Source organism: Eublepharis macularius, chromosome 6, assembly GCF_028583425.1.
Source record: "Eublepharis macularius isolate TG4126 chromosome 6, MPM_Emac_v1.0, whole genome shotgun sequence".
In the NCBI taxonomy this organism is placed as follows: domain Eukaryota; kingdom Metazoa; phylum Chordata; class Lepidosauria; order Squamata; family Eublepharidae; genus Eublepharis; species Eublepharis macularius.
Window position 1 is genome coordinate 74,398,480 of NC_072795.1, and position 144,179 is coordinate 74,542,658.

The following is a 144,179-nucleotide window of genomic DNA, read 5'->3' on the forward strand; positions in this document are numbered from 1 at the left end:
TCGTCACAGTCTAAGACCTTTTAAATAAGAAAAAAGGTCTTTATTCACTAACAAACAATTCTAATTTCTAGGAGCTTTCAAACCTAGGAAGCTCATATCGCAATATTAGCAGGAACGTTACACAAATAATCAAAAGAAACAAAATCAAGAAGCTAACTAGGTTGTACAAACCACTGGTTTTACCTTGGCATTCCATTCTGAGGAATGCACACAAGCAAAGCTAGAAATTTGAAATAGAGACTGGTCAAAGGAGACTTCACTCAATATCTTTGTTCTTCTGTGCATCCTCACATTGGGACTGCGCATGTGCAGGCCTGCAAACGGAGAAACTTACTAGCTTCTTTGGAGCCCCATTAGGGGCTGCTTCTCCCCAGTCACATAGATTAACTTTTTCCCACCAAAAATGGGCACTTGACCTAGGAGGAGCGACCCCTCTCCCTCAGTTCTCTCTCCTCTCAAAGAGAGAAACTTTGCTTCAGAGCTTGTTCGTTGTTTCTTACTTCTTAATCATATTCTGACGGATTCTTGGTGATTTGACTTCTGGATTGGACTTTTGACTTCGTTATTTGTCTTACAGACTTACTTTGTCGTCTTGGATCGTAATTCTCAAGCTGATTCAGTTGTGCACGGTATCGGTGAGTCTTCTTATAGTGTTAGAAAAATTGCTCTTCAAACAATGTACCCAGTGTGGTACAAAGATGACCAGGTCTGACCAGCATGACTTGTGTCTTATATGTCTTGGCAAGGGGCATAAAGTCGGTGCTTGTACCTTCTGCCAACAATTTCCCCCAAAGGCCAGAAATGAGTGGGCCCAGAGGCTCAAGGTCGCGTTGTGGGAGAGAGTCTTCTCCGGAGCCTATTCTGCATCAGCAAAGAAATCAGTCTTTAAGGGGCACTCGGCTGTTTCTACTAAGAAAGCTGACAAGCCCCTGACCACTCCAGATCGGCGCTCTTGGGTGGGATCTGTGACTTCTGTGAGGTCAATTCTGAGGTCAGATCCAATGACATCACAGATGTTGGCTCCGCAAACCTCTCCAGAACCGAGATCTTCTTCAGAACCACCTGCTAAGAAACTCAAGAAGACCAAGCATTCCTCTAAATGTAGTTGGAGCCAGGAATGGAGTCATGAGCATCGGAGTTGATCTACAGAACATTGTTCTGAGGACGAGGTCATCTTAGTTCCTCCTAGAACTCCATTGCCTCATCTTCACTCCTCTGGCCATTCGGTGTCAGAATGTGAATTGCAAGGAGTGGGCCTGACTTCACTGGTGACTGACTCTGGCCTATGGACAACCGAGCATGAATTCAAGTCCACTGCTTTTGCTGAGCCCGCTCCAGTGGATGAGTTGTCAAGTCGGATCTGGGGCATGACTTCCAGAGAACAACCTCTGGCTCTTAGCCACCACAGCGAACATGGATCCGAGCGTGGGCATTCTTTGGAACCGATGAGGTCTGTTCAACGCGATCATCATCTAGCCTGTTGTATCCCCCCCCCCCATATCATTGTTATTGGATTGGGGCTTCTAATAGATTCTATGTGGAACCGAGGCCATCTGCTTCATCAGAGAAGGCTTGGCTTCCACCTCCTTCTCCTGTTCAACTGCAACATTCTTATGACTCGGATGAAGAAGATACCAACTACTGCCCAGAACTATCGGACAATGGATCCGAAGAATTGGAGCCATCACCAGACAAGAACTTGGCACCTTCCTCTTGGTCCCCTTATGAGGACCTGCATTTATATGCAGAACAAATGGCTAGGCTGGCACAAGCGCTGGACTTGGATGTGTTGTTATCTGTGCCTAAGACATCTGGCAAGCTACTGGGCAGACTTTACAGTGATGCTCAAGCCTTGGTGGAATTCCTCATTGTCAAGGGAATGTACGAGGTGATCTTGAAGACATGGAAGAAACCAGCTGAACTCCCTGCTATTTCCAAGAGGTGGAGGCCATGTATAAGGTAAAACAGGGCACATGGCTTTCCCTCTTCAAACACCCAGTGCCTTCTTCCCTTGTGACAGAAGAATTCCAGAAGCAAAGGCGAAGCTCCCATTCAGTACCAGCAGACAAGGAAGGCAAGAAAATCGATGCCTATGGGAGAAAACAGTATTCAATCTCTACTCTTAATCTACTTAATTGGTAACTACCAAGTGATTATAAGTGGTTATCAATTGTACTTGTGGGAGAAATTATCTGATAATGCCAGTAATCTACCTGAAGATAGAAAGGCAACATGTAACTTGCTTCAGACAGAAGCCATAAGGTGGTTGTTGTGGGTTTTCCGGGCTGTATTGCCGTGGTCTTGGCATTGTAGTTCCTGATGTTTCGCCAGCAGCTGTGGCTGGCATCTTCAGAGGTGTAGCACCAAAAGACAGAGATCTCTCAGTGTCAAGCCCAGATTCAGACGGACAACACCACGGCAATGTACTGTTTGAATAAGCAGGGTGGGACTGCATCAGTGACCCTCTGTGCAGAAGCTGTGGCCATCTGGGAATGGGCTATTGCCAACAGAGTTTCCATACATGCCATTCACATTGCTGGTACAGACAGTGCCGAAGCGGATGTGCTAAGCAGACGAATGCCAATCATGAGTGGTCTCTGAACAAGCACTATCTGGAGCCTGTGTTTGTCCAGTGGGGGGTACTGGAGGTAGATCTTTTTGCTACTGCATCCAACACAAAGGCACTCTTCTTTTGTTCCCTGGCAGGGAGCGATCCCAACTCACTGGGAGACACGCTTTGTACATTGGGCCAACAAGGGTGTGGCTCCCTTAAAATGTTCACTGTATGACATCTTGGATTATTTGTGTTCGTTGAAGTTGAAAAGCCTCACCATGATTTCTTTAAAAGTACACTTGGCCGCCATTTTGGCCTGTCATGATCATGTTGAAGAGCGTACAGTGTTTTCTCACCCAACTTCTAAGAAATTCCTGAAAGGAATGTTTAACCTTCATCCACCTGTCACACCTCCTGTTCCCCAATGGTCATTATCATTAGTGCTCTCACAACTTACGTTGAAACCATTTGAGCCTTTGGCTACATGTCCTCTAGAGTTGCTCTCCTGGAAAGTATGCTTTTTAGTAGCAATAACTTCTGTGAGGAGGGTGAGTGAAATCTCTGTACTCAGGGCTGATCCTCCCTTCCTGAGGATCCATCCTGACAGGGTGGTACTTAAACCGAGTCCTCAATTCCTACCTAAGGTGGTGTCACCATTTCATGTTTCTCAGGATGTCATCATCCCTGTGTTAAACCCTTCTCAGTCTGGAGCGGAGAGAGCATTGCACTCCTTAGATCTGAAAAGAACAATATCCTTTTATTTGGACAAGACAAAGGAGTTTCACTCAGACAAACACCTTTTTGTGTGCTTTGGGGGACCTAACAAGTGGAAAAGGGCTTCGGCCCAAACTTTATCAAGGAGGATTGTTTCAGCAATCCAGAGGGCGTACCAGCAAGCAGCTGTCGACTGCCTATTACGTATCAGAGCCCACTCTACTAGGGCACAAGCATTTTCCTCTACCTTTTTGAGGGGAGCACCAGTAACTCACATCTGTATGGCCGCAACTTGTTCCTCCTCGGATACACTCAATGTTTGTTTAGAACGTTGACCTATGACTGTTTTTGTATCTGAATGTATATAGATGGAAGATGAATCTTCAAGATTTAAGAAGTTAGACAGTTTGGTCATTGTAATGGCCTTAGCTTGACAAAGTAATGGTACACAAAGGGACACAAGATTTGTTACTGTTACCATTGTATACTTTATTTATATTTCTGATTTACAAATGAAAGTACTGTTCTGTTTGTACACGTTTAGTAGTTCCTTTCTTAATGTTAATGTTGAACAACTTGAAATGTTGAACTGTTTATTCATATTCTGAGTGCTGAGCATAAGTTACAGTGATGCTCTTATGTTGTAAGCAAATAAAATTGAATTGGAGAGATTCATCCCAGCTCCTTATTGTGTGTAACTTGATAATCTCTCAATGTGGGGATGTAGAGAAGAATGAACTATTGTAACTATTGTTCATTGAGTTCTTCTGTGCAGACACACATCCCTCCCTCCTGCCTCGCTGTGAACTCTCTGGTAGTAACTAGTTTGGGTGTACAGTGGCTCAGGAGAACTGAGGGAGAGGGAAGCACTTGTCCTAGGTCATGTGCCTGTTTTTGGCCAGGAAAATGGTTAATCTACGTGACCAGAGGAGAAGCGGCCCCTAATGGAGCTCCAAAGATGTGAATAAGTGTCTCTGTCGGCAGGCCTGCATATGTGCAATCCCAATATGTGTCTGCATAAAAGAACTCGCTGAACAATAGTTACAGGTATGTACAACCCTGTTTTTCTAGTCCTTGGTTAGCGCGCCTCTCACAGATTGTGCTGCTAAACCTTTTAACTCTTCCCCTGCCTGCTAGGAAGGTTTCTGAAACTGGCTGTGTGTTCTCTCATGTGCTATTCTGAACCTTTCCCCAATCATAACAAGGCACATATCCTCACTTTTTAATGGCTCTTACACAGGGTATCCAAAACAGTGATATACCTTGTTTCTTCTTGGCACTTGGGTCATCTCATCCTGCCCCATGTGTCTCCATAAATAATTTCATAAACTTGTTCTAGGTTTTTACTTTATAAACTATTTAATGTAAAGTGCTCTGTGCTCTTCTTGTGCTATGCAAACAAGTTAATAAATATCACATTTCAATATAGTTTACAGTAATAGTTACAACCAATTCACAAAGTTATAATCCTCTTATATATGTCACTTGTCACAATAACATTAAAATAAATATGCAACCATAAACATGTAAGTAATACCACTTTCTAAGAAGTCCGGTAATTCTTTCAAAGTGCAGTCTTTTGAACTACAGTTCTCTTCAATATGGTGCTTGTTAATTTCAAGCAGTTCCAACACACATTTTGCTGATTGCACTCGCCTGTGATTTCCTTCTCTTGAGGGCTGCTTGATTAAACAAACAGAGCTTCATTGCTCTAAATTTCCTCTTCCAGCCCTCTCCATGGGGGGATGCAAAATCTGCCCGACAAATTGCTAGCTGACTGACTCATCATCACCCAGCCCAAACCCCTGGACCTAGAAACATGAAATTTTAGGAGAACATTCCTTTCATGATGTACACCAAGAAATTTTCCCCCTAAGTGAGTAAAAAGGGGTAAAATGTGTTTTCCCCAAAGGATACAGCTTTCCTGTGTGGCTGGCAGGGTGCTGCCTGCTTGCACCCCTGCCCACTGCCAGCTTGGCCACTCTTCCCTGATTGGGCCAGCCTTTCAAGGTCATTTGCATATGCAGGCTGATTGGTCCTCATCCCAACATTCTAAACAGTATGCAGTTGCTATCGCGAGTCATTGAATGTGTCCTGAGGTAAAATGCACCTCCCAGTGTTCCCCTAAAAGTTCACTATAGCCACCAGTCTCCCTGTGGGGCCTGGCTTTCCTGTGTGGCTGGCAAGCTCCTGCCTGCTTGCACCCACCTCGCTCTAATTGGTCAGCTGTGGAACTCTATGTTCTGAGGTAAAAATCAGGTAAAGGAAACTGCAGACACTTGAAGAAAGACGGTACAAGACTCCTGAATAGGGGTTTTATATAAAAGTCAGTATGGCAGCTGAGTTTTTAAATGTTCATGGGCACATGGTGCATGGCCTTTCTAGGGGCCGTTTCAATGCAAACCTCTCACATGAACCTGCCAAAGTGCCCACCACACCACCCCTCCCTCAATCCAATTTCACCTTACACCTCTCACAGCCATCACCTCTTACTGCCCCCAAGAAACCTCCTGGCAGACGTCATGCAAGATACCCTGATGCTAAAAGGAGGAATCAACTTAGAGATGCAACAAAGAAATAAGCACATCATACTTCTGCTCTACACCGAGCAGCGGTAGCCAAGTACCAGCAAGATCACCCCGAGGTGCACAGAGCGGCAGAGTCTCTCTATGAGCAAAGCAATCCTGGAAGATGAGTAGAGAGGCGCACATTTCCACGGAAGGTCAAGGCTCACTCAGGCATGGCATATGATCCTGATTTGGCTTATGAGGCAGACAGCACTGTATCGCTGGGTACCGTAACCCACAAATGCAAGTACTGCAATGCCCTCAAGTGGAAGGAGGAGACCCTCGACATGTGTTGCAGCAATGGTAAGGTGCAGCTCCCACCCTTCAAACCTCTGCCCCAGCCTCTCTACAGCCTGGTAATGGACAGCCACCATGACTACGTCCATTTCATGGACCCTGAATGGAAGTACAATGGCTGCTTCAGCATGACATCATTTGGGGCCAGTCGAAGAGAAAAGACCAAATCCAGGGGATGTACAATCAACTGAAGAAAATACAGTCCCCTCTACAAAATTAACCAGTCAACTGAGAATTATTCACACTCGAGGTGCATGAAATGCATAAATCACATCTGGTTTATATAATTCATAAATATGCCATTTATCAATAAATATGCAATATTCATATGAACTCAGACAGATACAGTGACTGACCACTCTTATCAGCAAATGTATAAAGTCAATAAAGTGCAAAAAGTGCAAAATAGACAGCAAATGGTGCAGTGTCCTTCAGCCGGTGTCTGCTCCCAGACATCTTTGCCCTACGGACAATCGGCCGTTTCTGTTTCACACGTGATATCTTCACACTGTGCTTCCTCAGGGGCACACAATTTACTAGATACAGAAAAACATACTTATATGTAATATAATTCTCACAGTACATAGTTACACAGTTGAGGTTATTACAATTCAAGGTTCTGTTAAACATCTCTACTCACTCTGCCGGTTACAACCAATTTCTCGTACATTACAGTTTCACAGGTAATTCGTCACTGTCGGTGTAATTACAGGGGTGGATCCCATGCCTTAAGTATCCTCTCTACAATCAATTAGTCTCCGTGGAGTCTTAAGGGGAAACTGCTCATAAATAGCATGATAAATCCCATTCATTATTTAAACCCAACGGGGTCATTGTTTTCAAATCAAAAATCCATTTCACCTCCCTCTGCAACAGCACCCATTGTGCTGATCCCCTACCATGGTTGTTCACTACTTCCGAGAACCCTGAATCTGATCTCCTCTGGAGCATGTTTTTTAGTTTGCCAATGTGACACTAAGGGAGCCTCTACCACCTGCCTCCTAATCTTGGACATATGCTCTTGGATTCTGATCTTGCCTGGGCTTGTTATGCTGCATATATAGATAAATGAGCACGGACACTTAATAACATATACAACCCCAGCCATGCTGCACGTGAAGAAGTGTCTTAACTCAATCGAGTTTTTCCCAGGGATAATCAGCGTTTGTCCCTCTATGGTTAGTTTGCAGATGTTGCAGTGTCCACATCAGTAGTGTCCCCTTGGACATGTATCTCTTGCCCTCCCTTTGCGCATATCTGAATGCACTAAAATGTCCTTAACATTCCTTGTTCATCTATATCCAATGAAAGGGATGACCTCACAGCCCGACAGGTGTTCTATTATATACCAGTGTCTCTTAATGATTTCTCTAATTATAGGGGCTCTATTGGTGTATTCAATTGCCCGGAACAATCTATTATCTTTATTCCTTGTCTTGTCCTGTAGTAGCTTGTTCCTATCTACCCCCGCTGCTCTCCTACTTGCATGTTCAATGATCCTCCTTTGAGTTCAAGTGACTGCAGTTCTGCCTTGAGGTCTGCTTTGCTATGACGATCAACAAGTCCCAGGGGCAGACATTGAAGTTGGCAGGAATTGACTTGAGGGAGGACTGCTTCTCACATGGGCAGTTCTACGTGGCCTGCTCCAGAGTGAGCTCACCCAGCAGCCTGGTGATCCTAGCACCTGAGGGAAAACCACCACTGTGGTCTACAAAGAGGTCCTTCAGTAGAAAAAAAACAGTTGTATGTATTTTTCACGTTATTTATTGCACTACAATCTTTTCCTTTTAAAATCTCTTCAATAAATGTTGCATTTCAAAATTCACTTCATCGGTTTTTGGCATCAACATGCTTTGTGTATTAAAACCTCTTTATAAACCTCGAGTACTATGCTATTATACTACAAAACCAACTTAAAAAAAATCCCCAAACCAAAAATGTCATATACCCATAAGTATTATAATTGGATTTAAAGTAGTTAAACACTGTAGCGAAGCATGGGTATCAAGCTAGTTTATTATAAAGCTTTCATATGAAACTATTGTTTTTAGATGTATTATTTTTAAAAAGGGTGAATGGTACGGTTAAAAAATTTCCTAGATGAGATGAAAAGTGAGACAATGAATTATTCTACTCTTGTTTGTGCTAACTAGGTATCTCTGCGTACCTGAGTATGTGTTTGAATAACGGCAGTTACCTGCAATTAAGTACAGTTCTAAATCTTTGTTAGCTCTGTCTGTTTTGAAATTTAGAAGTAACTGCAGTCTGAGTCAGTGTGAGACACTGTTCCATTAAACATCCAACTCAAAGGGTTCAGGACAAATATGGTTTAGTTTATTAATGTAATATCAAATTGCTGATAGTTTTTTCTTTTTTTGTTTCTTTTTAAAACTAAAATTAGATGATATACCTCTAGTAGCCTTTGTTCTTGCTCAGAGCTGGAAAAATCCCAGGCACCTGGTCATGTAGAAATCTGATGCTAGTGTCTCGTTATTTATTTAACCAATATTTTAGGGAAATGTTAACAATAATAACTTTATTGAAACAGCATGAATAATTTTAATTATATGACCAGTGTGAGAGATGGCATGTGAATTATGTATGTCTGTCACTCAATTCTTTTCCTGCTACTTTATTGCTTCATATTAAAAAGTGAGCATGAGGGAGGGGTGTGCGTGATTTCCAGACATCATAAAATGCTTACATTTAATATGTGGCTTTTTGCACTGGCAAGAGAAAAAGGAGTCTGCTGTGGCCATTATAAGCTTCCAAGGAATTTCTCATCCCCCCCCTCCCCGCCCCAGTCCTTTAAACAAAGAACAGGCCATTTGCTATCCTTTACCTCCACTTGAAGCCAGCTAGGTGACCTTGGGTTAGTCACAGCTTCTAGGAGCTCTCTCAGCCCCACCCACCTCACAGAGTGATTATCGTGAGGATAATAATAACATACTAAACCACTCTGAGTGAGCATTAATTTGTCCTGAAGGGTGGTATATAAATTGAATGTTATTGTTGTTATTATTAGACATGGAAAGGAAAGAAATTTTGTTAGTTGTACACTCTCTTGTAATCCCCAATATGAAAAGTGTCAAAGTACACGATCTCCAATAAGTTCAGGATTCTGGTCTGTGGTGCTGTTTTTTGTTTGGGTTAGATCCACAGAAAAAAACTGGAAACCAAAGCGTGCCCCCCCCTAGTTTTTCTGATGGCAAAAATGGTAACATTGGGGGAGAAGGGAGACACTGAAAAGAAACTCCTATTCAATATTTTCTTTTTTAGAATGAGTAAAATGCTTCTTAAGGCAAGGTTTTCCCCACTCAAAATGTCTAAGGGCTTTCCCCATTTTTCTAGTGCAAAAACTGGGAAATTTTGGGGAGCAGTGGGAAAAATGCCTATGAAATACTCTTTTTGAGTAGTAAAAATCTGATCTTACAAAACATTTCAGTCACTACAAATGTGCAGCATGAAAAAATGTGAAGGAAAATTGGAAAAGCACTGGGAAAAAACCTGTGATATAGACGTATACAGTATTTGTTTAAATGTAAATAATTTTAGCAACAATTAAATCACTATAATGTGTTTAATGAAAATACATTATTAAAGAACTCAGTGTTTTCAATGATATATAATTTAGCTTAATATCCAAACATGCTGGCAGTTCTACTTCTTGTTGTGACTATGAGAGAGCTTCTGGCCAAATAATACTCTTGGTTTTATTTACTACAGAATTTGTTTTCTGTTTTTAACTTTTATTTTTTCCTACGTCTCAAATGGTAAATCTTAAAGGTACATGTGCTATGGTAGCATAGGTTGCAGCAATTATTCTCAATTATTGGCTATACTTGCAAGTTTTTCTTACAGAAAATGAAGACGTTCATACTTTTAAAATCCATAAATAAGCCATTTAGTACAATTCTATATTTTATATGCTGACTAAGTTATACATGATGTATTTTATGTTGTTCAATCAGGTAGAAATTTGGTTTGATGGACAATGAAGTATTGCAAATATTTCAATTTCCTCCAAATACTCCTTTTCTGAAAGAGAGAGAGAACACGTTTTTCCTTGCTGGAAATTTTACATCTCTGCCTCCCCACCTTGCCCCCTGTTCCTATGGGTCCCTTCACTCCCCAAGAGCAGAGTTCCAGGGGCTACAGTATATGGGGGGTGTCATGTGTTGCCTACCTCACTCTGCTGGTGGTACTTTGTATCCAACCCATGTTGTGGTGTGAAATAGTCAAACAGTTGTGGGGCTTGACATATCATAAATATGTCCCTACCAGGCTGGGGTATTCTCAGATTTGCCTTGCAGTCCCATAACTGTGATATGTCATATACTTACAAATATAATGTATGTAAAATGATACTGAACCGTAAATTATTATACAATAGTCTCTTAGTAGTAATGTAACTGTCAGTCTGTAGGATTTCATTATGGAATGACATTACATTAAAGAGAGATATTTGGGCAAATTTCATATAAAATTTTCTAAAATATCATACAGCCTTTAGTGTGTTTGTTTCATTGCAGTGAAAATTCAGTTGTAACAAGAATGAAACCCATTTTGGAAACTCAAAAGACTAATATAACTATAACTATTTGAATTAAAACATCCATTACTATGATATGAATAACACAGATTAACAAGTCAGCAGGCAGTGAATACCAGAAGATTAATTACCTCTTAAATCTATCATAAACAAGAAATCTAATATATTATTAGTGCAATCCTATGCACACTTACTCCAGTCTGGGTCACTGAAATCAGTGATAAGTTTAGACATGAATAACTTTGTAGTATGTTTGCACTGTAAGAAACACAAACTGATAAATTGCAGTAAAACTCACTCATCTAGCCACTTGCAGCCACCATCCTATTATATGTATTTTGGGGTGCATTCTTTGTAGATGTTAGTTAATTCTGTATTTTAAGAATCTTGAGAGTTTTGGCTGCTTGTGTGCATGCTTTTTTTCTGCGTGTGTAGATTTGCATGGAGAAACAAATTTAGTGGTGATCGCCCCTTCTCTTCCTATAGTAATCCAAAATGCAGATTCTCTTGTTTATGAAGAGAAGCAGCAATCTTGCATGAGTTCCATTTTTCTGACATTACACTGCTAGACTGCTTATGATTTAGATTTAATGTATCTGTATCTAGAGATTTTAGATAAACAGCACAAAGATTTGTACCCCGATCCAATTCTACTTGCATTTACAACTCACATAAATATCATTTATATCTGAATGGGATATGCATTTTTAAACTCAATCTCATTTTAAAGCAATATCATGAGGATAGATGGTATCCACATTCAGATTTGCATTCTGATACATGTTCAGTTTATACCTGCAGTTCCTAATCCAAAAAGTGCTTATGTGCATGCTAGGCTGCTGAATGGATAGCAGTGCCTGGTGCCTGCCAGTGATGTTATTACTCATACCTATGGCATGTCCTGCAGTTATCCATTCAGCAACCATGTGCCTGCATGGATCTGAGGTATTGGCTACACTGTCTTTGCCATCACCTTTCAGTGGTCTCCATTAAGTGTCATATATCCTTATCCTCAGGCCCTGCAATAGAAACTTGTCCTCCAGCAAACTGCTACACGCCACTGCATTAGTAATGCCAAAAATTAGGCTAATGGTTAACTAACATACTCAGGTGACTGTTGGTCTCACAACATTATTGTTTACAACTTTATTATGTTAATTAAAATGTAATGGTTTTACAAGCAGGTTAGCCATTTTTAACACTTAAAAGATTTCAAGAAATCCAATGTTGGGCACTGGATTACTTGCCCATTCTTATTGGCTAGGAAAGATCTAGTGACAGATAAAACAAACGGTATGATCCTGAAGTCTAGAGTCTGTGTGAAAAACTGCCCCCACCTAAGGCTTTCCCTCATATTGTTCTTGGATGACTGTACCTAGAATGGTTTGCTTGCGTAGGGCAACAGAAAATCATGTTGCTTTTTATCAGCACCCTCTGTCTTTATGAATGTAATTTGGGAAGGACTGATGGCTCACATAAGGAACCCGTGCTTAACACTTCAAAATCTCTTACAGAAAGTCAAATGTGTTCAAAAAACTTCTGGGCTGAAGCCCAAGATTGGTAACACAGTAACAAAAGCAAAGTAAAAACACAGGCATAATTAAGACTATTTACATTGTTAACCCTCTGAAAAAATTACTCTGTGGTTTTGTTGGATGGCTCTCTGAAAGTTGTGCAGCTGTTAAGCAGATGGCAAGACCATCAGATTACATTTCCTTTGGATGAAAAGGTCAATTTTAGATTGGTGCAACATGCCACAAGTCCCACATCTGTAATCTTTAATGACTAAATCATGATTGACATCCTGTTGTATTTATGAAAGCCCTGCAGCTGTAGGAATAATTCCTTATCCTCCTTTATGCATCATATCAGTTTGTGACACCAGGTGTTTCTATTGTTTTCAAGAACTTCACATTTGATTGATATAAGTCTTTTTTTAGAAGTCTCAAATATTTAGTCAGTTTTGCAGGCCAAACATCCATATAGTGGAATATACAGACCGTTTGCACAGTAAAAAGAAGTGAGTTGTGAAGAAGTGAGCTGTGACTCATGAAAACTCATATCCTACCACAAATTTTTGTTAGTCTTATAGGTGCTACTGGACTCTTGCTCTTTTCTACTGTTTACCTAGTATGCGTTCTTCATTCCCACATAAAGGAATGTGTCTGTGCAGATCGCAATTTGGATCTTCAAAAATATTCTAGAAGATTAAGGGTATAGTAGTTTTGCACACACATGTGGTGCAGGGATTAGAAGACTATGATCTGGGAGAACCAGGATTGAATCCCTGCTCTGCCATGAAAGTTTGCTTGGGTGTCCTTGGGCTAGTCACACACACAGCTTAACCTATCTCACATGGACTTTTGAACCCCATTCCCCTCCTCCCCACTTCTCTTTTGGGTTGGTTTGATGTAGTGGTTAAGAGTGCGGGACTCTAATCTGGAGAACCGGGTTTAATTCCCCACTCCTCCACTTGAAGCCAGCTGGGTGACCTTGAGCTAGTCACAGTTCTCTGGAGCTCTCTCAGCCCACCCACCTCACAACGTGTTTTGTTGTGGGGATAATAATGGCATACTTTGTAAACTGCTCTGAGTGGGCATTAAGTTGTCCTGAAGGGCAGTATATAAATCAAATGTTATTATTGTTGTTGTTGTTGCTTACTACTGCTGTTGGTTGCATTTTTTCCCTTTAAACTCTTAGGTATCCATCTCTTTCCTGCCATATTGTCCTCTCCAGCCTCCTTTCTCCTTCTTCTGCCTTTTTGTTTGTCTGCCGTAGTGCATTTTCCTACCCAGTTATGGTAATCTGTCTGCAAAGGAGCATTTAGATGAAACTATAGGATTGCAGGAGAAAAAATGCAGCAGATAATGCTGACCCACAATGCAGAAGGTCCAGTCAGTCAGTGGCAAGTTGCTGACATGTAGTGTTTAATTGCCATAGGGCCGATTCAGACCATGTTGCTGGCATTGGCCTTAGCAGTGGAGGGTTGGTTGTATGGTGCAAAATTTGGTGCTGAAACAAGAGATTAAAACTGAGCACCTCAGTGGTAAATACCACACTGGAGAGAGAGACAATAAATAAACACTATTAAATTTTATAAATATATAATTACAAAAAAATTAAGGTGAAAAGTGACTAGTGCTTAATAAATATGTAACAAAATATCTCTACAGAAAATCAATAAATATTACAAAATGACAAATTTACATAGGTGTCGGCCGAATATAAAAAGCCAACGCTCATATATAAATCCTTTCTTTATATTGCAGATGGTGTAGCTGCAGAAAGCTGCTCAAAGAAGTCCAGAAGTTCAACAGGTAAGTATCCCAATAATTCAGATGGATGAATGATGCTTATTCTTTTTTCTTTTCCAGGTGGAACTGTGAAGATGGGGTAAGGACCCAGAAGGATCCCCCTGCCCAACAAGAGGCCGGGTAACAGATTATGCTTGTTTCATGTACACAACACTTCATTGGGGCCAAAAATCAGTCCAGCAAAGACAATAAATGTTTCCAAATCAATTTGAAAAAAAATTTAGATGCTGTCTTGATGTACGCTGAACAGATGCATCTAATTTTTTTTTCAAATTGATTTGGAAACATTTATTGTCTTTGCTGGACTGATTTTTGCCCCCCTGATGAAGTGTCGTGTACATAAAACAAGCATAATCTGTTACCCGGCCTCTTGTTGGGCAGGGGGATCCTTCTGGGTCCTTACCCCTTCCTCACAGTTCCACCTGGAAAAGAAAAAAGAATAAGCATCATTCATCCATCTGAATTATTGGGATACCTGTTGAACTTTTGGACTAGTCTTTGGGAGGTGGAGCCTGGACCTGTAAAGGGCGGTCTGCCTCCGTAGGGTTCAGTCATCTTTGAAAGCTTGGCCCACCCACCGCACCCTAGGGCAGTACAGGATTAGCTGGATACTGGTTACCAGGGCCAGGCAGGATTTTTTTCTCCTTTTCCCAGTTTGGCTCAGGAAGAAGTGTTTTTTGCCTACCTTGTACTGTTCTGTAGGAGTGACACTTGGGAGTGGTGGAACTTTTACCTAGGTCTTTGGTAGGTTAGGTTTGGGTAGACAGAGTTGTAGGCCAGGACTAGAAAACAAAAGATTATATTGTTCCCTTCTGTCTCAGAACCCACCAGTATGTTAACCAAAGATATGTAATCAACCATTTGCTATGCTTTTTCTTATATCTTACAAGTATTATACACAAAAAAATAGCTAAATTGTTTTTAACAGTTAGCCCTAAGTTCACCTCTTTGATACAGCCAGACAGCTTTAAGAGGAACTGTGGATTAGCTAACTTTTAGAAGGAAACCAGTGGTTTCAATCATTTAAAAATAGGTACGCTCAGACATATAGTTGAGGAAGTAAAGCAAAAGCTAGGTCTCTGTGGTTAAACTAGCAGAGATGTGTGTGTGTGCTAATGTGTGACAAACCAGATAAGGTATAAAGCAAATAAGGGGAGGGGGTTTCCTTAAGAGAATAAGGGGAGATGTAAACTAAGGCGGAGTTTTAGGCGAAAACCGGAAAGGTGTAACTCCCAAGTACCTCAGCCTATGGGGAAAAGGAGAGGGAAATTGCGGACGGGGATAGGATGCTTAAAATCTGTCAATTATTTGTAGTGATTTGCAGTCTATAAAAATATATGTTCAGGAAGCCTCGGGGTTCCTCTTTGGCACCCTCGGGCCTGTGTACTTCATTAAAGCAGCAGCTTGTACCGCTCAGAGTCTCGGTCTCTCTTCTTGTGGTTTGAGGCAGGAAGGCATTGGCCGTCTGGCCCAGCCGCCTTCGGGCGACAGAGTGGGCCGTTGAGCACCCGATGGCACCTCCCCATTGGTGGGAATTGGAATTAGCTGGCAGACTTTATGGCGGCCAGCTGAGAGGGCAGACTGCCTATGTGACCTCCTGTACAAGTCCTTCCCTCAGGCTCTATGGCTTGGGGTGCTTGGAGCTTTAAGGCGGGAACCATTCATCTGGCTGGCCAGGTTACAGCCATGCAGATGGATGGCTCGCACCTGGGGCAGTGGGTGACTCACCCAGACAGGTCAGGGAGGAGGTCCGGGGTGATCCCTTGATCCTGACCTGTACTGCTAGTGATGCCCTTGTTGTTATTAAGTTTAATGTTGGTCAATAAATGGCCCAGATTTAAACCCAAGCATTGTGTCTGTCTCTTCATTCCAAATGGGGTAGGGGGGGAATACTTTTTTCTTGGAACGATAAAAGCTGTTAGAATAATCATGTCAAAGATTTATGGACCTAAGAACCTTGGATGAAAAGTTTATTTCTTCAGTTGGAAGAGAGAAAATTTAAACTTAAAGGCTTGTTATTTTTATTGTTTTTTGGTGATGAAAGTGCATTCGAGACAAAAGTGCATTTGTGATAAACATGCCGTCTAATAAACACAGTCAGCAGTGGACCTTTCCTTTGTTTACTTTAAAGTCTGAACAACAATGATAAGAGGATCTGCGAGAAGTTCTGGTTTCTATGGGGATGAAATCTGAACTGAGAGGAAATTAAAGGAAGGATTTGATGGTTTTGTGGACTGTCTTTTGCTGTCTCCTATTTGACAATGTCCACCACTGGAGAAATGTGACCAGAAGGGGATCTGTTGATGACTTCAGAGAAATCAGTTTCAATGGATCAGATACAGAAATGGTTTCAGCAAATGAGGGACAAGATGGAACATTTGGGGAAGGATCTAGGGCCGAAAATGGAAAATGGAGCCAAGAATTGTCAAATTAAAAGATGAAATTTCAGATCAATTTAATAAATTGGAAAATTCCATAAAGCAAGTTGCTGCAGGTATGATCCAAATTAATGAAAAAGTTGTGGTTCTAGAGAATAAAATGGCCATCTTTGATGCAAAGATAACATAGCTTTACTGGAAATGAGAGAGAAGGACTTCTGTTTGAGGTTTAGAGCAATTCCAGAAGAGGCCGGTGAATTTATCAGGGAGAAAATAATTGTAGCTCTGGCTAACTTTTTAGATTATGAGCAGGAAGATATGCAATCAAAATTGATAAAGTATATAGTATCAATTCCAAGTTTGCCAGAAGAAAGATTGAAGAGACATAGTAGTTCAGTTAAGATGCAGATGGCGGCCCATTTGCATCTTTTCTTCTTCGTGGAAATGTCACCTAGTACCATCAATAAACTCAATCGCTTATTTCCCGCTCTTTCCCCCTCCCTCCTGTTCTCTTAAGGTGTCACCAAGAAAAACATTAGATTCCAAATTATTCATCCCAGATATCTTATGCCCTGGTAAAGTTACACATTAATTGCTTTTGTTAAATTTCCCGAGAACCATCAACGGGGTATAGATCATTTCACTGGTCATGCCCTGGGACAGAGAATTGGCTATTCAAGGAAGGGAGCCAGCGCTCACCGGGCGCACCATTTCCCCCATCCCAACTAGCGTGGTGCAGGCACTACGTTATATCTCTCACCCCTTGCTGCTGAAATCTCTGCTTCTTGCCAGACAGGTGCGTATAGCCCATCAACGATACTCCTGCTACGTTATATCTCTCACCCCTCGCTGCTGAAATCTCTGCTTCTTGCCAGACAGGTGCGTATAGCTCATCAACGATACTCCTGCTAATGCGACCGTCTCTATATTTTCCCACCTTTTATTTCCTAGTCTTGTAGTGAATGTGTGTGTGTTTCTTGTACTCTGTATACTCAAGATTATTAAGTAAAGACTTTGATTCATTGAAGTATTAGTCTCCTCTTTATTTGGTGGATTCTAGGATTTCTGACCCTGGTATACATTGGTCATGATCCCTTAATAATAGCCTGCTGCTTATTAATTCCTCATCTTTAGGACAGTTTGGCTAACAGATCTGGATGACATATCATCAGAAACTCCTACAGAACTATCAGTAGAACAACAACAGTATCTGAGTAAAGAGGAATCTGAGTTGGGTGCCACAAGTTTTAATTAATTTTGGGATGTTTTTGTTTTCTCCATTTTTTGAAATTTTAATTTTGACTCTAATATGGATTACAAATTACACGGGCAGCTCAATCCTATGCCCCGAGGCAGCGTCGTCGCTCATGTGCTCATAAATGGGGCGCCACTCCACAGCTCCCTATGAACTTTTGCAGGAGAGTTCCGCCGGCGGTGCCCAAGGTGTCACCAAGAGAAACATTAGATTCCAAATTATTCATCCCAGATATCTTATGCCCTGGTAAAGTTACACATTAATTGTGTGACAAGGCGAGGTGCAGCCACTGCTAGGAGCGCCAGCCCGCCATTCCCCTGGCAACCCCGCTCACACCAGCCAATGGCCACATCCCTCTCCTGACATCCAGATGAGGGGCAAGCAGCGGCACAGCCAATGGGGAGGTTGCGATCCCTGCTGCTGCCAATAGGCCCCCTGTCAGAGAGCAGGCATCCCTGCCAGGGAGGAAAGCAGAGGTGACAGTGAAGGTCCAGATTGAACACCTACCCTCTCGCCCATCCAGCCCCCATTTCTGATGAGGGCCTGGCTGGAGGCTGCAGCTTGGTGCGCCTGCAAATCCACTCTGCCCCACCACCACCACAAGAAACAGGTTCCCCATCCCTGAAAAGTAGGGCCAGATAGCAGGGAACTGATCTCTGTTGCCTGGAGTTCAGTTGTAATTCTGGGAGATCTCCAGCTACCACTTGGAGACTGGCAACCCTAAGTAATCCCCAGGTTCCGGAGAAGCAGGTGGGGGGGAGTGGGGCCTTCAATGAGTGACAAGAACGGTGATTGGGAACTACGTGGGAGGCCGTGAGGCCGTTTGGAAGCGAGGGGAATGAAAAGCGTGCACAAACTTGCTGCGGTGCCACTTGAACACATCACTGCATCTCTACAATGCAAGAATGAGGGCTGGACCTCGACAGCCATGCCCCAATACTGGGGAGATGCCCTTCCCCAGCGTGGACCGACAGGCCCTCCCCACGCCAGATTGCCCAAGCCCATCCCTGCTTCAGCAAACACATCCCCCACCCCCTGGAAGCAACTTCCTACATGCAGTGATCATCTTCCTGGCTTATCAGATGCCAGCAGCTCAGACTATCAGAGAATGAAAGTCCTCAGTGCCCCCGCCCCCCACAGACATTCATGGGCCACACTTCAATTCCCACCCCACTGCCTGATGTTATATTAAGGGGAGGAAGGGGGCAGGGAGGCTGGATGGGGCACTACTTGAAACATTTGCGGGGATGTGTGAGAGGACATTCTGACAGGGAGTTGAGAGGGTGGCTACTGGCAATTCAGGCAGTCATGCAAAAACAGAAGTTTGTTGCTTTTCAACTCGTTTTATTAAACTGGAAAAAGCGCCAATGTCCCTCAGCTGGAAAGGGAGCAAAGGCATTTTGTGCAGCCCTCGTTCTGTGCTCCCAGGGGCGAGGCTGAGATGTGGACTGCCTTGACATATTGCTTCCTGAGCTGGATCTGAATGACACTCACAGAGGATTACAGGGGCAGGGGGTTGAAGCAGACATGCTCGGTTGTCTCCCGGATGAGTCACGACATGCCTGCAAGGGAAAGACACACACGTGCTGCAAGTAACCCAGCCTGGTTCATGGCCGACAACAAAAGAGAATAATACAATGGTATTAAAATTTTGTAGCAGCAAAAACCACGTATATACCTAACTACCAGCTCCAATAATTCATTTATTTACACATTCATTTACACATAATTCACACAGTAAAAATACTACTTATACATATACTTCTTCATCCCACACATGGAAAATCATTAACACAATTGCTTAAAAATAGGTACCATAAGTTAATAAAGTGCCGGTGCCACCACTGCTATACAAGTTTATTGCACATTTAGTCCATAAAGTGCAAATGCATAATAACAAACCAGCATAATCTCTAATCACAGGTCCCAAATAGCAAAAGCCCAACTGATGAGCGAAGATTACAGTAAAAATGGAAATAATCCTTGTTGTATGTAAATTCCAAATGGCTGTGTAAAGTAGAGTCCAATGGAAATAAGTATGGTCCTCTGATGGGTTATCTAGATCCTTATGTGACCTGTTTCATATAATCTTTATCAAAGAGTACACAGTCACTAAAATTAAAATATGACAATTAAAATACATACACGTGCCTGCAAGGGAAAGACACACACGTGCTGCAAGTAACCCAGCCTGGTTCATGGCCGAGGCAAAGGCCACACTCCAACATCTGAGAAGATGCACATAGTAGAGAGCAGCAGCAGCAGCCCCACAGGTGCAGCTAGCGACCAGCTGATGCAAGACCCTTTGGCGAGGAAGCGCTCTGCCTTGGGGTGATTTTAACCTTTAAGGGAGAAAGTTAACAGGTAGTTTCAAACACCTGGTCAAAAGTAGATTTCTGGGCAACTGCCTCTGGGGCAGGGAGGGGCTGCCGCCACCGTCCTCTCCCCCGCCAAGCCTCGCCTGAAAAGGCTAGCGGTCAAGCAAGTTCAGGTGATGGGGCAGCCAGCACAAATCAGCGAGCCACACCGCCCCATCTCCTTCTTACCTGTAAATGCTACCTCACTCTTTACTGAGATGGAACTTCAGAGTCAGATAACCTGCAAGGAAACTTGAGTGGTTATTGTTAATTAGCCAGACATTCTGGACTTTGCCCTTCTTCCCTTGAGTGAGTGTAAAGTTCTCCCAGTTTTCTTGCTAAGTCCCTTCAGTGCACTCAGTGCCTGCCACTGTGATTGCCCTCTCTCCCACCTCATGCTAAGAGTACCCAAGGCAGAACACTGATGGGCAGAGCTTTCGGCCGTGTGCTCACTTACCTGAGGTCATGAGCAGTGCAGCCAGATGTTTTGTAGGGTGTGTCTGCAGGTGATTGGGTGCAGGGAGGGGGGCTCACCCACCCTGGAAGCGGATGCGGATTGGCTCCCATGGTAGTTCCCATCCTATGCTCCTTCTGGCTGATGCTGAGAGAGGGGCTCGAGTTTTCCTGTTCAATGGGCGCCTATAGGCTGCACCTCCTTTTTTCATGGCGTAACTTTCTGCCGCTGGAGGGGGTGTTCCCAGGGCTGGAGTTGGGTTGGAAGTGGACTAACTCACGCCCTGCCCCCACCCCGCCCCCTCCTGCGCCGGCGTGGGGACTTGCACCAGACTTGTGCCTCCGCCTAGCTGCCAAGCATGCCCGCCTGTGGCGGCCCATCTGTGGTACTGCACCTCAGGTGGGCGCCAGTGGAGAGGGGTTTGTGTCGATGTAAGTGCCATTTAAGCCCATCCAAGACTTCGTTTTTTTCCTATGCGGTTTCCACCCTGCTGCTTAGGATTGCACTGTAAGACTTGGAATGAAATTTAAAAAGACTTGGTAAGATGGGATAAAATTCAACTATCACTTTGGGGAAAAATAGCTATGATTAAAATGAATATTTTACCTAGAACGTTATTTTTATTTCAGACAATTCCAGTTTTGACAATGGAGGCGCCATTCAAGCAATGGCAGAAAGATATATCTAGTTTCATATGGTAAAGGGAAAAAATCCAAGGGTTAAATTTAAGGTATTGTAGGATGCAAAGGAAAGAGCAGGATTGGACTTACCTGATTTGAAATTATATTTTGAGGCCTGCTGTTTTGTATGGATGAAAAAATGGATTTTCTAAAAAAATTACAAAATTATTGGATTTAGAAGGACATTAATTAAGATTTGGATGGCATGGTACTTTTGGTATGATAAAGCTAATAAGATTAATGCAGGATGTAATAATCATTATGTTAGATGGGCCATTTTGAAAGTATGGAATAAATATAAATTGGGTATCTATTCTAAGATACCCCTGTAACAATTGCTGCAAGAAGACCATTTTAGAAGGGAAATGGCAAGTACATCTAATAGTGCAATCCTAAAACGCCCATTGGGCTTAGACTGGAGTAACTCTGTATTGAGATATACTGGAATTTGCACAGGGTGAAATTAAAATAAAATCAAGAGAAGATTTATCAGCAGAAGGAAATGTTTGTCAGTGGTTTTCTTATATTCAAATTTTGCAAAGGTGTAAATTAAATGAGAGCCGTTATGATTTTGAGCAATTTAAGACTGAATTTGAGATAGAACTGTGTACAAATGATGAACATGTTATTGACAAAATCTATAAACTCTTGTTGAAATATGGGACCGAGGAAGAACAATTGAAAGAATGTATAACCAAATGGGTAATTTTTTTTGGATTTAATATATTAATGGAACAGTGGGAAAATATGTGGTTAAAAGGGTTAAAATATACATTAAGCTCCAGTCTTGAGAATTTTTATAAGATGATGTATCATTGGTATTTGACTCCTGAGAACCTAGCTAGAATGTACAAGGACTCTTTGAACCTATACTAGAAATGTGCTCAACATGAAGGATCATTTTATCATATGTGGTGAACTTGTAAGAAAGTAAAGACCTTTTGAATATAAATACGATTAATTCAGAAGATTGTAAAGACTAAAATACATTTGAAACCAGAGACATTTTTGTTGGGAATGATGGATAGTCAGTTGGAAAGAAGCCATGTAACTTTGTTTTCATATATGATCACAGCAGCAAGACTATTATAAGCACAATATTGGAAGTGTCCAGCATTGCCTGTAATAGACGAATGGCTGATAAAGGTGATGGAATTAGCAAAGATGGCGAAACTTATGTCACTGAACAGAGAGAAGACAATAAGTTTGTTTGCTGCTGAATGGAAACCTCTTACTGACTTTGTATGTGAAATAGATGATAATGAGCTGATGATATGGATTTTTGGATTAGGGAATTTGGACATGAGAAAAAAAGCGTTTATTTTTAACATAGAGTAAGAGAAAATTTGAAAATACTTATATTTGTCATGGAGAAAAAAGGAAGCCACCTTTTAATATATACAGGATTTTTTTGTATGTATATTTTCTGTTTTGTTTATATAGTGTGGTACTGTTGTTTGTCTGCTAGCCAATTCTATTTGGCTAATTTCTGAGTTATTGTCTTCTTCGTCTTTTTTTGTTTGTTTTCATTTTATAAACCTCTTAATAAAAAAGTGAACTACCCTCCCTCTAGAGGACAAAGGAATCAGAAAGTTGGCCCTACTTCCAGATGCAATGATTCCATCAGTCAGGAATCAGGATGCCTTCCTTAGGTCTAAGTAGAAGGAAACACAAGCAATGTTCCAACCTCACAATTAAATTTAAAGCTGCAATCCTAAGATCAAACTCCTGGGAGTAAGACCCTTTTTAAGTAAAATGGAACTTGTTTATGAGAAGACATACATTTGATTGTTCCCTACGTTTACTGAATATTTAAAAAACTGTTTTAATTTGTAGTTGTCCTAATATAAATTTTCTGTTGGACTTCTTAAAGCTAATTTAATAACGAAAAACTTAATAAATTGTCCAGACCTTTTGAAAGTGTGTATACTCAATGTGTATGCTAGAACATGGGTTGGAAAACAAGTTGCCAACAGCCAGGTGGGGCCTATTCTACCAGTACTATGACTACAGGCATAGTCTATGGCATCTCCTCCCCAAACTCCATCCTCCCTAGGCTTTGCATCCATATCTCCAGAATTTTCCAACCTGGAGTTGGCATCTGGAACAACAAGAAATTTGTTCATTCCACAGTGTGTATAAAGTGATGGGTAGGCTGATGAGGATGGGTAGAAGGGTCTTGTACAGGCACAGTGGCTCGCTGCATTTTTAGTACATTTTTTATCTAGCAAAGGTATGACTTGGCTATTGGTATTATAAGAAGGAAACAGGTTTTATTATGGCGGAAAAAGCCAGTGTAAGCTTGAGATCAGAGCAGCAATTTTTACTTAATGCTTGCAGAATACCGATGACTATAGTGATACTGAGGTTGTCCTGCCTTCAGGGCCTTAGTTGGGGTTATTTGCCAAAGCTGTATCTTTGAGTCTGATTCCGTACATTTATGGAGCAGAATGTCAGCCGACAGCCCCGGAACCAGGCGCGTGGATGCCCGGGGCAAACCTTGCCTGGGTGCTCCTGGCGCTGAGTGATGACGTCACTTTTGTGATGTCATCATGCAGGGCGGGAGCCATGTGCGGCAAGCCGGCCGCCCCAGCACCTGGTGAGCCATGGAACTGGCAGTGGCGCGGGCATGCGCTGGGGCGGCTGGCTGGCTTGCCGTGCGTGCAGGACCTCCCAACCCTGCGCTCAGCCACCCTGCGCAGCAAGCCAGCTGCCCCAGCGCACGGTCTCGCTGCCAACAGCTCCGCAGCTCACCAGGTGCTGGGGTGGGTGGCCAGCTGAGCGCAGGACTAGGAGGCCCTCCGCGCAGTTAGCGTTCCCCGCTGCCCTGTGCCGCCTGCATGGCAAGCCGGCCGCCCCAGCGCACGGTGAGCCACGGAGCTGGCGGTGGTGAGGGCGTGCCGCGCTGGTGGTTGAGCGCAGGGCTGGGAGGTCCTGCATGGCAAGCCAGCTAGCTGCCCCATCAGCGGGGCTGGCGAGGGTCTCCCAACCCTGCGCTCAGCCTCCTGGGCAGCTGGCAGCCGCGCCTGGCACCCCCTCTTTAGCAGCGCCAGGGGCAGGCTACCCCCCCACCTCCCCCTCGATCTGGCCCTGCCAGCTGATAGGATTGGGATTTCCATTTCAATCAAGCTCTACGGTTGTCTTTGTATCAACAGTTTCTCTTTTAATGCCCATGATATTGCTGTTTTTCCAGGGGCATGTAGGAAAAGTACTGTTTTCAAAGAAGTTACAGCATTACCAGATTCTATTACAGCAAGTACTTAATGAATTTCCATAGAACTGAATGTATCCAAGATAACGATGAAAATGTGTGCAGCTAATGTCTGAGTTACAGAGTATCTATTTTTGACATTGAAACTCTTTAATGAGCCCTGGCTTTTGTCAGGTCAAGTGGTGGCAACACAGAACCTTATCATTTTTTCTTTGTTGACAGCATATCGTTATCCATGGCGGGGTCACAGGGGGATGAGTAGATAGCTGTGGTATTTAAACACCTAAATAGCACCATAGCTTTTGTTTTTTCTATTTTTAATTTTACTCAGGCATGTCTGCTATCAAGTTCCAACTAAGCCACAGTAATGAAGTGGGATGGGGGAGTTATCACTAGAAGGTTTGAAAATATCACTAAAAGGTACATTTTAGTTACTTATTAATACAGGTTTTTTTTAAAAAAAGGAAGACAAAAATATCGATTAGCATGTAAAATTCAGAAAGGCGCTATAGAAAAATATTTATACAAATTTTTATCTTACATATTGTAGAATATGGGGAAAAGTATATTATTTTTGTTTTTAGCAATTACTAGAATAGAAATGCTTTCTTTAAAAACATACTACATTGAGTATAATCTTAAACACAATATACAGTAGTTGTATATATCTAATTATTTTCATTTTTTTATAAAAGCTGTGCATTCTAAAACTGGTATCATAAGTCTATATTAAGTCATGATTAAAACTCAGTACTGTGCATCAAAAGTCTAATCAAATTTTCTATATATTTATTTAACACAAGTCAACTAAATTAAATAATAGATGCTGTGGCAAAGCAGAATCAATTTAATTCATAGACAGAATTGGTTCCATTAGTGAGATAGCTTTGTTACTCACTAAATGTGTAATAAAGGAATTTCCCAGGCATTTCAATAGTCAGCTCAGCTGTACAATTATGTGTGAAGTTTAGGTTTTGCATGAGAAATTCATAATAATTAAATTGGATAAATAATTGGTTATGCTTATTTTAACTGTTGGCTTTGAACAGTTAACATATTCAGCTTATTGGTCATCTGTTGTATACTGCTGTAGGCATGATTATGAAACAGAATAAAAGTGCAGCAATGATAAGTGCTCTGAAATTATCATAACATGTCCTGTGTATTCAAAATGGGCCAGCAAATCAATATTAGTTTGCTGAAATGTGCATGAAAAAGAAGCATAAGACTACCAAATGACTATATTAAATTTTATTGTCGAAGGCTTTCACGGCCGGAGAATGATGGTTGTTGTGGATTTTCCGGGCTGTATTGCCGTGGTCTTGGCATTGTAGTTCCTGACGTTTCGCCAGCAGCTGTGGCTGGCATCTTCAGAGGTGTAGCACCAAAAGACAGAGATCTCTTAGGGACACTGAGAGATCTCTGTCTTTTGGTGCTACACCTCTGAAGATGCCAGCCACAGCTGCTGGCGAAACGTCAGGAACTACAATGCCAAGACCACGGCTATACTGCCCGGAAAATCTACAACAACCATCTATATTAAATTTTGCTTGTTAAGCAGAAGTGCCTGTCTTTGGAAGAAAAAAAAGATACCTTCATTATGTTAAAAACGTGCAAAAATCTTGCTTTTTATTCTGGATTCAGGATATAGTTGCTCTGGTTCTGGAAAATTAGATATGTGAAGACTAGGCAGAAATGATGTGTTACTTTACTGATTAATTTTTATTAATCTGATGTATCTGTTGGCAACAGATACATCAGGCCATATATTGTTTAAATATAAATAGTTTTTAGACAGAGTCTGGAAGTAGCTGGAGAATTATGTCTCATGGTTTTCTCCACTCACAGAAAATATTCTCTCTTGAATTAGCGTTTGACTTGATTTGTAAGTGCAGCAGAACTCACGGAAGGAATTTTTGCCGATTTTTCCTTTTCCAATGATAGCTCAATGTGCTCTGAAAAGTCACTTCTGAGAGTTAGGAGATCCTGGGGAATGAGGACGGGAGCTGAAGCAGTAGAGAGACATTGTTCTCTTTCCCATGAGTTATTGTGCGAAAAGAGCAAGAGGTTGCACAACAGGAACTGTTTCTTCCAATTCCCCCTTTCCACTGCAGCCTTGACAAGGAATTCCACATTGATCGAATATGTAGAAATGAAATGAATATGTATGTGTGTGCTTATCGCTTATGTACAAGAGTTGGGAAAACATGGACCACAGCAGTTTCCCAGATGTCTACACAACAGTGTTTAAAGTTACATTTACATACCTATTTTATACTTTGTTTCATAAATTACTGATGTACAGGGCTTTTTTTCAGCCAGAATGCAGTGGAACGGCGTTCTGGCACCTCTTTCCTCTCCTCCCCAAGCAAAATCTGTGTTACTGTGTCAAGCGTGGGAGAAGGCATGACAAGAGCCCCCCTTGTCCTGTTTGCTAGTCTCAAACTACAAATCCCAGAAACCAACAGGGAATTCTAGGCAGTGATTTACGCTTGTGTGTCCCCGCTGCTGGTGCTGTCTGTTACTGTTAAACTATTGGTATATATAAATATTTATCAGACAGTTAAATTAAGATACTGCTCACATTTAGGTTCTGAGATCACTATTATAATTTAAATCAAAGAAAACACTGGTGCAGAGAGCATAAATAAGTTTATAAATGAGCTGCTTATTCCATATCATGGTCTAGTTAATTTAGGTTCATGTCAATGGACAGCAGTGAATGATATTTCATATGAGATTCCTTGGAGTTTTCCACCTTACCAATTTGATTCTTTTCCTCAAAAGCTGATGTATTCCTTCTGTACCTGCCAAAAGATGCAGACTTTTGATGACTTTTGTTTATTTAACAAAATTTTTACCATCCCTTTCTGCCCTCATGGGAACACCAAGGTGGCTAGGACATTTAAAATATACAAATTAAAATAACTGTCTTAAAAGCTATTAAAAACAACACATAAATGCATAACTAAAACAATTTGAAAGCAGATTTTAAAATAAGCACTAAAGATAAAAACAACAGTTAAAAATTGGGGAGTGAAACAAAAACGTCTTCACTCGCTGGCAGAAGATAGTAAGAGAAATAACAGGTGAATCCCTCTGGGGAGAGAGTTCCAGACTTTTGGTACCTCTACTGAGAAGAAGGCCCTCTCCCAGGTTACTGCCAGCCTAATCTTGGAAGGCAGGGGCACTCAAAGCAGCCTCCAAAGATGACCACAGTGGTTGGGTAGGTTCATAAGGGAGTAGGCAGTCCTTCAGGTATGTTGGTCCCAAACCATATTTATTTGTTTATGTTATTTATAGTTTACCTTTCTCACTGAGACTCAAGGCGGATTACATAGTCCCAAATCATGTGGGGCTTTAAATGTCAGCTGAAAGAGCAAGATAGAGCTGAGTGTCATCTGCATATTGGGGACAACCCAGCCCAGCGGTTTCATTGTAAGGATCTTACCCAGTGGTTTCATGTAAATACTTGAAAGGGACAGGATATTAAGAAGTTTTTCTTCCCTTCAATGCAAGCTATATATTTTCTATTCTTGATATGAAATAATGATGGTACTGTGCTTTTACATTAATGAAACAGTCCTTTCATAGATATTATTTTTAGAAGCATTACTATTAATGGCATTCCTATAGAAAATGCTTATGGATAGTGAATGCCATAAGGAATGTGTAGCAGGTACAGAAATTTTTGTGTTCATATTAGAAAGCTGAGCCCATCTCAGTGATAGTGATGAAACATTAGTATTTGGGGGACACCAAGAGATTGTCATTAGTAAAAAGTCTGCGGGGAGGTCAATATCAATCATCAATTTTTGCTGTTTTAAAAACTGCTTCAGGAAAAGGGAGAAGGAAAGGGGGATTTTGGAATACTTAAATTGCTGCAGCTTATGCTGTATCTGCTATGTGGTCAACCAACCTTCCTTTATTAACCCCCAATGCCTCCTGAAATGCTGCTCCTGGTGGACAAGGACTTCCAAGAACAGTGTGAGGGATGAGTTGGAGATTTTCAGTGGGAGAGGGTAATCTGCAAAAATCCCTAGTAACCCTCCAGGGGATCCAACCCACTATACAAAAAATTACATAATGAATGTTTACCAAAAGGAGAAAGGGGAAAAATTATTTGCAAGGTACTAAAGTTTAAGTACCCTGACTTGGATATCCCAGGCTAGCTTGATTTCATCAAATCTCAGAAGCTAAGCAGGGTCAGCCTTGGTTAATAATTGGATGGGAGACCACTAAGGAAGACAAGGTTCATTATGCAAAGGCAGGAAATGGCAAACCACCTCTTTTAGTCCCTTGCCTTGAAAACCCCAGCAGGGTTGCCATATGTCAACTATGGCTTGATGGCAGTTTCCAGTACCCAGAGTTTAAGTACTAGATACTTACACTTCAGTCTAACCAATTTTTTTAAGCTTTTGAGAATCACAGTTCTCTTCTTCAGATGCTATAGTAAAGTTGGTTAGTCTTAAAGGTGCTACTGGACTCATTTCTATTTTTGCTACTACAGACTAACACGGCTAACTCCTCTGGATCTATATGACACTTCAGTCTGTCATCCAGTTAATAGTTTTGGAGGCTAGATTATCAGTGTAATCCCAGTGCCCCCCATGCTAATTAAGACAGGTTATATAGTGCTGTTTGCATCTTCATTTATCTTGTTGAGCAACATTAGTCTGGACTTCCCCTAATTCTGTCATAGTAATTTGAGGCACATTTTGGACAAACATGCCATAACAAGGCAAGGACAGCACCTCTGTGCATCTACAAAATTCATACAGCGGCCCAGTCCTTAGTCTATTCCTTATTAGACTAGGAGCACCATGACATAGCCCCACTGAATGAAGTCTTAGAGTGAGACTTTTTTGTTTAGTATTTTGGCCTTCACTCACAAAAATGACCCATCCCTGATTCCCCAGCAAACGCTGATATTTCAGTTAAGCTATTTTTACACTGGAAAGTGTTTTTCAAACTTTTTCTGTCATTTGAAAATGTAAACTACACCAAAATAATTGATCTTTGTTACTTCTCCTTTCTTGATATATCTCCGTGTTCCCTGAATAACTGTTCCTGAGATGGTAGGGACCACTACTATGCCCATTTTTAATCAAAGCAGGAGTGCCCTGTGTTAAGGGAAGAACTGGTAGTTCTAACTCCAAAATACTTCTTTTGCAATATAAAATCAGATAATGCTTGCAAAACATAGTAGCATTCAACAAACACAATTTTAAATGTTCCATGACAAGGAACTTAATTGGGAAGAAGAAAAAGTTCAGCAAGGTCAGAGAAAATAAGTTAATGTAAAATACATTCATGCAGTTATTTAATTAAAATACTAATTTTGCAGGAATCGTGTGTGTGTTATACTCATTTCAGAACCAAGAAAAGATTGCTTTCTGGAGGTCTATGTTAAAAAGAATATAGAATCTGCTCTGGTTCGGCTGTCAGTAATTTCATATGTGCCTAGGAGTTGTTCCATCTTTATTCAAGGGATATGATACATAGTCAGGACATAAGCTGGCATTATGCATGTGTCATCAAGCCAAGTCACGCACAGTGAAATCAATAAACAAGTATTGAAGTTGCATGTTTCTATTGCATGTGCCTTGTCCTCAAACTATGTTTAGGATTACATCTTATTTTGGTCACCCTTCTGCTTCCAGCATGTATTAAAATATAAATAGCTAGACTTTTGATACTCTAGTTTTTAAAATTAAACTGCTTTGAAAAGCACAACTTTAGGTTTGGTTTACTTTATCAAACAAAAGTTTGTTACACCATGGAAAATTATTACATAGTTAAGAAGAGGATCCAAAGTTGCACTTCTTGCAGCATTTGTTGATGATGGAAAAAACTATAGAATAAGTGTAGGTTTCCCCCCTCCTTAAATAACTGAATAGAAGATCAAGAATAAAAGGGATATTTTTCTTTACAAAAAGTAGCTTACCATGTTTCTCAGTTTTGGAAATATATGTACTACAGATATGGAAGTGTCCCACAGGAAATCAACATATCTTGTACTTCAAAATAGAGGATTTTGCCAAAATGTGTATTCCTGTGTGTCTGAAATGAGAGGCTATTCCTATCAGGTTCCCCTTCTAGCAGGAAAGTAGATGGTGAATTCAGAACAGCTGTCTTCTTTGATGAATGCCCCTCTGTGGAATAATACTCGCTGTGACATTTCTGCTATCCCTTCCTGATAATCTGAAAATCTGCTATGCTAGATTGTTTTGACTCAGGCCTCCCACTTTGGAATGCTGTGTTTAATTCCCTGGTGTGTCACCATTTATAAAATGAGCTTGGGTGGGTTAAAATTGCTAAGTCAAAGACTATTGAAAGGCCACCCCAGCAGGCCAGAAAGTAATAGTCTCTGATATTAGCTGAACCCTTGCATTAAACCATTCTCTTGTGACTGTGATAACTTCACCATTCTGTCTTTGTTCTTCCATTGGCTGTATGCTTTCCACATCAAAATAAAACTCACGGTGCTTATATTTTAAAGCTATACACCTTAACTGTACATCCTTTGTAATTTTATCCTATTTCTTTTCTAGTTTTTCTGCTTTCCGTGTACTTTTTCTGTTACTTTTTGGCAAGTATTGGGCTGTGGTTGCTGATTTAAGAAAGTTTCTTTGCATCAATTACTGCTTGTACACTGATGAAGCAGCTCTTCAAAAACTAGCATGTTTTACTTGAGTTCACCATGGGGATGGGCAGCCATACTGCAGCTGTGAGTTCCTGGTGGCAGTTCTGTTTAGAAGTTCCCCAGGTGTCCAATTAGGATCCAAATTGCAGCATGGAGGGAAAAGGGCTTCTGTTCCCCCCCACCTCCGCAGTGCTGTTTCCCAGCCTGAAACAATGCCTTGGGGGCTGTTTTCCCCATAAGGAGCTCCAAGTGTACTGGATGCTTGGATGTACAGCCTCTCTACAGGGTAAATAATGCTCCTGAGCATTGTTTTGGGTTGGGGAAAATGTCACATGGTGAGGCAGGAGTCCCTCCTCCCCCTGTGCTGTACTGCTGCAGTTCTAAATGAAGTTGCCACTGGAAACTCATAGTTGCAGTATGGCTACCAGATGGTGAATTCATGTAAAACATACTAGTTTTTAAAGAGTTGCTTCAGGAGCAGCTGCCACTACAGCACAAGCATCTTCACTGCATGACTGAAGGTATAAGCTGTATGTATGCAAGAAAATATTTTAAAACAATATTTTCATTTTTAAAAGCATCATGTTAAACAGAGCTTCTTCCTGAAATGTTGAAGAGTGACTATTAGTGTTATGCATGATTTCACTTGCTGACACTTTGTGGATGGCTCTGCCTCCTGTGGCAGACATTTTGTGGTTGCTCCCACTAGTTTGTGTCAGAATTCCAGAGGTCACCATAGGCTGAAAAAGGTTGGGGACTCTTGTCCTAAACTCATTCAAATAATTGAATTGAAAATGGAGACTTCCTTAAAATATCAGGACCCATTTCAGTCTGGATTGTGGCTTCCAATGGAGCAGATATTATCTCTGGTTGCTGTATGAGATCAGAAAAAATGGCACCTTGGAAAAGGGTTAAATTGGGGTCCCCAACCTGTTTGATCCGAAGGGCTTACAATGGCTGTCACAGAAGGTGGAGCCACACACACAGAGGAAGCCCAATTGCACGGAAGAATAGGGGTAATTAAAAAATACACTGGGAAAGAGAGCAAGATTCAAGTCCATTCACTCCTTAAAGACCAGCAAGATTTTCCAGGGTATAAGCTTGAAAAAGCCTGGATATAAGCCTGGAAAATCTTTTTGATTTTTAAGATGTTACTGGACTCGAACCATGCTCTTCTACTGCAGACCAACATGGCTACCTACATGAAACAATCTTCGTAGGAAAGAGAGGTGAGAGAATAAAACAAACACTGTGGTGGCAGCTGCCTCTGAAACAATGTTACTTTAATCTGCATAGCCAATCACATCTTCAGTAACCAATCAGAAGCCCTGCTGGCAAGATTCCCACTTGGCCCCACTCACTGTCTACAAATGTTGGTGGGGTCCCCAGAAAGGAGTTGGTGGGTGCCATGGTGCCTATAGACAATACATTAAATCCTCTCCCCATATTCCAGAACTGTTATTTAACAATTTTTAAACTTGCATCCAAATGTTCCTTAGCATCTTGCCTAACTGAACCCTTCCTTGCTACAGCCTCATCCACTGGAAAGGTAAGAAGGGTGGAAGACATCACAATTGATATGGTGGAGAAAAGTGATGTGGGGAGGGAACAGATGAGTTGAGGAATTACTGTGTATTGTGTTATGTCTGAGAGCAGAACAGGGAGAGTAAGTGGTCATTTCCCCTCTGTTCCATTACCTGTGTGTATTTATATGTTTTGCATAATGTGACATCATTTGTCTGTGTGCACATATGAGTACAGTACATGCATATATATTTACATGTGCAGGCGCCAAGTCACATTATGGAGGGACTCCATCCCTCTGCCCTGTCCCCTGACTAATGGATTATTGTACTCTACCATATTTGTTTCTAAAACTTTTTTTTTGCTGTGAAAATAATTCTCAAAGTGCCTGGTAGAAAAGAAATGTATTTAGTGCATTATTAGCCTAAAGACCCTCTTGTTGAAGGATTTATACCAGGCTCACTCTAGCATCTCCAGCTACCCATATCTTGACGTAAAAGATCATGGGATACAGATGAAGTAAGTAGCTGTTGTCGACAGATATGTGGGCCAGTGCCCTGGCTGGATATCATAGCAGTCTCCACAGAATTGCCTTTGGTGTTCTCAGATCACTAGTTTATAAAGAATGAGGTTTGACAAATGATTCTTTGTATCAAAGAGTTTGATACAAAGAGTATTTGAGTTTGAGTCCTGAAGACAAGAGTAACTTTATACTAATTGGTGCTATCACACTGGTTCTGTTTTGAGTGACTGCTTGTTTCAGTGAAATTGATAACGTGGTATTTGCTTGTGGGCTGCAAACATGCAAAGGGAAGCACAAGTGGTACAAACTAATTTCAAGAAATTATTAGAAGGAGGGCTAATGTGGAGGCAGCCTAGGACCATTTCACCCAATTTGCAAAGATAAACTCAGGTTTGCCACCAAGAATTCACTACAGCAACTCTTGACTCCCTGATGAGTGTGCATCTATGATGCATGTTATTGTAAGCATGTGCTTGTTACTTTCTCACACTATTTTAAAAGTACATTTTATTTGTGTGTATAAGAAGTATAATTAAATGGGGAGACTGAAAAAAATTCTTATGTGAGAAGTGGATAACTTTTCATTGGGAGCCATTAGATGTCTTAACAAGTGAAGTGCTACAGCTTAACAAGCATGTTTTCTATTCCTTTGCTCACATTAAAGATTGCAATGTTGGGAATGAGAACATGTTATTTATGTTTGCACATTGATAGCCTTGCACAAAGTATCAAATTAACCTCAGCAATACCTCTAATCTCAGGGGATGATTTTAGGTTATTCTTTATTCATCTGTTGACTCTGTCTACTTGCTGCTTCTTGTCTTTTACTAAATTATCAGGATTGACAGACCTGTGAGTTTTAGAGTGACAAGTGTTAAGAAGCCCTTTTGCATCTATTTTCTGTGAACAGTTTGCTGCTCCAGGTTATTTATATCCAGTAATATTTGCCAAATACATGATGTAATTTCCTAACTTGTGGCCAGTGAGTTTGTGTTTCAGAAATAGCATGAATGAAATACAGACTTCACACACCTAAATTCTGTCTTGCTTCCTATCCCACCTGTCATCCATTGGTGCTCACTCAGTTGGGTAAGCCTGCAAATTGATGGTTAGGTAGCCTACCTTACCATTTTTAGGTGGAACAGGTTCCTTGAAATATGACACATCTTGATATTAGCCTCCTAAATTTGCCAAGGGTGTTTGTTGTATTAAATGCAGTACTTGTTATGGTCATGCATTTTTAGGAGTCTAAGAATCCGATTGCTTGAATAAAGGATAGCAATTTTAAATCCAATCTGTTGTAAAAACAGTAATTTTACGGTTTATTGCCCTATGGCGTGTGCACAGTAGGTCAAGCTGATTGGTAACACCAGGGTTTCCCGTGAAACTTCTGAGATTGACAACCACAGCTTGATAACGATGACAGATGGAAATCTGCTGTGTCTGCAAGCAGTCGCACCCAACAGAGTTTCAAGGCTGCAACACAGTGAAAACCATTCATGGAGCAAAGCCAAATCTTGCTATTCCTCGATCAACCAAGCTTCAGAGAAATTTGTAGTCTTCATTAAAAATATATAGATAGAAGTACAAAATTATCGTATCGAAAGACTGATTGTTATGCCGCTTTGCTTATGTGTGATTCCCCTGTGTAGGAATTGGCTACATTTCCTCTGATTCCTCCTGTCTGGGCATCTGTCATTGACCTAATTCCTTCCCTACCAGCTTCCTGGGGTTAATGGCTTGATCCCAATTTCCAAGGAAGAGATGTACCACTTTCCCTCATGTACTCTTATGTGTTGTGGTGCTTGTTTACAGTTTGTATTTTGACTTTCAATTAGTAATGTAACAAATTAATGGAAAAAATGTCTATCTTTAAGGTATTGAGAACACATGTATTCCTTCCCTTTCTTACCTATGTGGAGTACTATGTCCATGTATTCACTGTTAGTACAGATGTTCCTATTGGGTACTTGTATCTTGAGGTGGATTACTTGTAAGGGTTTTGCATAGACAAGTGCTAACATTGTATTCTTCCTTTCTTGTCTTTCTTGGCTGTTTAGTGTGCTTCCTTTTCATACAACGTTTTCCCCCAGAATTTCGTTACCAAAATCTTCACTTGGATATACAACGTGAGGCCAGAGAGATGCATTGCCAGTCCTTTGAGATAATTTGCTTGGGGGTTTTATATTGCTGGTTATATTGCTATGATTGGCTGCAGAGTCCATGAGAATCTGCAGCAAAGGCAAATGAGTCCTGGAGTTTGTTTGTTTATTTATTTAAAACATTGGTATCTTGCCTTTCCACTCAAATAGTTATTTTTGTTTTACGTGTTTTACTGCATAATGTTATGCTACCTGTTGGGAAAGAACCAAGACCTGAGCAGTTTTAATGTACAGAAGAAGTCCTTTTTCTCTCCAGATAGGTAGAGATGTGCCCCCCCCCAAATGGGGGGAAAACCTTGGATATCTTGGGAAGCGCTGAATAAAATTTCTATGAAATATTTTTCTTTTTTGAAATGCTGAGAACAGATTTAAGACAAGCATTTACTTTCTCAGTATGGGTTTTACATAAGTCTTCCGTCTACTGCATTAGATAATAATTCCTATGTAAAATCTACTTTTTTCAGAACTGTTTTTGTGACTGATATTGTCCACAAATGTGACTGATATTGTCCACAATAAATAATATATAATGTAAATGATAGTGATACATAATTGAAGAAATGAACATTTTAATGTGACACAGTTTAACTCAATATCCCGACATGGTGCTAGTTCTTATTTATGTTATTTATAGTCCATGTTTCTACCTGAGATTCAAGGCAGATTATACAGTGTAAGTCAATATGATCAATGGCTGGGACATTAAACAATACAATAGGGGTATGGATTCTAGAAATTTAGAAGAAAAAAGTTAAAATATAACAGAGCAGGAAAAACAAAACGTCAACAGTTTAACACGGAATATTAAATAACATGGAAACTACCCAGTGGGATCATACTTACATACAATACACAATAGTATAATTTACAATCCCCATCCATTTACCAAAGCATCTCTCTGAACCATTTCCTTTTAGCACAGCCCTATTGTCTGTGTACAAAAGCCCTCTTGAATAGTTTTGTTTTGCTTAGTTTAAGGATTGAGGAGAGTGTGAGCTTTCCAGGCTTCTTCAGGCAGACCATTCCATAAGGTAGAGGCCACCACAGAAAATACTCATGTATGGGCTGCTACAGGATTGCACCTACAGAAGACCCTGTTCAGATGAATGAAGCAGCTGTGACAGGACATCAGGAGAGAGGTGGTCCCATTGATGAGAGGGACCAAGGTCATGTGTGGCTTTGTATGTGATAGCCCAAACCTTGAATAGGGCCTGGTAACTGATCAGTAGCTAATGAAGTGACTGTAGAATGGGAGTAATATGGATGCTCCATCTAACTCCTGATAATAATTGAGGTGTAGTATTCTGCACCAACCAAAGTCTCTGAGTTGACATTGAGGGGAGACTTATGTAGTGTGTATTACAGTAGTTTAATCTTAATGTTACCATGGCACAGATCCAGGTTGCCACATCAGCCATGTTGAGGTAGGGAGCCATTGTCCAGGATAGACTTAGTTGGAAGAAAACATTTTTTTAACTGCATTAATTTGCTTCTCTAGCAGCAGTGCTGCATCCAGCATAACCCCTAGGCTCTTAACCAAATCTGCAAGGGTCAATTGAACCCACTGAAAGTGGAAAGCACAGTATCTTTCAATATCTCTGGCTTCCTAAGCTGCATCACTTCTGTCTTGACTGGGTTTGGTTTCAATTTGTTTGCTTTCAGCCACTTGACCACAGCTGTTAAGCAACAACTCAAGACTTCTACTGCATCACCAGAGGATTTGGATAGAGCTGAGTGTCAGCTGCATATTGATGACATCCTACTTCATAGCTACAAATAATTTCTCCTAAAGGCTTTACATAGTTGAATAACATGGGGGATATGATTGTGCCCTGTGGAACCCCACAAGGCAATTCCTACACTGAACGTAGCTGGCCTCCAACTACAACCCTTTGAGTCAGTTCCATGAGGAATAATTTAAATCAATCCAAGACACTGTAAGGATGCCAGGCACCTCTCAAGAGACTTCACTTCATGAATAAAAGTTCTTTATTGATAAGATGGCAGTATCATACACTTACGCCATTCTTGCTAGGACTGGTGACTACAGACAAGTATCAAGCAGATATAGGTTCCCCAAGGCTACTCCTAATTCCCCCTCCCCTTTCTCCTAACAGTCCTCTAACTCTGCAGACAGGAAAACAGGTTGTGTGATTCATGGACTGCTCAAAGTCAAGCAGGCTCCCAGACTCGGGAGAGATGACAACAGGAGCAAACACCTCCCGTTCTCAGTTTCCCACCCTGGGTTCAAATTACAGAATCACCCCAACAACATCCGCTTCAGCTGCAGGGAGGTACTGAATATGACAAGTGAGCCTGAGCAGCTGACAGACACATCCCCAATACCCACTTCTGCCTCCAGACACCTCAACAGGATGGCATGATCTACGGTATCAAAGGTTTCAGATAGATTTAGGAGAAGCAACAAAGAAGCATGGCTTTTGTCTACAATCAGATGGAGGTAATCAACTAAAACCACCAGAGCTGTCCCTGTCCCATAGCCTGGTTGGAAACCAGACTGAAAAGTGTCCATAGCACCAGAGTTATGCGAGAACCTGGAGATGGTCTGCTGCCTGGAAAGGGCAGATCAGAGATTGGACAATAATTCCCCTCATCTTTTTGCTAGGGATGGTTTTCTCATTGTATACAACAGTCTAGCAGAAGTAGAGACCAAGGTGGACTCCAGTCACATTACAGGGCCAACCATAAAATATAATCAGTGGCTGCCCTGACCAGTGTGACCTGCCCTGGTGTTTGGTTGCCAGTTCTCTTGTTCTAGTCTTGCTATAGCACCACTGCAACATACAATTGCATGAACAGTTGTCCCTGTCATATGCATGCAGTATTAAAGAAAGCAATGTATTTTGCAAAGGCACAGGAGCCTTGAGGGTACAAGATAATGGTCAACCTTGGTCATGTCACCTGAAGCCAATATGTGTGATGCTGCTTAGTAGATCTGTGGATTGCTTCAAAGCTGTGTCGTAATAGCCCTCTATATATGACACCTCTGCACTGACTGAGATTGTGGAGAGGGAAAGTGGACATGAGTGTGCTGGCCCTGCCCTCCAAGTGATTGCTGGGTCATCTGCATGGTGTGAATACACAGTGGAAGTGTCTACACGTATGCTTCCTCCATGTGATTGGGCACTCTGCTTTTCAAATATTGCTGATCATGGGGAGGGAACTTGCATGCAGATATTTCCTCTGTATGTTCATGACTCAGCATTTATGCATAGGTAGGAGGTGGGGCCAGTGTACTTGTGCCTGCTTTCTGTCTCTGCTTGTTCAGTCAGTGCACAAAATGGTTATGTAGAGGGTTTGTTTGACTGTTGTTTGATAGATAGAGATTTGACTGAAGTTTGATATACCAGCTTATCTTTCTGATATATTGGCCTAGGGTTTAATCACCATCCTAAGCCATTTAGACAAGGGTCTTCAGATTGTGTTGTTAGAGCTCCAGGCTTTCAAAATAGTTTACTCCATACAAGAAACCCTTTTTCTTGTTCTTAGTTCTTCTCCCAGGTAAGCTGCTAAAGTTTTGAGCAGAAATTTGCTTCATGCATTCTTGTCCTATGTACTTTTCCTTAATTATTGTAGAATTGAACATTTGGTTAATAACTTCATACTAACTGTGGTGGTGCTTTCAAATTCAATAAACCTTATACTAGGAATGTTAAGATATCTGTCAGAGTCCCCGTTAACTGATGTTATAGACAGTAGCTAAGAAAAAAATGATTTGTTGTTACTATAAATAGAAGAGTCCACACACTAGCTAATATCCTAGATGGGTATAATTATAAAGGTCAAGAAGTCTGTGTACGTCTGTGTAGCAGGAGCATTCTTCCCCTGAAGGCAAGTATTAGTTTCACATCACACATAAAATATTTTATTTATTTTAGCTCATTTGCATTAAGCAAGTAAATCTGTTATAACCACTCTGTGACTCAGCTGTTGTCTGCTGTCTTTGATGTCTGTGGGTCTATGTCTAACTTAACAGAGCATGAAGATATGCTTATCTAGCTCATTTTCTCGTATTGAAAGATTATATCTTCTATACTGGGTATATCAGTTTTAACACTAGCATATCTGTCTGCCTTTTCAGAAGACTCTGCTACAGTGAATTTAAACATCAAACAAACTATTACAGTATTTGAGAGCATGTAATATTAATATGCATTTAGAGTATAATACTATAAACCCACATTAACTAACACTAGCTGGTGTTTCAAATTATCAGAGATTTTAGGATCCTAACTCATGGAAGGATTCCTTGCATGAGTAGAAGGGCAGCACTGGATCCAACTTCCTGATTTGCATTTAAACAATTATCCTTTTTTGGATAGCAAAAGCTAATCCACTGGTGATCCACATACATAAAACATGAAGTTAAAGGTGGCTTTGGATATGGATTATATCAGATTCAGTTCTTTTTTAAGTTCATGGTTCTTGACACCGCAAACATACGTAGTAAAACTAAAAGGACTCTTGCAAGAATGTGCCTTTGACCATAAAACCTTGATACATATGGCCATGAGTCAGAAGTTAAACACTCCGTAAAGTGTAATATTGATTAACAAGATGAGTTACATATTGAACCAGTATGCAATGATCGCATTACAATTTATCTCTAGTAGGATCAGGAATATTCCTTTTTGGCCAAATGTAGGTAGGGAAGACTCTGAATATTATTCTCAATCCTTTTAAATTGCAATGATAATGCAAGGGAGCCTATTGGGAGTGGTGGTCCTGAAGGTATGTGAGTCATGGGTCATGAAAAACTATGTAGGTAATAACCAGCTTCTTAAATTGACCTGTAAACTAGTTATTCCCAATATTTATTTATATGGCTGCATTTCTGCCCAAAATGGGGTCCCCAAACAACAGATAATGAAAACATTAAAGTTACATTTATTACAATTTACAAAATTACATATATAAATAATGTAAAAGCTATATCAACACACAAACAAACTCACAACCAGGGAGGAGGACCAATAAGAGTTTATTGAGAGTATACCAAATGAAACAGAAAAGTCTTCACACGCCAGCAGAAGACAATAACAGGCGAATCTCCCTGGGGAGAGAGTCCCAAAATTTCAGTGCCACGACCAAGAAGGCCCTTTCTTGGGTTGCCACTCACCTGGCCTCAGATGATGGAGGTACCAAAAGCAAGGCCTCCAAAGATGACAGGAGCTGATAGGTAGGTTTACATGGGAGAAGGCATTCCTTAAGGTATGCTGGCCTCAAACTGTATATGGCTTTAAAGGTCAATATCAGCACCTTGAATTGGATCTGGAAGCAAATTGGGAGCCAATGCAGATGGAACAAGGCTGGAGTGATATGCTTTCTATGACTCATTCCAGTCAGTACTCTGGCCACAGCATTCTGTACCAATTGCAGCATCTGGACAGTCTTCAAGGGTAGCTCCACACATAACTCATTGCAGTAATTTAATCAGAATGTTACTACGGCATGCAGCACAGTGTTAAGAACTTTCCTGCCCAGGAAGGGCTGCAGTGGGCTCACCAGCCAGAGCAAGTGAAAAGTACCCTAGCCACTATTGTTATCTGTTTATCCAACAGAAAAATCGAGCTGCACCCTCTGAGCTACAAATCTGCTCCTTCAGGGGGAGTGCAATCCCATCCGGAACAAGAAATATACCAGTTCCTGGGCTGAACTTTTCACCCATATGTACCACCTGTTTTGTCAGGATTAAGTTTAATTTTGTTAACCCTCATCTATCCCAAAATTGCCTCCAGGTAGTTCATGGTTTCCATAGCCTCCCTTGGATCTGCTGGAAGTGTGAGATAGACATGAGTGTCATCTGCATATTAGTAGCAAATCAACCTAAATCTCTGGAAGACCTCTCCCAGTGGCTTTACATAGATGTTGAAAACATTGGGGACGAAATAGAACCTTGTGGAAAATTGTAGGCAAGAGATCAAAGGGTGAAGCAGCAGTCCCTCAGCACTGTACTCTGAAACCTACCTCCAAGGCAGGACTGAAATCACCACAAAACAATATCTCCCAATCCCAACCCCAAAAGGCGATCAGGAAGGATATTATTCATGGTATCAAAAGCTGCTGAGAGTTCCAGGAGTATTCCAGGAAATCTAATATGGCTCCTCTGGGCAGCATGATGCCTGCTGATATATTTCCTAATATTCACTTGCTTCTCCAAAGCAAAGAGCCAATCACCTCATTGGAACACCTAATCAGAAGACCCCAGGGGCATCATTTTTCAGTCTGCAGGGAATGCCCATTTGGAAACACAGTTGTTCCCATCAAAGGAGGATTTTTGACTTGGGACCCCCAACATTTTGTAATTGTATCTCCCATGGCAGCTATTTTGCGACTGGTCTGCTTTGTATGGATACCATAATGGTGTGCATTATAGCAAAATTCTAGAAGTGCCTGTAGTCTCAAGAAGGTTGACCCCACCATAAACTAATGGTGGCCTGTGAAGTCCTTGCAGCACAGGTATATTATGTGCATTATGCTGAGCTCTCAGTAGTAAGTGAGTTACTGCATGTCATACCAGCTGAAGTTTCTGAAGTTTTTTCAAGGATATACCTTGTAGTGTACTTTGCAATATTCTATTCTCAAGGTTTACTACGGTGACCAGTTGAGATAGGAAGCCATCATATTTTGAAACGTTGACAGGCTTTTAAAGTAAGACATCAGTATATCAAATTCTCAGCATAGCCCCATCTGTGGATATTTAAATCCAGAGATTGAAGCCATGGGCAGACAAGACAGATTTCTCTACACCATCATGTTACCTATGTTCTTCCTACACCCAGTGTCAGAATCAGAGAATACATGAGTTGGATGTAAAGAGATCTTTACTTTATGACACAAAATAAAACCCTTTCAAAAATCTCAAGTTTTTTTTAATGCTATTCTGGCCCATGTAAATGCCACAATAACCATTAGATTTTGTTATACACATCTGGAGTCTCCAGTCCTCATTTGAGTGTCTTCAAATGTAAGTGCTCATTCAACTAGAGCCCTAATTGAATGTGGGCATCCATCAATTGAAAGAGGTGCTTCTGGTGTGTAAAAAAAAACTCCTGTGTGTATATTATTGCCCTTGAAAAAGCTCCATGAGTGAAAAACACAACTAGTGGTTTGTTGTGGCTTCCTAAGGAGAAGGAGTCACACTGTAAATAATATAGAATAGTGATTATACATTTTAATGTCTTCATACATCTTGCAATACGATAGTTACATGTGAGACTCAGGTAACCACGAATGTTTTGTAGATGGTGACTTCGTTCAGGTTAAGAAATTTACAAATTGGATTGAGTTCATTGAAGGAGTGTAATTGACACAGAATGTACTAACACAGAATGAACTGTTGCAGATATTTATACTTACTAGTTGGATGGTTCTTTGGATGCATTTTTCCACAGAGCTATGTATTTATTGTATTTATTCTGTTGCAATGAATGTATTTAATCATATTTATTATATGCACTGAGCACCTTGAACATTCTATGCACTTATAAATATACAACATTCCTGTAAACCATTTTCTTCTACTTAGATTTTGAGGGGAGATTTTGTTTTTGAGCTTCTTTCCATATCTCCCATGAGAGCCTCTTATTGGTAGGATGATACATTCCCTTCCTCTTGCCGCACTGTGAGCTCTGTTCCTTTTTTCCTTAAGCTTACAGTGGTTCACAAGAGGGGGGCAACTCCCCCCCCTCATGGCGGCTGACATTTTGTTGGGAATGTCACTGCATGTCCACCATGAGAGTGGAGCACATCTCTACAGGGCCTTAAAGCTGAAAGAGTTTATGCATGGCTGGCCTGAACCTGTGCAGTCCCCAGTTTGTGCCTGCACAGAAGATACTCAACGAACAACAGTTACTGTTAAGTACAACCCTGTTTTCATCTGCTGCTTTAAGCCAATCTTGTACAATAAAGATTTTCCTTAAATTATCTTGTGGTCTTAAGTCCAGTGTGTTAGAGAAAGAGAAGTTTTTTTCTTGAATAAATAAAGATTTTGCCCCATTTTTACCTCAGGAGGAAACAAAAAACAAGTACAGCAGCAGCCAAAGCTAATGACCAAGTAACAAGTTGTTGATACTTCTTCGTGGTCTCTGCATCACACTGATAAATTTTGCACCTCTGTCAAAGTCAATGTCAGGAACTTCTAGTGCTCCAAAAAAGCAGCAAAAAATCCCTCCTCGTCAGCATAGAGCTTCTCCTACTCAGTTCCTTTTTATCTGCAGTATGGTACACATTTCTAGAAGCTTTTTCTTAATACTGAGGTACTTCAACAAAAGGCTTCATTTCCTTTGGGAGCTTTCTTTCCTGGGACTTTGCCCATTTCTTCTCTCACCTTCGTCCTTGGCAAAAACTATGTTTTGAAAAGTGCCAGAAATGTAGAGGAAGACTACCATTGTTGAATGGCCATGATCACTGCCTCCTCTGTCTTGGAGAGGCTCATACAGAGATGCCTGTAACGTTGCCTAAAATTTACAAGACAAGCCAGGCGCAACAGGCCTTCCTGCCTTTGAGTCCTCCTGTGAGAACAAGCACTCTGAGTACCACTTTGAAACCATCCAAGTCCCCAACAGCCACATCTGAAACCATCAACACCAACCACCATGTTGATATTGGTACCTTCTAATTCAGCATCAGATGCCACACCAGCTAAGGGCCCACCACTGCCTGGGTAGCACAAATGAAGGAGCAAATTATTACATGCAAAGAAGAGGAAAAAGCAGTTGATAACATCACTGCTGCCTTGATCTGCTGTTCAGCTTCTGATTCTTTTGCATTTCTGATGCAAGACCCTCCACAAATGTCACTCAATCCAAAACCACTTTGTTGAACCTGAGCCAATCCTGAAGACCATCAAAGATAAGTTGCCCTTACGCACATACCTTAATCAAGCCATCACTCCCTCTCTGAGAGATAGTTGGAAGATTCCAGTGAAGCTGTGGTCAACTTCAACTGACCACGATGGTGTGGGACACCTACTATAGGGACCTCCCATCCAGGGCATCCTCAATTGACTCTCAGTACCAGGGCTACTACTCTCATTCTCATCATGGCCCTTGGGACAGTTAATCCTTCTCATCCTTATGCCTACTGCTGCTCCTGATCTCCATCCTTGGCCTGCAGACAACACTCAGAGGAGCACTGTTCTTGCTATTCTCCGTTCTGCTATTTCCTCAGGCATCATTCTAGCCTGGAAGATGGCTTCTTATCTTGACGCGGCTGACCTGGCCACTTGGATCCATGCTATGGTAACATCTAGGCTTGACTATTGTAATGCTCTATACATAGGTCTCCCAACTAAGTTAACTAGGAGGCTCCAATTAGTGCAAAATGCTGCAGCTCAACTGTTACCAGGATCAAGCAGGAGCATGAACATCACCCCCATCCTACAGTCGCTCCATTGGCTACCCATCAGTTACCGTGTTCAGTTCAAGGTATTAGTTGTATTGTCGAAGGCTTTCACGGCCGGGGAACGATGGCTGTTGTGGGTTTTCCGGGCTGTATTGCCATGGTCTTGGCATTGTAGTTCCTGACGTTTCGCCAGCAGCTGTGGCTGGCATCTTCAGAGGTGTAGCACCAAAGTTAACTAGGTGCTACACCTCTGAAGATGCCAGCCACAGCTGCTGGCGAAACGTCAGGAACTACAATGCCAAGACCACGGCAATACAGCCCGGAAAACCCACAACAGCCAAGGTATTAGTTATTACATACAAAGCTCTTCATGGTTTTGGTCCGGCATACCTACGGGACCGCCTCCCTCCCTATGTTCCTCCACAACAGCTTTGGTCATCTGAACAGGGTCTCCTGCAGGTGCCAGGCTGCACACAGGTGAAGTCAGCAGTAGCCCGTACACGGGCTTTCTCTGTGGTGGCCCCTATCCTGTGGAATGACCTGCCTGAGAAAGTCAGAAGAGCCCCCACTCTCCTGGCTTTTTGTAAACGATGCAAAACCAACTATTCAAAAAGGCTTTTTACTTAGATGGGAGGGCTCTGTTGTAGGGAAGATGTTTTGCCAATGAGTTAGGGACCATAGACTTCATCACTATATTACCTTACATATTATCTGCTGCTTTAAATATGTACTCCTATGCTCCATGTTGTCTAATGTTAGTCCTAGAATTGATTATGTTCTGCTTTAGTATTTTTTCTACTCTGTATTGGATTCTTGCTAATACTATGTCTTTTAAACTTGTATCTACTATTTACCCTATGGTATTGTTTATGAAATGTCCTTGATACTGTATTGAAATGTCCTTGATACTGATTGCACTAATCTCATACTGTGTAACCCTCCTTGAGTCTCAGTGAGAAAGATGGACTATAAATGACAGAAATAAATAAATAAATAAAATCATTCAATTTCCTGTAGAATCTGCTGCCATCGATCTCTATACCACTGCCCATCACCATATCACTGGTCCTGTGATTACCGCTCTCCACATTGGTGGTCTGTCCTCAATCCCAGTCTTACTCCCAGGATCAATATGTCACTTTTGCCTACCACACAGATTCCTCCATCAAACCCATGCCGATGACAACCTTGTTGACGGCTCCTGAATCATCTGATGCCCCCACCTCTGCCTCCCATGGTGATCTGATCTCCTGTTAAGGCTTAACCTCCCACCAAGGCACTTAAGATCTCAGCTTCTGCTTTGTTGAAGGTGCACTGTCCAGCATATATAGCAGTGGTCCTGGGGGTAATCATCTTAGATAATGCTGCCACCTCATCCATCCTACATCGGAACAGCCCTATCATGAAGAGCTGGAGGTCGGCCAGTCCTTGGGCCTTCCTCCTTTTTGGAAGCTCAGGAACTCCCAACTCTCTGACTATGATGGTGATCTTGACCTGGCCGCAGCTTCTTCCCTAGGAAAGGACGTCTCTGACCACTGCTACATGCCACCCTCCAAATATGGCAAGCTCTGTGTTGAGCAACTCTTGTGGCTAGTTGTTGCCCCTGCAATCAGGGTGAAGAAGCAGGCCTAGTTCAAACTGGCCCTGATATTAGGGATCCTGGATTCCGATGGGCATCAACCGCTCCTTGATTACAAAAGACTCATGAAACAAGTTCTAATCCTCCCATCTCTCAGGAAACGGACAACCTCTACAGGCAAAATAGAAGAGTCCAGTAGCTCCTTTAAGACTAACCAACTTTACTGTAGCATAAGCTTTCAAGAATCACAGTTCTCTTCATCAGATGCATGCACTGCCCCCACTCCAGTTAAGAACATAACAAGAGCTCTGCTGGATGCATGCATCTGACGAAGATAACTATGATTCTCGAAAGCGTATGCTACAGTAAAGTTGGTTAGTCTTAAAGGTGCTGCTGGACTCTTTTCTATTATGCTACAGTAAAGTTGGTTAGCCTTAAAGGTGCTGCTGGACTCTTTTCTATTATGCTACTACAGACTAACATGGCTAACTCCTGGATGTATGACCTCTACAGGCAGTAAGCTGAGGAATATGCTTTCCTCTCTACATCCCCCCCCCCCATCAATTCAGTTATCATTGGAATTGCTCTGGGACACCAATAAAGAAGGTAGAAAACTAGACAAGTCTCCCCAAGTTATGAACCCTCTCCCATAACCCACCTTCCTGGTAAGCCTCTGAATACCAGTGCCAGGAGGCAACATTGGGGAAGGTCTTGTCCTTTATGTCCTGTTACTAGCCTTCCAGAGTAACGGATTAACCACTGTGTGAAATAGGATGCTAGACTAGATAGACCACTGGTCTAGTCCTGCAGAGCTCTTGTTATGTTCTTAACTGGAGTGGGGGCAGTAGATTACCATACCTTGCCTGTTCCAAGCGTTAATGAGAGCAGAAGGAAGAGAGGGGTGGGAAGGGGTTAAGTTGTTATAGATCTGTTTTCTACCCAGAAAGAGGCTCCTCAGCCAATCACGCTCAAGTTCCTTTGTTCAGTGACCCATATACATTACCCTTGAGCTCCTTGTAAAAAGAGTAGGATAAAAATGGAGAAAGTCTGAAGAGGGCTATTACATAGAAGATGACAAAGACCTGCATTTTGGAGTAGCAGAGAACAAAGACTATGGGTTGGATCCAGACTAAATTGCCAATTTCTGCCAGTTCCCCTTCCCATTGCATGTTGCCTTTGTGTCTTTCATTGGGGCTGGCTGTCTTTAGGAGCAGCATTTTGTAGACATTAATGGGCTGCAGTGGGAGAGGGGAGGTCAGAAAGTTCTATTCTACTACTGAAAAATGTAGTCTGGAATTTTATCCAACTCTATATCTAGTGAGCTTAAGGTTGTGGAGAAGGGGGTAGGTTTCAATTGAACATTGTAAGAAACTTACTAATAGTAAGAGTGGATCAGCAATAAAATCTGCAATATGGGGAGGGGGGAGGCCTGAGGAATACTAAATATCATCAGAATATATGTAGTACTGAAAGCCATGAAATTTGAATAAGATAACGTAGGAATAAGATACTTATGAAGGTAAAGGGAGAAAGTGCCAAAGCAAACTTACAACTGATCATCAAAAAGACAAAATTAATGGCTGCCAAGAAATTATACCATTTTAAAGTTGACAATGAAGAAACTGAAATTGTTAAAAGATTTTCTGTTCCTTGGCTCAATCATCAACCAAATGGAAGACTGCAACCAAGAAATCAGAAGGAGATTGAGACTTGAAAGGACAGTCATGAAGGAACTAGAAAAGATCCTTAAAGATAAGGATGTGTTGCTGGGAACCAAGGTCAAGGAGATTCATACTGTGGTATTCCCCGTTACTATGTGTGGTTGGACTATGGTTTCACTATGTGTGAAAGCTGGACAGAAAATAGAGCTGACAGGAAGAAAGTGTGGTCCTGGAAGGGGAGTTTTACAGATACCATAGGTGACCAAAAAGACAAATAAGTGGGTTCCTATTCAAATAAAGCTTGAATTCTCTCTTAAAGCTAAAATGATGAAATTGAGGCTATTGTACTTTGGTCACATCATGAGAAGATGAAGCTCACTGGAAAAGACAATAATGATAGAAATTCTAGGAAAGGTGGAAGACAGTAGGAAAAGAGGAAGACCCCAAATGAGATGGCTTGACTCAATAAAGGAATCACTGCCTCCAGTTTGTGAGACCTGAGCAGGGCTGTGAATGATGGGATGTTTTGGAGGTCATTAATTCATAGGTTTGCCATAAATTGGAAGCAGCTTGACAGCACATAATACACACGTACAATGTAGGAATAGAACGTAGAATGACAGAGAATAGCAATGGGACCACATCAGAACTGAAAGGACTCCAGAGGAGAGAAGAAAAGCCAAGGAGATCTTTCACCTATTTGAAATACTCTATAAGTGATCTAGTAGATAGAATAACTACTTGGGAACTGAATCTTGGAGAATAGATCACAGTGTTGATCGCTGAACTCTGACACCAAATTCAAAGAACTGTATCCAGATTGCGTGTCCACTCTACTGAATTCAATACTATTAATCAGGATGAATCAGTAATTCTAGCAGAGGCAGTATCAGTGCAGAAAGTGGAAGCTTTCTCACAACTGGTCTTCTTGAATTGAAAGAAATGTTCCCTATTTTAATTACTTGGATTCTTTCTATGAGATTGAAAACTCATCTAATCACGAGTGATTTAAAAAGCTCTTTATTTGGTGATACGGTTGCCAGCTCCAGGTTGGGAAATTCTTGGAGATCTGGGGGGTGAATCTTGGAGAGGGCAGAGTTTGAGGAGTAGAGGAACCTTGGAGATGTATAATACCATAGAGTCCACCTTCCAAAACAGCCATTTTCTCCAGGAGAAATTATCTCTGCGATTTGGAGATCAGTTGTAATTCCCAGAGATCTCCAGGTGTGACCTGGAGGGGTTGACAAAATTACTTGATAAGACAAAGAACTGGAAAATTAGCCAGAGCAGAGAAGGCAAATAAAAGGTTTGATCCACCAGTTTTTCCACTGCTGAAAAGGGGAGAAGATGGCAATGGTGGGAGTTGTAGATAAAAGCTGTGTGTCATAAGGAGGGGAATTGGGTGAGACTGGGTGAAAAAGATAGCTGGACCCAACCCATAGCTTACAAATCTTATGCAACTATAGTGACAGGTGACATCATCTTGGCTATGACACAGACATCAGTGTACTTATGTTAGGCAGGAAATTGAGTATGTGTGTTTAACACACAGTCAAACTATCTGAGAATGGTCATTGGAATATGTGGGTCTTAGACAAAATGGCAAAGTTGTCAAGATTTTAAAAGTCCAGACTGGATTACACAATAGTAAACAGGTAATCAGTTGGTAATTAGAAGGCATGGAAGTGTCAGGTGAAAGCTTTTTAAAAAAATAATGTAGAAGATAATGACACATCTGAAAGTAGTGCAAAAAGAACTAGAGCAGGATTTCCTAACCATTTGAGCTTGTAAGCAGTTTTGGAATTCTGACAAAGGATAGAGTGTGCCACCACAAAATGGCTTTCATATGAGCAGAAACAATAATAAAATAGCCATATGGACTTGGGCAAATGATAAAATGGGGGGTTTCCACAATGGAGGCAGCAAATTCCAAGGTGTTGCACTGTGTTCTACTGAAGCCATTTCTGCACTGAGGAGGCAGAGGAAACTTGGTGTTAACTCTGAAAGCAAATGTATGTATGGCATTTATATATGCCCTTCCTGTTCCTATTCTGGGATCCTAAATTTGTGTAGAATTTTTTAAAAAGTGCAGTCCTAAGCAGATCTATTCAGAATCCTGCTGAAGTCCATTCAGTGGGACTTCCTTCCAAGAAACTGTAGTTAGGATTGATTACAGTGTTAACATAGCGGTGTTTTTTTCCGAACTAGCTGCAGAAACTTGCTATGTGAGTGGGAGCTTAGGGTGGTGTGTGGGATGGCAAGAAGCAGCTGTCTTTGCTCGAGATACAAGAGGACTAAAACCTCTGACAATAGGCACAATCTGTTTCCCACTCATTTTCTTGAACTGTTGTGTTTTAGAATACAAGCAATAGCATGTCATACTGACATACTGGGCAGCAAATTTTTGTGCTTTGTATGTGAATGGTGGGTGGACTTTCTGACTGTTGGGAAGTTGCTGCTTGAGGATGGGTCCTTTCTATCCATTGGCAATATGTGGATTTAGGAGCAAAATTGTGATTGGTGGGTGGTAATGGAATTGCTAGAATCTCCGGGTATGGGTGGCTTCATTGCTATATGAGTTCTCTTTCTTGCTACTACATACATACTCAGAAGGAGGATGACACCGTTAGACAAGACCTTTAAAAACATTAGACATAAAAGGTTTTTTTAAAAAAAATATTGGACACAACTGTAACGAGTGACCTCCCCTTTTTAAATAGTATGCCTGGAAAAAACCTAGTCTTGCATTTGATTAAATACAGTATCTTCTTTTAACTTTTTTGCTGTAGGAAGACAATCCTGAAATGTTGCAGTGCTGTAAGTTCAGGCTTAGCAATGTCTATTTCAAACTAGATGATAAAAGTGCACCCAGGGGAAGGCTATTTTTAAAATGAAGAATGGAGATAACAGATAGAGACATTTTTCTCCTTTTGTCACAATGATATAACTTGAAATTACTTAGTAGAATGATCAGTTGCAGAACAGAAAGAATGAAGCACTTTTTCACATAAGACAGATTTTTGATGGAATTCACTAACACAATTTTCATTTTATTTATTATTTATTTACTTCATTTATACTATGCCCCAAAGCACCTTACATCATTGTCCTTGCCTTTTTATCCTTGCAACAACCCTGGGAGGTAGATTAGGCTGAGAGAATATGGCTGGCCCAAGGTTATCCAGCAAGCTTCCTTGACAGAGACAGGACTTGAACCTGGTCTCCCAGATCCTAGTTCAACACTCTAGCCACTGTATCACACTTGCTCTCAGTCAGATGTCCATTAGCTTAATTTATTTAAAATTTCAAATTCATGGATGATGGATCATTATATGGCTATTAGCAATATAACTAATTTTGATGTTCAGTGGCCACTAGGTTCTAAGGAGTGATCATGAGAAAGCTGTGGCTTTTATGCCTGGACTGTAGATTTCTTTAAGGCATTGGTCTGCCTGAATTGGAAACAGGCTAGATGAAGCCTTGGCCCTTTCAAGCAAGGCTCCTTTTCCTTTCATAAAAACAAAAGATGTCTATACTTTTCCTTGAAACTAGTCAGCTTCAGCTACTATTCCACACTATTTTACAGGCAGCCTCCCTCTCCACCTTGCAGTTTTCTGTATCACTTTGATTGCCACTGTGAATTCAGAGGCATGCTTGGTTAGGGATATGCATAATGGAAAAAAGAGCCAAAATTATACACACAACACACTGGTTTGGCTTGTTAAAGTAACTTCTGGAATGCTGAACCAAAACCAGGAAACTAGATTGAAACAAGTCCCTCCCACTAAAAAGTTTGTGTGTTTCATTTTGGTTCAAATCTTGTAGCACCCCTTGGCACAGGGCTGACCTTGCAGACCTTGTTTCCTTAACAGCATTTCATCAATCAGATCCCAAGTGGAGAGAGACCTTACAGGAAGGGAAAATGAACAAGTGCAGCTCCTTCCCTCCCCACACCAATCAGGTTCATGCAAGGGGAGAACCTTTCCCTCCCTGCCTATCAGCTTTGGAAACATTTGGGAGACTTCAATAATAGGTTGTAATTCAAAAATACTTCCCTGGGAGTTAGCACAAAGAAACAAGGCACCAAAGTTAATAATTTATTGGCACTATAGAAAAAGAAAAAAGTGAACAGAAAGGATTGTAATGCTACTACCTTCCTCCCTTTCCCTTAACCAGCCAGTTTCTTGTAACACTCGCTGTCTTCATGGTCTGTTATGTGTGTCTGTGTGTAATTGAGGGAAAACTCAGCAGGTCGATGGTTTAGAGCGAGTGCTATGTTCTTTGCGATTTTGGTGCCATTGCGTGTAAAAACAGCTGCACTGATGCCTCGTTTCCCCACCTCCTCTTGAAAAGAACAGCATGCATCTGCGCATGTGTGGCCAACACCCACCTCTCATGCACACAACAGGCCAAAACTCATACAAACAAAAAAACCCCAAATGGATCAGATTTGAGCCAGCACCAGCTCCAGAACCCCCAGAAGCCAAACTGAAATGGAAGTTTTCTCAGTGCACACCCATGTTCATTATAGCAAGCAATGCAACCATGTGACAATTTTCCCTGCACTTCTCTTGCCACAGCTTACCATGGCTGCTATCCCCCTGGTGTTATAGTGTTGTAAGTTTATTTACTAAGTCCTCTGGATTCCTTTTCTTTCTTTCTTTCTTTCTTTCTTTCTTTCTTTCTTTCTTTCTTTCTTTCTTTCTTTCTTTCTTTCTTTCTTTCTTTCTTTCTTTCTTTCTTTCTTTCTTTCTTTCTTTCTTCCCCCCTCCCTCCTTCTTCTCTGTCTGTCAAGAGTCTAACCCCTTTCATTGTGGATACATAGGTAAAGACAGCAAAAAGGTCTAGGCATTTACCCTTAAAATGGAATCTAGGAATTCAGACTACTCGTATGAATAATTATAATGATATAACTATAGTAATATGTCAGTTACCTATTTTTTTAAAAAAGCTTGAAAAGTTTTCCAATGGGGGGGGTAGCAGCTGGGGGGGCAAGGAAAGAAAATTGTGCCAATATAGGTGGGACTTGCAAAAATGCACACCTTCCTATTCACATGACATACACAGTTTATCTGTGATTTTTCCAAAAGATCATACCAAACTAGAATTGAGCAGGATCACTACAAAGTGGGCAGGGGGTGGGAACCATGTGAACACCAATCGGGATGAGGACGTTAGAATGATTCCTCGCCCCCAGCCCATCAGCAGACTTCTGGTGCCATCTATTGTGTGTGGACTGGATATCATACTATTGTCTTTGAGTCAGGCCATGCAAGATTAGACTGCATATTTTAAAATGTTTTCTAATGGTAGTCTAGATCAGCCTTAAGTTTGTTATTTTGGAAACTTTAATGAGCTGTTTTATGTTTCTTAAATGTATTAGATGTTCAGATTTCTGAAAATAATATCTGAGTTCTTTTTGAGAATATTGCTGATCATAGTTCCTTTTTTATAACCATACTAAGACCATGAACACTCTTAAAGCAGGACTGCTTCTGATAAACAATGCATTTATTTATTTCAAGTACATTTTACGCCATGCCAAATACACTGGTATGCAGCCTCCTCTTGCTGTGAATGGTATTCTTTATGAGTCATACAAAGGAATTTTGTCTTTTCATTTCTTCCATGAATTGCAACTTGTGTATTTGTTTTCTTGTTCATTTGAAATGCATAGTGTATATTAGAATGCATAGGTAATAATATATGGAAACAGTTGAATGAAAATCAGCACAATATAAATGGTAAATGTTTGGTGGTCAGTGCAAGGATTTTCTAACTGACATTTGATGAATATTCTGTTGCTATAGAATCTAAGATGTTGAAATATTCTTTCTAATTCTTTGGAAGCCATGGATTTCTTTCTTAGCGAGATGTATATAATCCACGAATTAGTTCTTTCTTTGCATAGGAGGACAGACCATCGAAACGGATACTGAAGTAGGTGAGAAAAAGTTTTAGGCAACCAGGAGGAAGATACCACAGAATTGCAGAAAATAATAGAGAAAATGTTATGTGTTAGTGTTATGTATGATCCATTTTCTTCTGTCTCATCAGTTCTAGCATGCACTTTTCCTCCCCATCATTACTGTTTAGCATTGCCTCAGTCAGACATCTCCATCTAGTGGCAACTTGTTCTTAATGTATAAACTTTTATGACAGAATATACTTTGTATTCACTTGCCTCTCCGTAGCATTTTTTTATTTGAGATATGTGTGTGCTTTTGTTTTCCAGCAGCATAACCACTTGGCCAGTAAAAGTATGTCTCAACTCGATTATTGGCTTTACACAATGATCCCACAAGCCTCCATTCAAAGAGAAGAGAAATTCATACATGCGACAGGTCTTTATGAACCTAGATCCTTCACTCTTGATTTCTTCCTTAGAGGATAAAGGATCAAGATCAGGCCCAAGAATGGAGAATTCTCCTGATCTGGATGCCTCCAATAAGAGGAAAATAAAATTACAATAAAAAAGCTGAGGCAAAAAGACAAAGTTGTGATCGGATTTTAACCAGACCAACATGAGAAGTTATTTGAACTGCAGAAGTTAAAATTGACACTTCACTGAGAACAGTTTCAGGCAGATTACTGTAGTGGTCTGCAGTAGAATAGCAGGATTTTGAGTCCAATGGCACTTTAAAGACCTACACAATTTTCAGGGTATAAAGGAGTCAAAGCTCCTTTCTTCAGATACAAGGAGGTGTGAAGATCTCTGAGCCTTTATATTCCAGTCAAGGTGAAGCAAAGCAAAGAGTCAGGATGTAAAGGTACAATGCAGCTTGATCAGAGCAGAAATTAGGAGTGATATAAGAATCCCATGTTTCTATTCAGCCCCGGCAGTTCCATGTTCTGAATTTGTGAATAAACTCAAGATCAGGAATCTCAGGTTGTAAACTGCCCATGAAGCTTCTTTATTTGAGGGCAGTCATTTTTAGGTCAGCAATGGAATGTCCTGGAAGATTAAAAACCAGTTCTCCCAGTGGTTTTTGAGTGTTGTGATTTTTAATAATTTCAGTGTTTTCTATGCTATCAAGTGTCAGCAATGCTCTTCTACTTTTTATATTGGACAAACAGTTCTGTCCCTAGGCGAAAGAATAAATTGACATAAATGCTTTCTTTGGTTGCAGCTTACCACCCATCTAGCCACAGAGCTACTCTAAGAATTATATATATATATATATATATATATATATATTTGTAAGTTGTACAATCAAGTTTAAAAGTGTACTGTGTAAATGAAGTTGTAATACAGACAATTCACATATGCAGCTGCATATGTGACCATTAGTTAATCTAACTTGGTACCTTCTACAGTAACTGATGTCAGGTTTTGGATGAGGCAGTTCTTTCTCAGCACTTGCTGTCCTGAGATTCTTTAACTGGTAATGCCATTGCTAGTTGAAAGACCATGTGTGTATTATGCATTGTCAAGTTGCTTCCAACTTAGGGCAACCCTATGAATGAATACTCTCCAAAATATTCTATCATTGACAGCCTTGCTCGGGTAGTACAAACTGAAGGTAGTAGGTTTCTTTGTTGAGTCCAGCCATCTCATTTGGCGTCTTCCTCTTTTCCTACTGCCTTCAACTTTTCCTAGCATTATTGTCTTTTCCAGTGAGTCTTGTCTTCTCATGATGGGACCAAAGTACAGTAGCCTCAGTTACATCATTTTAGCTTCTAGGGAGAATTCAGGCTTAATTTAATCCCAATTATTTGTCTTTTTGGCCATCCATGGTATCTGTAAAACTCTTCTCCAACACCACATTTCAAATGACTCAACTTTCTGTCAGCTTTCTTCACTGTCCAACTTTCATATCCATACATAGTAATGAGGAATAGTAATGAAAGACCATAGTTATACTTTAATCATTCCTCACAACGGTTTAATTTAAAAACTGTATTGAATACAGTATGTAGTTACCTTGTACGTTCCTTCTTTGGCAAAGAAATCTTTATGAAGTCTTGAAGATCTTATATTCTTTCTACTTTAGTCTCAGATAAAATGCTATGAGATCATGTCTTCATTAAATTTAGATTTTTGTCAATTAAAACAACTTTTGCTGAGTGTCAGCTTTCTGAGTGCGCAGGCTAAACTAATGTTGACCAGAAACACACACACACCCTGCGCTGCCACCTTTGGTTGTTATTTAGTAGTAAGTCCACTTGAGGGCAACATAGTGAAAGTCTTGCTTCATAACTGAACTCTTCATTTTAAAAACACACTACTAAAAATGATAATAATTAAAATTATTAGAAACCTTGTCAGGAGGATTTTAAAAATATTACATTTTAAAATGATGTTATAAGGATAATTTAAAAAAAATATATTTTAACTACTCCGCAGCTGGTATTTGTTAACTTTTACAGCCACACAGCCATTATACCACTCAGACATATTACTGCAATGTGCTGTATGTGTGATTGTTTAGAAGTTTCAGCTAAAAAGTCATGTTCAGAGCCGGGTTGTGTGTCATTTTTTTTAAATAGAAAGTTGAGATTCTTTAACATCAGCTGGTTGTATTAAATCAATCATATAGTTGTTTCCATTGGTTTTAACAGGGAAGACATTTCCAGCTATAATTCTTCTGCACTCTTCAACAAAGAGGATATTCTTAGGGATTGCACCCCTCTTCCAAAGGACCCTCCCTTCCATATTTCATGCAGTTAGAATAAAGTATTCCAGGATTAAGGGCTATTAAAATTCTCACTTGCAGAACAGTCATAGGTGGGCACAAATTGGCATCTGTCCTCTCCTTGAGTCCCAAGTGTTAGGTGGATAGGAAGGCATTACAAAAATGGAGTCAGGTTATTTAACCCTCCTCTTCCACCTCACACATGCATCTTGCCTTTTTTCATACCGTTTCTTTCAGTATTTTTCTTCCAGGAGCCTGTCTAGGAAGAAATATGCTTTTAGTACTAGTGTAAAATGCAGTTTGGGGAAGCCTTAGCTCCCCTGACACATGCACTGTGGTTTGTTTAAAAGCACACAAGCTCTTTACATATTAATGAGAAGTTCTGAACACACATGAATCTTCCTTATACTTAACCAGACCGCCAGTCCGTCTAGGCAGGTATTGTCTACTTAAATGGGCAGAAGCTCTCCAAGGTCTCAGGTTGAGGTTGTTCACACCACCTGCTAAGTGCCTGGTCCTTTTAACTGGAGGTGCTAGGGATTGAAATTTGGATCTTCTGTATGCAAAATGGAAGCTCTTACATTGAGCCACAGCCCCTCCTCTTAGCCTCTCCCATAGCCCCTGCCTGTTTTTTCCTCTCTAGGGCTAGAGCGCAGCTAGAAGGAGTGTGTGTTTTGTCTCAGGGGAAAGGGTGCTGGTGCTCAGTGCTTTTCTATAAAATTGAGGACATTGAAAGATAGATACCAGTTCCTGAATCAGATGTTCTTTCTCACAGAAAGAGATGATTTTATCCATCCTTATCACTGATCTTTCATACCTCATCTGCTTTGGGGTATGTATGGAGCCTTTGCTTCTACCCCAACAACCTCAGAAGTTTCATTGAGAGTGCAGTGTATATACATGTTAAATACACAAATAAATAAGTAAAATGATCCTTTCCCCCCAATCTACTTGCAGGGCATGCAGGCTGTCTGTTGATGGAAGAAGGGAAAAGGCTGGGTATGTGCCTCTGCTTCTGCAGTCCTACCTGTTTGTTAGTAAATTTTAGTAAAGTGTTTCCTTCTGTTCTGTATAGGCAGGCTGCTGGCTGGTTGGTGATGTTTACCTAGTGCTGGGATTGGTGTTGGTCCTTCCCATATGCCCTACTGGAGGCCATTGGTTTCCCCTGCCTGCTTAGCACATACACAGCCCCCCCTTAATGGAAAAACTCAGGTACCCTGGTCCTGTGGTTACAATAGAATCAGAAGCCTTCCCAAGCTGCATGAGATGGTGAAATAATTGATGGAAACACTGAAACCGAAAATGCCAGTTGAGACAATCCTGTTTCCAGTGATCCTGTAATGCCTAACTCTTCTAAGGTTTGAACAATTGAAGTTTCTTTCAGTTTCTAGAATAGGCAGATCAGCATTCTTCTGAAAAAAATGTAGCATATTGATGAACATAATAGTATTAGATGTTTCATCTCAAGTATGTCTTCTCACTGTCCTGTGAGTATTTGCAACAAAGAATGCGTTACAAACACTGGAATAACTCCATACTATGCAAAGCATGACACACCATCTTCCATGGTTGTCTCTTTTTCTCTAGGTTGACTGCCGTGACTATATTCTGTGGCTTAACAACAACAGAATTGTCCAACTGGGTGTAAAAAGAGAACATAATGTGGTGTACTGCCTTATTCATTGTCTCCTAAACAGTTCTGATTTGGGATGACATTCTGTTTGAAGTTGTTCTTGGATTTAGATTTCTGGGGAATCTTAATTCTATTTTAGAAGTCAAAGATTGCTTAATGTTTCCAGTATGCTTCTCCTTGTTATCTCTGTTTGGCAGCTCCGTGTCTGCTCATATAAGAAAGACTGTGATTTACCTGATAAGAACATCTGCCAATCTTTACAGGAATTTGGAAAGGAAAACTAGTCATTCTTGCATACAGTGGCAGAAGCTTCTCTACAACTTTGTATTACAAGTGCATGTTCCTTATAAAACAACCCATTTTAAGTCAAGCCCAGGTTTCAAGGGATCTGGGATCTCTGCCCAACTCAAAAATGGCCTAAGTTTTCAAGTAGGGAAAATTCATTTTCTGAAATCTCTTAGTTAGATTTTATCAACATTGCCAAAAATAAATAAATGAACCAGAAGTAATGAAGAGTATTTGCACATCAGTGCTAGGAATTAAGCCAAATTTTGATTGTTGGGACCTATAACTTTGCTTAAGTTTCTCTTTTCTCAAAATGTCCCATGCTTGAGTTTATAAAACTAAACCAAGAGCTATGTGTATTTTTTGTGTTTTCTAAAAAGTTAATTTTACACCATAGTAGCCAGAGTCCTGTGAGAGAAATTAAATACTCTTTATAAAATACATACATAATGTTCTGTGATGTGAGTTTTGTAAATTTACAGTTTTTCATTTTGTATAATTATTCTGCTGATGTTACTGTTCTGTAAATTTATACTGCTTCTGCTAGCCATGAAAAAGAATACAAACCTGCAAAGGACATGCAAAGGACCTTCCCAAGTGTCCTCTAACTTCCAAGATTTCACCAGACATTGCTCATAAACTTTCAGCTCTTTACAATAACATGCAGTCTGGTTGGCTCTTCCTGAGAAAACAACAGGTGAAGTAGGATGACAGAGCTAAGGAAAAGGAAGATATCTATCACGACAGGGAACTAAGGCAAACAAGAGGAGACACTTTGCTGCACAAAGTCTAGCAAGCAGAAAAAGTTTATATCACATGGAGCTGCGCTTAGAGGCAGCGGCTCTCCCAAGTATCAAGTAGATACACATCAGCTAGTACTCTATCCTTTTAACTGGAAGTGCCAGGGATTGAACTTTGAACTTTCCACATGACAGGCAGATGTTCTACCACTGAACTACAGCCCTTCCCCTATCAGAGCAGGGAAAAGCAGTGATCAATTATATTGGGAAGGCAGAAGGCTTTGGAGCCCAAGATATGTCAAGTATATGTGTGTGTGTGTGTCGGGGTGGGGTAGGAGGATGACTGGTAAGGGAACAGAGCTCCATTTCAGCACCCAGAAATCCTGGTTCAATAAGACATCCCACAGGTGCTCCTGAAATCACTAGAACCCTCTTTATATAGAGACCTTTCAATGTCCATCTATTTGGCTGTTCACATGGAAGTTTCCAAAAATGCTATCCTTGGATGTCTTGACTGTAAGATTCAATGTAAACTAAGTTCTCATGCTCACCCTTAATGTTTTCTTTGCATCAGCCTTTCTCAGGAAATTTCTAAGAGCAGGAACGCTCAATAAAAATTTTTTAAAATTATTTTTCTTAAAGGAGAAGAAGATGGTGAGAATACACCATATTTTGTAATTTGGGAGATTGTCTTTGTTTTGTTCACTTTTGCTGGATCTATTACCACATAAAGTTTTATTTCACTGTAGTATTTTTTTCAAACTACAGATGGTCTTAATGATTTTCTCTTACACCCGTGCAATTTAAGAAGTGTCTATGAATTCCCTTGAGCTAGGGTTTGTGCAGACACCCTATTACACAAACAGCTGGGCATGCATGTAGACAGATGGTTGACCATCTATATGGATCAAGTGTGGGTGTTAAGATTAGAGCACAATTCCCATCTGAAAACAGTAAAATGGCTCCTGGTCCTGATGTTACATATCAAGTATAGAGGGGCTGTACCATCACAAATCCATCTCTCCACTGTATTAACTTCCAGAAGTCAAATAAGGCAGCAAAACTTACACGGCTACTTTTTGTTTAATTATGGCTCTGAAGGGATTGGAAAGGTGCATTGTATTAAAACATAGCCCGTTGTATTCTGGCAAGCAATCCTTTCCAGAAAGAGGGGAAAAACCCATATTTTGTGGTATACCAGAGTCCAATTTAAGTTTCAAATTTAGAGGAGGAGATGACATTCCACAAGAGCAAGGCTTACCATGGTTCACTGAAATGCTGATCTTTGGGAGAGTTTGTCCCCAAAGTGCTGAGTGAAATAAAAAAGTAGGATGACAAGCTAAATTTTAGTCTATAATTTGGAACAAATTTACAACTAAACCAGGCTTAAATACCATGAATAGCCTGCAAGCTAGGTAGAAGGAATCACATCAATTTGAGTAGCTTTACTTTGTCATCAGTCCATTTTGACTTGTAGGAGACAAACATTTAGTCTACATGAAAAGAACTATGCACAGGATTGACTCATGCTGTAAATTGATTTGAGCCACTGGAAGACCGAAGGGATCCTCTGAATTCAGGTGCTAGTCATACACAGAGCTTGGTGAGGACTGATTTTGTTGTTGGACTTAAAAATCTTGACTATGATGGCTTGGCTAGTGACAATATGTGTGTTTCACATGATTCTAGGGAGCTTTATGCAGAACAGATTTATGGACATTATTTTTGATAGCGATAGTATATGTTGGTTAGTGTTTTTGTACTGTTGGTAGAATATGACTAGAGTGTACAGATCAAGATTTTTAAAAATATGTTCATTGCGGGGCTTTCTATACCAATTTCTACAGTGAAATTTTAGTCTGTTTTTCATTGATGAAGCTGCATGTGACCATAGAAACGCCAAAGACCATCTGTTAGGTATTCTGTATTTTAGTAACACTCTCAGCCCGTTCCTGTATAGGTAGAACTTCTTCATGAGATGAAAGTCCTGAATTGTGCGGTTTGTTTCTTCTCTAAAGGAGCTTGATATAAATAAAAACCAGTTACACATCAACCTCAGTGTAAATCTATAATGTTATAGAAACATGACTTTTGATGAATACATTTGCAGAATTATTTGTACCAAATTGGATTTGCTTCTATTTTAAAAATAAATGTTTGTTATTAAAATATAAGGTGCAAAAACATTGTAAATGGCAAAATGGTACTTATAATGCAGAACATTTATAGAGTGACAAAAACTTGCTTAATAAAGTTAGATTTTTTTCCTCAGAAGCATTATCAGGAAAAGTCAGATGAACTGCATAAAATTGGCTGTAAAATATTCTTATCTTATTGGCACAACAATAAAAATCACCTTAAAGAGAAGAAATGCCATTTGAGTCATTCAGAGTGAACGCTGCTTAGAAGTATGTTGTGTTTTTTATTGACAAAAATGTGAAAAGCTAGTTCTAAATCCTTGAACTGGATTCCTATCTTAAGTCCAGGCAAAATTTATCTTCAGAAACTGATATCAATAGCGACAAAACAGCAGGAAAATTTTATTAGCTAGTTTTCCAAAGCATGTATATTTAAATACTTTTCCTCCCTATTTTCTTGAGCTAGAATTATAGTCTAAATTTTGTGTTACAGTGTACTTACGTCACTGTTTTTTTCCCATTAGAACATCAATAATATTTATATTTACTGGTTACATATACTTCTAAGGATAGTACTTTTTATTTTCATTTTTTTATACATAATCATATGGATATGAGGAATCTCCAAGTAATACAGATGCATTGAGAATATAAATGTGTATAGGAGTGACCTTACTATATAAATACATGAGATTTAATGAAGCTTCTTTTTAGACACTATTAGTCAACAAAAAGCAAAGTAACTCATAAAGTGCTTGCTTTCAAAGTGTATACTTTTGTTTATTTCTGTACTGTGATTCCTTTTGTTATACCAAATCTGCTTATTAAATTGGAATCGTCTATCTTTGGGATTCCTTGGCTTATATCTGTGCTGTGGTGCTAAAATGTGAGGAGACTGAGAACATATGGCATAAACATCGAGTGATATTGTTTGCCATTTACACTCAGTGTGTGTAATGCAGTAAGAATGGCACCCAGAAGCCATGTGATCTCTCTTTCAGTCCTGGATGTAGTTGGGTGTGTGTGTGTGTGGATTTTTTTTGTTTGTTTAAGTTGTGGCCTTGAAAGAGGAAGCTTGTAAATAGTGTGCAGAAAGTAGGTAGAAATGAATGGAATTTTATGAGAGTGTTTAGCACCAGAAATGTCTTCTTCACCATCCCTTTTCATGATCAGAACTGTTTATTTCTGGCATTCTAGTATGTTACAAAAAGGTAAGATTCCGTTATGTCATCCAGTCTCTTTACTATCATAGAAGTAAAAAAGCATTTTGGTATCTCCATAACATTGCTGGTATTTTAATTAAAAAGTACAGTAATTAATGTATATTATTGATAAAATGCTTTATAATTTAGATTCAAAGAATAATTTTATTTAATTATTACGTTTTGTCTTTGATAGATTTATGTCCAGTTATTCTGTAACATTTTTGGAAATTCGTTCATTTCCGAAGATACACTGCATGACAATTCATGACTTATTTTACTGCTTTTTTGGTTTTTTATACTTTATTACATGACAATGAGTATTTTAATACTAAAAAGTGACTCGTTTTTTTCAATTCTATATTTTATGTGTTGACTTTTGGCCATTGGGCAATACTATGTGGCAATAGTGAAATTAATCAAAACATTTGTATGTATATCAGTTGAACATAGAGATGCTCATGTTTCTTAAAATGAATATTTTATGAAATTTAATCTATTATGTTTTGCATTCATAGTGTTATGTTCAAATTGTTATATATTCATGCATTGGTAAATAGGTGTTCCTTAAAATATAGAGCCTGTAGGTCTAAATGCAGTAATACACATATATAAATCTGATTTTATTTCAGTGGGACATATCCATGTTTTATTGCCACTACTTTAAAAAGGTATTAGTAAAAAGAAATGGCCTTTTCTATCTAATATTGAATTGACAGAATGTAATGAACTGTATGTATCTATAATACTCTCAGGACAGAAAGGAATGCTGATATTTTCTCCCTTTCTCTCCCACCCTGCAAATTTGGGGGAGTGAGTATGTGAAATGGAAATAACAGTATCTTGCTGTTTTGTCTTTCTGCAGCTGCCTCATGCAACTCAGTGGAATTTACAAAACATACACAGCAATCAATTTCATTATCAAAAACTGCATATGCTAGTAGTATAGTGCTGCATTATATTTATCCTATAGCAGAGCAGTAAGAGGCCTTTATAGAGAACATTTTTACCTCTCCTTTTCACACTGGATGATAGAATTAGCTGGAGAGAATGGGAGTTGAGCGCTGATCCCTGTACCCTAATCTCATATATATACCATTCCAGATACTATAGGCTCTTAGAGGTTCTGCCTCCTTTGCAGCTGAAAATGTTTTGGGATGAGAGAAGAAACATTACGAATTAGGATTGAAGGTAGTACTTGATCATCAAAATATCAAACAAATACTTGTGTATGAGTACGTATCTATAAATATCCTTAGAATGATAGCTTAAAATTTTTTCCATTCTCTGATATTAACAGATGCTTCAAATGCTCCATTTTTCATTTCATGCTTCTTTGGAAGCATTTGGTCCCCTATTAGAACCTTAAAAAGTAATAGTATTTATATAATTTTAAATAGAGCTTGAAAGTCATAAGATTTTATAAAAATTTGTAGTTAAGTTGAACTTAAAATCAAACTGTTCAGATTGCGGGTGGGTGGGGGCGGTTAGTTTATGGAAAAGAAGATCTACCACGGGGGTGACTCTAGCTATACCAGCTATAGTCCATACTATAGAGTCTGCTTTGTGTTTTGTTTTACACAATGGTTTAATAATCAGTTGTTGAAGAAGAAATGGAATACATTGTTTGGGTTGGAAGAGAAAAGGTGATGGGGTGTGATTAACTGAAATACATAGCCACAGCTATTATGGTGAGAGGTGCATGTCAGGGTGCTGGATTTTTGTTTGTTTTTTAGTGCTCCATTAGAAAATTCTTTCAAAAAAGCATACAGGAATAGAATGAGTGTGATAAACTAAAAGAGGATATTGAATTTCCAGTTAATTGAAATGAAATTCACTTTAATATTATCTACTTTGGATTGTCATTTTATTTTCACTTATTGCTGAGTTATTAAAATTAATTGTTTAGTGTGATTTATGCTACTATCAAAATGTGACATGATTGGGTCGTCTTTGAAAATAAATTTTCTTTTATTCAAAATGAATCTAATTTTATGGGGTAATCTATTAAATTTTTATTCAAATAGATGCATAAAAATAACCACTCCTCTTTCATAGGGAGGATAAATTACTAAAGATGAAAATCATTTATCAAAATATTAATGTGCAAATTTTAAAATATATTTGTTTAGGAGACTGGCTTGCATTTTTTTATCGTTCAGAATATGCAACCCTAAGGTGTCAGAATGAAACAGAGTTCTCACTGTATTCTATGTTCTATTGGTGTGTCATGATGAAACATGTTAACTAATCTATATATATATATAGACAAGTGTCCTGACTGACTCATCAATGCCCAGCCCAAACCACTGGATCTAAAAATGTGAAATTTGGGGAGAACATCCTTTTGTGATATAGAGGCTCACTGAGAAGGGATTATAAGAAATTCACCCCCTAAGGGGGTAAAAAAGGGGTAAAATGTATTTTCCCATAGGGATACAGCTTCCCTTTGTGGCTGGCAGGGTGCTCATCCATCCCCCCCCCCACACCAACTGCCAACTCAGCCACTCTGCCCTGAGGTCATTTGCATATGCGACCTGATTGGTGGAACTCTGTGTTCTGAGGTAAAAATCAGGTAAAGCAAACTGCGGACAGTTGAAGAAAGACAGTACAAGACTCCTGAATAGGGGTTTTATATAAAAGTCAGTATGGCAACTGAGTTTTTAAATGTTCATGGGGAGATAGTACACAACCTTTCTAGGAGCTATTTCAATGCAAACCTCTCACATGAACCTGCCGAAACACCCCTGTTCAGCATCTCAAAACAAAGCAACAGGGCCCAAGTGCTGTGGAACTGTAAGCTCATTGTTTGGGATGAGAGCACCATAGCGCTTAAGGGGTATTTTGAGGTACTGAGCATAACCCTCAAAGATGTCAGGGGCAACAAGATGGGGGGAGTTACAGTGCTGCTGGCTGGAGACTTCTGGCAGACTCTGCCAGTAGTCCCAAGGGGAACTCGTGCTGACGAGGTTACTGTGTGTGACAAGGTGTCGTATCTGTGGCCCCTCATCAGGAACTTTCACGAAGAAAGAACATGAGGGTCCACTTGAAAGGCGAGGTGTCCGCTGGGGAATTCTCTGAACTACTACTAAAAATAGGGGACGGAGCATGTCCCAAGTCCAAAGGAAAGGTGACCGTCCCTGCAGGCCTAGGCACAGTAGTGACAATCCTAGCAGACCTAATAGAAGTCCATGGACTGGCTGTGCAAGCATGCCATTCTGACCCCCAAGATCGACAAGGCTGCCATCATTAATGAAACACAACTTAACTCACTCAAAATGGAGTACAGATCTGTGGACTCAGTGGTACAAATGGATGATGTGTTCCACTATCCTGTGGAGTTCCTCAGTATGCTTGATCCTCCTAGCTTCCCAGCCCACAAGCTTCTCCTCAAAGTGAGGGCTCCAGTGATGTTGCTCCAGAACCTCAGCCCACCCAAACTCTGCAATGGCACCAGACTACGAGTGAAAGCCTCCACAGGAGGAACATCGAGGCCACATTGTTCACCAGCAGTGCTCAGAGGAGGGGAGGGAGTCGGTGTTCTTACCATGTATACCACTCATACCATCAGAGAACCCCTTCAAATTCAAGAGACTGCACTTCCCCCTCAAGGCCTGGTTTGCTATGACGATGAACAAGTCCCAGGGGCAGACACTGAAGGTGGCAAGAATTGACTTGAGGACTGCTTCTCACATGGGCAGTTCTACATGGCCTGCTCTAGAGTGAGCTCACCCAGCAGCCTGGTGATCCTAGCACCTGAGGGGAAAACCACCAATGAGGTCTACAAAGAGGTCCTTCAGCAGAAAAAAAAAGGTTGTATGTATTTTTCACGTTATTTATTGCACTACAATCTTTTCCTTTTAAAATCTCTTCAATAAATGTTACATTTCAAAATTCACTTCATCAGTTTTCGGCATCAACACACTTCGCTTTATTTAAACACCTTTGTGAAGCTCATGTACTATGCTATTATACTACAAAACCAACTAAAAAAACCCCCACAAACCAAAAAATATTACATACCCATACGTATTATAACTGGATTTAAAGTAGTTAAATACCATAGCGAAGCGAATCTGGCCCTTCTCTGCTAAAATCACTGGGAGTCTTTAGCAGGCAAAGAATCATGTGCATATGGCAAATGACATACCTTTCAATGATTGCTAGTTTGAGTCATTGTAGCCAGAAGCCATTTTATTAACGTAATAGATTGGTTCTCATTTGAGGCCCAATCTGGGATATGCAAGGACAGCTCACTTTTATTTTATTCTTTTAGTTTCCAGTGGCAAGAGTTGTTTGAAGGATAGTAGGAATATGCCCCTTTTTGTTTAATATTACACAATTTCAGCATGAGGTCAAAAAGGTCAAAACAAAAATTAAGATTATTGCATTTGACTTACACAAGGAAAAAGTGAAACAACAAGTTTTTGAGTTGGAACAGTGAAGGTGTGAAATTTCATCAGATTCATATAAGTGGCTCCTCGCTATTTGTTTTTTAAAGCTACAGATGTTGCTTCAGTTATTTAGAGGGTTTTAGCCCTCTAATGTATTTTTTGTAAGATTTCAGAGTTTTTTGGTACCTTTTTCAGGTTTATAGAAATATCTGTCTTGTCTGCCTATGGCCCCAGTTTCTGGATTTAAGTATCCACAGATGTGGCAATGTTGACAACTAGATATCCTGATGATCAGCTTTAACGTCCAATCCAAGTATCACAAAACACCACAGTCCGAATGAGATACACTGTTCGTACATGGACTCTGTATCAGAGCTACACACTTGCTAGGGAACAGACTGCAAAGAGAAGGAAAAACATGAAATGCTGCCAATTTTTAAAGTGGTGTGTTGAATAGATAGCATGCTGTTAAAATCGTTGGTATGTCCGTGATAGTTATTAAGACAGCCATCTGCATTAGCTAGTGTATTTATATACAAGTGCGTTGTGCACTGTTAACTGCCATCACCTCTTAATCTTTATAGTGGAATCTGTTTCCTGTCTACCTTTTGGACTTTGACATTCTCCTCTGCATAAATAAAAACACGATGAAAGTTTAGGTCATTTATTGTATGGGAGTCTGACTCCTTGAAATTCTTGGAATCAAAATGGCAAACAATAATAAATATGTATAAAACCTTAGAAGGGTGTTCTTTTTATTTATCTAAAAATAATCCAAATGTCAGAAAAAAACAGTATTGAATACCATTTCCTAAATTAATGTTTTGTAATTCAAAACCAGCGGAATTCTCAAACATATGATAAGACACAAAAATGAATAAAATAAAGTTATTCTAAATAGCTGTAAACAACTTTTGGATTAACATTTTACTCATTTTTACTCATTTGTTTTAAGTTTCACCATATACTTAAAAATTGTGCTGAAAAGGTCATCCAAAAGGTCCTATGTCCAGCTCCCTTGCGTATCCTTGGTTTGAAAGTAACTTTTTCAGTAATCATATTTGTGTTAATGCTAAGAACCAATGACAAGAATACTTGTCATACAGTTAAAATGGAACAATATAATGCACAATGCATATAAGAAAGGAATGTGTTTTTATTTTCCTAAAGCATGCAGCAGGTGTCTGTGTGCTGAAGCTGAATTTAATGCTTCCTGAATAGTAAATTGCCAGTTGAGGTCAGTCATCCCACAACTGTAATTCAATACTTTTCATTTCTGGAAAGAGATAGTTTAAAAAATTCACTTAGTTTTCTGTTTGTTTTAGCTTTGAATGAGTAATCAACAAGTAATTTAAGGGTTCCAATGGAATATTTTCTGCTTAACATTTTTATCACCTCCCAGATGGGATTACTGTACTAATCAAGAAATCCATAAAATATACTATAAACAGATATAGGTGCCTGGATATTAATGGTAACAGAGATGCCTTTGCTTAGATTCGCTAAGCGGTTGTGACTAGGGATGTTCGCTTCGGGTTTCTGATTCGGAAATATTCGAGATTCCTGAATCAATTTCAGTATTGCTGAGCCGATTCAGGAACCTGGAAGCAAAGCTTTCCCAAGTGTATCACTTTAGGAAGCTTTGGGGAAAGCAGCAGCAGGCGCACCTACAGCAGTTTTTTAGCTGTTTGCATTGCAAAGTGCTGCTTGCAATGAAAAGTACTGCTTGCTTTCAAACTTCCTGCCTCGCTGCTTTTTCCCCTCAATGGGAGGGGGAGGAAACTGTTGCTTTCAAATGCCCTGCCTCTTTCTTCACCCGATGGGAGGGGGAGGAGGCTCAACCTCCCATCGGGTGAAGAAAGTGGTGGGATGTTTGAAACTTAAAGCAATGCATTTCTTGCCACTTGCAAGCAGCAAGAAAAGTGTTGCTTTCAAACGCTCCACTACTCTCTTCACCTGATGGGAGAGGGAGGAGGGAATTCCCCGATCTTGTTGCACCTGGGGACCCTTTTGGAATTTTGAGGATAGTTTAGTGACCCCTGTCCGGGGTCTGGGTCCCAGCCCCCAGACTTGGTAGGAGGGAACAGCAGGTCAGCCGGGCTGATGGGCAAACAGAGGGGGCAGCCAGCAGACAGCAGGTCAACTGGTCGGCCAGCTGACAGCAGGTCAACCGGTCTGACTGGCAGGCAGAGGGGGCCGCTGGGGGACAGCAGGTCAACCCCTCCCACAGGCAAATGGAGCCAGAACCTGCCGGTGCCAGGGGCAAGGAGCAAAAGCCCAGGGCCTCAGGAGGCAGGGGGAGACAGAGAGAGGCCAGCGAGTCCCACTCCCCTAGGGAGGGAAAGGGGGCTAGGCAAGGCGGAAGGGGGCAAGGGCAGAGGGATTGGGAGCCCAGCAGTCACCCACCCAAAGACCTTACCTGAGGAGGAGAAACAGCAGCAGCCCCAACAACCCAAAGCCATGCCCCGGCTAGAAAATAGTAGCCTGGCCCAGGAGTTGCCAAAAGCCAAGCCACTCCAGGTGGGGCTATTGGAGGCACTCTGCAGGAAGCCCTGGGCAACCAGCCAAGGAGCCGCAGCTGGACCCACCTTCAGCCATCAGCTCTGCCAGGGAGGCTGGGCTGCTAGCCAGGGGACTGCAGCTGGACATGCCTTCAGCAATCAGCCAAGGCAGGGAGGCTGGGCAGCCAGAGAACAAGGCACAGCTGGTGCTGGTCAGTGGGGCCAGATCAGCTACCCCAGCTGCAACTGCTTGGTGCAGCCCAAGGCCAGGCTGGAAGAGGGGTGGGGCAGTAGAAGGAAGCCCTATAAAAGCTGGCTGGGAAGAGCCCTGTGGTGGTGGGTGTGAATGAGGAGTGATGATGTGGAGTGAGAGCAGTAAGATGCAAGGGTGGAGGTTTGGAGGAGAGTTCTGGAAGGAGGAGATGAAGGAGGACGCAGAGGGTAAGCAGGCCAGGTTGAGCAGGCCAGCGAGTGGACTGAGAGGGAGTCTGGGTGAGGTATACCGCCCCTCCTTCCACAGAGCATGGTCCTGCAGAATCCCTGGCCCCCCTGTGACGTCAGGAGCAGACTGCCCAGTGCCACGCCCAGCGGCAGCGGCGGCAAGCCCTGACAACCCCCACCACAAATTGGCTAACATAGAGAGCTATCATAAAACTGATGTCATAAGATCCTGGGGCCAATCACAAGAGCTGGGAGATTGCAAGCTCAGTATGCTCCTATAGTGGAAGCAGCTGTTTCTGAATTGATGATTCCTGTAGACGGAAAGGTGCATCAGTGTTCTTCTGAAGCACTGTCTACTCGAGTCAGATGGAGGAAATACAGGATGGCTCTTTAATTTGGGGGAAATATGCTTTGTTGAAGAAGCAGATGGGTGCTGTGGAGTCCATGAGTGTCATGCTGTGGATCACAGCTTTAGTAACACTGGTAAATTTTATCTAGACTGATAGAGGAATATGGCTGTCCACCTTCTGACTAATGCTAGGCAGCCAGTAGTTCAATAGTGTGCTGGCTGCCTGCTCATAAACTTTGGTCCACCTATCACCTTATTCTAAATGTACCCTCATTTTGGGAGGTCCAGTTGGCTTCCCTTCTCCACTATAACTCCCAGAAAGTTTCTTTTCTGGTGTGGTCCATAAGTTAGGTAAAACCATACTGTTTCAATGAGTCTTCCAGGGCTATAGTGTATTTATATTGCCTTAATGGCCTGTTTACATTTGGAGACTATATATGTTTCAGGACTGAGTGACGCAAAGAAGGGAGCCAGGATGTAAAAGTACAATGTTACAATTCTGCTCTAATCAAACTACATCCTGACTCCTTTCTTTGCTTCACCCATCCCACCTCCCGACTGGAATATAAAGGCTCAGGGATCTCCACTCCTACTTGTATCTGAAGAAGGGAGCTTTGACTCTTGAAAGTGTATACTCTAAAAGTCTTGTTGGTCTCTAAGGTGCCACTGGACTCAAATCATGCTTGAGAAGGCTGCTGATAGTGACATGGCCAGGGTAGTTAAAGATGGGAAGTGTTGTTCATTTAGGAGAAAGGGCGGGAGTCTCAGAGAAGAGTGCTGAGAGGGCAGAAAGAACTGAAAATTGCACAACTGGGGGCTCTTCCTGGGTGCCTTGAGGATATTGTTTCCTCACCAATAGGGAATAATACTGCATAAAACAAATCCAAACACACATTGAGCTATTAACCGCTTGCCTTCTGTTCCACTCCTGTCAGCTAAAACCTTGAAATTGCTCCTGAAATGGAGTTTTACTTTCTAAAATGTTGACCCTAGGGGATGGAGAGCCTTCTCAAATTAACTGGCTTATTTATTTATGATGCAGAAAGCCCGTGGTGCATTCAGAACTTACTATGACAACATGCAGAAAGGATGAATGATTTTACTATAACTTTCAGGTGCCCCCATTCCATGTGCCTAACAGATAGTTGGACATTTTCCAAAGTCATTGCAGCTGTTGTACTGTTCTGAATTCTGGCTGCGGTTGTATGCTTTTTTATATGGTTGAATTAAGCTATTAAAAACGTTATTTGGCTGCATCTCTGAAATAATGCGGGGAGGGCGGAATATAAATGTAATAAATTAAAATTAAATTAAACATTAATAAAAAGGATTGAAAAGTGGATCTGCTAATCCAAATGGTCTCTGTATGTTAATATGGATCAGTTCATACTCATGGAGACATTTTTGAGCTATATGACATAAAGAAAATTTGATATGATTGGTAGACAACGGATTTGACATAAAACAGTAATTGAAATTGTTATGATAGTTGTGTAACAAAATGTACAACATAACACAGCAGATGCCAGTCATACAATCTACTGTTCACAGTATATAATTAAGCATGAGTATGCCTAATTCTCTAGTAGGAATGTTGATGTGTTTGAGAGTTTATGCTAGAGTAGTAGAGTTTGGTGCATAATGGTTTAGATCCTGCAAAGCTGAGCCCTCTCAAATTAGGGGTGAATGGAGGAGGTCTTAGCCTTTATCAGGAATAAACTGGTTTGTATGAAATTGTCCACTTTGTGTTTCCTTTGTATCTGTCATTTGCAAGAAAATGAAATGAAAAGCCTTTCATAAAATCAGTTGAAATGCTAAGTGTGGAAAGAACAGAAAGGAATGTGAATGAAAAGCATTACAGCAGACTTGGTTTTGAGCATGTTCCACTAACAAACAGTTTCTCTATGTTAGACATCTGACATGTGAAGAATACCTGTCAGGAGATACAATGTTAACTGGGAAGAGTAGTTTTAAAAGACAGCTAGCGGCAGGGCAAAGGCTTTGCTATACACTGAAGCTGTGTGAAGGGGCTGTGAAATTCCAGAAGGGAAACTTCAGCCCATTATAACCTCTCCAGGTCCAAACCCAGCTCTGGAAGGCAGTTCCAGCCCATTTCCATTCCTCACGGCCCTCTGGTTGCAATCCCACACAGTTTTAGACTGAGAGGTGAAATTGACAGAGCCTTCCAAACCTTCTGAGAAGTGATCTCCTCTAGCCCTGTCTTTTTAAACTACGCTTCCCAGCTAACATTGCGTCTTCCTACACTTGACGAATATGCACCGAGGTGTCTTGTGTAGAGAGACTCAGAGTTGTGTAGCTCCATAAGGAATCTTTTGTGAACACTCAAGTTAGATTTTTCCTTTTTCTGAAAATACATGAGCCCTTTCTTTTTGCATATGTTGTATGGAAAATGTTCATTTCCCCTCAAATACTTAGATTTCTAATGTGGCAATATTTAAATGAAATATATTGAAAATGCTTCAAAATTTATTGTAGATTTGTCAATCAAGTTTAGTTGCTGAATCAAAAGCTCTAAATTTGTGATACAGGATCACATTATTTGTTGTAATATTTTTCTGTCATTTAGCACTATTCTTTCTTCATTTCTCTCCCACTATTTTAAAAGCAAATTTTCAGTTATACCCCAGCATGAGCAGGAGAATAGTGCATGCAAAAGGGTCCCTCTAGCTGTGAGGCAGGAGTCCCAGTGGATACACACAGTTTTGTTGATTTAGAACCTTAAAAGGAAGACAGCATCTCCAGATCAATATCTGACAATCTTAGTTTAAATATTATGTGATAGCAAACAAAATTCAGCTTAAGGAAGATTTTAATTTATTTTTACAATCCATGTATGCGTTTTTGGCTAAGGACTCTTGTTACTCATTTCTTAGTAATGCCAGTAACAGTGAAAACAGGGTACAAACATTTGAATTATGCTGGTTATGGCACAAATCAATGAGGATAGCTAACAGAGTAAATCTAATAGACAATGCTGCAGATACGAAAAGCAGCTGCATTCAGTCCTTGGTCATTCCTCTGTAGCTAACTAGCTTAATCTAAACAATAAGATGTATTGATTATATAGTGTAACTTGCAAATGCCACATTATAAATTAAGTAACTTCCTTGGAATGACAAAAATGTCATTTATATATTCCATCAATTATCCAGTTGACATGTTACTGCTGTTCATTTTACTTTTAATATATGTCTGTCCATTTTACTTTTAATGTATGTCAGCTTCATGGTTTAACTGAAAGAAATATGTAAATTTTTTTATTTGGTTTATATACTTTACCAAATCTGGAAATACAAAGTTGAGAGGAAAAACTTGAGAAATTAATGAAGTGTAAAAGTATTAATCCTTGTTGAACTGTAAATCGAAATATATTCCCTGAATGTGAATTTCATGGTGAGAATAGCTATTTCAAGTAGCTGACATGCATTATTTAATTCTGGGTGCCTCTTGATTTTGACTGAAAGATTTTGTTCAGTGATAGAATTGTGGGCGATAAACATTGATGAAGCCTTTGGAGTTTTATTGTGCTTGCTCTAATGGATGTGAACAAAATGTTTTTCTGGAATTTCTTAACATTCTGTTACTACCCCCTACATGTTCACAAGGTTTTGAGTTCTAGTATTATTGGCAAGGGACAAAAAAGGTATGTATACACTATCATATCCCTTTTTATTGTACTTTCACTAAACTAAAAAAACCCAACTTCTTTAGCCTTTTCATGTAGGAAAGATGTTGCAACTCCTTGATAATTTGGCTTACCCTTTCTTCACCTGTTTCAGCACTACAATATTATTTTTGAGGTACAGTGACCAGAACTGTACAGTCTTCCAAATATGTCTGCGCCATAAAAGAGCATTACAATTTGACAATCTCTTCCATTCCTTTCCTTATACTCTCTAGCATAAAATTTACTTTTTTCACCACTGTCATGTACATTCAGTATTTTCATCAAGTTACTCACTGCTACTACAAAATCTCTTTCCTGGTCAGCTACCACCAATCCAGATTCCATTTGTGTATATTAAAAGTTAGGATTGTTTGTCCAATGTGCATTCCTTAACACTGAGGGTATCACCCTTCCAAGGTTATGATAAATTATTCACAATATCAAAATCTCAATCAGTATAATTTAAGGTGACAATAGTACTCAATGTGCATTCCTTTACATTTACAATGAACCTCATTTGCCACATTATCACTCACACAGTTGGGAGATATACTTTTGGAGCACCTCACAATTCTCTTTGGTTCTCATCATTCTGAATAATTTGGTAACATCTGCAAACTTCACCACTTCACTGCTTACCCCTAATTGCTGGTAATTTATGGATTGAATTAAATCCCTGTGGAACTCCAGTGTATACTTGCTAAATTTACTCAGGAACCTTTGATGAGGGAAATTGTTAAAAAGTTTTTTGGAAACCCAAGTACATACTGTACTCTAGATTACCCTTCTCTACATGTTTATTAAACTTCTCAAAGAATTCCAAAAGGCAAGTGAGGCATGAGTTCCATTTACAGAAGTTATGCTGATTCTTCATCAGTAGAGATTGTTCCTTTATGTGCTTAATAACTATTTCTTTAATAATAGTTTCAATCAATTTGCTGGAAACAAACATTATGTTAACTGCCCTGTAATTTCTTGGATTTCCTCTGGATCTAAAATTCCATATTACATCTGCTACTTTTCATGGAGACCCATTTGTGTATGCCATTTGGACCTAGTAACTTGTTAGCTTCAAATTTATCTATCAGCTCTAGAACTTCATCTTTCATCAAATCTATTTGACACAATTCTTCTGACATCTGTGATGGACAGGAGATGACTTCTTGCTTCAGTGACCTCTGTACTAGGGGTTTGCAAAAATAAAACAAGCTGGAAATACACCCAGAATTTGCTGTTTCGTTTTGTTAAAGCGGCTTCTGGAATGTGAACCAAATTCAGGAAACCAAGTTACAGTGGCACCTTCCCACTGAAAAGTGTGTGTGTCGTTTTGTTTGTTATCACTCAGCAGACAGGCACTGGGCGGGCAGCATCTTGTTTTCCTTAACCAATTGGATCTCAAGGAGAGAGTTTGCCCTTATATTGTTAATGCCATTGGTAGGAAGGAGGAATTGCACAATGCACATGAGTGCATGAGTGCATGAGTGCATTGAGTGCATTGTTGGGGTTTTTTTTCTGTTACTACCTGGTCAATGGCATTGTCTCCCTGCCAACTGAGTTCTTGTAAAGGGAGACCTCTTATCATCTCTCAGCTTTGGAAGGATTCTTGTTTAACTCAGTTGGAGGAGAGGGGGAATGTGTATCTTGCTGCTTGCCATCTTGAGTGATGGAGATTGGCAGTGAGAATACCCCATTTTGTAGCAGAATGCTGAGTATCAAAAGGATTTGCCCCTCATCATGGGAATCAAACTGCAAAGCACAAAGGAATATGGCAGCAACAGGAGGATCCAAAGGTAATAATTTATAGGCAGTATCATCACTTAGAAAAAGAAAAAAGTAAACATGAAGCAGGATTGCTTTTAATGCCCCCCTACTGCTTTGCCAGCTAGTTAACCCCCATAGTGTGCACCCACCGACACTTGCCTTCTTTAGGATCCATTGTTATGTGTGTGCATAGTGTAACTGAGGAAAAACTCAGTGAATCAATGGTTTATGGTTCATGGTGCAATTTTTGGTTAAAAGTGAAAATAACTGCTCTAGAAACTCATTCCCCCCCCCCCCGAAAAGAACATTGTGTGCATGCATTGCCAATACTTGCCTTTCCCAAGCATTCTTGGGTTCTGTAAATACCAAACCCCATTGTTGGGCATGTTCTCAAACTTGGTAGGTCAATGGTTTAGAGGGAGGACTGTGTTCTGTGTGATTTTGGTGCTATAAACTTCAAAAACAGCTGCCCCAAAGAGCCTGGAAACCCTCATTGCAATAAGTGGGGCCAAAGCTCATGATAACCAAAACAACCCAAATGGATTAAAACCGAAACAGCAATGCCCCACCTGAGAAAAACAAATAATGGATTTCTTTTTAAAACTCTGGATTTGAAATTTAAACATAAACGTTTTTCAGTGCACACACCTACTTTGTACTCTTCACGTTTATTACAAAACTTATCTCACAGCAGCAACCCAAAGCCTTTACACTTCCTACCCTAAGAACATCTTATAACTGAGGGAAAAGTTTATATGTCAAAACCAACAAGGTTCCTCAAATTCTTAAGAGTTCTCTTGGTTTCAAAGAAAGGACCTGTCACAATATCCTTTCTCAAAATGGAAGTTCCAGTATAAATAACCAAACCACATTTTCCACAGGGAGTACCAGTGTGGATAGTCCATTCAGTTTCTTTGCAATCTCCCCATCTTCCTTTAGAGATCCTTTTACTCCTTTATTATCCAAGGGCCCACTGCCTCCATGTCTGGTTTCCAGCTCCTGATATATTTCAGAAAAAGTTTGGCTTAATCTTTTAAGCAATATGTTCTTCATATTCTCATTTTGCTAGTCTCATCATAGTCTTATGTTTGTTTTGCTCCTTTTCATTCACCTCATTTTTAAGAAATTAAAACACAATTGCACAACACTATCTATTCTGGACTGCCTTAACACTTTTAAGGTTTCTCTGGGCTATTGTTCCTTTACATTTTGCGTGTTGATTTTACAACTGCTTTTGCTTCTTGGCTCAATTAGTTACTTCCTGTTCTCTCACAATGATTGAATAAATTCATTCTTATTAGTTCCTAATAAGAACTAATTCTTATTAGTTCCTATTTCTAGTGAAGAGGGACTTTGATTACTTATTTTCTTTTTGCAGCCTAAATGATTGCTTATTAATTTTTTAAAATCTTTATGAACATATTAGTGTGACTACAAAAATGTAAGAATTAAATATAAAAGCTTCCTCCACACAAAGAACTAAGCAAAGGAGCAAAATGTAAAGGGACAGTTGCAAGAAGAAGGGTAACTTTTGCTGTATAGGGCTTTGTTCCAAGTAAACCAATAACTTGCTGGTGGAGCTAGGATTTTTATGAGGAATATAGTACGATAAGCAGGGAACTCACAAAGACTTATGAGGGGACATTTAATTTCCCCTTCCCCCGCTATTTCCTCTTTCCCTGAAAGCCGCTATAGTCGCTCCTCTTTTCCTGTTTTCTTCTCTCCTTCCCACCCACCAGACAACCTACCTTTATGCAAGTAGACCTGCACAACTGGGTGCGGCCTGGTAGGAGAAGCAGTCAACACCATGTACCCGTGCCCAGTGGCTGGTATTGCATAGAGTTTTCCCAGGGAAAGGCTGCCAAGGGAGGGTGGGAGGGAAAGCTGAAGACAAGGACACATAAAAATAGGTTGGTTGGTGGGTGGTGAGAAGGAAGTAGGGAAACGAGAGGTTATGGGGGCTTTCGGGGAAGAAAAGAGCAAATAGTGGACGAGAGGAAATGAGATGCCCTCTGCAAGTCTTTGCAGGTCTTCCATTTGAATCCTTGAATTGCCTTTGTGGATAGAGAGATAACTTGCAATAGTTGGTAATGACAATTGCTTAAACTGATTGCCTCTCGTGTTAGTTAAATTAGTCTCTTTATCATGCTATCATTTTCTTAGTAAACAGCTTGAAGCAAAACTCACTGAAATCAGTAAAGTCCTTTTCCTGACCTTCAGATAGGTTTTTTTGGCTTAGTCCCAAATAAACATGAGAGCACTTTCTAATGTTTGAAACGCTTATCTGCCTTTAGCCTCATAACTGAAATGACTGTGATTCCAGCTACATTAGAGCACAGTCGGAGTTAACAGTATGTCAGAAATTATTTTCCTTCCAGGGGTTTAGCAAGTGGTAGCATCTTACCACTTAGTCATGATTTGGTGACAAGCGCCAACTATTAAATACAAATTCACACTAAAACGATTGCCTGTTGTTTTGCAGTGCTGCCAAGGTTCTGGACAAGAATCTATTCTCTGTCAGCACCCCGAATCCACTGCTTCCTTCTCCTGCGAGTCTTCAGCTTGCTCAGCTACAAGCCCAGCTTACCCTGCACAGGCTAAAATTGGCTCAGACAGCAGTCACCAACAACACAGCAGCTGCAACTGTCCTGAATCAAGTGCTCTCTAAAGTGGCAATGTCTCAGCCGCTGTTCAACCAATTAAGACATCCTTCCATGTTTAACAATCCTCAGGGGCATGCCGGAGTGCCTGCGATAGCTAATACTAGATTTCCACCTGGTGGAATACATTTTCCAGCACAGAACCCCACTTTGACAGCACCAGGAGGAACCCTTGGCTCTGTGGGTAATTTGCAGAATCAAAACCCAAGTGCTGTGGTCATAAACCCTTTCAGGGGTGTAATATCTCAGGCAGCTGGTCAGCAGGCGGTAGTTATGGGTCTAAATAAGACTGGTGTCTCCTCTGCTGCGAGTGGCTTCTATGACTATGGTAAACAAGTATTTCCCTCTGAAGCGGAACAATGCAGCCAGCATGGTTTTATGACGAGTGGGTCTCATTCAGTTCCAACATCTTCTGGAGGGGGGAACTATGATAGTCAACCAGGATTTCAGAAAGGGTTCTATGTACCCAATTCTAAAGGCCAGCATACAACTGGGGCACAGGCTCTGAGTTTTTCAGCTGACACTCACAATTCTCATCAGATTATAAACCAAAAAGGAGAGGGAGGTCCTATTCAACATGAAACAGAAGCAAATAGTCAGTGGGAGAATCCACCTTTCTCAAGCCACAATAAGCCTGACATCTTGCCCAATGCAAGTATGTGGACATCAACAAGTATCCCATATGAAATAAGAAATGATCTCTACGATCCTGAAGAACCAACACCTGACACAAAGTTTAGTGCTGGTGCTGGACTTGCCTTTAGCAGAACCAAAAGCAGTAAACAAAATTTCAACAACTCCCGAATGAGACAAAAGCAGGAAGTAACTCCAACTACACCAGATTTGTCAGGAAGAGCTGTTCAGTCTCATGAGCTAAATGACTTTAACAGTGTAGCACCTCTTTGCTACCCCCACATCTGTACAGTATGTGATAAGAAGGTATTTGATGTAAAGGTAAGTGTAGTCAGACACACTTGTGCCTGCTTGTAGTACATGGAAATGTGGTTCGGTAAAATAACTCTGTTGCATTACTGGCAGCAGCTATGTCTAATAAAACCATAATAGATTTACCTGTGTTGTGTTTTGACTTGTGGTTTTTAAATAGTTCCTGATCATTCTTATTAGTGTCTGAGAATCAGTCTTGTTTCCTTTCTTTTTCACAGTAAGGAACGTGCTGTAGAAGATTATATCACTAGTCTAATCCTATTACAGTTTACTTTAGAAATGTCAGTTTCAGCTAAAATATGTCTTTCCAGCTTTCCATACATTTATTTTAAAAAGCAAAAATATTGCAATTGGAAACTTCTTGTAATATAGTCTTGTATTAGTGTCTTAAAATTACAAATGTAAAGCCTGATCCACAAGAATCCCACTAGGGGTGTCCAGTCTAGGTCCGCACTAAACCGGTTCCCCAGCATGAACCCTGGAATGATTTGGGCACTTGGACTAGTGGTGCTTGAGTATCAGGCCATAGGCATCTGCCACGGGGAGCTGCAGCAGAGGTGGTGAGAGAACGGCAGCAGAAATAAGGCAACAGTGCAAATGGAGCCAAGCTTCATGCCACTGCAGGATGGCGGGATGAGGCTGGCAGGGCAAGGGAGGAGGCAGCAGCAAGAGTGGATTCCCATCCCATTCTGCCCCTTTCCTTGAATTCCAAAAGAGCCCGTTCAAGCCACCAGCAGCAGCTGTTTTTAAGCTCAGTAGCTCAGCAAGCCTAACCTCTTCCCCTTAGTTCAGTCAAGGGATTCTCTGTGGGATTCTCCAGTTTGACATTAGAATTCTCTATTTTTGACATTGGGATTCTCTAGTGTGACAGCAATAAGCTTTTTAAGGCAGTTCTGTCAAACCACAGTATCCCAAGGAAACGGGGGAGGGGGGAGCCACAAAGTTTAAAAGGCTTGGAAATGTTTCCTCCATAGGAAACAACATAGGGGGCAACTTGTACGGGGGCCCATAGAATTGGACCCCAGGGTCCAATACTCCTGAAATTTATGGAGGTCTTTAGTGGACAGTCAGGAGTAGGTTCCCTGCAAATTTTGTGGATATTGCTTAAAAATCCCCCCCCCCCATCCCCAGTTCCCCAGGCATCATTCCTCATAAGGAATAATGGTTGGTTAAATCCAGGATTTTCTAACCTGGATAAGAAAATCTGACCCAAATTTCAGGGGTCCCAGGTTTTTTTTTGAATCCTTGAAACCAGATCTCGATTACTTGGATGGGGGGTGTGGATTGCACATCCCTAAATCCTGCATTACAAAATAATGTAAGACATTGCGCAAACGTGATTCCCTGAACCCCCACAAACCTCAGTCTATGCCAAGGATCCAGAAAGTGTTTGGCCTTGATGCTGTGCTCCTCCAGAGACAATGCTGTGGCCGTTGAAAGCAATTTCAACAGCTTCTGGACAGGAACTATGTGCAACACTGCTTTATTACATAGCTGAGTACTATTTTCTGTACTGCTTATAACTTATGCTTTGTTTCACATTTCTGTGATCTTAATCCTATTATGTTGCTTATCAGATGCCTTATTCTTTTGATTTTATTGACTTACGTTGTGTGAGCCACCCTGAGTCTCAGTGAGAAAGGTGATTGATAAATAACAAATATGAAATTTTTAAAATGGCAAAGGCCAATTTCAGAGGTACTCAGCCAAGCAATGGGCTTCCAAGTTTTTCTGCTTCTTGCATTGGTTGTTGGAACTGCTCTCCAAGCCATAGTGAAATTTCTGGAAAGAGCAAACCAGCACAACTAGAATGTTTCTAAACCCCTAGCAGGGTCCAGAAATTATGAGCATTTGAGACCCTGGTTTAGGGTGTCTGCACAGTGCAGCTTTTAGGTGAGTTAGGTTCATATAAATGAGGATGGCATCATGTTGAACTTACTACACCTCCAGTTTGCTTGCTGCAAAATATTTCGGCATATAAAAGCCTTTACTTATTCATTTAAAACATTTATATTCCCACTTTTCTTTCTAAAAATGAACTCAAAGCAGCTAACAAATCTTACCATATAAAAGGCAATCCATGTTGCCAACGACTCACCTCTTATCCCAGATCTGCAGGTGTGTTCGCACAACCCTAGTGGGGTTAAAAGGAGAGTCCTCGGCAATCGCGCCAGGACACTTGCTGTCTCCCCGCCCCCCAGCACTCCCCACCTGCAGCTTCCTGATTTGGCCCCAAAGGGGCTGAATTGGGTGGTTGCCAGGCGCAGGAGCACACCATGGTGTTTACTGTTCCCCCCTCCAGCAACACCCCCACCTCATCTGCCACCCAATTCCACCCCCAAGTGAACAGAGGCCAGGTCTACCAGGCTGGCAGAGGGATGAGAGGGAGACCTGGCTTCCTTCCCATCACTTTGCCAGGCCAGTAGACCTGGCCTCTATTCCATCAAAGGCCAGGTCTACCTCCCCTTCCTTGGCTGGGCTGGTAGATGTGGCCTCTGGAAACACGTAGGCCAGGTCTACCAGAAATGGCTCTGCCAGCCAGGTAGATCTGGCCTCCAGACCCACAGAGGGCAGGTCTACTTCCGATTCCTTTGTCGGGTAGGCAGACCAGCCCTCTGGACTCCCAGAGTCCAGTTCTACTTCCCATTCTTTTACAAGCCCTGTACTCCTAGAAGCCAGATCTACCTCCCATTCCTCCGACTAGCCATTACAGGGCTAGTAGACTTGGCCTTGGGACCAAATTGGGCAGCTGTGGGGCACAGGAGTGCTCCAAGGCCCTTGCTAGTGCTGCCCCCCCCCAGCACTCCCAGCTTCTGCAGCGGCCCGATTCGGCCCAAAGCCCCATAGTAGTCATGGAGGTGGCTGAGAGGCCCGGCACGGAGGCGCTGCCCTCCAAAGGCCCCACAGCTGAGGCGTACCAAATCATTTTTCTAGAGCCTATTGTATTTTTCCCACAACAGGTTTTGTTGCTAGTTTTACATAATAAAACAATAATATAACAGAAAAAAAATTCATGAACTTTTGTATGGCATAGGATCTTCTAAAAATATGATGTACCGTTCATATCACCTATTGCAAATAGACAAGCTGTACTTATTTTCTTCTGACTTTATTTTGTGATGTTTTTCTCTGTATTTTCATCTAGGACTGGGATCAGCACATTAAAGGAAATCTTCACACTCAAAAATGCATGGCTTTTTCTGAGAAGTAAGTATTAACTAGGTATTAGAACAGACTTTTGCTTATAATAATGTAACTAACCTAAAATATACTTTCAGTATTTTCTGGAGTGTGTGTGCGAGAGTGATACCCATCTTTGACAGATATACATGGATAATGTGATGTCAAGCTCTAGCTTCAGCTATTCACATCCCTGCTACTTGGCTAGCCATTGCACTCTCTGAACAAAATATCCTGTCAATAGATCTGCAGGCATTATGATGCAATGGTCTCCAACCTCTGCAGACACAGGCCCTACCTCTAACCCTGGGTGGCAGAATGGGACCCAGTGCCTGAAAGTATATGACAAGGAGTTCCATAGCATCATGTGACCGGAAGAGAAACGAAATTATGACTGCACTATTGAAGGAGGGTTCCATATTGCAAGTTCACATGGAGAATTATTAGACCAGCTGCTGGGCTGAGAGTGGCTGTAGGAAGAGGATGAAGGCAAAGGCGTTTTCACATTCCAAGAAACGTTGTAGGACCAATTGGCAAATGTGGGTGGTGATTGAGTCAGGCTGAATTGGATGGTGGGAAGTGAGAGGGAGCAAGAGAGATTTTTAGAAGTGTCTCTGAATTTTCCTATGCTAAAAAGAAATTCTGTGCACAGCTGAGTGACTATGCCTCATCATCCTGTTTCCCTTCTGAGTGTATGTAGAAAAAGAGGCAGGAGGCATGGCAACTTTGCTTTCCACACATGCACGCTAGCAGCAGGTCTTTCCATGAAGCAACAAAACAGCAGCTCTGTAAGAGCTCATGACCCAGTAAGTAGGGTTCTAGGACCCTTCTGAGGGTCACAATCTATGGTTTGAAGACCATCACAGTAATAAGTATATTTGCATGAATAATCTCATATGTGGTGCTGTTCTGAGTTGTGGCAGTACAACTCCCATCTGAAAAAAATCTAGGTTTACACATCTGTATTGTTTACAACACCCTAACCACCATTCTTTCACTCCTAATTTTGTTTGCATGTTTAGTGGTTATAGGCTGGAGTGCTTTAGGAGGATTCAGCCAAACTGACAGTGAAAAAGCCCTGCAACTCAGTCCAAACAACACCAGAGTCATGCCCCTAAAGAATCAGAATATTTCTCTGTTTTGTGACAATGAGCTGTCATTTCTGGTTGATCTTCCCATCATAAGCACATGGGCCTGTGCAGGAAACTTCAAGATTATCTCTTAAAAGAGTATTAGATGGAGATGTTTCAGCTTTTTCTACTGTTTCTCTCAATTTCAATCCATTTTTCTTTTTAGTGCTGATATTCGGTGTGTGTTAAATTCAGCAGAAGGAATGTTGCACTCTTCTTCAAATAACACTTCTGTGTTTAATCTTTCTGGTACTGAAGGTAAATTACAAAATACAAAAAAAATGAAAAAACATTTGGGTTTCAAACATTTATAGAAATGAGGCTTATGTATCATTGGAATTTGTGGGTAAAAGACATAATATATTGTCCATTAATCTTTTTATGTTGTGAGTTAATGAAAATTTCTAATTGGAAGTGATCCTACCAATTATCCCAGCCTGAACATTCTTCTCTGGATCTCTTGGAAAGGCAAAAGGCACGACTTTACCATCATTTAGTAGTATCCCAGTGCTTTGCTCCAAGGCAGAGTGCCACTTGTAAATTGGGCCTCTGGCATTCATCAGATTGTTGGGGCTCTGGCATTCACCAATCCTTGCTTGGTATTAAGAACTCCGTTTGATCAACTGTTGTTCCTCAGAATTCTTCCATGTCCTTATTTTATTTATTTATTATTGTCATTATTTGTTTGTTTTTATTTTCATTTATAGTCCACTTTGGGATTGAAGGTGGATTACAAGTATGATTTTTTTAAAAAACACCTTTGAGTCAATCAGTAAATGGATTACAAAATGTGTTATCTGATAATCAAGGTGCTGATTATGAAATAGAAAATGTTTGTCTCTAACAGCAAAGATTCCCAGTAAAACAAAATAACGCAGTTGGGCTGAGATTGCAGAACAGGGGAAGATTAACTGTGTCATGCTCCTTACTGTTGATTATTCTGTATTCCAGGCTGCTTTACCAACACTTTGCCTAACATCATATGGGCTTGTGGCCCAGCTGAAATGATTATGATTGATAAGTTTCAGTCAATGCTTCAGTTGTAGTTTACTAAGTCAGGGTGTGGAAGGCTTTCTTTCTTCACTTAATGTGGAATTATCCCATTCTTCCTGAATATCTGGGACTCTCTTTGCCAAGGATACTAGGTTAGGTGGAATGTCTCAATAAATTGAAAGAACGTGGTAGGTAGGGTTTACTTTTTCAAGGTCTAAGAGGTTAGAAAAGCAGTGCTTATTCGCTAAGAAAATAGGGCATCAATTTTTATATGTCCACAGTTTTTACATTTCTAGATTTTCATTGCATGTGTTGCATGTCTGCCATCCCTTGTTTAGATTATCCTTTAAATACCGTGTCATCATATAACTCCGCATCTTCATTTGGCCAGCCAGGTTCTACATTCTCTTCTGTATCTTCAGGAGTAAATGTGAGTATATTGCACAGTGAGTATAATCTTTGTTTTACTGTACTCTTGCAGGGGTAAACTCTTTAGGCGATGTTGGGAGGAGAACCTTCAGACAAGAAGGGCCCCAACACCCTCCCAGTGCTGCAACAGTTTATCAGCATTGGTTGATCAACTGTCTTACCAGTTCGGTGTAGTGGTTAAGAGCAGTGGGACTCTAATCTGGAGAACCGGATTTGATTCTCCACTCCTCCACTTGAAGCCAGCTGGGTGATCTTGGGTCAGTCACAGCTCTCTGGACCTCTCTCAGCCCCACCCACCTCATGGTGATTATTGTGGGGATAATAATAACATACTTTGTAAACCACTCTGAGTGGGTGTTAAGTTGTTCTGAGGGCCACTATATAAATTGAATGTTGTTGTTATTATTATAAAAAGAAAGGTTCAGCTATATGTCCTTAATTAATATCAAAGTTTGCTTTAATTGCATGCAAATAATTTAATTAATCCCCTTGAAAAACATTCAGTATTTCCAATTAAATATTTTAGTTCAGTTGTTGCTAAATGAGGATCTGCATGTAATGTGGGTTCAGGTGCTTATTGCTATCCATACTCCATATATGTTCTTGCTGTGTGGCCCAGTGACATGTGGAAAATAAATTTATTCTTTCTTGTAGAACTCTTATGCCACTACCTCAAAAATTATTTTACCAAAGAGATCATGAAGTGAATTGTTTGCTAGTTCTTGCTCCTAACTAGGGATGAATGCATGTGTGATTCCGTATTGATATACTGAATATACACCTGGATAATGGCTAAATTGGCGTTATCCAGATATATTCAGTCGAAGTAGGGAATCCTGAATAAAATCAAGATACCTAATACATAAATGCTAAATAAAACTGAATATATTAATTTTTATCTGTCAAACAGCTCGACCAGTTTAAAGTTGGCTGGCAACATCCCCAAGTTGTTAGTATTACTCAGGGCTTTTTTTCAGCTGGAACGCGGTGGAATGGAGTTTCGACACCTCTTGAAAATGGTCACATGGCTGGTGGCCCCGCCCCTTGATCTCCAGACAGAGGGGAATTTAGATTGCCCTCCATGCTGCTCCGGCACAGAGGGCAATCTAAACTCCCCTCTGTCTGGAGATCAGGGGGCGGGGCCACTGGCCATGTGACCATTTTCACCAAGGGCAATTTAAACTTTAAAAAACTCCCCCCCCCTTGTTCCAGCTGACCCAAAGTAATGTCATTGTGCAGTCCTGAGTTCCACCACCTCTTTTCCCAGAAAAAAAAGCCCTGGTATTACTTTGTCAGCTTGAAAATGGATGGCTACTTTTTCCAAGCCATGTTTTCATTTCAGGAGGAGTGAATGAGTGAATGGCCAATGGATGTGAATTGGGGAGATAGCTTTTTTTTCTGGTTGTGTTAGTTTAAAGACAAGAGTTGCGTGCTTGCTTTTCTGCTTTCTAGTCTTTGTTTATGTATTATTAAAAGTTGTTCTTGTGGAGGGGGTGTTGCTTAAGCAGTTGCTGTTTATTTGCTTGTTGCTTCTTGCAGAGTGGGAATTGTTTAAACAGTTGCCTGCTGGCTTGCTGTTTATTTACTTAACACAATGTCTCTTGCTTCAGTTTGGTTTTGGTGGGACTCTCTAGTTTGATGTTAGTTCCTTTGGTTCAGTTCTGGTGCGATTCTCTGGTTTGACATTGTTCAGGTGGGATTCCTTGGTTTGATGTTGGTTCTCTTACTTCAGTTTGGTTCTAGTAGGATTCCCTTGCTTCAGTTTGGTTCTGTTCTATATGTACTAAGACTTAATCTAAATGGGAGAAATGAATGTCATTGACCCATTGGTTGTGTTCTGCCTTGTCTGTGGTTTGATGTTCACTCCCTTGCTTCAGTCTAGTTCGGTTGGACTTTGTTGGTTCAACTTGCATTGTGTGTGGGACTTGCATTGGGACTGGCTTTTGGCCAGGAGTTTCCTTTACTTAAGGTTTCTTTACGCTGGAAAGACTTGGAATATTTTCCCCCATTGGAAACAATGGAGAGTGGTTATGGGTAGTTTGTTCAGGGGCCCATAAAATTGGAGCCCTGAGTCCAGCCTGAAACTTTGGGGTCTTTAGTGGACAGGAAGGACTAGGGTCCCTGCAAATTTGGTGGAGTTTGCATGAAATCCCCCCCCCCAGCTCCCTGGATATTTTCTCCCATAGGGAATAATGGTCAAGATTCGCTAATAAAACCGTATATGAATAGAGAATCTGACCAAATATCATATATTTATTGTATTCCTGGTAGCCAGACCTGAATTATACCAATGTTTTGTTAGTGTTGTTGCACATCTGTAGTCTTAACACTTCCTGCTGGCAGCCTAGCAATTAAGCCTGCAAAGCCTACTGAACCATATGTGGGTCCAGAGTCTCTCATGGGAAATCTTGCTTTGAACAATCAGTATCGTAAATGTATTTATTTATTTTATTAAACTTATACTCCGCTCTCCCTGCAGGCAGGCTCTGAGCGGATTACAACAATAAATACATATACAGGATAAAATCAGCAATAATATAATACAAATAAAATAATGTTTCAAATTTGATAACACAGCATCTACTACAAGGGCTCATATTGCACAACCCCAATCTCAAATCCCATGGAAGAGTGGCAAGCTGTTAAGTGGACAGCAAAACCAGAAGGGGACACAGCTCCCACCTTGGTAGAAGGCCAGTTGGATAGTTCACCCACTTCAACAACCATAAGCCTGACAGAACATCTGTCTTACAGGCCTGGCAGAATAATAAGTCCCACTGGGTCTGATTTTCCACAGACAGGGAGTTCCACCAGGCTTGTGACAGGGCTAAAAAAGCCCTGACTCTGGTTGAGGCAAGGCGAATCTCCTTGGGGCCAGGGATCATCAGGAGATGTTTATCTGCTGAGCGGAGCACCCTTTGGGGAACATAAAGTGAGAGGTGGTCCCGCAAGTATGTCGGTTACAGTCTGCTAAGGGCCTTAAAGGTTAAAACCGAAACCTTGAACCTGATCCGGAACTCTACCAAAAGCCAGTGCAGCTGGCACAAGACAGATATTATATTTGTGACCGGAATGGAGTCCCTGTCAAGACGCATGCTGTTGCATTCTGGACCAGTTGCAACCTCTGGATCAGGCCCAAGGGCAGCCCAGTGTACAGCAAGTTACATTAATCCAATCTGTAGGTGACCATTGCATGGACATTGCAGCTAGGTTGTGGGTCGGAAGGTAGGGGACAAGCTGCCTGATCTGGCGAAGAAAGAAAAATGCGGACCTGGCAACTACTGTGGCCTGGGCCTCCACGGATAGGAGGCATCCAAGATTGCGCCCAGATTCCTCGGTACGGGTGCAAGCAGCGCCCCATCAAGGGCTGGAAACTGGCTTTCTGAACTTGAGAGCCCACGGCCCAGGTGTAGAACCTCCATCTTCACAGGATTCAGTTTCAGTTCACTCTGTTTTAACTACCCAGTCACAGCCTCCAAAACTCCAGCCAGATTATCCAGAGCAGAGTACAGTCGGGTTTCATCAGCATACTGATAGCAACCCAACCCGAAACTTTGCACCACTTGGGCGAGTGTACGCATATAGATGTTAAACAACATCAAGGAGAATATTGCTGCCTGGGGAATGCTGCACACCAATAGGTGATGCAACGACAACTTCTCCCTGAATGCCACCCTCTGTAGGGAAAAGAGTCTAGCCACTGTAAAACAATGCCACGTATCCCTACATTGGTGAGGTGGTGGGTCAGTAAATCATAGTCAACAGTGCTGAATGCTGCCATAAGATCCAATAACGCTAGCAGCCCTGACCTGCCTTGATCCAAGTGTCTGCAAAGGAAATCTGTCTCTGTCCCATGGCCAGGGCAGAAACCAAACTGGAATGGGTCCATGACACAAGAGTCCTTCAGGAATATCTGCAGCTTTTTCACCAACACTTGCTCAATCACCTTACCCAGAAACAGGAGGTTTGAAACCAGGTGGTAATTGGTTAGGTTGATAGGGTCCAAAGATGGTTTCTTCAGGAGAGGCCGCACCACTACTTCCTTCAATGCTTAAGGAAAAACTCTGGAGCCTAAGGAAAGATTGACCATGGCCTCAAGGGACACCCGAAGCTCATCAGCACTGGCCTTCATCAGCCATGATGTGCAAGGGTCCAAAGGGCAGATAGTGGGCCTCACTTGCGGGGGGGGGGGTGGATAAAGAAGTTAGCTTCATCTATCTGACCATGCCCTTACGTTCCAAAACCAACTTGAACAAAAATTTTCTTTATATCTCATATTCAGGTATTTATTTCAAAGTGGGAGGGGAGTTTACTATAAAATAGGTGAATGGTTACATAGCACAGCTTTTTATATGTGGCAGTAATAAGACAAAATGCATTCTCTTGCAAAACTGTCTTGTGGTATTCTGTGTGGATTTCTTGCAATAAGATATTAGAAACTATGTCAATAGTACTGATCTGTGAGGCCATTTTGTTCATTGTATTGAAGTTGTTGAGTTTGCAGATTTCTGTTCATCTTTATTCATAACATTTGGTACAATCTGCCAAGTGAGTTTTGAGAATTCCAGATTTCATTTTGAAAGCAAAAATTAAAACTTTGCCCTGCTAGTGGTAGAGAGACATTTGAAACCATACGTGGAATCTTTCTACTTAAGAGATACAGGGGAACTGCAGTGCTTACAGAAAACCCCTCACATACTAAATTGATAAGGATTGCTCTCTTCTGGAGGAAAAGTGATGCCTAACCTAGTACAAATGGAAAGGTGCTTCTGTGGGCTGTTTACACCAACTGGTCCTTGAGACAGCCTGCACCTACTTCTGTGCTTTTCACTAGAGAGAAGAGTCTGGAGCTTGGACTGTTTCATCAATGGCTTATCAAGTTAGATGAGACTGCCATACACAGAGCCACTTAACCTTACTAGATTGTACCTTTGATTAGATTGTAATTGTTGTAAGTTGGTTCTGGAGACATTCTTGGCTGCAAAGAGCAGGTTGGTGGAGATAAATAAACTATATCCCACTTCACCAAAGTAGTTTGGTGTAATGGTTAAGAGTGCGGGATTCTAATATGAAGAACCAGATTTGATTCCCCACTCGAAGCCCGCTGGGTGACCTTGGGCTAGTCACAGCTCTCTGGAGCTCTCTGAGCCCCACCCACCTCTCAGGGTGTTGGCTGTTGCGGAGATAATAATGACATACTTTGTAAAACACTCAGAGTGGGTGTTAAGTCATCCTGAAGGGCGGTATATAAATCGAATGTTATTATTATTGTTGTTATTAGAAAAGAGGCTTCATGTGCAAAGCATGGAAATATCATGATGGTGCATTGAAGTATTGATTGAGACTTCCCCGATTATTCTTACTGGCCTTGTACATACAGAGTGTCACTTGTCCTATCCTCCAGAGCAGCATCTTTTATGTGTGGTGGGTAAGATGTGTACAGTGAAACTGACTTCTTTCTCCAGAATGAATTATGCTTTCTGTTTGTAAAAAATGGCAGCATTTTGGAGAACTTCTGTTATCTGCCACCACATAATTTTAGATTCATGCTGCTTCGGACAGTTCTAGATCATTCACAAGGACCTAAGAAGTCTGCTGACTTCTAAACTAAACATTTTAAGTGTGTGTGGGGGGGGGGTCACCACTTTTGTTTAGGTTAGGCTGAACATAGCCTAACTCAAACAGGGCACAGTATCTTATTCCAGGACACCAAAATACTGGACAACACTTCCAGCTACCTTGTCAGACTGCACAGGGAAGCCATTGAAATTCACAAGCATAAGCAAAACCAACAGGAAAGAAGAAACCTTAAGAATGAACAGAGCATGGTTTCCAGTTCTGAAAAACACCAGGCTAACAAAACACTCTATACCCGACAATAGCCCTGCAGAGAAGATTAGCACACCAAGCACCAATCCATATTCAAAAGAACCTCCTCAGGATACAGTGAAGCCTCCCGCCATTAGCATTTCACACCCTGGGAAACTCTTACAGGATGACTCAGCTCAACCCCACCCCTTCTGAGTAGATATAAATGACCTGCCAACATCTTTTCCACACTGTGACACTGAGAGATCTCTGTCTTTTGGTGCTACACCTCTGAAGATGCCAGCCACAGCTGCTGGCGAAACGTCAGGAACTACAATGCCAAGACCACGGCAATACAGCCCGGAAAACCCACAACAACCATCGTTCTCCGGCCGTGAAAGCCTTCGACAATACATCGACAATACATAGACATCCATCTGTTCCTAAAGAAACAATCTATAGATAGAGATTATTTATCAAGCTTCTGTTTTAGGGAAAAGAAACACACATAAGGTGACAGAAGTACTTCCAGTGTATTTTAGTTGAGCTTTTATCCTGGATGTAGGACTAAGACAGCTTCAGTTGCCCTGTTGGATAATCTACATCAGGAAGATGACAGAAATAACCTTTTAATATTTTAGACCTTTCAGTAGTTTAGGGTACAGTGAAATATGTAATTCTGATTGAATAGCTGGCAGGAATGTTAGATCTGACTAATGAATAGTTCTTTTCTGCCAGAACACATTCAGTAGGTTACCATTGATACTGATATTTCAGTTCCCTAATGGAAGTTACATGATGTTATTCGGAACTTGGTTTTATCAACATTAACAGTGTTTAATATTTACATGAAGCTACTAGGAGAGATCATCCAGAGCTTTGGAATTGGGTGTGTCATAAGTATGGTGATGACAATAGATGTGTATTTCATTAACAAAGAAATTGTTCCAGTTTTAAACCTGTGAGTAGTTTTACTCCATTCCCTTCACTGACGTGCAAAGCCTTCTTTCAGTACAAGCAGACTCTTTGGCAGAGAAAGGTTCCTCCCCCTGGATAAAGACTGCTGTTGGATGGTGGAGTCCATCCTACTGTTTGTTTGTTTGTTTGTTTGTTTGTTTGTTTGTTTGTTTGTTTGTTTGTTTGTTTGTTTGTTTGTTTGTTTGTTTGTTTGAGGTGTTTTTATTTGTCTTATTTTTAATGCAGATCTAAAAATGTAAAATTGAATACAGATAAGACAGAGTTAATGCTGATACGTGGTCTCTGTACTCTAGAACAGCTGTCTCCATGATGCCCACTGACACCTTTCCTGATGCCTACCAATTGTTTTTAAAAAGTGGGCAGGGCCATGTCCGGTTTTTGCCCAGCAGGGCTTCTGATTGGCCTTTGGAGATCTGATTGGCTGTGCAGATTTTTAAAAAGTTGCTTAAGCAATATTCCCCATGGGAAAAAAGAGGCTTGTCTGGCTAGGGGTGGCATTTTGCATGCAAAATGCCCCCAACCTTCAGGGGATCTGCTCCCACCTGTCCTCCCACCCTCTACCAAGTTTCAAGCAGATCCCACTTGGGGGGGCATTTTATGCCCCCCCCAAAGGTGGTTCTCCTGCCACACCTCTTAATGTCTTTCTACTGTGGGGAAGACTTCCACACAGCAGAAACACATGGGATTGGGGCTGGCATTGGCCACATCCACAGTCCACCTACATCCAAATTGCCTCACCCGCAGACAGAGGGTGTCTCTGACTTTGTTGAGTTTCTCGTCCTGCTCGGCGAAAGTGCCCTTGATGCACAGGTTGCACATGGTCACCAACATGTACGAATCCTTCTGCATGAGAGGCGTTAGCTTGGCATCTATGCCCTGCTGCAGCCTCCTCATGAACGCGTGCACCGCTGGAGTAGTGTCAGCGCGTGGTGTGTATGGGTCCACAAAGGGGGCCAGTGAACTCTGGAGCGTGTGCACCAGAGGAATGACCAGACCCAGGGTCGCCGTGTCTGATGAGACTGCCACAGTGAAGTCCTCAAAGGGCTTAAGGACCTCCACTGTTTGGGCAAGGGTGAGCCAAACCTCCTGGCTGAACTCACCTACCTGACTTGCAGCATGGCTCTCTGAGAGCCATGCCTGGAGTGCGGCCTCCTGCTCCATCAAACATACCAGTATGGCATAGGTGAAGTTCCAGCGTGTGCTTACGTCACCAATGATGCGATGCTCTGGCACGCCTGTGACGGCTTGCTTCAGGCGCAGTTCACGTATGGATAACACACTGCGCATGAAGAGGCTCGTGAGCTTCTGACATTTCTGGAGGAGATACTGGAAGTCATGAGCCCCCAGGTCCATGGATTCCTCGTCGGAGTCCGCCTCAAGCACGTCTTTCACCACTAGGTGAAGCTTGTGAGCCGCACAGTAGATGTGCTCGTGGCTCACCATACGCGCCGCTTCCCTAATGTTGCTACCGCCGTCCGTCACCATGCATCCCACGGTGGCAGGTCCCTCACCTACCCATTCCTGTATCTGTCTCCTGAGGACGGTAGTGATGTTAACCACCGTGTGTGACATGTCGAGAGCCTCGGCATGGAGCAAGGCCTTGCAGTAGCCGGCCCAGCGGCCCATCCCCCTACGCCTAACTGTAGTAACCCCACCCCCACACAGAAGCTCCTCTGTTTCCCACCAGTGAGCAGTAAGCAAAAGGTACACGTGCTGCCCACTGGAGCTGGTCCAGATATCGGATGTGAAGTGCACAGTTCTCCTGGCAACCCGGGACAAATGTGCCTTCACGTGGTCCCTGGCAGCCCTGTAAAACGAGGGCAACATGGTCCTGCTCATCGTCATGCAAGCAGGGATCGTGTACCAAGGAACAATATCCTGGAGCATCTCCCAGAAAGAGAGTTGTTCAACTATAACAACAACAACAACAACATTCGATTTATATACCGCCCTTCAGGACAACTCAGAGCAGTTTACAAAGTATGTTATCATTATCCCCACAACAAAACACCCTGTAAGGTGGGTGGGGCTGAGAGAGCTCCAGAAAGCCATGACTAGCCCAAGGTCACCTAGTGGGCTTCAAGTGGAGGAGTGGGGAATCAAACCCGGCTCTCCAGATTAGAGTCCGGCGCTCATAACCACTACACCAAACTGGCTCTCATTCTCTGTGTAGAATCTCATTCTCTCTATGGAGAATGGATGGCCTTCCCGGGAAATCAGATTGGTGATATGGCGCATCATGCGCCAGCTCGCCCTTTGGATCCTCCCTGGGGGCACACTAGGGCCCAGCCTACCAAGCATCTCTGGCAGAGAGGCTTGGCATCCCTGCCCTACAGGAACCCTTGGGGGGTAGCGCCAGGGGAGCCTGCCTCCCTCTGGCTAGCTGGCAGCTGTGCGGTGCCACTCAAACTCTTCCCCCGAAGAAGCACCGCCTGGTGTTGCCTCTTCAGGTGGTTCCTCATCCCAGACGTGGTGAGATGGTTGACATCTCTGCCACGGCTGATACGCTGTCTGCAGTGCTGGCACTGGGTAAATCGGGGGTTCTCCGTTCTCTGGAAGTGCTTCCAGATTTCGGAGGTGAAGGGGGCCCCATGCCACCCAGGGGAGGTGCTTTTAGGCACCTCAGCAGGCACCTCCTGTGAGGTGCACGGGCCGGACGTACCGTGTCCCACTCTTGGCTGGGCAGTTGGGGATGGAAGAGGCTGAAGGGGCTGAGATGTGGGCTCTTCCACCACAATCTCTTCTTCTTCCTCCAGCTCCCTCTGCTCCTGCCCAGCCCTGAGAGGCATGGTGCTGGCCTCAGAGAAAACTGGGGAGGACCGCCCAGTAGGAGGTTCCTCCTGCAGTTCCTCCAATATCCGATGGGTTCTTGGGGTGATCGAATGGGCAGGAAAAGTCATGTGCCCCTCGTCCATCCCAGGAGACACCACATGCTGCCCCTCCTCCAGAAGCTGAGTCTCAACCTCTGGAGAAGGGGGAGCCTCAGCAGCAGGCCCCTGCCCAGTGCCAGCACCCCCTGCCTCAAACGCCTAGGATGGGGGTGGCCCTCCAGCAGCTGCCTCAGGAAAGAGGGCCTTGCAAACCCTCTTGCTGTCACCAGAAGCCAGGCTGGTGAACGGCAGCAGCACAGGGGAGGGCCTCCTTCACTCAAGTGGGGGGGAAATCACTGCAATCTCCCTCCCCTCCAACCCTCTAGTTTTGCCTCTGTCCTTTTCCCACGGGGCCCCTCTCTGCTTTCCTATCAGCCATTCCCTAAACCTAAGCCTAAGATAACCCCAAAATGAAAACTGGTTTTCAGTTACCTAATCTACCTAACTATTTCTAAGTCTTTTCCCCCTTTGGCCCTAGTACTATTGGAGATGGTCAGTAAAATTTCCTTTTAAACAACCCTATTTATTTTTGGGAACCTAAACCAACCAACAGCTAAATTCCTGTTCAGGAATCAAGCTGGCCCTAAATCCCAAGCGAAAGGAAATCCTACTGCAACTAATGTGCCCGGCCTGGCTCCAAGGGTGCCAGAGATGGGCAGGAAAACCCTACTTAAGGAGGTACTAGGGGCAGCCTACTTATATATATGAAACCTAACTCTACCTAAGTCTTTCTACTGAACCCTATTTAATGGGGAGAAGTAACCTTGATTCCCTAACAAATTATTAAGGAGGGCAAAATTTCACAATCAGAGAAGCCTACCACAATGCCTAACTACAGTCAACTATGTAAATCTAAAATTTATGCCAAAACTTTGCTTTACAACCTATAACAAACAAAAATGTAAAACTCAAACTGTGATAAACACTAAAGCAAACAACAACTGTAAAACTTGAAATACAACAGCAACGCAAACAATAAAAAGTCCCTCAACCTCCAAGCAAGCCCCCTAATACTCTTTATCTACCGTGCACACAGACACACACAATCACACACACAAACAGATAGAGCTAAGAAGCAAATTAAAATAACGAAACTGAAATTAACTCAGGCCCAGCCCCAGAAACACAGCAAATTAAATTAGAACCCTGAACCCACAGCCTCCTTCCCTGACCCTAAACTGAAACTCTTTCATATGCACACACAATATCTGTACCTGCCCCCACAAGGCCCCAAACCCTTTTAACCCTTAAACAACCCTACACACAGACACACATAATCACACACACAAACAGAGAAAGCTAAGAAGCAAGACAAATAATGAAACTGAAATTAACTCAGGCCCAGCCCCAGAAACGCAGCAAATTAAATTAGAACCCCGAACCCACAGCCCCCTCCGCTGACCTTAAACTGAAACTCTGTCACACAGACACACAGAGAAAAACACCCTCCCCTCCTCTCCCAGCCTCTAACCCTTTTAAACTTTAAGTCACACACTCACAAACACACACACACAAAGAAACACTCCTTCCCCCCAAGACTCTCCAACCCTTTTAACCTTGAACTGTCACACACTCACACAAACTCACACAAAGAAACACTTCCTTCCCCCCACACTCTATAACCATTTTAAACTTTAAGTCACACACTCACAAACACACACACACAAAGAAACACTCCCTTTCCCTCCAAGACTCTCCAATCCTTTTAACCTTGAACTGTCACATACAAAGAAACACTCCCTCCCCCCCCCCACACTCTATAACTCTTTTAAACTTTAAGTCACACAAACACACACAGAGCAGAGAAGAAACACACAAGCAAGCCCCCACCTCAACCTGAATTCTCTCAAGCGTGCACACAAACACTTAAAAACAGTACCTGCCCCCCCAAAACAGCTAGAATAGAACTCAAACACCCAACAGTAAACTTTTAAACCAAAACAAGCGAGTAACAGTTCCCTCCCCCCTCAAAACAGCTGGAACTCAACTCAAACAACCAACAATGAACTTTAAAACTAATTCACGCAAATAACCTTTCCCCCCAACAAAAACACTGAAAAAACTCAATCTCCCAAAGCAGCAAACTTTAATAACAATATAAACAACAGTTCCCCCCACCCCGCACCAAAACCAGAAATGAAACCTCCAATTTCAAACAGAAAACTTTTTAAAAACTCTAAACAGGAACAAACAGGAGCACTTGAAAATACAAAATTTTTACCTTAAAATTCACTGGAGCCCAATGTAAACAAAGACAAATGTCCATCATCATAATGGCAAACCTTTAATTTCTATTCATGGGGAACTATTCTAGACATCATAACATGGCAGGGATGACAATTGTGCATCACCTGAATGTGTACAAGAGCATCCCATACCACCCTAGACTTGTCTGGAGAGAAACAATACCTTAGTGACATAATTTGACATTCTCACACAGACAATTTTCAATGTAATAGGAAGGAAATGGAAGGAAATTGTTTTTTGCATCTGGTTCACGGGCCCTCTGAAGTCCATCCATAGACCACAAGTTATGTGGAGCAGGGTTAGGGTTACATGGAGCTACCCTCATAAGTTTTAGCTTGTGCAGAATGCTTGTGCTGCTATCCACTTCTCAGTAGGAATTGGAAGGCAGGAATGTATTCCACATATTTTGCAGCAACTGTTCTGGCTACTAGTTAGTTTATGAGCTCAATTCAGAGTGCTATTTCTTAACATTAAGGTATTTTTGAGCATGGCGCACTAACACTGACTGCTGCCTATGTTCTGCCGGGCAGTTTTTGCTCTTTGTGCTCATGTATGAGGAGAGGACATCTTGGCACAGAATAGAACTTTCCAGGGCTGTGGAATGACTTCTCCAATGAAGTTTTGAGTTAATCTGGCTGTGCATCATTTCAAAGAAAATGTAAATTGTACCTCTTCTGGAAGGCATATAGGCATTGCTGAGTGGGCTTCGTGACTCTCTTACTGCTGCATTCATTCCATTGCAGTAATTTTATTGCATTTGTTTTATTTATTTTTTTACTAGTTCTTTTAAATCCTATATGTATCTTTTTAAAAATTCTGTTATCTTTTATGTTCAGATTGTGATGGCCTCTGTCTGTCAGCAATAAATAAGCTTGATTTGATTTGACTAGTTTTTTAGCTGGAAAAGCTTTAGAGAGGTAGGATATAAATGTTTTATTACCATGAATGATTAGATAACATGGTAGTAAATAATTATTAGTTTGTGACCTTCCTGAAATGATTCCACAGTCTGCCTTCAAATTAGACTGTTGACAGTAGATATATTTGACTTGTTAAGATGTTGTTTATAGGCTGTTTACAGGCCTTGCAGCATATGAATTATTATACCTTTGCATGATAGTATTTACTTTCTGCTAAGCTGTTGACATTGCTGAGACCTGTGGAGGGTATACTTGGCTCTGTGCACAGTCATAAACAAAGTATTCAAGTAATTGAAAGTGTCAGCCTTGTATGTCTTCACTGGAGGTAGTTTGCCTATAAGGAAATGCAGGGCTAGAACAGGTAGCTGAGGCTCCAGTTTACCATGGTAAGCTATTTGTGGCAAATAGAAATGCATAGATAAGCCTCTGTTTGGCTGGCATGAAAAGGTATCCAGACTAGCCAAGCTCTGCGCGTTCTTCTAATGAATGCAAATTGGATATAGCTAGGGTTGCCAAACCTGAATTGGGAAATTCCTGCAGACTTGGGGATTGCACCTAGAGAAGTAGTTCAGTTTCTTCGAGGCTCTGTGGTATACCAGAGAATCCACCTTCTGAAGCTGCCATTTTCTCCAGGGGAACTGAGCTCGATCAAATGTGCCAAGTGCTTAAAAAAAATGTGCCAAATGCTTCAGTCAGTCTGTGGTAAAAATGTAGCATAGACATGCCCTGGGATAAACATATTTAAATCCTAACCCAGAAATTGGTTATAGTTACTAAATCTGTTCTGAATGTACTTGAAACTCTGTGTGGAAAATGAAGACATGAAATAAATAAATAGGGATGAAGAGGGGAAATGATATTCTAAACCAGCTAAAATGTATTTTTGTTAAATGCATGCATCAAAGCAGTTGCGGTGTATAAATGTATATCAAAGTATTTTTAAACATTTCAGCTCCCACAACGGAAATGTGCCCCAGGTCGAGTAGTACACATCTGTAATCTTCCTGAAGGAAGCTGCACGGAGAATGATGTCATCAATCTTGGACTTCCATTTGGAAAAGTCACTAATTACATCCTTATGAAATCTACCAATCAGGTATTTTCAGTCTCATCAGGATATGAAAAACATAAATATGTGCAAGTATTCTAAATTCTCGTGTTTTCATGAAGTGTGATAGTTCATTGTCCGTCTTCTGTGCAGTCCCACATGGGACTGCGCATGCACAGGCCTGCCGACCGGATCTTTTTTCTTTAGCCAAACGTCCACTAGGGGGCGCCCAACCAGATAGTGCGCCTGCGCGGCCTTTCCCGCCAATATCGCATCCGGTGGGCGCCCCCCACCCTCCAGTTTCTTCTTTGCCGCCGACCGGTGAAGACGTAGCTCGTCCGCTGCTGAAAGAAGAAAGCGAAAGTGTTAGAAAATCTCAAAACAGTATCGGTGAGAACTTGCTTTTCTCGACTGCGATGTCTGAGAAAGCTTTATTCAAGAAATGTACAACGTGTTCCACGAAGATGACCAGGACGGATGGCCATTCCGTCTGCCTGGAATGCCTGGGGGAGACGCATATTGTGGCTAAATGTGTTCATTGCCAGAAGTTTACGCCCAAAGCCAGGGCCGAAAGAAAAGCCAGGCTAGAGGCGATGTTATGGAAGAGGGCAATGAGGGCCACTAATGGCGCTGAGATGCCCCCCAAATCCCCCTCGGTGAGTGGAAAGTCATCTCGGAGCGCCTCGTCTACGGCAAAATCGCCTTCACCGGGACGCCCGAGAACTACCCCCCCTCGAATCCGAGCGGGGCGTCGTTTCAGATCCACCAGCCATCCAAGTCTCCTAGGACTCCGACTCCGAGCCCGAGAAGTGCTCCGGATCCGACGGGGTCGAGATCGGAGCCGAGGAAGGTGGAACCGAAGCCATCGGATTCGTGGAGTTCGGATCCGGTGCGACCCGAGCGGCCTCCTAGCGAGATGGCACAATCAGAGTCGAGGGGTTTGGATCCGTCGAGGCCACCGAATTTGTTGGTTCCGAGACACTCCGATCCGAGTCAGAGGAAACGTTCCAGGGTTGAAGACTAGACTGGACCGGCACCCAAGAAGGCTAAGAAGAAGAGCAAACAGAAGCATACTGCGTCAGTCCAGACAGAGACCGAGTGGGAGACTCCTGTTATCCCCTCTCGAATTCGATCGCCATCGTACCATCCGTCGGTTGGCGATTGGGATCCCCGTGGAGATCGTGGGTCTGGCTCCCTGTTCCGAGAGGGACGCCGTTGGCCTTTGGAACAGAGCTCCCCTCAACATCATTGCCGCCATTCTGAGACGCTCAGCTCCGACCTCCTCCGGCCCCGTCAGGCCTATTCCACCTCATCGGTCCGGGATGACTGGGAGCTGCCTCTTAGTGATTATTCCCATTTCGACTCACCTCAATGGGATCAGGACTACCGTCACTCTGAATTTGGCCATGACCAGAGTCCGAGCCCTCCGTCGGATCCATCTCCTGACGAGGTTATTATCGGTTCCGGCAGGATCTCCCCTACAGAGGACTTCCGTCTTTATGCAGAGCAGATGCTTAGGATGGCTCGCTCGTTGGAACTGGAGGTGTCTGGGATTCAGTTTCGTTTTCCTGGCCATGTCGGACGCTCCTCTCCGCAGGTCCGGGAGGAAACGTCCGAGCAGCCTGACCCGGCGGTTGACCCGCGAGGGTTAACCCCCAGACTCCCAGTGAGGGAGACGGGATCCGGAGTGCAGCGGGAAGAACCCCCTGAAAGCAATGCAGGGGGTAAATTGCCCATTTGCTCCAACGGAGCCCGGCAGACTTGCGCAGCACTTCACGTGCTGCCGGGCCATGGAGAATGGCAATAAGCAGATTTAAGGTGAAAACCTGTAAGTAAGCGAATCCCTTCTGATTTCTAAGCGTATGCGAAGGATTGGTGGGAGTTGAAGCTAAGAAGGCGCGGATTTCTTCCCCTTTGCGGAGTTTCGGAACTTAGTTGGCGCCCCCCCCCCAAGATGGCGACGAGAAAGCAGAGCCCAGCAATGAGTAAATCGGTGATGGCGACGTTACAGGGGAAGGGGGAAACTTTGGAAGAGATGGTGAGACGAGCAGTCTTTGATGCTGTGCAGCCTTTTGTAGCGAAACTGAATGAAATGGGGCAAAAGGTTGATTCAGTGGAAAGCGAAGTGAAAACCATTAAAGAAACAGCGACCGGAGAAGAGCAGTCTGCACACGAGAACGCAGTACTCATGAAAGCAACAAGTAAGGAAGTGAAGCTTTTGGAGAATCAAATAATAGGATTGCAAGTGGACCGTGCCCAAACGGTACTGCGTCTTCAGAATGTAGAAGAGGAGCAAAGTGAAAATTTGAAAGATCTGGTGTCTGGACTTTTGGCGCCATTCGCAAAGGCAACTAAAGAAGAGTTAAAAAGCGATATTTTGGAAGTCCGGCGGACATCTTCAAAGTATGTAATGAAGCGTCAGCTGCCTTGTGAGATTATTATTGACTTTTCATCTAAGAAGACTCGGGACACCATCTTATATAATTCGTATAATGTGGACTTGGATTATTTGGGCAACAAGGTTAAAATACTGAAGGATGTTCCAGTTTTGGCTCGTAAAAGAAGATTTAAGTATAAAGGACTTGCAGCTTTCTTGAGGAAATGTGATGTAAAATATAAATGGTTGTTTCCAGAAGGCGTCTGGTTTAGATATAAGGATCAAACCTACAAGATTACATCGGAAGCGCAGCTGACAGACTTTTTGCTCAACCATCAGGAGTTCCAGCAGGAAGAAAGTTCAAAGTCTGAAGGGGAAAGTGGGGGGGAGGAGAGAGCGGGCGCAGCTCCTCCAGCTGCGCAGAGAGAACTGAGACCGAGACGCAGGGGGGGGGGGAAGAAAACTGATCCTGAATGTAGTCTGTATTGTATAAGATCTACCAATCTGATAGCATATTAGAAAGTTAACTTTTAAGAAAAATTGCAGCATGAAGGGAATACAAGACAAGTAGTGTAGCGTTTGTTGTTTATATGTTGCTCTTTCCCTTTTCCCAGTCCCCCTTCCCTTTTTTTTCCTCTCCCCCTTATACTTTTGTAGTCTTTTGTAGTTTTTTATGTTATTATATTATTATGTTATTATAAAAATTTTCAAAAAAAAAAAAAGGAACTGGAGGTGTCTGCAGTTAATCCGAAGCCCAAAGATAAAATTTTGCTCCATATATATTCTGGCAACCCGGCTTCAATTGCTTTTCCTATTGTGGAAGGTTTAGAGGAGGTCATTACTTCAATATGTGAGAAACCTGCCTCTGTTCACCCTACCTCACGGCGTTTAGAGGCTTTATACAAGACTCGGGACGATGTCTGCACATACCTTTTCACCCATCCTCCTCCTTCTTCACTGATTGCCGAGGAGATGCAGTCCAATCAGAGACAAAGTGTGCATGCCGTACCTGCTGACAAAGAGAGTAGGAAGTTAGATTCTCTAGGAAAGAAGATCTACTCCTCGGCGGCCTCGTTGGTCAAGATTGCGAATTATTCCTCCATAATGGGAGCCTATCAGATATTTTTGTGGAACCGTGTTGCGGTGTTCCTTGATAAGGTTCCCGACGACCAGAAAGTGTTGGCCAAGGTCATTATGGATGAGGCTCTACGCCTCTCAAAGCAGCAAATTAGCGCTGGTCGCAACACCCTGGAGACCTCATCTAGAGCTTTGGCTTCGGCTGTCGTTCTTAGGAGGCATGCCTGGCTGCGTACAACTGCGTTGCCTCCGCAAACTAGGAGCAAAGTTGAGGATATGCCTTTTGAAGGGAAGACTCTCTTCACGAGCAAGACCGATGAGTATCTGTCCCAGAAGCGGAAGGACCATTTAACAGCTCAGTCCTATGGCATCGCCCACACTAGGCCTGCTCAGTTCAACCGTTCTCCATATCGTTCCTCGTACTACTACCAGAACCGAAACCAGACGTACCAACCGTATCCTCCTTATGGCTCCTTCAGACAGCCCCACCAACAGTCGAGATCCTTCCAGCGACGCAGATCCACTTACCGCCCGCAACAGAGTCGTCGGAGTCCAGCTGAGAAGGAACCGGCTCCCCAACCTAAGCAGTTCTGATTAGCCGTGAATCAGGCTGTGGTCTTTGGAGACCGTTTGGCTGAGTTTAGTGTGTCCTGGATGGAGATCCAGTCTGACAGTTGGGTTCTTGATGTTATAAAGTTTGGTTATAAAATTGAATTTGAAGTTTATCCGGAGTTGTCTCTCCCTGATTTCTCGTTAGATTCTGATTCACAGAAGCTCCAGACGGCTGTCCAGGCCCTACATCAGAAAGGGGCAATTATGGAGGTTCCTCAGGGTGAATCTCTCCTTGGGTTCTACTCCAGGATGTTCGTAGTGGACAAGAAAGATGGGGGAGTACGCCCCATTTTGGACCTTAGGGGCCTCAATAAGTCGGTGAGACCTAGGAAGTTTAGAATGCTAACCTTGCATATGGTCCTGCAGCTGATGCCTGATAACATGTGGTTTGCTGTTCTGGACCTCAAGGATGCGTACTTCCATGTTTCCATTCACCCGGAACATAGAAGTTCCTGAGGTTTCTGTGTAATAGTAGGGTTTTTCAGTATCAGGTCCTGCCCTTTGGGCTGTCCTCTGCACCCAGAGCCTTTACTAAGTGCATGGCTCCGGTGGTGGCTTTCCTGAGATGTCAGGGATGTTCTATTTTCCCTTACTTGGATGATTGGCTCCTGGCTGCCCCATCCTCGGATCTCCTTTCCGAACAGGTGAACCTAGTGGTACGCACTTTTACACGCCTGGGCGTATTAGTTAACTTTCAGAAATCAGTTTTAGTTCCCTCCCAGAGGGTGTCCTTCATAGGCATGGTTTTGGATGGGACGCTGAATAAAGGGTTCCTCCCCACGGAACGTGTCTCCCGTATTAAGCGCTTAGTAGCGTGCTTTTCCAGGTGCCGATTCCAATCGGCCGTAGCTATTCAGACATTGTTAGGCCTTATGGCATCTGCCACGGCTGTGGCTCCTATGGCTAGATTAAACATGCGACCACTTCAATTGTGGTTCCTTTCGGTCCACGACTTCCTTTCAGCCCCTCAGTCCAGGAAATACTCCATTCCTCGTAGAGTCCTTCGTTCATCTTCGTTCTTCTGTGCCTCCACACATGGGACTGCGCAGGCGCAGGCCAGCCGCCGGAGAATTTTCTAGAGCTTCCAAGGCTCCGAAGGGGCCGTTTGTCGCGCGCCTCAGCGACCGTCTTCCCGCCCAAACGGTCACGTGATCCTACAGCGACCAACGGCCCCTTCCCTCAGTTCTCTTCTTGCCGCCGCTTGGAGAGAACGTGAGCTTCGTTGCTCTGTGCTTTTTTGTGCTTCGTGCTTTATTCTGACTGATTGCTTGGCTTTTGACTTCGGACTTCGTGACCTCGACTATTCTTCGGATCTCGTTTTGGACTTTGTTGTGGACTCGGTAATTTGACTCGGACTGTTTTTGACCTTCCTTTCGCGTGCCCCTGAAGATGGCCTCAAAGGCTCTCTTCAAGCATTGCCTCCAATGCCACACGAAAATGGCCAAGACCGATGGCCATGAACTGTGCCTGTTCTGTTTGGGGGAGACCCATAATGTGACGGCCTGTAAAATTTGCCAGGGTTTCACCAGCAAGGCCCGGCAGGAGCGCAAGGCCCGACTGAACTCCTCCCTGTGGCAGAAGGTCATGTCCGGAGGCGCTCCGTTGCCCTCCACCAAGGCCGGCCCAAGCCCCTCTGCCGAACGGCATTCCAGAGCTGGCTCAGTGGCCTCCGCGAGGTCGGGGTCGAAACCGCGTCCCCCGAGTACCTCGGCGTCGAGAGCGGCCTCTCCAGCGCAGGGACCGGTGCGGCCGCCCCGTAGCGCGTCATCTACCAGGTCGGATCCGAGACCTACGTCGGAACCGAGGGTCCTGGTACCGAGTCCCCGGTCGGAACCGACGTCCAGATCGGTTCCGATGAAGCCTAAGAGGTCGAAGCCGAGGTCCCCTTCGAAGGCGAGGAGCGCGTCGTTTCCGAGGTCTTCTTCGGAACCACCGAAGAAGAAGAAAAAGACCAAGCACCATCGGTCGCCGCGTCCCGCTCCTCAGGAGGAGGTCATCGTGCTTCCTCACACGCCTTCCCCTCATCTGGGCTCCCCGGAGCCAGAAGACATCTCCGTTCCGGTGCCGGATCCGATGGCCTTTGAGACGGTGCCCGCAGAATTCTCGTCGGGGCCGGAGCCGAGCCCGCACCGTCGGAGCCGACCATCGCTTCCCCTTCGGTCGCCGAGGCTGGAACCGAGCCCGTCTCCTCGTCGGAGCCGTCCGTCGCCTGCCCGTCCGTCTCCACCTCCGGCCGGTCGTGAGCGGCATGGTTCCGGGGACAGTGTCCGATCAGTCCGGTCCACTGCGTCCCGGCATCGGCAGGCTTCCTACCTCCCCTCGCCATACCGTTGCCAATGGGAGGGGGCACCTGCGGGCTTCTCCGTGTCGGAACCGAGGCCTTCGACATCGAGGTCGGCGTGGGCTCCCCCTCCGCTCCAGGTTCCGGAATCCCAGCTCGGTTCCGATGAGGAGGATGGGGAGAGCTTTGGCGGCTACCAGTCGGAGTCCTGGTCCGAACCATCGCCGGCTGAGGAGCTAGTGCCATCTGCGGACTCGCCATTCGAGGACCTCCGCATCTACGCCGACCAGATGGCAAGGATGGCCAAGGCTCTCGAGATGGACATCTCTTCGGCAGTCCCCCAGACCAAGGACAAGCTCCTCAAACGCATTTACGGGGACAACCCGGCGTACGTTGGCTTCCCCATGCTCGAGGGTATTGAGGAAATCGTGGAGAAGGTATGGCAGGTGCCCTGTGATCAGCCTCCAACATCCAAGAGGATTGAGCAGCTCTACAAAATCAAGCAGGGTACCTGGCCGGCGTTGGTGAAACACCCTCCACCTTCCTCCTTGGTCACAGAGGAATTCAACCCCCGACGATCGGGTCACTCCTCGGTGCCTGCCGATAAGGAGGGCAAGAAGCTGGATGCCATGGGCAGGCGCCAGTACATTGTTTCTTCCCTGGGTCTGAGGATTGCCAACTATCAGACCATCATGGCAGGGTACCAGCTGTACCTCTGGGAGAAGTTGGCATCCTATACACGAGACCTCCCTCCTGAGCAGAAGGCTGTGGTGTCCCTGCTGCAGACAGAGGCTGTGAGGCTGTCTAAGCAGCAGATGAACGCTGGGAGCCACGCTGCTGACACTGCTGCTAGAGGTATGGCGTCGGCGGTGGTCCTCAGGCGCCACTCCTGGTTGCGGTCTACGGCCCTGTCCCAAGAGGTACGTTCCAGGGTGGAGAGCATGCCATTTGAGGGGGACTCGCTGTTTTCCAAATCGACCGACGAGACCCTGAAGAAAAAGAAGGAGGACCGGCAGACGGCGCGGTCTTTGGGTCTGGCTCCAGCGGACAAGCCCTCCTCCAGGTCACGGTACGCTCCCAGGTCTGGCCCTTACCACTACCAGGGCAGATACCAACAGCAGCGGCCGGGCTACCATCAGTATCCTGCCTACCAGCAGCGGCCTTACCCTCCCGCACAACAGCAGAGGAGGCGTCGGCCCTTCAAGCCTCGTCAGGCACAGCAACCGGCCCAGCAGAAAGACCAGCAGGGCGCCGGGAGGCAGTACTGACGGGTCGCGCCAGCCGTATCCCCGAACTTTTCGGACAGACTTAGTCCACTCCTCTCTGAGTGGGAGTCAATAACATCTGACTCATGGGTCTTAACTATTGTTGAACTGGGATACGGGCTGGAGTTCGTTGAGCTGCCTAGATGCAGTTCACCCCTGACAGCTGTCAATAACACTATGGCCGAGCTGGATGCGGAGATCGTGTCGCTCTTGGCCAAGGGTGCTGTGGAAGAATTGCCCTATGAGGACTCTGTAAAGGGTTTCTTCTCTAGGTTCTTCCTGGTCCCTAAGAAGGATGGGGGTTTACGTCCCATTTTAGATCTGAGGGGCCTTAATGCCTTCCTCAAGGTGACCAAGTTCAAAATGGTTACGTTGGCGGCGGTGATCGCCTTACTGAAGCAAGGGGATTGGTTTGCGGTTCTTGACTTAAAAGACGCATACTTTCACGTGGGCATACGGAAGGAGCACAGGAAGTACCTGAGTTTTGTTTACCGGCATAGGGTTTTCCGGTATAAGGTGCTCCCCTTTGGCCTGTCCACTGCCCCACGAGTGTTCACTAAATGTGTGGCCCCTGTGGTTTCCTTCCTACGGGAAGAAGGCTGTACCATCTTTCCGTACCTCGATGACTGGCTCATCGTGGCCGAATCGGAGTCTAGGCTGGTGCAGGACATTGGCTTGGTACTTAGCACTTGCCAACGCCTGGGGCTCCTGGTGAACTTGGAGAAATCCAAGCTGGTGCCCAGCTGCAAGGTGTCCTACATTGGTGCGCTTTTAGACTCTGTGGAGGGTAAGGCCCTGCTCCCCTTGGAGAGGGCTCGGTCCCTAAGGGGTCTAGTGTCCATGTTTAAAAGGAACCGGTTCCAGTCTGTGCGCACTATCCAGTGCTTACTAGGGCATATGGCAGCGGCCACCTCTGTGGTGCCTTTCGCTAGGCTGCGTATGCGCCCTCTCCAGAACTGGTTTGTGCGGAGGTATGATGCTCTACTGCACCCTCCGTCCCTCAAATTCTCTATCCCGAGGGTCATCCTCTCCTCCTTGGACTGGTGGCTGTCTGATGACAACTTGTTTAGAGGGACCCCTTTCGGGTATCAACACCATGACATCACGGTTACCACTGATGCCTCTCTGTTGGGATGGGGGGCTTACTGTGGTGATGTGTCGCTGCAAGATGTCTGGTCTGACAGGGAAAAGACCCTCCATATCAATGTGCTTGAACTAAGGGCCATTCGTTTCGCACTTGTGTCTCTTACAGCACTGCTGAGAAATCGTCATGTCTTGGTGCAGACGGACAACACGACTGCCATGTACTACGTGAATCAGCAGGGGGGCACAGTGTCCATGGCCCTGTGCCGGGAAGCCACACTCACTTGGCAGTGGGCTATCAAGAACGGCGTGTCGCTCCGTGCTATACACGTGGCTGGGTCAGACAATGCCCGGGCAGATGCCCTCAGCAGGGCCCCATTACTAGACCACGAGTGGGAACTGAACGGAGAGTGCGTTGGGCCGATCTTCCGGATGTGGGGTCATCCAGTGATAGACGTGTTCGCCACTGCGGCGACCACCAAGGCCCACACGTTCTGTTCCAGGGCAGGGAGCGACCCCCTCTCTATTGGGGATGCCTTCCAGTTTACGTGGACGCAGGGCTTGCACTACATGTTTCCTCCGTTCCCCTTGATTCCCAGGGTCCTGTGCAAGATAGAGGAGGACGGGACGGACTGCATCCTGGTGGCCCCCTTCTGGCCACGGCAGGTTTGGTTCCCGAAGCTCCTGCGGATGTCCCAACGGACATATGTCAGTCTGCCCCCTCGGCAAGACCTTCTCCTAAGCGGGAGCCTGGTCCACCACGATCCCAGGAAGCTGCACCTAACGGCTTGGCGGATCGTTCCTCCCCGATAGGCTTTACTGACGAGGTACAGAGGGTCCTCCTGAATGCTCGTCGGCCATCCACTAGGCGCGCTTATGCGGCCAAGTGGCGCAGGTTTGAGCTCTGGGCACTTGCCAGAGGAGTGGTGCCTGACAACAGTCCCTTGGGGGTTGTGTTCGAGTATTTGTGCCACTTGCGTGGCCTGGGCTTGAAGGCTTCCTCCCTCAAGGTCCACCTGGCAGCGATATCAGCTGCTCACACCCGAGTTGAGGGTGCTACGGTGTTTTCTCACCCACAATCCCGCCAGTTCCTTAAGGGCATGTACAATCTTTACCCACCTGTGTCAGCGCCAGTGCCTCAGTGGTCGCTGTCCTTGGTGCTCTCACGTCTCATGTTGCCTCCATTTGAACCTATGGCTACCTGCCCCTTGGATATGCTATCCTACAAGGTAGCATTCTTGGTGGCCGTCACATCGGCCAGAAGGGTCAGTGAGCTGTCTGCACTGCGGTCTGACCCTCCCTTTCTTGTGTTTCATCCCAACAAGGTGGTCCTGCGTCCCTGCCTCGGGTTCCTGCCCAAGGTGGTGTCCGCCTTCCACCTCTCGCAGGATATCTCACTGCCTGCATTCTTTCCTCAACCTTCCTCTAAGGGGGAAAAGGCCCTCCATTCCCTAGACTTGAAGAGGGCCCTAGCCTATTACCTTGATAGGACAAAGGAATTCCGCACCTGTCCTCACCTGTTTGTATGTTTTGGGGCCAAGGACAAGGGTAACAGGGCTTCCTCGCAGACCCTGTCTAGGTGGATTGTGACGGCCATTAGCAAGGCCTATTCCCTGGCAGGGGTGGCTTGCCCGCTCCATGTCAGAGCCCACTCCACGCGGTCCCAAGCATCCTCTTCGGCACTCCTCAGGGGGGTGCCCCTGGTTAACATTTGTAAAGCAGCCACATGGTCCTCTGCAGACACCTTTGTCAGGCATTACGCCGTTGATGTCAATGCGGAGCAGGATGTATCTGTGGCCAAGGCTGTCTTACACTCCCTTTTTTCCTGAGGGAGTTTTGGAATGACTTTCTTGGCGTACCTGCTGGGTACCCTTGAGTGACAGTGTGTATATATGTACCTGGGGGTGTGTATATATGTAAATATTGAATATTTATGTGTCCTTACACAGTTTTTTACATAGATGTATATATGCATATCTATTTATTGTTGTTCTTGTTTGTTCAATAAAATTGTGTTGGACTTCACCCCCGCCTTCCTTATTGTGTGAAGCTTGGTACACTCCCATGTGTGGAGGCACAGAAGAACGAAGATGAAAACAGGGTTAACATACCTGTAACTTATGTTCATCGAGTTCTTCTGTGCTGACACACAACCCTCCCTCCTACCCCGCTGTGAACTCCAATGCACAATACTGTGATGGCTGTAACGGATATTGGTGTTTTTAAGGTGTTATGGCTGAAGTGTGTTGGTCAAGCGGCGGCAAAGGAGAACTGAGGGAAGGGGCCGTTGGTCGCTGTAGGATCACGTGACCGTTTGGGCGGGAAGACGGTCGCTGAGGCGCGCGACAAACGGCCCCTTCGGAGCCTTGGAAGCTCTAGAAAATTCTCCGGCGGCTGGCCTGCGCCTGCGCAGTCCCATGTGTGTCAGCACAGAAGAACTCGATGAACATAAGTTACAGGTATGTTAACCCTGTTTTCCTTGTGGTGGTGGCTCTCTGAGGATAACCTCCTTAAGGGTATTGCCTTTGGCACAGTGCAGTGTCAGATCACCGTTTCTACAGATGCCAGCACTATTGGTTGGGGCGCTCAGTGTGGACACCTCAGAGCACATGGGACTTGGTCTGACCAGGAGAGGTGTTTCCATATTAACATGTTAGAGCTGCTGGCTGTCCGCTTTGCCCTTATCGCATTTTCAGATATGCTCCAAAACAAGACAGTGCAAATTCTGACGGACAATTGCACGACCATGTTCTATCTGAACAAACAACAAGGGGGTACCACTTCCCGACTTCTCTGCGAAGAGACAATTCGGATTTGGGAATGGGCACTAGACAGGGGCATTTCCTTACAAGCAGTTCACATTCCAGGGACCTCGAACATGATCGCAGACAAGTTAAGCCGTCTCACGTCCAACAACCACGAGTGGACCATAGTAGACTCCGAGTTGAGAGGCTTGTTCGAGACTTGGGGCTTCCCCGAGGTGGATCTGTTTGCATCGGAGAACAACAGAAAGGCCTCGTAGTTTTGTTCCCGGGGAGGTCTGGGTCGGAACTCCTTGGGGGACGCTTTCCAGATCGCCTGGACGGTAGTTCTCTTCTATGCCTTCCCTCCTTTTCCGATGATTGCCAGGGCAGTCAGCAAGATCCTCCGGGAGGGTTCCCGTGTAATTCTAGTCACTCCCTTTTGGCCTCGTCAGCCATGGTTTCAACTGGTGATGCAGCTATCTCAGGGTGTATATTATCATTTCAATCTGGTTCCCAATCTCCTTTTCTACAAAGGAGTGCTGTATCACGATTTACCCAAACTGAAGCTGACAGCTTGGTTAATTCAGGGTTCCCGGGTTTGTCTGACAGAGTTGCGGAAATTTTAGTTAACGCAAGGTGGGATAGCACTCGTAAGTCCTATGCAGCGAAATGGAAACGTTTCGAATGTTGGGCTGCTGAGGCGGGGGTAGATGTTTTGAATTGCCAGTTGGGGGCCATTTTTGATTTTCTGTTGACATTCAAGGATGGCGGTCTTTCTAATTCTTCAGTAAAAGTTTATTTGGCTGCCATCTCTGCCTTTCACGCCAAGGTTGATGGTCGGACTGTTTTCTCCCATAGTTTGTCCAGGTTCTTCCTTAAGGGTTTACAGAATATGTTCCCCCCAGTGAGGGAGATTGTGCCACAATGGTCACTTAAATTGGTTTTGGTTGCTCTGATGAGGGCGCCCTTTGAACCTCTGGCCTCTTGTGCTTTTAAGTTCTTATCATTCAAAGTTTCCTTTTTGGTGGCCATTACTTCGGCCCATAGGGTCAGTGTACTGGCGGTCCTTAGACAGGACACCCCCTTTCTTAAGGTGCACCCTAATAAGGTGGTTCTTCGGCCGAATCTTAGATTCCGACCTAAGGTTGCTTCACAGTTTCACACTTCTCAGGACATTATTTTACCGGTGTTCTATCCTTCTCCTTCGGATAGCTCGGAAAGGGCCTTGCATTCATTGGATGTGCGTAGAGCACTCCTTTTCTACCTTCAGAGAACTAGGTCGTTCAGGAAAGTTGATAGTCTTTTTGTTTGTTATTCGGGTTCTCGCAAAGGGAAGTCAGCTACTCCTCAGTCTATTTCTAGGTGGGTTACGATGGCTGTGAAGACTTGTTATGCACACTCTAATGTTGACTGTCCCTTAGAGGTTCGAGCACATTCCACTAGGGCTCAAGCATCGTCTGCAGCCTTCTTAAGAGGTATTCCTATCCGGGACATTTGCAGAGTGGCTACGTGGTCCTCTTCGGAGACCTTCGCCAAGTACTACGCCTTGGATATGTTGGAGCGTAAAGAAGCGGCTGTTGGTCAAGCTGTCCTGCAATCGCTTTTTGCATGAGAAGCATACCCTCCTCCAAGGTAAGCAGCTTGTTAGTCTCCCATGTGGGACTGCACAGAAGACGGACAATGAAAACAGAGTTTCGCTTACCGTAACTGCTGTTCATTGACGTCTTCTGTGCAGGCACACATACCCTTCCTCCTGCCCCACTATGCTTCCTCCAGTTGTCAGAAATTTTCTGGGGGTCAGCGGCACAGGAGAAACTGGAGGGTGGGGGGCGCCCACCGGATGCAATATTGGCGGGAAAGGCCGCGCAGGCGCACTATCCGGTTGGGTGCCCCCTAGTGGACATTTGGCTAAAGAAAAAAGATCCAGTCGGCAGGCCTGCACATGCGCAGTCCCATGTGTGCCTGCACAGAAGACGTCAATGAACAGCAGTTACAGTAAGCGAAACTCTGTTTTATTACAAAAATGACTCTGAGTAGTGAATTTATTCATCCTTTCAAAATAAAGATCTGTTTTTAAAATAAAAATAAATTGAACACTTTCTAGTTTAATTGCCCATTTTGGTTTATTGTAGTTCAGACTACACACACAAAAAGTCAACTTTCATAGTATTAGTCAAAGCATAATACAGATTCATGTATTGATATCTGGCCATGGTGCAGTTGAGTTTATGATAAAACCCAAAATCTTGTACATTTAAATTACAAACTGAAATGCCACACAGAAGATTCGCATGCAGATGATATTATATCTCAGTGGATGTTCTTGTATGGATTAGCACCTCCCCTCTACTTTTAGAGGAAGACTATGAATGAAGAGTCTGATTCAGTTACATCCTGCTTTCTGCTGAAGAGACCAGAGTTTTGGATCAGCTTTGTAGTCAGGGGTACCTCGCACGAGAGATTTCTCTCCTTTCCATTCTTTCCCCATCGTGGTTGAGAAGAGGGGATTTCCTGGAAAGCAGAGAGACCCTGTTAGAGGTCCAGGGACCCCTGCACAAACCATGGCACACACATGTTGCTACTTTGGCACACATAAGTGCATGCTGCTACTTTATTTCCTTGCTCTGAGGTAAAAATAGCCTCTAACTACCATTGGGTAGTGAATTCCTTGGGATAGTGATAACTGGGGCTGATTCAGAGGCAAACTCTTAGAATCCTGAAAGAGTGCATAACACACTTAAGGCGTTCCTACTACCAGTACTAAACACTATTTTAAACACTGAAGACAGTCTTTCACTGTAAAAATGGTGGATGGCACAAGAACTTCTGACTGGATGAACAGCTCTAAGAAAGTTACAAATGTCCCAGGCCCATGCCACCTTTCATTTCCTCCAGCCTGTGCTTTTCATTTGCACATCCTCATCCTGAATTCTTATGTTGATTAAGAAGATTCAGAATATTGTGCACACATCTTGCTTGTAGAACAGAAATTCAAAAAATCTTTAAAAATATTGCATGCAGAGCAGACAAAAGATGTAGAACAAAAATTTATAATAAGTCTTCTATACAAAGCAAAATATGCAGATGTCTTGCATGCAAAGCAGCTATAGAAAGCCAGATGTGCTCCTGTTTTGTATTACACTTCTTCAATAAAGAGATGCAAGTATCAGGGCTCCTGTATGCTTGTACAATCAGCGTGAAGGGTTTCATCAGCAACCAGCAGGTTAAGGAACTCTGACTCTTAACTGTTAAAGCTCTTTGCAACCCAGGATCTACACAAATGACTTTTTGTGTAATTTGAACATCTTAGGATAGCCTATCAGAAACTACTAGTTGTAATCTCTCTCGCACAAGAAACTACTAGTTGTAATCTCTCTTGTACAACTTCACACAACTACAGCAAGGTCATAGGCCATTTTAGTGGCTGCTGCCGTCTTCTGAGAGGAGTTGGTGGACATCCTTCGTGTTGTCTTCTTTTCATAAGATGCCTTTTATTTCAGAGGGCCTTTTCAGTTTAATGTGATATTTTCTGATGGTTTTTAATATGTCTATTGTTATTGTTATTTTGTTAATGGTTTTATGAATGGGAATTTTAATTGATTTTTGTAAGCTGCCCTGAACATGTGGAAAGCATGTGATATAACTTCTTTTAAAAAACCTAAAAATAATAACAGGAGGAGATTTTTAGCATGAACTCACTAAATCTCCTCTTTTATATCAGTTAAAAGTACTGGAGCTCCTTCCTCATCTGCAATAAAAGTATGCCAAAAGACACATCTTTTAATAGACAGACACATATGCATTAACTGAGTACTAATGCATAAGTATCCTTGTATGCTAGAGACTTTGTTCCCATTTTATTCTAAGAAGCCAACTAACTTTAAATACTACGAACCTATCATTTTCATTACACTTCTCTCTTTTACTGCATTATCTAAAATATAAGGACGTCTGTAAATTATTTGTTTTTATAAAGGCTTTTCTAGAAATGGCATACACAGAGGCAGCTCAGGCCATGATACAGTTCTACAAAGAAAAACCTGCCATGATAAATGATGACAAGTTGCTCATTAGGATGTCTAAAAGATACAAAGAACTTCAGCTGAAGGTATAGTATAACAATTGTTCTGTCTTTCTGTGACTCTTGGTGTTAGCTGTTAAATGGCCTTAATCTGTATTTGCATTCCAAATAAGACCTTGTTGGTGTCCTTTCGTAATTTTTCCTGTAGTCATGTATCATGTATGGATGTATCTCTGTATTGTTCACGGGAAGGAGTTTTTTCCTGATCAAGTTGATAAAAGCATCAAACAGACAATGGATGCACCATCATGCACCTGATAAAAAGTGTAATCCTATGCAGAGTTACTCCAGTCTAAGCCCATCTACTTCAATGAACTTATACTGGAGTAACTCTGCATAAGATTGCACTGGAAGTGATCTGTGACTCATGAATATTTACAGCAGAATACATTTTGTTAATGCTCTTTGATTGGTTATTATGTGCAATTAATAATAATAGCAACAATATTTGATTTATATACCGCCCTTCAGGACAACTTAATGCCACACTCAGAGTGGTTTACAAAGTGTGTTATTATCCTCACAACAATCATCCTGTGAGATGAATGGGGCTAAGAGAACCGTGAGAAAGCTGTGACTGACCCAATTGTATGTGGCTGACCTGATACAAAGTCTATTTTTTCCTGGATCAGATCAATAATATCCAACACCATGAAAGGCTTTCCTTATATTTCCTGATTCCAATTTTTCTCCCAATAAATATTGGAAATATCTAGAATTGTTTGGGAAACTTTTCACTATTTACATCACAGCTGGCCCACAGGTTAACAGCCCTGTACATTTTCAAGGGCACATTGTACATTGTTTTCAGTGGGAAGACTTGTCCTCCAAACTCCAGAGGCAAGGTCTGTACCCATTGAAAGTAATGGCACTTTAAAGGGAAGAGTTGCTGCTGAACAGGTGGAGGAACTCTAAATAATAATAACAGCAACAACAGCAACTACTGTGCTTATATATTGCCCTTCTAGACAGATTAGTGCCTCACCCAGAGCAGTGAATAAGTTAGTGTTATTATTATCCCCACAATACAGCTGGGGCTGAAAGGAGTGGCTTATCCAATGTCACCTACTGAGCTCAGGGCAGTAGTGGGATTCAAACCAGTAGAGCGCTGATTTGTAGCCAAACCACTTAACCACTGTGCTAATGGGTAGTAGACCTGGACTCTGGACTTTAAAAGGGTATCATTTTCAAGGGTCAGAAAAATGGCCTGCCCTACTCCCCCCCTACTCCCCCCCTGCTCCAGCCATTGGCTATAAATTCCCTCTAAAGTTTAAAGGGGCATTATTTTCAATGGGTATTAGATCTGGCCTTCAGATTTGGTTTGAAAGTAATGGCTGGAAGACCTGGCTGACTGCCCAGACTTAGACCACAATGCAGCTGTTCAGTGACAATCTGTGCTTTAAACTTTAAAAGGACATTTTCAATAGGAGTAGATCTGGTCTCTGGTGTTTGAAAGCAAAGTATTCCTGTTGAAAATAATGGACCTTTAAAGTTTAAAGGGCAGATTCGTGGCAGAATAGCCAAGGGGGCCTTCCTCTCCCTCTCTCTTTCCATAGTTAGTTCACTCAGTTTTTATGATCAGTAGTCTTCAACCTTTCCAGTTCTGGGCCTTGCCTTTATCTTCAAGTGGCAGCATTGAACACCCTGAACATCAGACATATGTCATGATGTTACATGACCTCACAGTCATACAACAAAAAAAGGAGGAGATAGATTCAACAGTGTTAAGACCGGACTCATGTTCAGCATATCTAGAGAGCTGGGGAAAAGGCAACACAAACCTAGTACCAGGAGATTAAGTGACGAAGTGAAAAAAACATGGAGGAATTATCTCAATTGCTTCGTGGCTTCACTTCTAGTCCTGGTGCTTCTTTCGGTATGTGTGCAAAGAGAGGCAGGAGGCATGGCACCCTGCTCTGCCCAGGTGCACTAATTGCACATCCTGTCAAAAAGAAAGGGGGAAATACCTACTGTGTGGGGCCACAATGAACCAGCAAGTGGGGTTCCAGAGTCCATTTGAGGTGTGAAGCCCATGAGTTAAAGACCACTGGGCTACATGATGTCATTATCAATATATGTTTTCTACATTTCTTCTCAGACCTTATTCATAAACACAAAGTTGTCAAATGTGGATGGTTAAAGCACTATTTTGGTTTTCCGGGGCTAATGCCTATTTAAATGTTGTATTACTTTCCTTCTCCTTGCTTAATTCATTAATTCCTGATTCTGTGCTGGTTCTCTTACATTAATTAATAAATTGTAAATTAACTTGAGGGATGCTTACTTAAATACTGCAAGATTTGAGTTCAGTAGCACTTTAAAGACCCACAAGACTTTCAGAGTATTAGCTTTTGAGAGTCAAGTTCCCTTTGTTAGATCTGACAAAGGAAACATAACTCTTGAAAGTTTATACCCTGAAAGTCTTCTGGGTCTTTAAGATGCTACTGGACTGGTATCTGATTAAGGGAACTTGACTCTCAAAAACTTATACCCAGAAAATATTGTTGGTCTTTAAAGTGCTGCTGGACTCAAATCTTGCTGTTCTACTGCAGACCAACATGGCTGCCCACCTGAAACTACTTAAATACTGCTTTTCACTTACAGCTAGCTAAAGTCACCTTATCTTTTTATATTTTGTTTTATTATCAGTCTTTTGTAATTATACTACTGACATCATGAATAATAATATAAAAATTATGGTAATTGACTTTGGCTGACCACAAAGTTAAATAAATACTTTGGAGTTTCTCTTTCTTTCCTGGCTGGAAGGAATAGCAAGTCTGTGTGTCAAAGGGGAGGATTCCAAGTTACTTTCAAAGGCACTTTCTCCAGTGATTGAAAATTAACCAGAGGAAACAACGATCTGAGAGCTGATTTCCTAACATTTTTATAAGCATCAGCTGCAAGAAAACAGATGCCAGTCTGCAGTCTGGGACCCCCAGAAGATTTGAAGGCAGGGCAAGGGGCAGAAATGACATCACACACAAAGTTTCTCCCAGTGACCGACCTGGGCTCAAGGGAAGGTGGAAGGGCCAGACCATCAGGAGATCACCTGCCTGAAGTGGGCGAATAGCATGCGTGTTCCAGGGCAAAGAGTTGATTTGGACTGGAAGTGCAGTGCCAAGGAAGTTGTCTTCCACTCCCCACCCCCCACCATCCCAGTAGTGCTATTTCCTCCTTTAGGGAAAGGGGATAGTAGGGTAGGGTTGAAACCTAGACCTAATTTTATTCTTTCCCTTGCTCTCATCTGCTACTTACAGACACTTAACAATCACACATAGATCTCTATCTTCTTAATTTCAAACCACAGCAGAGTACCTTTGAAATAGACCACACCCTCCCTTTTTTCCAGTCTGAAGAAAAGGAGAAAACTCCAGTGTATTCATTTCTCTGTATTTGAACTGAACAGATTCTTGAGGGTTATTTCTTGTGTATCATTTTCCCTCCCTCAACTTTTAATGCTTTATATATCAAATCAAGTTAAACAGTCTCTTGACCAAAAATAAAAGCGTTAAGGACTTCACTCTCTTGTCCCTTACAATCCTATTTTAAACAGCTTCTGACTTCCATGCTTAATTAAATATTTCCTGTTTACTCATGATATCTGAATGGATTTTTAATCAATACCTTTTTTCTGGTAGAGAAGGAAGGAAATAACCATATTTACATAATTGTGCAAGTATGATAAATTTGCATTAAAATATTACAGATGTTTTTAAGACCTCATGTAATAATCTCTGTTGCAGTGAAAATGGACTAGGTTTCATCTTGTTAAGAGTATTTTTCAGAGCAGTCCTAAAAAAGTCTACTCAGAATTAAGTCCCATTTTATTCAATGGGGCTTACTCCCAGGAAAGTGTTTTTAGAATCGAAGCCTTGGTTATGATTGTTTTGTTTGTTGTCCTTTTGCTAGGAAAGCTGCAAAGTTCTAGCATGTTTTAAATTATGAGCTTCTGTTAGAAACCTGGCAATGGTCATTAGCTGCAATTTCATTTTCCATTAAAGATTAATACAAAGATTGTGAACTTTATGTGATGGAATATCATAGTTACCTAACAGGGGCTACTAATGAAAACAAATATGTGTTAACTTTGTCTAGTATTGTACCCCAGTGTTTAGATATTGAGCAATGCAACTGTGAGCATATTTATTTACACTGCATCAAATGAAAATGCATTCCAGAAATCAAGTTTACCATGTTGTGATCTCTAATGTGATTTTTTAAATTAAAAAAATGGGTACTAACATAGATTTATTTTTTAATTTGGTAGAACTCTCAGACCGTAGAATTAAAGAGTTCTACAAAATTAATGCAAATAATTGTAAATGCCCTGAGATATGTAATTTCTTTACTTTAAACAGCTTTGAAATATGAATTATGTTTTTAATTATAGTTGTTTTTGTTTTTATTTGGTTTAGAAACCAGGTAAAAATGTAGCAGCAATAATCCAAGACATCCATTCTCAGAGGGAACGGGACATGTTGCGAGAGACAGACAGGTAACTCAGAATAGTATTACCAATTTTTGCTCTTCTTTTGTGACTAAAGTCAAAAGTAAGCTGCATAAATTCTAATTAATCCTCTTAAGATACATTACTAGGTATCTAAGGCCACCCACTGCTTCCACTTTCGTAAGTGAAATGCTTTTGTATTGCTACTGATATTTCAAAGTCAGGCTCCACCATGGGGATCCTGTTGCAGATTATGTGCCTTCACTCTCCATTGTCTGAAAAGAGCTTATATCAATATTCTAACAGTATTATAAATGTTGCTTTAAAACATATTTATGCATTCAAAATGCTCAACCAAAAAAGGAGGGTCTCCTAATTTGTACTAAAATTAGGCCAGAAAAAAACCCTCTCATTCCAGTCCAAGACCAAGTTGTTAAACCAATCAGATGATATACCATTTACTAACAGTATCTATTATTGTTGTTATACTACGAATAAGGTTGATTATTTGTATTTACATAGCCAAACTCCAGCAGTATGCTAGTAAATAGATGTTATTTGTTCAGATTGTCTGTCCATCTACTCAAGGATCAACACACCAGCTCCTACATAATCACTGCATTAGGGAGACAGCCTTGCCTGCAATTCAACTGGGCATTCAATTTCACCTTTGCCCTATAAAATGGTTGGCAGAAAGCATACGTACATGCAGTTGCATGCCCATAGGCTCTGTTCTGATCTTCAGTCAAGTGCACGTAGGTCATAGGGGGTGCACCTCAAAAAAATTTCAGTAAATCCATTTTTTTTTACCAAATCTGAGAAAAAATTTAGAAGTCTCCAGATTCCAAATTGATTCTCTAATTCGGTTTGGGTATTTCCTAAAAATTGGCCATTTTTTTTCTATAGGAAAATTACTCTGGGAGCTAACTGGTGGACTGGAGAGGTCATTTTTCAACCTACTCCTGACTGTTCTCTAAAGATCCCCCAAGTTTCATGAAGACTCTACCCTGGATGCTAATTTTATGGCCACCTAAAGAAGTTGCCCTCACTCAGTCTCCATTATTCCCTATGGGGAAGAATTTATGGGAGCTATCCAGGAGGATGAGGGTGGCATTTTTCCTGAAAAATCCACCAAAATTTTAGGGGACCTATTCCTGACTGTCCTCTAATGATCCCCCCCTCCAATTTCAGGAGAATTGAACCCTAGGGGCCAATTCTATGAGCCTCTGAACAAGGTGCGCATAGAACAGGCACTATGGGAAAAAGTCGAACCTGACTCCCATTGCTGAATCCCAAACTGAAGCAAGAGACACTGAAGCAAGGGAATGCCTTGTGCTTGTGGTTACATACTGCTTGATCCTGTTCTGTGGTGTTTCCCCACTGGCTGAACCCAGTGTCTGGTTGCTGCGAAAGACACTGGTTCTGTTGAGCTAAATTGCAAGTGTTGCTTCCTTCAGTTTGCAGTTTGAAAAGAGCAAGAGTCCAATAACAAAATTTGTGGTAGGATATGAGCCTTCGTGAATCTCAGCACACTTCTTCAGATACCTGAAGAAGTGTGCTATATCTAAAGAAGTGTGTCTGAAGTGAGCTGTGACTCACGTAAGCTCATACCCTACCACAAATGCTGTTATTCTTATAGGTGCTACTGGACTCTTGCTCTTTTATATTACTACAGACAGACTAACATGGCTACCCATCTTGATCTTGTTTCCGTTTGGTTTGGGTGGAATGGGTGTGATTCTCTGATGTGATGTTGGCCCCTTGCTTCATTTTGGTTCTGGGGAGATTCATTCCTGTGCTTAAGTTTGCTTCTGTTTGGCTAAGTTGCAACAATGTCCCTTGCTTCAGTTTGGTTTGGGTGGAACGGATTTGATTCTCTAATGTGGTGCCGGTCCCCTTCCTTCACTTTGGTTCTGGGGAGATTCCATTTCTGTGCTTCAGTTTCGTTCTATTGTGCTTTCTTTAGGATGAGCTCAGCTTGCATTTGGGAGGGTGCCTTGGCCATAGCAGCCTTCCCTCAGCTGTGCAGTGGGAGTCAGTTTTGACTTTTTCCCCATAGGAAACAATGGAAAGACTGGGGGCATCTTGTTCAGGGGCTCATAGAACTGGCCCTCGCAATCCAATCATCCTGAAACTTGGCAGGCAGTCATTAGAAGACATCCAGGAGTAGGTCCCCTGAAAAGTTAGTGGTTTGCATGAAAAGTGCCACCCCCAGCCCCCAGAGAGCCCCCAGATTTCCCCCCCATATGGAATAATGGAGAATGGATGGGGGCACCTTTTTGGGGACCTATAAAATTGGCCCTCGGGGGTCAATCTTCATGAAACTTTGGAGGTCTTTAGAGAACAGTAAAGAGTATGTTTCTACCACATTTGGTGAAATTTGGTTGTAAAATTATCCCTCCAGCCCACCAAATAGCTCCCACAGTGATTTTCCCAAAGAAAACAATGGCTGAACTTTACTGAATTTTTTCTGAAAATTCGGTAGAAATTCAGGATGCCTGATTTTTTATTTGGAATACTCGGATTTTTCTGAATCAGCCAAAATTCAGTATTTTAATCTGAATTCCGAACCAAACTGCACACCCCTAATAGATCATGGTGGAGTTAACTGCTGCAATTCAACTCCCCCCACCTCTCTTCTTTCTTCTCTCTACATGCTGTTTAATCTGAAAAGACTGTACGTTTATGATATATAAATAACATTAGCAATAACAGCAACAATAATGATAACTATAATGATAATATATGGTACTTCTAGAGGGAAATAGAAAAAATATAGATGCTTCTATGATACTTTATAGATTAACTGGTTCATTTAAGAAGAGCTTGCAAGCCACAGCCTGCTTTTTCTTCCAACTGTAGATATGGTCCAGAAAGGCCTCGATCTCGCAGCCCAATAAGTCGTTCTCTTTCTCCAAGATCACACACTCCAAGCTTTACTTCCTGCAGTTCACCCCATAGTCCTCTTGGCACAAACCGAACAGACTGGGGAAACGGAAGAGAGCCATGGGATCAATCTCCTTATTCCCGAAGGGAGGAAGAAAGAGATACCTGGAGAGAAAATGGGGACGAGAAAAGAACTGACACATGGGTGCATGAGAGAAAACAACATTATTTGCGACATTTGGATAAAGTAGACTTGGAAGAACATGCTGAAATAATCAGAGGACACAGAGAAAAATACTTAAGAGGGGGGTCACCCAATGCAAAAGGAGTCCACCTTTTGCCTGGATATAAGAGCAGAGATGAAAACTATTACAGAAAACCAAGTAAGCAAAAATCTGATAAGTATCAAAAACAAACACTGGATACAATTCCAAAGTCTAAAAGAAAGGAAGAAGCAAGGTCAAGAGAACACAAACATTCTCACTATGAAGAGCCAATAAAGGGAGAAACGCCAGAAGCAAAGCCCAATAAGATGCCTGACTGTCTCAGACGGAAAGAAAAATTCAAAGCAACTGATAAAGAACTAGAGGAAGAAGTACCCATTGTATCTCAAAAAGCTGATATGAGGAAAGGAGAAGAAACTGAGATTGAGGTAATAAGTAATGCTAGTTATTTTGGGGAACAAAATATTATGACAGCCATTTTGACTTAACTTATTGTAGGCTAATACTGTCAGTGGCCTCTTTTCATTATAAAGGAATTTCAATTATTTTTGCAGCATGAACTGGTGAGTGCCCAAAATGTAGTCCATTATCTCTTATCCTCATATATTTAAGACTAACGTGTATTTCTTTGATTTTTTAAAATTTCTGTTAATCACAAGAAGAATATTTTATACTGTGTTGAACACATGCTGCAGTAACAGTACAAATGGGCCATCCTAATTTTTTTAACTGTGGTGTTAATTATGTGAGATGCTGTTTTGTCATTTCTGTCAGTGGACATCTTCCCTGGAACTTTCCATTCAAGAATTAGTGAGTCAGTACATATGTGAATTCTGTCTTAAAATCATATGTGAATTCTGGTTTGAAATCAACAACCAAATGTTGTTGGTAAGTAATCACCAGGATCAACATGCTGAAGTCTTTAGTAGAATGGAATGGAAAAAGAAAACTATGGGAAACATATTGCAACTGCACTTGTTAAAAGTGCTAGTTATCTCTACCTGAGGGGTACATATTGAATTCACATTAGATACAATGTACATATATAATTATAGATATCCCTTTGGTGCTAGTTGTATTTCTGACCTTAACGGTTTACTGATGATGGGTGTTGTGGATTTTCCAGGCTGTATGGCCGTGGTCTTGGCATTGTAGTTCCTGACGTTTCGCCAGCAGCTGTGACTGGCATCTTCAGAGGTGTAGCACCGAAAGACAGAGATCTCTCAGGATACTGAGAGATCTCTGTCTTTTGGTGCTACACCAAGACCACGGCGATACAGCCCGGAAAATCCACAACACCCATCGTTCTCCGGCCATGAAAGCCTTCGACAATATAACAGTTTACTGATGATTTTATTAATGGTTTCATTGTTAATTTTATTTTGTATTGTTATTAGGGAATTCTTTGTTATTAACTTGCTTCTGTAAGGAAATTTTAGAAGCCACTGGGGCATTAGTAGCTTCTTGTCTATATCTTCTGATAGCCGTTATCTTCACGATTTATTATCTTTTCACTTCTGGCTGTAATTCAGAGAACCATCTTAGCTCATAGATTATTTGAAATTAGGCCAGAAGAAATTTTGACCTTTTTGATGCCAATGCTATATAATGAACAGTTTTTGAAATGAATTGGCTCGAGCTGGTTCAACAAAAGCTGAGCAGTGGCTTAATGGCATTCTCTGTGTAGGCTGTATTGTGAGGAGGGCTCTGGGATCTCAGATTATTGTCCAAGAAGCATGAGTCAATTACTCCTAGCCATGGGTGTGAAGGAGCTCTGGGGGCTGTAGACAAAAAGTCTTTAATTAATATGCTGTCTGGGGCATTCCTGAAGGTGGGCTGCTTCTATGTGACTGTGTCTCTGGCAGTCAAATCAGAAGATCTTTGGGGGGTGAGCAAATATAGGGAGGGCAGCCTCCAAGGAGAAGGAGGAGGGCAGCCCCCAAGGCTTCCATGAATGTAGCAAGTTTGTGGAAGAGATTTTTGTTGCTTTCCTAGTACAGACTCGTACACACCTGAAAATATGGCTTCTGTGGTTTGAGGTACCCCAGGAATCTCTAGCATGAACTTTTCTTTTGTTTCCATGTGTTTATGTGTATGTGTGAGTTTTCCTGATTCTACTTTTGTTATGAAGCTCTTGTGCAAGGATTAGATCCAATGAGCCACTGATGAAATGTATGACCAAGTATCACTAGTGATAAAGTGAATACTCATGAAACATGTTGAAGCAGTGAGACCAATATAATAGCATTATCTTGGTGTGGTGTGTAATCCACACATGGTTGGATATTGCACTATTGCAGTTATATACAACTAGAATTGGCTTGTCTGCTCAGTAGAATCCTGGTGTGAATAATTTGCAGTCTGCTTGAAGCACTAAAGGAGGGGCAAGACACACACACACACAGAGGACTTTTTTCTGGTGGTTCACACCAGTACACAGTACCAAGACATTATTCTGCAGTGCTGGTATTTCTTTTGGCCAGCAAGCTTGGGCCCAAGGCAGCAAACTTCATGAGTACCAGTACCTCTTTTTTTTTAAGGAAAAATGTAATATCTATCTATCTGTTTATCTGTCTTTTAACCTGAGGCTGCATTCAAGCATCACAAAGAAACGTCAGGTTTTTAAGGGTGAGAATGAGTCAGGAAATCCTCAGAATTGCACATTCCATTTATGTGCAAATCAGATGCAACAACCACTTCTGGGTTTTTTGTTTGTTCATTTGCTTTTGTTGTTGTTGCTGTTATTTTGCCTATAAATTACAATTTTTAGCCAGGATTAAACTGTGGTTTAGAATCATGGTTTTACAGGTAACAGAGCCAATCACTTTGTCACTTCACTGGATTCCTATTACACAACAAATGGGTGGTTAGTTCCAGTTCCAGCAGTGCGCAATGGGAGTGGAGGGAATAGAAAGGAGAATGTTAGCCCAAGAACACTGTGGTTTACTGTCATTGTTAACAATCTGAGGATTCTTCACTAGGTCTGAATGCGGCAAAATTACAAAGGCCAGAGGAAACCTGTCTCACTCATGGCTGAGAAATGCCCTATAAATTCACTTTTTATGTTACATCTGTCTTTACCCATAGACGATCTCTGTTTTAGGTTGACAAAGAAGATTCTATTATGGAGAACAACCTATTTTCTACAAATAAGCAAATGAAAGAAATAGATGATTCTATGGAATGTTCAGGAAAAGAGAAAGTGAGTTTACATATTAATGGAGGATTATTTCTGTTATAGATTTTTTTGTTTGCTTGTTTGAAAAATTTCTGCCCAACAGTAAAAGTGAAAATCAAAATACAAAAGTTCCTCTCAGATTGAAATGAATAAAATCAATAACACAGAGCCTGATCACACAGTACAAAATCAGTACATGGGTAAAAGTATTTATATTTGGTATGGGTAAAAATATTTATATTTTTTTAAAAATCAACTGTTGTTTCTGTAAGGTAAGTTTATATATTTTTAAAAAGTAACCTGTGGTTCAGGTTATGGAATTCTACAATAAAAAAGTCATGCCCAAACCACACCAGACGTTATTTGGGGGTTAAGATGGGGTGGGGGGGGGGGTCACAAAGTAGATTTTAACTCCCTATTGTCAGTTATGGAGAAATGTGTACGAAGGTATTCCATTATGTATGCATGACCCAGGTTGTTTCGGGCTTTAAAAGTAATTACTAGTGTATTCAGTAGATTTCGAAAGAAATACAATGAATGTATTTGTCAGTGAAATACTATATCTCTATTAAAGGGTGTTTCTAAACATCTTCTGGAGAGGCTTTCTGAATTAACCTATCTTAACCTTTGCTTCTGTGAGCAGATCCTCAGAGACTCTTTTTTTAGTTGCTCTTTGCACACACAGACTGCACTGAATGCGTAATACTTGGCACAAGCATTCAAAAATTAGGCATCCTTCAGAAGATGAGACAGCTTTGTAAATCACATCCAAAGATAGAACAGCTGTTCCCTTTTGAACAGAAACAAAACAAAGACATTTGAAGGAAAACTTTCTTGAAATAGTGTGAGTCCAAAAAGCTAGTTGTAAACTTGCTTTGAAATATTTCTGATTAATTAAATAGCTTGAAAGCTATTCCCCCAGTCCAGCTCTGAAGCAACATAGACCAATGTCCTTGGAAGTTTTCCAGTGTCATATCTTTAGGGTCATGAGCTGATCATCAGATGTGAAAGGTATCAGTATCTGTAGCAGCATGAAACTGATCTGAGTAAGGACAGTATCTGTCCTCAGTGCCTTTCTAGGACACTAGGAAGAAAAACTGAAATGACAAAAAGGAGAGAAACAAATAAGTTATGCTTTTGTATACATACTAGTCTTTTAAAAGTAAATATTTGCCATGCATGGAGCTTTGAAGAGCCGCAGATTTTTTTTTCAGAGAAAAGGTTTCTCTGTCATAACCTGCTGTTGGAAACCTTCTTGAATATAACATTTTAATATTAGTTTCATGTAGGTAGCAATGTTGATCTACAGTAGAACAGCAGAATTAGAGTCCCGTGGCACATTAGAGACCAACAGGATTTTCAGGGTATAAGCTTTCGTGAGTCAAAGCTCCCTTCTTCAACTACAAGTAGGAGTGGAGATTCCATGATCTCATGATTTGGTGGATGTATTATTCCAGTGCAGCTGGGAGCTAGTAGATATGGGAGCGAAATCTATAAAAAGTGGCTGATACTAGGCAAATTTGCTTGCTGTTTATCTAACCTCTCTTCGTTAGAGACGACAATGCAAGGGCCACTATCTCTCCCACTGCTACCCTAATACTATGCAATAACAGATCTGTTCAGAACAAAACAGCATGCCTTTCTGGGATGTTACAGGAAGAGGAAGTTGATATAGCTTGCATAATAGGGACATGGTTGGGGAGAAATGATTTGGTGTGTCTTTCCCAACTAACTCCACCTGGCTATGTGCTCCTGCACCAACCATGCCTTGGCAGCTGGGGAGGAGGGTTGCTATTATCCTCCATGAGTCCTTTAACTTTCACAGAATTCCAGTATAAGCCAGGGCTCATTTTGAGGAGGAACACGCAGGAACACAGTTCCGGTAGTTCTCCAAAGAGGTCACATGTCAGGTGGCCCCGCCCATCTGATTTTTGGCCATTTTGGGCCCGTTTTGGCCTGGATCGGGCCCAAAATGGCCAGGATCGGGCCTCTGACAGGTGGTGGATCACTCTTCCACTCAGCAGCTGCCCAATTCTGACCATTTTGGGCCCCTTTTCAGACATTTTCAGCCCCTTTTTGCGATTTTGGGCCCAATTTCGGCCCTGAATGGCCAGGATTGGGTCAAGTCAAGTTTATTATTACAGTCTGTGACCAGTACAAATAAAACCATTTGCAAATCAGTTTAAAAACAGTTGAGACTGGATACAGGGGAAGAACAATGAATAAATATAAGAGTAAAAAATAAGATCATCATAAATTAGTTGTTCAAAAGATTAAAATACATTCAGTCTGCCTTATGAGATTTACGTTGCTTGTAGACCTGGGCACAGAATCTTGCTACTTGATGTTCATCTTCGTTCTTCTGTGCCTCCACACATGGGACTGCGCAGGTGCAGGCCAGCCGCCGGAGAATTTTCTAGAGCTTCCAAGGCTCCGAAGGGGCCGTTTGTCGCGCGCCTCAGCGACCGTCTTCCCGCCCAAACGGTCACGTGATCCTACAGCGACCAACGGCCCCTTCCCTCAGTTCTCTTCTTGCCGCCGCTTGGAGAGAACGTGAGCTTCGTTGCTCTGTGCTTTTTTGTGCTTCGTGCTTTATTCTGACTGATTGCTTGGCTTTTGACTTCGGACTTCGTGACCTCGACTATTCTTCGGATCTCGTTTTGGACTTGTTGTGGACTCGGTAATTTGACTCGGACTGTTTTTGACCTTCCTTTCGCGTGCCCCTGAAGATGGCCTCAAAGGCTCTCTTCAAGCATTGCCTCCAATGCCACACGAAAATGGCCAAGACCGATGGCCATGAACTGTGCCTGTTCTGTTTGGGGGAGACCCATAATGTGACGGCCTGTAAAATTTGCCAGGGTTTCACCAGCAAGGCCCGGCAGGAGCGCAAGGCCCGACTGAACTCCTCCCTGTGGCAGAAGGTCATGTCCGGAGGCGCTCCGTTGCCCTCCTCCAAGGCCGGCCCAAGCCCCTCTGCCGAACGGCATTCCAGAGCTGGCTCAGTGGCCTCCGCGAGGTCGGGGTCGAAACCGCGTCCCCCGAGTACCTCGGCGTCGAGAGCGGCCTCTCCAGCGCAGGGACTGGTGCGGCCGCCCCGTAGCGCGTCATCTACCAGGTCGGATCCGAGACCTACGTCGGAACCGAGGATCCTGGTACCGAGTCCCCGGTCGGAACCGACGTCCGGATCGGTTCCGATGAAGCCTAAGAGGTCGAAGCCGAGGTCCCCTTCGAAGGTGAGGAGCGCGTCGGTTCCGAGGTCTTCTTCGGAACCAGCGAAGAAGAAGAAGACCAAGCATCATCGGTCGCCGCGTCCCGCTCCTCAGGAGGAGGTCATCGTGCTTCCTCACACGCCTTCCCCTCACCTGGGCTCCCCGGAGCCAGAAGACATCACCGTTCCTGTGCCGGATCCGATGGCCTTCGAGACGGTGCCCGCGGAATTCTCGTCGGGGCCGGAGCCGAGCCCGCACCGTCGGAGCCGACCATCGCTTCCCCTTCGGTCGCCGAGGCTGGAACCGAGCCCGTCTCCTCGTCGGAGCCGTCCGTCGCCTGCCCGTCCGTCTCCACCTCCGGTCGGTCGTGAGCGGCATGGTTCCGGGGACAGTGTCCGATCAGTCCGGTCCACTGCGTCCCGGCATCGGCAGGCCTCCTACCTCCCCTCGCCATACCGTTGCCAATGGGAGGGGGCACCTGCGGGCTTCTCCGTGTCGGAACCGAGGCCTTCGACATCGAGGTCGGCGTGGGCTCCCCCTCCGCTCCAGGTTCCGGAATCCCAGCTCGGTTCCGATGAGGAGGATGGGGAGAGCTTTGGCGGCTACCAGTCGGAGTCCTGGTCCGAACCATCGCCGGCTGAGGAGCTAGTGCCATCTGCGGACTCGCCATTCGAGGACCTCCGCATCTACGCCGACCAGATGGCAAGGATGGCCAAGGCTCTCGAGATGGACATCTCTTCGGCAGTCCCCCAGACCAAGGACAAGCTCCTCAAACGCATTTACGGGGACAACCCGGCGTACGTTGGCTTCCCCATGCTCGAGGGTATTGAGGAAATCGTGGAGAAGGTATGGCAGGTGCCCTGTGATCAGCCTCCAACATCCAAGAGGATTGAGCAGCTCTACAAAATCAAGCAGGGTACCTGGCCGGCGCTGGTGAAACACCCTCCACCTTCCTCCTTGGTCACAGAGGAGTTCAACCCCAGGCGATCGGGTCACTCCTCGGTGCCTGCCGATAAGGAGGGCAAGAAGCTGGATGCCATGGGCAGGCGCCAGTACATTGTTTCTTCCCTGGGTCTGAGGATTGCCAACTATCAGACCATCATGGCAGGGTACCAGCTGTACCTCTGGGAGAAGTTGGCATCCTATACACGAGACCTCCCTCCTGAGCAGAAGGCTGTGGTGTCCCTGCTGCAGACAGAGGCTGTGAGGCTGTCTAAGCAGCAGATGAACGCTGGGAGCCACGCTGCTGACACTGCTGCTAGAGGTATGGCGTCGGCGGTGGTCCTCAGGCGCCACTCCTGGTTGCGGTCTACGGCCCTGTCCCAAGAGGTACGTTCCAGGGTGGAGAGCATGCCATTTGAGGGGGACTCGCTGTTCTCCAAATCGACCGACGAGACCCTGAAGAAAAAGAAGGAGGACCGGCAGACGGCGCGGTCTTTGGGTCTGGCTCCAGCGGACAAGCCCTCCTCCAGGTCACGGTACGCTCCCAGGTCTGGCCCTTACCACTACCAGGGCAGATACCAACAGCAGCGGCCGGGCTACCATCAGTATCCTGCCTACCAGCAGCGGCCTTACCCTCCCGCACAACAGCAGAGGAGGCGTCGGCCCTTCAAGCCTCGTCAGGCACAGCAACCGGCCCAGCAGAAAGACCAGCAGGGCGCCGGGAGGCAGTACTGACGGGTCGCGCCAGCCGTATCCCCGAACTTTTCGGACAGACTTAGTCCACTCCTCTCTGAGTGGGAGTCAATAACATCTGACTCATGGGTCTTAACTATTGTTGAACTGGGATACGGGCTGGAGTTCGTTGAGCTGCCTAGATGCAGTTCACCCCTGACAGCTGTCAATAACACTATGGCCGAGCTGGATGCGGAGATCGTGTCGCTCTTGGCCAAGGGTGCTGTGGAAGAATTGCCCTATGAGGACTCTGTAAAGGGTTTCTTCTCTAGGTTCTTCCTGGTCCCTAAGAAGGATGGGGGTTTACGTCCCATTTTAGATCTGAGGGGCCTTAATGCCTTCCTCAAGGTGACCAAGTTCAAAATGGTTACGTTGGCGGCGGTGATCGCCTTACTGAAGCAAGGGGATTGGTTTGCGGTTCTTGACTTAAAAGACGCATACTTTCACGTGGGCATACGGAAGGAGCACAGGAAGTACCTGAGTTTTGTTTACCGGCATAGGGTTTTCCGGTATAAGGTGCTCCCCTTTGGCCTGTCCACTGCCCCACGAGTGTTCACTAAATGTGTGGCCCCTGTGGTTTCCTTCCTACGGGAAGAAGGCTGTACCATCTTTCCGTACCTCGATGACTGGCTCATCGTGGCTGAATCGGAGTCTAGGCTGGTGCAGGACATTGGCTTGGTACTTAGCACTTGCCAACGCCTGGGGCTCCTGGTGAACTTGGAGAAATCCAAGCTGGTGCCCAGCTGCAAGGTGTCCTACATTGGTGCACTTTTAGACTCTGTGGAGGGTAAGGCCCTGCTCCCCTTGGAGAGGGCTCGGTCCCTAAGGGGTCTAGTGTCCATGTTTAAAAGGAACCGGTTCCAGTCTGTGCGCACTATCCAGTGCTTACTAGGGCATATGGCAGCGGCCACCTCTGTGGTGCCTTTCGCTAGGCTGCGTATGCGCCCTCTCCAGAACTGGTTTGTGCGGAGGTATGATGCTCTACTGCACCCTCCGTCCCTCAAATTCTCTATCCCGAGGGTCATCCTCTCCTCCTTGGACTGGTGGCTGTCTGATGACAACTTGTTTAGAGGGACCCCTTTCGGGTATCAACACCATGACATCACGGTTACCACTGATGCCTCTCTGTTGGGATGGGGGGCTTACTGTGGTGATGTGTCGCTGCAAGATGTCTGGTCTGACAGGGAAAAGACCCTCCATATCAATGTGCTTGAACTAAGGGCCATTCGTTTCGCACTTGTGTCTCTTACAGCACTGCTGAGAAATCGTCATGTCTTGGTGCAGACGGACAACACGACTGCCATGTACTACGTGAATCAGCAGGGGGGCACAGTGTCCATGGCCCTGTGCCGGGAAGCCACACTCACTTGGCAGTGGGCTATCAAGAACGGCGTGTCGCTCCGTGCTATACACGTGGCTGGGTCAGACAATGCCCGGGCAGATGCCCTCAGCAGGGCCCCATTACTAGACCACGAGTGGGAACTGAACGGAGAGTGCGTTGGGCCGATCTTCCGGATGTGGGGTCATCCAGTGATAGACGTGTTCGCCACTGCGGCGACCACCAAGGCCCACACGTTCTGTTCCAGGGCAGGGAGCGACCCCCTCTCTATTGGGGATGCCTTCCAGTTTACGTGGACGCAGGGCTTGCACTACATGTTTCCTCCGTTCCCCTTGATTCCCAGGGTCCTGTGCAAGATAGAGGAGGACGGGACGGACTGCATCCTGGTGGCCCCCTTCTGGCCACGGCAGGTTTGGTTCCCGAAGCTCCTGCGGATGTCCCAACGGACATATGTCAGTCTGCCCCCTCGGCAAGACCTTCTCCTAAGCGGGAGCCTGGTCCACCACGATCCCAGGAAGCTGCACCTAACGGCTTGGCGGATCGTTCCTCCCCGATAGGCTTTACTGACGAGGTACAGAGGGTCCTCCTGAATGCTCGTCGGCCATCCACTAGGCGCGCTTATGCGGCCAAGTGGCGCAGGTTTGAGCTCTGGGCACTTGCCAGAGGAGTGGTGCCTGACAACAGTCCCTTGGGGGTTGTGTTCGAGTATTTGTGCCACTTGCGTGGCCTGGGCTTGAAGGCTTCCTCCCTCAAGGTCCACCTGGCAGCGATATCAGCTGCTCACACCCGAGTTGAGGGTGCTACGGTGTTTTCTCACCCACAATCCCGCCAGTTCCTTAAGGGCATGTACAATCTTTACCCACCTGTGTCAGCGCCAGTGCCTCAGTGGTCGCTGTCCTTGGTGCTCTCACGTCTCATGTTGCCTCCGTTTGAGCCTATGGCTACATGCCCCTTGGATGTGCTATCCTACAAGGTAGCATTCTTGGTGGCCGTCACGTCGGCCAGGAGGGTCAGTGAGCTGTCTGCACTGCGGTCTGACCCTCCCTTTCTTGTGTTTCATCCCAACAAGGTGGTCCTGCGTCCCTGCCTCGGGTTCCTGCCCAAGGTGGTGTCCGCCTTCCACCTCTCGCAGGATATCTCACTGCCTGCATTCTTTCCTCAACCTTCCTCTAAGGGGGAAAAGGCCCTCCATTCCCTAGACTTGAAGCGGGCCCTAGCCTATTACCTTGATAGGACAAAGGAATTCCGCACCTGTCCTCACCTGTTTGTATGTTTTGGGGCCAAGGACAAGGGTAACAGGGCTTCCTCGCAGACCCTGTCTAGGTGGATTGTGACGGCCATTAGCAAGGCCTATTCCCTGGCAGGGGTGGCTTGCCCGCTCCATGTCAGAGCCCACTCCACGCGGTCCCAAGCATCCTCTTCGGCACTCCTCAGGGGGGTGCCCCTGGTTAACATTTGTAAAGCAGCCACATGGTCCTCTGCAGACACCTTTGTCAGGCATTACGCCGTTGATGTCAATGCGGAGCAGGATGTATCTGTGGCCAAGGCTGTCTTACACTCCCTTTTTTCCTGAGGGAGTTTTGGAATGACTTTCTTGGCGTACCTGCTGGGTACCCTTGAGTGAAAGTGTGTATATATGTACCTGGGGGTGTGTATATATGTAAATATTGAATATTTATGTGTCCTTACACAGTTTTTTACATAGATGTATATATGCATATCTATTTATTGTTGTTCTTGTTTGTTCAATAAAATTGTGTTGGACTTCACCCCCGCCTTCCTTATTGTGTGAAGCTTGGTACACTCCCATGTGTGGAGGCACAGAAGAACGAAGATGAAAACAGGGTTAACATACCTGTAACTTATGTTCATCGAGTTCTTCTGTGCTGACACACAACCCTCCCTCCTACCCCGCTGTGAACTCCAATGCACAATACTGTGATGGCTGTAACGGATATTGGTGTTTTTAAGGTGTTATGGCTGAGGTGTGTTGGTCAAGCGGCGGCAAAGGAGAACTGAGGGAAGGGGCCGTTGGTCGCTGTAGGATCACGTGACCGTTTGGGCGGGAAGACGGTCGCTGAGGCGCGCGACAAACGGCCCCTTCGGAGCCTTGGAAGCTCTAGAAAATTCTCCGGCGGCTGGCCTGCGCCTGCGCAGTCCCATGTGTGTCAGCACAGAAGAACTCGATGAACATAAGTTACAGGTATGTTAACCCTGTTTGTTGTCTGGTGATTCCGATCAGACAAAAGATAATCAAGTTTGATTTTATTTGAACTTCCAGGGAATCTTTCTACTAATGGACTGATGGTTTCCGCTCTAATTTTACTATGACTTGGGCAGTTAAAGAAGATGTGCTCCACTGAGTCAATTACCAGGACTGGGTCCAAAACAGCTAGGATAGGTGAGGTCAGGGGGTGTGGCATATGCAAATCAGTTATGCTAATGACACACTTCCGGTGCTGGCAAGGGGCGTGGCATATGCTAATGAGTTGTGCTAATGAGTTCCTGCAGTTCTTTTTCTACGAAATGACCCCTGATATAAGCTATAGCAGGCATTAACTTTGTTCCTTTCACTGGAAACTAGATATAGATTAGGTGTTCTGCTTATTTACTATCCACCCAGCTTCCCACTAAGCACCCTTTCTGAATTGGCAGAGATGATCTCAGATGCAGTGTTGGAGACACCTAGACTGATTGTTCTGGGGGACTTCAACATCTATGCTGAATGTTCCACATCCGGGCCAGCCCTGGAATTCTCTGCTTCCCTGGCGGTCCTGGGTCTCTCTCAAATAGCGACAGGCCCCACACATGAAAGAGGTCACACCTTGGACTTAATATTTTGCACTATATCTTCACGGTTGGAGATACAGCCTGAATCATGGTCTGATCATGATCTACTGAAGGCAACAGTGAATATGGCCTTGACATCCCCCAAACAAGGGGGACCTGTTAAATTAGTTCACCGACAAAGGCTCATGGACCCTTCTAAATTCCAAAATGCCCTGGGAGATCTTAGGATTCAAACACATGCTCTATTAAAGGTGCCATTGGAGCATGGAATGTGAAGCTCCTTGAAGCCATTGATAACATTGCCCCTCACTGACCTCTCCTCCCTTGGCACAGAAACCTGCCCCATAGTTTACCATGGAGTTGGGTGACCTAAAGAGGGCTGGAAGTCTAGAAAGATACTGGCAGAAAACTCGCTCTGAAACTGATAGTGTGTGCTACAGAGCCCATTGGAAGACCTATGAAATGACGGTGAGGGCAGCAAAGAAAAGCTATTTTCCCACAAGCATTGTATCAGCCAGCTCATGACCATTTCAGTTATTCAAGGTGTCTTGTCATCCCCTGTCTCCTAAATCTGAATTTTTACAGCCTCAAGAATAGACCATTAGCTGTGATGCCTTTGCAAAGTTATTTGCTGAGAAAATAGCATGAATATGCTCAGATCTGGATGCCAGCAGTAATATAGGTGAAGTTGAAGAAACATCCATTACACTATATGGAGCACTTTAAACCAGTTACAACAGTGGATATTGACAGGATTCTGGCATCTGTGAAAGCCACAACCTGTACACGAGACCCTTGTCTATCTTGGCTGCTAAAATCATGTAAAGATCACATAAATGAGGCCTTGAGGTCTATTGTAACTCAGTCACTAAAGGCACCTTCCTCTGACTTCTCAAACAGGCAGTTAGCTGCCTACTACTTAAAAAAAAATCCCTAAACAAAAATGACATAGCCAATTATTGTTCCGTCTCCAATCTTCCCTTTCTGAGCAAAGTGACTGAGAGACTGGTAACTGACTGACTCTAGATCTTGGATAAATCTGCTGCTTTGGACCCATTTCACTCGGGATTCAGGCCAGGCTATTGGATGGAGACTGCTCTGGTGGCACTAGTTGATTATCTCTGCCTGAACATAGACAAAAGCCATGCTTCTTTGTTGCTCCTCCTGGACCTATCTGCTGCCTTTGATACAGTAGACCATGCCACCTTGTTAAGGCATCTGGAGGCAGAAGTAGGTATCAAGGGATGTGCCTTAGACTGGTTTAAATTGTTTCTCTTGGAAGGTACTCAAAAGGGTAGCTGTTGGAGTCCAACTATCTACAAAATCTCACTATTAAAAACACCAGAGGATGCAGTAGAGATCTTAGGTCTCTGTTTGATGGCTGTGATCAAACAACAGAAATCAAACAAATTGAAACTGAACCCAGACAAGACGGAAGTGATGCTGGTTGAGAAGGCAGAGATCTTGAAGGACATTGTGCTTCCTACTTTTGATGAATTTTGTCGAACTTTTGCAAACTTAGTCAAAAGCGTAGGGGTTATATTGGATCCAGTGCTACTGCTAGAAAAGCAAATTAAGGTGGCTGCAAAAAATGCTTTCCACAAACTCAGCTTAGCCTTGAACATGGCCGGCTACTTCAGCACAGCTGATCTGGCCACCTGGATCCATGCTATGGTAACATCGAGACTTAACTACTGCAATGCACTGTACATTGGTCTCCCCTCTAAGTTAACATGGAGACTCCAGTTGGTGCAGAACACTGCAGCTCAGCTGTTATCGAGAGCTAGGAGAACCATGAATATTACCCCCATTCTGCAGTCTCTCCATTGGTTTCCTATCAGTTACCAAGCCCAATTCAAGGCTCTGGAAAGTTCTCCGCAGCCTTGGTCCATCATATCTGCAGGACTGCCTCTCTCCCTATGTTCTACCACCTTGGCTTTGCTCATCTGAACAGGACCTTCTGCAGGTACCACCCGTCACATGGGCAAAATCAACAGCTGCCCATACATGTGCATTCTCTTTGGTGGCCCCCACTTTATGGAATGGCCTACCTGAAGAGGTTAGGAAAGCTCCTACTCTCCTGGCCTTCTGCAAACATTGCAAAACCAAATTGTTCAAGAAGGCTTTTTGCTCAGATGAGAGGGCTGTACTGTAAGAAAGTGGTCTCAAGTAATTCATCAGTAAAGGGATATGAACCCATCATTAAAGGGATAAGGAGAGACCATAGACTACAGTACTATTTCTGTAAATGGTGAGGGACCATAAACATCATATATGTATGGCCTTAGTGGGTAGTTCTTATATTGTTTAATATATCAGTCATGGAATTTGCCTGTGCTCTGTTTCAACACGGTTAAATCTTTAAATCTTTTCATTCGTTCTCTTTAAATCTTTCAAATTGCATGTATATACCCATTATGTGTATATTGAAATGTTGTGATATTGATTGTACTAACTCACACCATGGAATCAGCCTGGAGTCTCAGTGAGAAAGGCAGACTATAATGGCATAAATAAATAAAATAAATAAAATTCCAAACAGAATATGGGAGGGGTTTTGCAAGGAAGGAGGTCAGGACGCAATGGTACAATGTAGCTTGATTAGATGGGAGAGGTGTAGCAAAGGAAGATGTCAAGATGTAAAAGTATAATAGTACAATGCAGCTTGAATAAAGCAGAAATCACAACACTCAAAACACAGCAGTGGGACATTTTAATCTTCCAGGACATTGCATTGCTAAAAGTGGCTGTCCTCAAAGAAGCTTCAAGGGCAGATTACATGAGATTGCTGAATTTGTTCATTCACAGGTTCAGAACAATGATAGTTCTGGGGCTAAATAGGAAAATAGCTCTCCCCCGCCCCCATTGGAATAAAGAGGCAGACACAAGAGTTGGGAACTAAAGAGCCGCTTTATTAAATTACAACAACACAACTGTCAACACAGCAAGGGCCTAATCAGTGGTACAGGTCAAGCCCTGGGGTCACCCCTGGACCTCTGCCTTGACTTGTCTGGGCAAGCCCCGCTGCTCCGGGTGCACGCCATCCATGCAAATGGATGGGACCTTGCTGGCCAGGTAAATTGATCCCCTCCCCCAAAGTTCCAACCAGCCAGCCGTGAAGCTGGGGGAGGACTGGCTTGTCCATGGGTTCCCCATCAGGCAGTCTGTCCTCGTAACTGGGCCGTGAAGCAGCCAGTCGCTTCTGATAGACCCCAATTCCCCACCAATGGGGATATGCCAAAGATGCTCACTGGCCCACTCACTTTCCCCAACTTCTAATCTGCCAGTGGGGGAGTACATCACAGCTCCACCATAAGCCAATTACCCCAACCCATGCAAGCAGTGCAAGGTAGCCGTGAAGCTGGGGGAGGACTGGCTTGTCCATGGGTTCCCCATCAGGCAGTCTGTCCTCGTAACTGGGCCGTGAAGCAGCCAGTCGCTTCTGATAGACCCCAATTCCCCACCAATGGGGATATGCCAAAGATGCTCACTGGCCCACTCACTTTCCCCAACTTCTAATCTGCCAGTGGGGGAGTACATCACAGCTCCACCATAAGCCAATTACCCCAACCCATGCAAGCAGTGCAAGGTAGGCAAAAAACTCCACTACCCATCTGCCAATAGTTGGAAAAGGAGAAAAAAATCCTGCCTGGCCCTGGCAATCAGCAACCGGTTAGACCTGCACAACCACAGGGCAGGTGGATGGGCCGAGCATGAGGTGCAACTGGGCTATGAGAGGGGCGGAACGGCCTTATAAGGCCTCTGGCTCTGTCCCCTCATGCAATCCCTGATGCCCGGGAAAGCATCAACTGCCTCCTCTTCCGGGAAGGGAAAGGGCAGCCATAGCGCCTTATGCTGCCAGCTGGGAGGGCTGTATTCTTTTCTCACTACAGATAACTATTTCTTTTGTGATCGAGCTGCATTGTACCATTGTAACTTTATGTACTGACATCCTCCTTTGCTGCCCCCCTCCCATCTAATCAAGCTACATTGTACCTTGACCCCCTTCCTTGCAAAACCCCTCCCACCTTCTGTTTGGGATTTTATTTATTTTTGTTTATGTATGCCATTTATAGTCCGCCCTTCTCACTGAGACTTCAGGCTGATTGTATGGTGTGAGTCATAAAAACAAGAAAGGAAATCTTTATTTATTTATTTAAATGTTTTTCTCCTGCACTGTGGAACAAAAAAGCTTACACCCAAATTATAACACAGAGGCATAGAAAACAGCTTATTAACCACAACTTACTTTTTATTACTAAGAGCCAGTTATCAGGGGAAAAGGGAATCAGTCTCTTCCCCTGGCAGGAATTCCTACAGAACTACAAACACAGGGGAGGGGGTGCTGAACACGTGGTCTCGCTCAGCCCTGGCTGTAACATGCTCTGTCCCCTGGAAGAAGTAGCAGCAGAGATCTAGGCAGAGGCCCCAGGCCAAGAGCAGGGTGAACCTCAGGCCTTCCTCAGCACTGGGTGGCATACATCATCTCACCTGAAAGCAGGATGTCATTGTACATCTCCAAGACAGCTTATATGGGTATTGGAAATTATTTGCAATGTAGTATAAAATGCACACATTTATATATACCTACAGCTTTAATATTTAAGAGCAATACAGTGTCGAAAGATTACAATTGTTGTGGATATAGATTTAATAAAATACTAGTGCTACAGTTCTGCACCAATTTATGTGTGAAAATTTGCCTTTAATAGAATTAACACACTAATCAATACATGAAAGGATTACAGCATGATGTTGGTCAGTCAAACAGAACTGCTTATGTCCCTTCCAAATACATTAAATGCTTTATTACTCAGCAGTCATGGAGAATGGGGGTGCTGGATATTATCATCATCATAGTTGTTGTTATTAGTCCACCTTTCTCACTGAGATCCAAAGTGGATTACATACTGCACGTGAATACAATATAATCAATAGCTAGGATGTTCATAGAACAAAAATACAATATGCAACATTTAGCAACATTGAACTACCCAGTAGGAGTGTATCTACATCAGCAGACAGTACCCAATGGTCTCATCTACAGTTCCTATTCCTTACCAAAGTATCTCTTTGACTTATTTCTTATAACACAGTCCAATAATCTGAGTAGAAACCCCTCTTGAATAATTCAGTCTTGCATAGTTTGAGGAAAGCCAGGACAGTGGGAGCTTTCTTGTCATCCTCAAGGTTTTTATTCTGCCCCACCCCTTACCAGAGGAGTCTGCAGTGACCAAATCCCATCCCATTTGCAATGACATGGTGTCAGGCCCATGCCTGACAAGACCTTTCATCTTCTCCCCAAGTCCTACATAGCAGACATACAAGTAGGAGCCCTCCAGCACAGCTGGTTTTCAACAATTTGAGGTGGGTTGGTGGAGAAGGAAGTAGCTGAAGATGATGGAAGCTGGCTATGCCAGCTTCCAGAAATCCAACAACATCTGGGAACATCAAACTGGCAGGCTGGAGAGGCAGGAGTAGGGTGTGCATGCACCCAAAAACATATGGACATGCTGAGGGGAGGGGGAAATAATAATCATCATAATATTCGATTTATATACCGCCCTTCAGGACAACTTAATGCCCACTCAGAGCGGTTTACAAAGTATGCCATTATTATCCCCACAACAAAATACCCTGTGAGGTGGGTGGAGCTGCGAGAGCTCCAGAGAACCGTGACTAGCCCCAGCTGGCTTCCAGCGGAGGAGTGGGGAATCAAACCCGGTTCTCCCGCGCTCTTAACCACTACACCAAACTGGCTCCCAAACTGAAAAGTGTGATGACAACACTTTTATTGTAGTGATGATATCCATTTATCGACATCTTTACAATTGGATTTACATCTTTGTTTCAGGAACAGGACCGAGAGAGCGGAGGTGAGGTGGAAGCTGAGACGTGGTATCCAACTAACATGGAAGAGCTAGTAACTGTAGATGAGGTGGGAGAAGATGACCTTATTATGGAACCGGATATAACTGAACTTGAAGAAATAGTCACAGTTGCTCAGAAACACCAAGAATGCTCAGAAACTGGTCCCATAGCAGCTGCAGTGGAGATGATGACTGAGAACAGTTTATTAAAGAAAAGTGAAGGGAAATCTAATGTGATGGAAGCAACCTTTGGGTCAACAGAGGAAACTCAAGGGATTCTCAGTGGCTTAGAAGGTGATGATGCAGTTACTAAAGCATCGCATCTAAATCTGGACACTGAGCAGAAGCCAGCTGAATTGCTTGAAGGCAGACCTCTTAGTGATTCCGATTACCATGATAAGAAAAGAAAAATAAATGAAAGCACTGATATTCACTTAAAGCTGGAGAAATCATATGTAATTTCTAATCCTTCAAAAGAAGAACACTTCCAGCCGAGTGGCACATTCATAAATGATCATAAAGAGATGGAATCACTTGAAAGTGAGAGTAGGAAAGCTGTGGAAAACCTGGTAAAAAACTCCCAGGAGGAAACAAGCTGTGGAAATCAGGAGCAACAAAAGACTCAGGGTAATTAGTAATTTTCCCCTCTGTCTTGTTGTAACAGGAATTGTTTTAGTTTTATGTCTGTGTAATATGTATTTAGTTTTTAATATATTGTCAGGCATTGATCAAAGCACTGAAATTTCCCTAGGAAGAAACTCACTAGAAAACCAGCGCTGCCAAATTTAAGCCATTAGAGGCTCGTCTTAATTCAAATAGGGTCAAGGAAATAGGATATGTATCTAGCAAGCTTTCTGGAAGAGACATCTGTTATTATGGTTACTTCTGGGTTCATACAAGTTGAGCTGAACTGTTTGAATACCCAGCTTACATTACATAGAATTCTTAATTAGAAGAATGGGTCTGGCTGGACCTTACTTGTTCAGAGTAAAATAAATATTTTTAGATGTTTTGCAATAGCCTATTTGCCATGAAATGGCTTTCTGGTATGCCGAATTTCACTTTTTTCATGTCAATGAGGAATTTTGTATATCATGTATGTCATGTTTAATCAAGGTATCTGATTCTGAACATGGCTAAATCTGGGGATACTTAAATCCAGATACTGGAGCCTTTAACAGCCAAGAGGAGTTAGGCGTGTTAGTCTGCAGTAGCAAAATAGCAGAGTCCAGTAGCACCTTTAAGACTAACCAACTTTATTGTAGCATAAGCTTTGGAGAGACACAGCTGTCTGATGAAGAGAGCTGTGGCTCTCAAAAGCTTATGTCACAATAAAGTTGGTTAGTCTTAAAGGTGCTATTTAACAGCCAAGACAGCTCTTTCTATAAACTTTGGGAAAGCCCCAGGTTTGCAGAAAAATCTGAAAACTAAAATGTGTGTGTTTAAAATTCCCTAAAGCAATAGAATCAGTACCTTATTTATTTATGTATTTATTTACTTATTTATTATATTTGTATGATACCTTTCCACCCAAAACAGGGTCCCCAAGGTGGCGAATATTAAAACACTAACAAACAACAGAAAACAAAATTTTAAAACAATATAAATTAAATTTAAAACAGCATTTAAAATAGTATTAAAACAATTCAGTAAATACAGCCATGCACAACACATGAAAAGGAGAGAATGAAGAAGGTAAAGGTGAGGATATGGCAGTTGCTAGTAAGAAGGAAAGAGAAAATAGTGTGGGGAGGGGGGATACCAGGGTAAGTTAGGTGCCCTCTGCAAGTTCTTGTAGGTTCACCACCACGCAATTGGACCCTGCAACCTGCACGGTGCAACTGGGCTGTAGTTTTCCTGAACAGAAACAGGGGCAGGTAAAGGCAAGCTGGTGGGTGGGGAGGAGAGAAGAAAGTAGGAAAAGGTAGAAGGCTTTGGGGGCTTTCAGGGAAGCGGAAGAAGAAGTAGTAGTGGAGGGGCAAGTGAGATGCCCCCTCACAAGCCCAGGTCCCCCACTTGTAATTTCCTATTTTATTGCAGTATGTGATACACCGCTAGTATCCTAACCATTATCATTGTATCACAAAGTATAATAGTTTGGATCCTAACTGTATTTTCCACAGGTGGAAGACTTTTCTGCAAGTGGAGAGAAGAGGGGAAGAATTTTCACTTATTTCTATATATTTCACATATGATTCTCCACAAAAATTATATAGTCAAGAAACAAATATGAATAGAAATGTGAAGGCCTGGAAAAATGGGAGGAGTCATTTTTTTCCTTAAGGGCTTTTTTTACATTTTTCTGATGAAAAAGTTAGGAATTTTTAGGGAGAACCGGAAACAATATCATGATTTTTTAAAAAAATTGAAATTAGTAAAATTATTTTAATAACGTTAATTCATTCAAAATGTATAGCATGAAAGATTGAACTTTTTCGTTTTTTGAATGGAAATTTTGAGGAGCACTGAAAAAAACTCATTTTTTCTCTTTTGGAATGAGTGAAATGTTTTTAAGCCAGGTTTCCACACACTCAAAACCTATAGCATTCAATGATATATACATATATAATACAATTTTTAAAGTAAGGTTTGATTCACTCAAAAAGTAAAGCATAAAAAGTCTGATAACTTTGTTTATAGTTTTCCTATTGGAAAACTGGGATATTTTGGGAAACACTGAAAAAAACCTATAAGTGAAATGTGTTAATATAGCTTAGGGTACAGCAGTTTGCAGTTATTCCTTTCTTTAGTATAGAATATATTTGCAATTTTGCTTGCAGAAAACAAAGAGATTTTTAAAGTCTATACATATATGACAATTAACACTTTTTAAATGTTAACTAAGTTATACATGATGCATTTAACATTATTAAAGCAGAAAAATGGTTTCAGGCTTGACAGGAAAGTAAATATTGCATATATTTCAATTTTCTCCCAAATTTCCATTTTAAAGGAGGGAAACAGTTTTCCCCCATAATTTTAAAAAAATTTTGACCATGCTTTTCGGAGGGGGGAGGATCTCAAGTAGCAACCATCCCTCAAGAGTTTCAAAGCAAGGGACTTTAGAGGTTGTTTGCCATTTTCTGCCTCTGCATAGCAACCCTGCCTTCCTTGTTGATCTCCCATCTAAATACTGATAAATGATGTGTTTGGCCACTTTGTGGGATTTTTTTAAATGTAAAGAATGAATGTGCATATTCAGTTCTTAGTTCACATGATGTAATTGTGCATTTGTATATTAGTTGCTAAAAAATTTTTTAAAGCATTATGTGCTTACCGTAACATGCAGCTCTGGACAGTAGTGTTTGTGGATGCCACCTTGTGGTGAGATGATGGGAAACTGTTTGCAAGATAGTTCTGAGGAGGTAAAAAGTATGTTTGACAGTGAAAGGAATGCCAGGATATAATGACAGTGATGAATCACAACAATGGACATCCACAGCGGAGACATGTCAGGACAGACTTTAAGGATTACTACTAGACTGTAAGGATTACAGACTAAAAGGATTACTACTGTGGTTAAGAATCTATGTGTCTTACATGTACACAGTCAGTATGAGACAAAGATGAGGAATGTTTTCACAGGCAATCCATGATAAATTCTATAAATACTTAACCTTGTCTAGAAAACATTTTGAGTTAAGATTATAAGCATTCCTTTATATCACCAATACTGCTTCTATTCAGTGTGTTCCTTTTATTCCAAAGCAAACTGTAGGTATCAAGAAGTGAAAACTTCTGACTTCCCAGAAGAAGAATCGAAAAGAACACATTTTTCTCCATCATGGGAACAAGAAGACGTATTTACAGAGCTCAGCATCCCACTAGGTATGTCAGACTACAAGGAACCCAACTTCTTTGTAATAACTTCTGTAGCAGTACAATGTTGCTTTAAGTTTTTTAGAACAGCAGTACAATGTCGCTTACCAGTTTTTTAGAACAGCATTGGCTTCATCAAAACTAAGGTAAGTAACACAGGGTCAGTGAGGTGCACGGTTACATGCATGCCAAAAGGATGGTGTGGTCCAATTAAAAGATAGACAGAGAGCAGGATAGCTGGAATAAGACTCAAGTATGATGAGGAATAGTTAATTGTATTAAGCTAATGCAACTGATGAGAGTTAGGATTTTGCTCTGTGGCCAGTTTGAGATCAGTTTATGAATATTTTGGCCTTTGTACTTTCTCCTACAATTGCCATTAGTGAGAAGAAAGACATATTGGTTAATGGAATTTTCTCTTATCATTTTTTAACCATGCCTTCAGGAGGG